Source organism: Sinohyriopsis cumingii, unplaced genomic scaffold (assembly GCF_028554795.1).
Source record: "Sinohyriopsis cumingii isolate HCF-2022 unplaced genomic scaffold, ASM2855479v2 utg001387l, whole genome shotgun sequence".
Taxonomy (NCBI): Eukaryota; Metazoa; Mollusca; class Bivalvia; order Unionida; family Unionidae; genus Sinohyriopsis; species Sinohyriopsis cumingii.
Window position 1 is genome coordinate 39888 of NW_028315991.1, and position 144179 is coordinate 184066.

The 144179-nt window shown below is 38.5% G+C and overlaps 1 protein-coding gene across 1 annotated transcript; it reads right to left on the minus strand.

Annotated features, from left to right (window-relative positions):
- Positions 1–17110: 17110 nt before the first annotated feature.
- Positions 17111–119455, minus strand: LOC149772584 (atrial natriuretic peptide receptor 1-like). Its single transcript, XM_089947617.1, has 21 exons — positions 119020–119455; positions 91306–91512; positions 83957–84196; positions 79864–80058; positions 77887–77987; positions 73920–74055; positions 73142–73250; positions 68586–68733; positions 66943–66979; positions 66763–66902; positions 63980–64156; positions 51601–51766; positions 49364–49513; positions 48429–48603; positions 47635–47775; positions 46832–46955; positions 43391–43459; positions 25485–25659; positions 24151–24249; positions 21557–21648; positions 17111–21091 (listed from the first exon to the last, which is right to left on the minus strand). The coding sequence occupies exons 1-21, from the start codon at positions 119453–119455 to the stop codon at positions 20984–20986; spliced, it is 3225 nt and encodes a 1074-aa protein (XP_089803743.1). The 3' UTR covers positions 17111–20983.
- Positions 119456–144179: the final 24724 nt, after the last annotated feature.

Consider the following 144179-nt stretch of genomic DNA (forward strand, 5'->3'; position numbering starts at 1 on the left):
ATATATATATATATATATATATATATATCATCATCATCATCTCACCTGTCTGCGTGAGTTCGAGTCTAGGATTCGGCCAATGTGGAAATGCGAGAAAGCAGGGCAGTAGTTTATATCGTGTTTTTCCCAGAATCTCCGCCGGACGTATTGCCCGCAGTTATGAGCCTAGCGTGTGCTGACAAATGGCGTTAAATCCACAGCAATAACATTTATTTTGTAATATATCAATCAGTAATTATGCATCGATTTTCAACCTATGTAGCTGATGTACTAAATTCATTATAAAAGCTTTCACTACAGGTGTACTTAACAGTGTATAAGACAAGCAAATGTCATTATAATGGCTTGCATTACAGGTGTACTTAAGGAGAATAAAACAAGCAAAATCTCATATTATAATGGCGTGCATTACTCCGATGAAATACATTTCCTTAATGGTTCAGCTTCCTTTGATGGCGAACTTATCTGTAATGGTCTAATCGCTGTCGAGTTCATCGTACTGAAGTCCTTACCCGATCTCCCTGTTATGTTTGACTTTTATGGAAATGGTCTACCTTGCATACTGTAATTGTAGTCATGGCAACAACTTTTCACGTTAGTAGTAGGGGTGGGTGTTCAGAGGTTGTGACTCACCAGTAACCTGATAGTAGTAAATGGGGTCACCCTAGGGACAATGGGACTTAGCATTAAAAACACCCCTGGGTCACTCTAGGGACAATGGAAATTTAACATGGAGAAAAATCGTGGGTCACTCTAGGGACAATGGGAATTTAACATAGAGTTTGGGCTTGTCTAGGGACAAGGGAAATTAACATGAGGAATAGAGTTTGGGCTTGTCTAGGGACAAGGGGAATGGAACAGGGGACTATAGTGTGGGTCTGTCTAGGGACAATGGGAATTTAACATGGGGAATAGATCGTGGGACTGTCTAGGGACAATGGGAAATTTAACATTACGGAAACCCCTGGGGGATATAGCCTCAAGGGAATTTAACATATGGAAATTGAACATGGTGGATCTGTATAGCGTCAAGGGGAATTGAACATGGTGGGACTGTCTAGGGACAATGATGATAGAGGGTCAAACACAACAGAGACAGAGACATACATACAGTAGTACAAGCGTGAGATTTATATATAAAGCATTACCAAGACCTGAAATCTTGATGGGGTGTTCAAAAATTTGCATAATTGTAATGATGCTATAAATAGCGATAATCAAGGAAATGCTCAACGACAAAATGGATGTGACTAAAAGTAACGTTAAAATGACGAAATTGTCCCAGAATTTAAAGGAAAATAAACATATCCCCGAAAATTAAGTTACAATGGTTTAGACTAAAATGGATAAAATTAGTAACTACTTACAATATCAACTTCTGTGACGATCGTGGATAAATACCTATGTATCTATAATCAGCTGAAATTCCTATGAAATCCCACTATCTATTTATAGCTCCAACTTGTGGGTTTTTCCTTTGGAAAATCCCACTATCTTTTTATAGCCTCAGCTTGAGTGACGTTCCTGTTTATGAATTCTAGTATATATTTATAGCTACAAAATGTGGAAATCCCCAAGTCGATATTTATAGTCTCAAAATTTCCAGCGTCAGTGACGTCACTGTACTGAACACTAGGGATAAACGGCAACAGTGTTGCAAGTGGCTGACCTGAATACGCGCTACTGTAGGTAGGTAGGTAGAGTGTATCTGATAGGGATAAAGTGAGTTTTATAGGGACAAACAGAGACCAATACACACACACACACACACACACACACACACACACACACAACATACGCGCGCAGACACACTCACACACACACACACAGAGGGAAGAGGAAAAAACAAACCACAAATATACTATCCACACTCGGGAGGAAGAAATAAAACAACCAAATATACGATCTACACAACGTACTCGAACACACACACACATACACACACACACACACACACACACAGAGGGAAGAGGAAAAAACAAACCCCAAATATACTATCAACACAGAAGGGAGATAATACAAACCCCAAATAAACTATCCACACAAACGTACGCGAACGCATACAAACCCCAAATATACTATCAACACAGAAGGGAGATAATACAAACCCCAAATAAACTATCCACACAAACGTACGCGAACGCATACAAACCCGAAATATACTATCAACACAGAAGGGAGATAATACAAACCCCAAATAAACTATCCACACAAACGTACGCGAACGCATACAAACCCCAAATATACTATCAACACAGAAGGAGATAATACAAACCCCAAATAAACTATCCACACAAACGTACGCGAACGCATACAAACCCAAAATATACTATCCACACAACGTCGCTAACGCATACAAACTCCAAATATGCTATCCACACTCGGGAGGAAGAAGAAAAAACAACCAAATATACGATCTACACAACGTACGCGAACACACACACACACACACACACACACAGAGGGAAGAGGAAAAAACAAACCCCAAATATACTATCAACACAGAAGGGAGATAATACAAACCCCAAATAAACTATCCACACAAACGTACGCGAACGCATACAAACCCCAAATACACTATCAACACAGAAGGGAGATAATACAAACCCCAAATAAACTATCCACACAAACGTACGCGAACGCATACAAACCCCAAATATACTATCCACACAACGTCGCTAACGCATACAAACCGCAAATATACTATCCACACTCGGGAGGAAGAAGAAGAAAAACAACCAAATATGCGATCTACACAACGTACACGAACACACACACACACACACACACACACACACGCACACCACAGAGGGAAGAAGAAGAAAACCATTATACACTATCCACACGCAGTGAAGAAATAACCCTTTATATATATACTATCAACAGAGAGTGAAGAAAATAACCCATTATATTCCATCAACACAGAGTGAAGAAGAAAAAGTTTTTTGAAAGCACCTAAGCCCTCACCTGCAATGACCAACTCTGCCAAACACCTACACCCCACCCACCCCCACTCCCAACACTACAAAACCCATTTAACCCGTTATTTTATGGCATCAGTGTGTGATTTAGGAAACATCAAGACACAAAATGATGGACGAATAGACTGACTATTGTTTACGGACTTGCATACCTAAAGAGCGTGCGTGAAGGAAAACATCCTTCCATTTCAATTCTAACTAAAACATGATCCAGAGGGATAGAGAGAGGTGAAAGAGCACAATTTCATAAAGTGTGAGTAAAAACAAAACACGCCATCCTTATTATACAATGTCAAGACCAAGAGACACTTACGTTTTCTTTCTGGTCTATTCTCTTTTAGAAGGTAGTATGAAATTTCACATCAGGGCCAACGCATCGGCTCACATTGTCAATTTTTCCATTTCCATGTTTTTACTGGCGCAAGTTCTTCATCATCTTCAATTTCTTCTTCTTCTGAATCCCTCTTCTCTGTTTCGTCTTGTTTTTGTTTCTTCTCTTTTCTCGTAGGGCACTCTGAATTCCAGTGTCCTTTCTCCTGACAACGATATTAGGTATCTTGACTTTTGTCTCTCTTTCTTAGACGAAGCAGGTATTCTGGAGACAAATACCCATTTACCTTTGCAGATATAGCAAACTTCATTAGCACTTACACACTTTCGTATGACTCTCATCAAATCAACGACCAAAAGAGTAAGTTTTGTTGCCACTTTCGCATGTGAATTATGCTTTCGTATGACTTTTAGCAAATATTTGACCAGCAGGTCGATCTGTGCTGACTCTTCCATCTTCTTGATCGTTTGAGAGCGGAATGAATACTCTGACGCTAAGACACTCTCCTTATATACATGGACCTGCTGCGTATGAAACCTAGTCAAATGTAATTTTGCAATAAGATGAAACGATTTCATTGAGGAAGTAAAAAGCAATGATGTACCGTATCGCCTCACACAAAACCTGAAGTTTTAGTTCAAATCCGTGTCAGCGATTTCGAAGACGACATAACTGAGCTTTAATCAATGCTCTCCAATTATGCCACAAAACCACGAGTCCTGATTCACGCCAAAAGAAATTTCGTTCGGTCCATAAAAAATAGTATCACATCTGAGAAACGCAAAAACGAACTTCCAGAAAACTGAGAACGACGGTTTACACCTACAACGTAAATGTGTGAGTTCAAGTAGTGCGTAAAACTTAGTCAAATTAGATTTTTATAGTCAAGACGAAACGATCTCTTTTCGAACAAGAAAGCAGACACCAAGCGACAATGGCGATCCGTGTCACACAACACTTTTCAAAATGTATATTATCAGAGGTTTGTTCTAGCGATCTGCACGGTTAAATTAAATGTTGATGTATTTTGCAATAAGATGGACACAATTTCCATGGGATCGCCCATGGTACGATTGTTCGTGCATTAGTTCAATTTTTAAAAATATTTTTTTATATAAATCGCCTATAGGATAGACCCAGTAAAGCATGGCCATTCTCGTCACTGTCTGAATAGCTACTCAAGTCAATTCGAAGCGAACGCGGTAAGAAAATAAGTATAGCCAATGAAATGGCTTACAACGGGTGATGCATTGTTTTGTTCTAGGGCTGTGTGGCATAATAATCCCTATGTTCTTGCGTTGTTACCATTACAGTGCAGACAGACTGAAATGTGAACTTACAAGCCCTCTTTGTGTGTGTTGTACCATTTCCTCTTACCACATCAAAATACTGAGCGTCACAGTATTGGTTCGCGTTTTCAAGCTGACCATTTTTTTATATCTCACTTAAACATTTCGACATAAACACTCACATCGGTAGAGTCAGAACAGACGTGTTACAGTATTGAAGGGCATGTTATCTTTTCTTTTTCAAACTAATAAATTTGGGGTTTGTATGAAGTAAAGAACCGAACGTACAGTGAAACTCAAGGATGATGACCCAATCTGTCTGTCTATTGATGCGTGTATTTACTTAAGAAGAAATATGACCTCTAAAACACAAAGAGATACGGCAAGCATGATTAGATTAAACACAACGATGTTTTCCTTCACGCCCGTGTAATTTAGAGTTTCAATCGTCTTTGAAGACAAACTTTGTCTCCTTTTGTAGGGCTTGAAATAATAAAAAAACTGAAAAATCTTAAGCACTTTGCTATAGATAATTTCATCAACAGACCAAACAACATAAATACCGTTACAACAATAGAAAGCCTTAAATCTTCTATCAAAAAGAAATGCATGAAAAAAATTAAAGATTAACGATAACTAACCAATGAAACCGAATTTAACAAAGGCAATGACATGTGAAGAAATGCCTCTCACTTTGGAAAGGTAGGCGAATGTACTCTGTCATGCACCGTCAACTTGAAAAAAATTATAAACAGAGAGAAACCTGAATTCAAAATTCAGTTGTTTCTTTTTCTTCAAAATTATTTCGTTTCTTTTTTCTGTTTTTTTTGTGGAACAAATCTAAGCATTAATATAGAGTGGAAAAGGAAAAATGCACATACAAGCTTTGATATTTCTGAAAAAAGGAGGGGATATTCCTAACGTTCATAACCACCTATATATGCTTGGACTTGTCTGTGACTTATCCACAAAACAAGATATACATATTTCTGGTCAAGCTGCAAGTGTGTGCGTGTTTTTGAAAATGGTAAAAATTGGATATACAATTTTCTCGTGACACTTATAAAGTGAAGAGTCTGTGCAAGTGTCAAAAGCCAAAGTCATATAAGTTTTGTATTTTGTACGGCTTGTAAAGATTTCTACTTTAGAAAATGTGAAGTATCACAAGTTATTATCACAAACAGAAGTGGAACATAGGGGCTTGCAAGAAAGAAAATAACCCAGACAGTTGGTGTCATCAAGAGTGCTAGAGACGGTACCCGAACTTGCTTGCCTGCTTACTTGAATTAAAGTGATTTTCGCTCTAATGGAGCATGTATCACTGGTTTAATAACGCACCGCGTGATTTTTAATTACTCCTGGGGAAGGAAAGAGAGCCTCATCCCCCAGGCTTTTATGTACTCACAGACTATTTTTAAATTTAGCCACTCAGGTGTAGGACTAACTAGTCCTTAACAACCTGACTGAAAGACTTTAAACATGAGTGGGAATTGTCTCACCACACACTCATTTTTCTGTCCGAGCGTGGTAAAGGAGGAAAAAGGTGCTCAGCAAGACAGCCATGGATGTTAAGTACTCACCAAAACGCTAGCCCGTACTTATTTCAAATCAAGTCCCGTTTTTGCTAATGGACAATAAAAGGTACCAATAATGTGTTAACCACCTGTGCAATTAGTTCAAATCTAACGAGTCTGTTAAATTTCCTACTTCCTAACATATCTGTCTAATATTAGTACTTAGTGTACATAAAAATAGCCATACTGATCTTATTTTAAATTATTATGTCTAAGCGACATATACCAGTTTGGTCACTGTTAGGTTTAAAAAGTTAAGTTTGTTGTGGTGTTCCAATGGGTCAAGTTTGTTTCGAGAATAGTTTAGTCAAGGAGGGATACCAAGCCAAATATGGTTCCCTATTTAATAAAAAGCAATCTTTTGGAGCCCTAAAAAAAAGTCTGTTTTTTCTGTTAGAAGGTAACACGTCTCTCTTTTGCTTTCACGTTCTTTCCCGCACTCCTAGTCTCATGATTCTTGATATCAGGAAATGCGTAGCCATGAAGGGCGGTAATGTAAGCAGCGGTTTCTACCAGTTGACTGAGGGGGTATCCAGTGTAGGCTTGTCTGTAGAATTGGGGAAGAACTCTGACCCCTAATCCCCATTGAGAAGGTCTTGGTTTAAAGGTGTCTAGAGATTTGTAGGCAACGTATTGTATGGCTGTAATAAACTGCCCTGCTATGTTGACGTCATACAATGCTTGATCTAGCCCCATTTCGGTGTACTTCTCAACGAGGGTCAGCGTCCCCCTCCTCCTCAACCGCCTCAATTTCCTCTTCTGGTTCTGATACTAATTCTTCAGTTGAGGTAGATAGTTTCAAATCCGCTGCTATGGTGTCTGTCGCTGTTATTGTTGTTGTAGTTGTTCTTTCAGCTGAGATTGCCTGTAGTATCGGAGTGAGAAAAGAACGTAGTGCCTCCGATAATTACATCTGAGTTTGCCATACCGTTTGTGTAACATAATTGGACCTTTGTTTTGCCACCACTCTTTCCGGGACGGGTTGTTTGTTAGGTATAGTCGGCTGTTGACTAGCTGTTATTTGTGTTCTCGAGGTGGGTGGAGTGCTAACTGGCTAGGTCTGCATTTCTTGCTTCCGCTGCTGTTGCGTATATTTCTTCCCTCCACACCGAGTTCTGGACCTAATTCTTTAAATTTCGTTGTACCCGAACTTACATTATCCATATTATCACCAACAAAAGAAAACAAAACGCACAGACCTAAAAGAAACACTCATTCACTTTTTAAAGAACATTACTATTTTTAAAATTTTGATAAGCGACGGAAACGAACAACTTAGAGTCACACTTTCTAACCAAGATAAAGAAATCATGTGCTGATAGACTCACTTCTGTATTTTTTCTTCTAACTGACTAACGTATCATAGGCAATGGAATGTGATTTCTTTTCGAGAGTATGGGGTAGCCCTGAAATTTTTTTTTGGGAAGTTGAAGCTATGGCGATCGCTTAGGTTATAAGATGACGGCCTCCTCTGACGACAGGCTTTCTCACAGGATAAGGTCTGCTTCTTCGGAAAGAGAAGAAGAACTCTTTGGTGTCGATAAAACTGTTAACAAAGCCTCTGCCAGGTTCATGCTGCTGCTGCTGTTGCTGCTCTCTCTGCTGTTTATGAAGTCTGTACTTCTCCGTCCATTCTTCTTTCTCCTTCTTGAATTCCTCCTTGAAGAGCTCTTCTTTCAGGTCTTCAGTGACTTTCAGCATTATGATATTGTCTATCTCTTCAGGTCTCGGTATCAGACTTGTCATGACCCTATGCAAATTCACATAGGCTTCGTTCAACTTGGCTTATCTTGAGCACATCTTCGTAGGAAGATGAGTCGACAATGGATGGACAGACTGGAGACACAACACAACACAACAATTTTGAATTCAAAAATGTTGTGTTGTGTTGTGTCTCCAGTCTGTCCATCCATTGTCGACTCATCTTCCTACGAAGATGTGCTCAAGATAAGCCAAGTTGAACGAAGCCTATGTGAATTTGCATAGGGTCATGACAAGTCTGATACCGAGACCTGAAGAGATAGACAATATCATAATGCTGAAAGTCACTGAAGACCTGAAAGAAGAGCTCTTCAAGGAGGAATTCAAGAAGGAGAAAGAAGAATGGACGGAGAAGTACAGACTTCATAAACAGCAGAGAGAGCAGCAGCAGCAGCAGCAGCATGAACCTGGCAGAGGCTTTGTTAACAGTTTTATCGACACCAAAGAGTTCTTCTTCTCTTTCCGAAGAAGCAGACCTTATCCTGTGAGAAAGCCTGTCGCCAGAGGAGGCCGTCATCTTATAACCTAAGCGATCGCCATAGCTTCAACTTCCCAAAAAAAAATTTCAGGGCTACCCCATACTCTCGAAAAGAAATCACATTCCATTGCCTATGATACGTTAGTCAGTTAGAAGAAAAAATACAGAAGTGAGTCTATCAGCACATGATTTCTTTATCTTGGTTAGAAAGTGTGACTCTAAGTTGTTCGTTTCCGTCGCTTATCAAAATTTTAAAAATAGTAATGTTCTGTAAAAAGTGAATGAGTGTTTCTTTTAGGTCTGTGCGTTTTGTTTTCTTTTGTTGGTGATAATATGGATAATGTAAGTTCGGGTACAACGAAATTTAAAGAATTAGGTCCAGAACTCGGTGTGGAGGGAAGAAATATACGCAACAGCAGCGGGAGCAAGAAATGCAGACCTAGCCAGTTAGCACTCCACCCACCTCGAGAACACAAATAACAGCTAGTCAACAGCCGACTATACCTAACAAACAACCCGTCCCGGAAAGAGTGGTGGCAAAACAAAGGTCCAATTATGTTACACAAACGGTATGGTAAACTCAAATGTAATTATCGGAGGCACTACGTTCTTTTCTCACTCCGATACTACAGGCAATCTCAGCTGAAAGAACAACTACAACAACAATAACAGCGACAGACACCATAGCAGCGGATTTGAAACTATCTACCTCAACTGAAGAATTAGTATCAGAACCAGAAGAGGAAATTGAGGCGGTTGAGGAGGAGGGGGACGCTGACCCTCGTTGAGAAGTACACCGAAATGGGGCTAGATCAAGCATTGTATGACGTCAACATAGCAGGGCAGTTTATTACAGCCATACAATACGTTGCCTACAAATCTCTAGACACCTTTAAACCAAGACCTTCTCAATGGGGATTAGGGGTCAGAGTTCTTCCCCAATTCTACAGACAAGCCTACACTGGATACCCCCTCAGTCAACTGGTAGAAACCGCTGCTTACATTACCGCCCATCATGGCTACGCATTTCCTGATATCAAGAATCATGAGACTAGGAGTGCGGGAAAGAACGTGAAAGCAAAAGAGAGACGTGTTACCTTCTAACAGAAAAAACAGACTTTCTTTAGGGCTCCAAAAGATTGCTTTTTATTAAATAGGGAACCATATTTGGCTTGGTATCCCTCCTTGACTAAACTATTCTCGAAACAAACTTGACCCATTGGAACACCACAACAAACTTAACTTTTTAAACCTAACAGTGACCAAACTGGTATATGTCGCTTAGACATAATAATTTAAAATAAGATCAGTATGGCTATTTTTATGTACACTAAGTACTAATATTAGACAGATATGTTAGGAAGTAGGAAATTTAACAGACTCGTTAGATTTGAACTAATTGCACAGGTGGTTAACACATTATTGGTACCTTTTATTGTCCATTAGCAAAAACGGGACTTGATTTGAAATAAGTACGGGCTAGCGTTTTGGTGAGTACTTAACATCCATGGCTGTCTTGCTGAGCACCTTTTTCCTCCTTTACCACGCTCGGACAGAAAAATGAGTGTGTGGTGAGACAATTCCCACTCATGTTTAAAGTCTTTCAGTCAGGTTGTTAAGGACTAGTTAGTCCTACACCTGAGTGGCTAAATTTAAAAATAGTCTGTGAGTACATAAAAGCCTGGGGGATGAGGCTCTCTTTCCTTCCCCAGGAGTAATTAAAAATCACGCGGTGCGTTATTAAACCAGTGATACATGCTCCATTAGAGCGAAAATCACTTTAATTCAAGTAAGCAGGCAAGCAAGTTCGGGTACCGTCTCTAGCACTCTTGATGACACCAACTGTCTGGGTTATTTTCTTTCTTGCAAGCCCCTATGTTCCACTTCTGTTTGTGATAATAACTTGTGATACTTCACATTTTCTAAAGTAGAAATCTTTACAAGCCGTACAAAATACAAAACTTATATGACTTTGGCTTTTGACACTTGCACAGACTCTTCACTTTATAAGTGTCACGAGAAAATTGTATATCCAATTTTTACCATTTTCAAAAACACGCACACACTTGCAGCTTGACCAGAAATATGTATATCTTGTTTTGTGGATAAGTCACAGACAAGTCCAAGCATATATAGGTGGTTATGAACGTTAGGAATATCCCCTCCTTTTTTCAGAAATATCAAAGCTTGTATGTGCATTTTCCCTTTTCCACTCTATATTAATGCTTAGATTTGTTCCACAAAAAAAACAGAAAAAAGAAACGAAATAATTTTGAAGAAAAAGAAACAACTGAATTTTGAATTCAGGTTTCTCTCTGTTTATAATTTTTTTCAAGTTGACGGTGCATGACAGAGTACATTCGCCTACCTTTCCAAAGTGAGAGGCATTTCTTCACATGTCATTGCCTTTGTTAAATTCGGTTTCATTGGTTAGTTATCGTTAATCTTTAATTTTTTTCATGCATTTCTTTTTGATAGAAGATTTAAGGCTTTCTATTGTTGTAACGGTATTTATGTTGTTTGGTCTGTTGATGAAATTATCTATAGCAAAGTGCTTAAGATTTTTCAGTTTTTTTTATTATTTCAAGCCCTACAAAAGGAGACCAAGTTTGTCTTCAAAGACGATTGAAACTCTAAATTACACGGGCGTGAAGGAAAACATCGTTGTGTTTAATCTAATCATGCTTGCCGTATCTCTTTGTGTTTTAGAGGTCATATTTCTTCTTAAGTAAATACATGCATCAATAGACAGACAGATTGGGTCATCATCCTTGAGTTTCACTGTACGTTCGGTTCTTTACTTCATACAAACCCCAAATTTATTAGTTTGAAAAAGAAAAGATAACATGCCCTTCAATACTGTAACACGTCTGTTCTGACTCTACCGATGTGAGTGTTTATGTCGAAATGTTTAAGTGAGATATAAAAAAATGGTCAGCTTGAAAACGCGAACCAATACTGTGACGCTCAGTATTTTGATGTGGTAAGAGGAAATGGTACAACACACACAAAGAGGGCTTGTAAGTTCACATTTCAGTCTGTCTGCACTGTAATGGTAACAACGCAAGAACATAGGGATTATTATGCCACACAGCCCTAGAACAAAACAATGCATCACCCGTTGTAAGCCATTTCATTGGCTATACTTATTTTCTTACCGCGTTCGCTTCGAATTGACTTGAGTAGCTATTCAGACAGTGACGAGAATGGCCATGCTTTACTGGGTCTATCCTATAGGCGATTTATATAAAAAAATATTTTTAAAAATTGAACTAATGCACGAACAATCGTACCATGGGCGATCCCATGGAAATTGTGTCCGTCTTATTGCAAAATACATCAACATTTAATTTAACCGTGCAGATCGCTAGAACAAACCTCTGATAATATACATTTTGAAAAGTGTTGTGTGACACGGATCGCCATTGTCGCTTGGTGTCTGCTTTCTTGTTCGAAAAGAGATCGTTTCGTCTTGACTATAAAAATCTAATTTGACTAAGTTTTACGCACTACTTGAACTCACACATTTACGTTGTAGGTGTAAACCGTCGTTCTCAGTTTTCTGGAAGTTCGTTTTTGCGTTTCTCAGATGTGATACTATTTTTATGGACCGAACGAAATTTCTTTTGGCGTGAATCAGGACTCGTGGTTTTGTGGCATAATTGGAGAGCATTGATTAAAGCTCAGTTATGTCGTCTTCGAAATCGCTGACACGGATTTGAACTAAAACTTCAGGTTTTGTGTGAGGCGATACGGTACATCATTGCTTTTTACTTCCTCAATGAAATCGTTTCATCTTATTGCAAAATTACATTTGACTAGGTTTCATACGCAGCAGGTCCATGTATATAAGGAGAGTGTCTTAGCGTCAGAGTATTCATTCCGCTCTCAAACGATCAAGAAGATGGAAGAGTCAGCACAGATCGACCTGCTGGTCAAATATTTGCTAAAAGTCATACGAAAGCATAATTCACATGCGAAAGTGGCAACAAAACTTACTCTTTTGGTCGTTGATTTGATGAGAGTCATACGAAAGTGTGTAAGTGCTAATGAAGTTTGCTATATCTGCAAAGGTAAATGGGTATTTGTCTCCAGAATACCTGCTTCGTCTAAGAAAGAGAGACAAAAGTCAAGATACCTAATATCGTTGTCAGGAGAAAGGACACTGGAATTCAGAGTGCCCTACGAGAAAAGAGAAGAAACAAAAACAAGACGAAACAGAGAAGAGGGATTCAGAAGAAGAAGAAATTGAAGATGATGAAGAACTTGCGCCAGTAAAAACATGGAAATGGAAAAATTGACAATGTGAGCCGATGCGTTGGCCCTGATGTGAAATTTCATACTACCTTCTAAAAGAGAATAGACCAGAAAGAAAACGTAAGTGTCTCTTGGTCTTGACATTGTATAATAAGGATGGCGTGTTTTGTTTTTACTCACACTTTATGAAATTGTGCTCTTTCACCTCTCTCTATCCCTCTGGATCATGTTTTAGTTAGAATTGAAATGGAAGGATGTTTTCCTTCACGCACGCTCTTTAGGTATGCAAGTCCGTAAACAATAGTCAGTCTATTCGTCCATCATTTTGTGTCTTGATGTTTCCTAAATCACACACTGATGCCATAAAATAACGGGTTAAATGGGTTTTGTAGTGTTGGGAGTGGGGGTGGGTGGGGTGTAGGTGTTTGGCAGAGTTGGTCATTGCAGGTGAGGGCTTAGGTGCTTTCAAAAAACTTTTTCTTCTTCACTCTGTGTTGATGGAATATAATGGGTTATTTTCTTCACTCTCTGTTGATAGTATATATATAAAGGGTTATTTCTTCACTGCGTGTGGATAGTGTATAATGGTTTTCTTCTTCTTCCCTCTGTGGTGTGCGTGTGTGTGTGTGTGTGTGTGTGTGTGTGTGTGTGTGTGTGTGTTCGCGTACGTTGTGTAGATCGCATATTTGGTTGTTTTTCTTCTTCTTCCTCCCGAGTGTGGATAGTATATTTGCGGTTTGTATGCGTTAGCGACGTTGTGTGGATAGTATATTTGGGGTTTGTATGCGTTCGCGTACGTTTGTGTGGATAGTTTATTTGGGGTTTGTATTATCTCCCTTCTGTGTTGATAGTGTATTTGGGGTTTGTATGCGTTCGCGTACGTTTGTGTGGATAGTTTATTTGGGGTTTGTATTATCTCCCTTCTGTGTTGATAGTATATTTGGGGTTTGTTTTTTCCTCTTCCCTCTGTGTGTGTGTGTGTGTGTGTGTGTGTGTGTTCGAGTATGTTGTGTAGATCGTATATTTGGTTGTTTTTTTTTCTTCCTCCCGAGTGTGGATAGTATATTTGGGGTTTGTTTTTTCCTCTTCCCTCTGTGTGTGTGTGTGTGAGTGTGTCTGCGCGCGTATGTTGTGTGTGTGTGTGTGTGTGTGTGTGTGTGTGTGTGTTGGTCTCTGTTTGTCCCTATAAAACTCACTTTATCCCTATCAGATACACTCTACCTACCTACCTACAGTAGCGCGTATTCAGGTCAGCCACTTGCAACACTGTTGCCGTTTATCCCTAGTGTTCAGTACAGTGACGTCACTGACGCTGGAAATTTTGAGACTATAAATATCGACTTGGGGATTTCCACATTTTGTAGCTATAAATATATACTAGAATTCATAAACAGGAACGTCACTCAAGCTGAGGCTATAAAAAGATAGTGGGATTTTCCAAAGGAAAAACCCACAAGTTGGAGCTATAAATAGATAGTGGGATTTCATAGGAATTTCAGCTGATTATAGATACATAGGTATTTATCCACGATCGTCACAGAAGTTGATATTGTAAGTAGTATCTAATTTTATCCATTTTAGTCTAAACCATTGTAACTTAATTTTCGGGGATATGTTTATTTTCCTTTAAATTCTGGGACAATTTCGTCATTTTAACGTTACTTTTAGTCACATCCATTTTGTCGTTGAGCATTTCCTTGATTATCGCTATTTATAGCATCATTACAATTATGCAAATTTTTGAACACCCCATCAAGATTTCAGGTCTTGGTAATGCTTTATATGTAAATCTCACGCTTGTACTACTGTATGTATGTCTCTGTCTCTGTTGTGTTTGACCCTCTATCATCATTGTCCCTAGACAGTCCCACCATGTTCAATTCCCCTTGACGCTATACAGATCCACCATGTTCAATTTCCATATGTTAAATTCCCTTGAGGCTATATCCCCCAGGGGTTTCCGTAATGTTAAATTTCCCATTGTCCCTAGACAGTCCCACGATCTATTCCCCATGTTAAATTCCCATTGTCCCTAGACAGACCCACACTATAGTCCCCTGTTCCATTCCCCTTGTCCCTAGACAAGCCCAAACTCTATTCCTCATGTTAATTTCCCTTGTCCCTAGACAAGCCCAAACTCTATGTTAAATTCCCATTGTCCCTAGAGTGACCCACGATTTTTCTCCATGTTAAATTTCCATTGTCCCTAGAGTGACCCAGGGGTGTTTTTAATGCTAAGTCCCATTGTTCCTAGGGTGACCCCATTTACTACTCCTGATACAAATGTTTGTTTTTTTTGTAATTTTTATTTACTAACACTCGTAGTTTTTATTTTCATGGGGATAATTGTCAGTTGACAGTGGTCATATTCATATCTTTCTATGCTCGCATGACTTTAGAGTACAATGGCTAACTTGACTCTGATATGTGAACTTATTTTATTTGTTGTCCTTATACTGGTGGAATCTTATCCTAATGGTTGACGTCACTCATTCGGATACCTTTACTGAAATAGTTGTTGTCACTTTATCGGATAGCTTCATTGCAATGGTTGACGTCACTACTTCATCTTAATGGTTGACGCCACTCTGTCGGATAACTTCACTGTGCAGTTAACGCCACTTCAGATACCTTTATTACAATTGCTGACGTTACTCTACCCAATATCTTTATTGTAATGGTTGACGTCACTCTATATAATACCTTTATTGTAATGATTGACATTACTCTATAGGATAACTTCAGTGTAATTTTTTGACATCACTATATCTGAAAATTTCAACGTAATGGTTGACGTTATCATTGGAAAACTTCATTGTAATGGTTGACGTAATTTTATTGGATATCCTTTATTATAATAGTTGACGTTAGTCTATAGGGTAGCTTTATCACAATGGTTGACGTTACACTGTCGAATAACTTCAATGTAATGGTTAACCTCACTCTATCGGATACCTTTATTGTAATGGTTGACGTCACTCTATCGGATACCTTTATTGTAATGGTTGACATTTATCGGAAGGATGATCTTTTGATAATGGTTTATGTTTCTCTGATGGCTGACCATAATGTAAAAGTTGACCGTACTCTGATGTTTGACGATAATATAAAAGTTGACCCCACTCTAATCATTGACAATGATGTAAAAGGTGACCGTACTCTGATGACTGGCCATACCGTGAATGTTTACATCACTCTTATGCTGATCATAATGTAAAAGTTGACCTCGCTCTCACGGCTGACCATAATGTAAACGTTGGCCTTATTATTATTGCTGACCATAATATAAAACACATACAACACTATGATGTGTGCCCAAATTGTAGATTTAACATTACTCTGATGGCTGACTATGCTGTAAAAGTAGACCTCACTCTGATGGCTGACCATAATGTAAAAGTAGACCTTACTCTGATGGCTGACCTTACTGTAAAAGTAGACCTCACTCTGATGGCTGACCATACTGTAAAAGTAGACCTGACTCCGATGGTTTACCATACTGTAAAAGCTGACCTCACTCTAATGGTTTACCATACTGTAAAAGTTGACCTCACTTTGATGGCCGACCGTAAATGTAAATGCTGACCGCACTCTGATGACTGACCATAATGTAAAAGTTGACCTCACTCTGATGGCTGACCATACGGTAAAAGTTGACCTCACTCTGATGGCTGACATACGGTAAAAGTAGACCTCACTTTGATGGCTGACCATACGGTAAAAGTTGACCTCACTTTGATGGCTGACCATAATGTAAAAGTAGACCTCACTCTGATGGCTGACCATACTGTAAAAGTAGACCTCACTCTAATGGTTTACCATACTGTAAAAGTTGACCTCACTTTGATGGCTGACCATAAATGTAAAAGTTGACTGCACTCTGATGACTGACCATAATGTAAAAGTTGACCTCACTCTGATGATTGATCATAATATAAAAGTTGACCTCACTATGGTAACTGACCATAATGTAAAGGAAGACCTCACTCTGATGGCTGACCATAATGTAAAAGTTGACCTCACTATAATAACTGACCAAAATGTTAGATTTGACCTCACTCTGATAGCTGACCTTACTGTTATATATGGCCCGATTAGAATGCTCGTCATTTTATTGTACATTTCAGAGTGAGATATTGGAATATATCAGTGAGAGAAAAATGACATCGCCACAGTGGCGATATTATTTATGGATCTGCTATTTTTATCCTTTTCGAAATATATCTGATCTTATGTAAGTGTGAGCTGAATGTTCATATTTACGTATGATTCATTTTTCATCTTTTCGTCTTCTTTTCGTTTCCTCTCTCCCACTCCCCCACCATCTCTCCTATCATAATAAATAGATCTTAAAATGTGTAAATGACTATTGACACTCTGGTGTACATTTATGCAATTCATGAAATGGCACCGGCAATAATTCATAAAAATGAACCACAAACAACAAAAATCATTTATTAACTTTTTATAATTAGCTTTTCATAAGAATCAGGCAAATTGTCAGTGACTGAACTTACATGACCTGTCCATATATTCGGAGCCACCCATACACTATGGTACATGGAATACTCGTTATATTCAACGACAAAATTGAACCCATTTTAAGCAAAACCTCTTGACTACAAACAACAATAAAAATGTTTATCTATTTGAATTGTCATGACAATCATGATCATGTCTGAAAATGACGGAGAAATCAGGCATTGATTATTATCGATTTCAAACCGAAATTAAGTGATAATCGAAAATAGGGTGCAGAATCCTACCCATATAAACTGCAAGCCTGCTAACACACATAATTCACGTATCAATGCAAGAAATACACCAAATTAGCAGTCAAATTCCTTCCAGTTAAACTAACAAGCATTAACATATGTTGTTTAATGATGTTGCGCTAGAGCGTTCCGTAATGTTGCTATATTTCCCCACACCTCAGTATTGCTGGGGTGTGGGTAATGTAGGAGCATGACAGAATGCTCCAACGGTCTTTTTTATGCGTAAGAACATTCAATAGTTTATCAATCCGCGCATGAAATGTGTTAAAGGAAATAAAATGTTTTCATCCTCGCATGAAAACATTCCTTAATTTGACAACTGACACAATTTGAAACATTATATGTAGAATCTAAATTTATAAAAACTTCCAGTCCTAAAATTATTGTAAAATTTTTTAAGTTTTGCAACGATGTCCTTGCAAATCAAAGACTTTGGGCTTATATTTGCGTATAAAAGAATATCTACATTTCTTGAGTAGATTTCAGGAAATATTTCATCCGTGAAGTAGAAATATGTTGTATTGTCACGAGTGGTAAAGCCATGAGCTACAATATTTCCACTTCACTCGTAAATTACTTCCTTGCATCTAATAACAAAATTAGATATCCTGTATATACTGACATGAACATTTCTGTGAGTGTTAAACGTGAAATGTGCGACAGAGTTGTTGTAATATCTGACCGTACATTGTTATGCAGTCTTATTGTAAATGTTGACCTTGCACTGACGGGTAATCTTATTGTAAATGTAAAACATTATTACACAGGTAAACCTTAAGGTAATATTCATCCTTGCAGTGATGACAACGTTATTACATTGGTTGACCTTATGGTAATATTCACCCTTATAATGATGAAAACATTATTACACAGGTTAACCTTAAGGTAACATTCATCCTTACATTGATGAAAACGTTATTACATTGGTTGACCTTATTGTAATATTCACCCTTACAATGACGGAACGTTATTACAATTGTCGTCCTTACTCTGATGGATGACCTTCATGTACTGTTCATCCTTATAATGACAGATGCGTTATTACAATGGATGTCTTAACTATGATGGATGGACTTGTGTTAAATTTCACCCTTATTATGATGGATGGACTTACGCTGATATTCACCCTTATTTGATGATGGAAACGTTAGTAAAATAGTTAAACTTACTGTGATTGTAGACCGCATTGTAATATTCACCCTGATACTGATGGAAATGTTATTACATTGATTGACCTTTATCATCCTCATAATGAGGTAATATTTATTGCAATGGTTGTCCTCACTCTGATTGACTAATCTATGTTAAAATTCATCCATATCTGATGGAACATTATTACAATATTGGCCATATAGTAATATTCATTCTTATAATAATGGAAACGTTATTACAGTGGTTGACCTTATTGTAATATTCATCTTTATACTAGTGGAATTGTTATTACAAAGTTTTACCTTCCTGTGATGGATTAGGTTATGATAATACTGATGGAAACGGTGCTATAGTGGTTGGCATTATTCTGACTGATTTCGTAATGATAATATTCATTTTTGTACTGATGGAAACCTTATTGCATTGATTGACCTTACTTAGATAACTTTGTGGTAATTTTTTCTCCCTTTGCTGATGGAATCGTCATTACAATAGTTGACCGTAACATGATGGATGCCATTATTATTCTTATGGAAACCTTATCGGTGGTCCTTTACTTATCTGGACTACTATATGGAAATATGTATCCTTATACCGATTATATATTATAATGGGTGGCCTAGCTCGGATGGATATCTTTATGGTAATATTAATAAGAAACATTTTACGGATGCGGAGGAAAAAGTCATATGTACAAAGAAAACTGACGTATCTTTATCTACATAATAAGTTTAAAATATCTAGAATCTGATTCGACACGTCCATCGCATCGAGTTTAGTTATCTCTGATTTCATTTGAAAAATGAAAGAAAATGAATGGCTAAGCTAGACTCCTCTACCAATAGCTGCCAGTGAGTTGTTATCAGAAAAGATGGCGACGACAGATCTAAATCTCTGCAAACGTCAGGAAAAATTCAACATAAACCAGATAGGATTGAATTCTTGTTCTCTTTTAGAGTTGGTACGGTCGTTAGTGATCTTAAGCAACATCAATTTATTTCCATACGTGCAAACTCTTCAGTTATGTTTTGTTTAAAACATAAATTCGCTTGTAACTTGTAATTTTGTCGTAGAATCAAACTTTATATGGTACTACAAGAGAGCGACAAGAATTGTTTGAAGTTACACCACTACAACATAAATCATAAAGTAATACAACCTGAAATAAGATTTCATGCACACAAGCTGAATCACAGAATCAAACTGACATGTCATAGCATCATTGTCATATGCCATTTTCGTCAGGTATTTATAAAACAAACACACAATGAATTTTTTTGTTACACGAAAATAAATTTTGGATGCCAGATATCGCTCATTTTTCAAAATGCTCACTATTAATTGTTTTTGTGTGTGTGGGGGGGGGATGTTATCTCAACTCTGGCGAATTTGCATTTAATTGAAGGTGTAATTTAAATAAAAGTTATTTCTGCACTCCATATCAAAATTGAATTGGTGGTTCACCTTGGCTGTATTTCTAGTGGAAACTTCATTCACTTAACGTCATTTAGACCTTCTCTGAAACAGTAAATACTTTATCAGTATCAAAAACATAACATTGCAATGAAGCATTACCATTCTAGTTTTCCATCTTGTTTGATTTTACTACAAAATTCGTCATGTCCGTCATTTTCAAAATTTATAAATGTTTCTCTCTTCTCTATGGGGTGGGGTATATGGTCATAAACCATTTCTTAAAACAAAGACTTATTTAAAGACTAGGCTTCTTTTAACAACAAGTTTTACATACAAGTATAAACAGGTCAGTCACAATTTTACTGTCTTCATCAAAATACTTGCACAAATCTAATACATCCACAACTATTATTTTAGTCTAATATTGATAATTGCCAAAAATATTTTGGGTTCAGTGTGTTTCATCAATGTCACTGTTTGCTGTAGTCCTATATTTGTACGGATGCCATTACAGGTAGTATACCATCACTTCTTTAGTTGTTGTTTCCTCCTTTACTATGCAGTAACTGTGGATCTTCACTGTCCATGTGGATCTTCACTGTCCAAAAACTGTGGATCTCAACTGTCCATGTGGATCTCCACTGTCCACAAACTGAAGACCCTTACTATGCAATAACTGACGATCTTTTCGATGCAATCACTGTTGAATATTACTGTCCAAAACTGTGGAATTTTGCCGTGCAATAACTGTAGACCTTTACTAAACAATAGCTGTGGACATATAAGGAGTGTGGTAAAATGTTCTGGATTTATTTTGCAATGGAGTCATACACAGTTGTCCGCCAATGCAGCACCTTTCGTTTTCTTGGCAGGTTTTCTTTTGTCGCAGTTTATGGCAATGATTACAAAACTTACACATCTTCTAGGAGTGCTTACCAGAGAATTCGAATGCAAAAGTTCAATAATCTCTCACTTAAATTCGTGTTCCTCAAGGCTTGCTGCTAATCTGAGATCAGGCAATGGCTTATCAAATCCTTCCTTTGTCAGCAAGAAATATGTTCGAATTGTTCCTTTACCCTGTAAAAACAGCACATAAACTGACAAGCGAAATTTTTCTTGTACAGGTAATTTTTCTTGTATGCATCTAGTAATCGTGAAACTAATTACAGCCCCAAGAACGTCATTTGACAATAAAAGATTTCCGTTATTTAAACAGTGTAATTTAATATAAGTATTTCAGAATTCCCGAATTCTACTATAATTCAAGGACATATGTAAATCAATGATTTTGAAATTAGCGCTTTTTAAGATGCATTCAATACTGAATCCTATACGTAGACATGATAGGTCATATATTTTGGTTGATTGAAGTTTAATATTGATAATCTCATACTAATGAGGCAAGGTATTGAAAGAAATGATATATCCCTTTGATATGAAATTAATTTTATTAACACACCCAAATTTAATTCCATACATCTATATTTGCTTGTTTGTCTGTCACCATTCCAGTCTCTCTTTACGAAACAACTGTTTACATACCTTGACTGAAATTTCTCCTCTGCACTTCGTGAGGAAACCGCCAAGTTCATCTAATAGGCATTTGCATTCTGGGCTGATGTGAATTCTTAGGGCTTTATTAATAATAATAATAATAATAATAATAGCAATAATAATAATAATAATAATAATAATAATAATAATAATCGTAAGATAAATAATAATAACCACGATAACGGCGATGATGATTAGGTACAGAGATGACCACATTTCTAAGCCTTTTAATCAGTAACCAGTCAATGAAGGCTTGCCTTATAGCAGTTACTGGTAGACGATTGCAAATGAAATAAAATGTAAAAGACCATTATAATGGCCTTTTTCTTCGATATTCATCCTCTTGAGCGTATACTCTCTTACAAGAATGAACAAAACTTTATTTAACTCTGTTTATTTCTACTGTAACATCAGGTTAGTGATTGTTGATGGTTATGATTTGTGAAATCATTTCGTTGAAATAATCTAAATAGGTCTCTCCAGAACATTTAGGATACAATTTCATAAATAAAGGATCTCAGATGGGTAATGATTTAATATTGCATTTATGAAATGAGATGAATAATTTCCAGCTTTTGCAAGCCTTGGCATTATTCAACGAGTTTCATAAATTTAATGATAAATTATTATCCATTTGAGATTATTTTTATCACATAGTTTTTATTTCATGGGAAATTATTTAGAAGAAAAGAAGAACAAATAATTTCGTTCGTCCTGACAGACGTTGCACCTTTCATTTGTTGTGCATAAAAATGAGTCCTAACCAAAGATGACACAGACAAAATCATTTACAACACAGAAATACGCATGATATCGCATTGTTCGATGCAATAACCGTTAGGTTAGTGTTGAGGATCCATGTTTACGTAACCTCAAGTGTCACTTTTACAACTAAACATTACATTGTAGCGATATTCATATGGAAATAAGGTTTACTGGATGCAGAAATTGCCATATTTACTGTAATGTATGTGTGACCAGATATTTACGGTGTTTGATTTGGAACAGTAGACTACAGAATATTTAAACAAATTTAATTTTTGACTCTGAATTGCATCACATATTTACCGCGTAAATATGCACTGGTTGGATAAGCTTCTGTCAGTTTGGAGACTGGTTTATGTCCACATTCTTCTATGAACAGAGGTGAGTTTATTTACTTCAGTAAGTTAACATTTAATCCACGCTTGCATATAGGGTGGATTCTATGCTACAGATATACCACCTCCCTCAACCCCCACCCGCACAAGCAATACCCGTAGTTTAACTTGTTGTTATTATTGCTTTTGTCGTGTTGTTTCAGCCATTTTTTTAATGTTTCGATATGTTATACATGACATAACAAATCCCTGTTAGGGTAAATTAACCATATTGAAACAGACGAGAACATTTTGCCTCAATTCCCTTTCGCGAGTCGATTCCGAAAATGGCGGCCCAAAATTTTCATTGAAAACAAAAATTCCACAAGGCGGGATTAAAAATGTTTTACGACAATTGCAGGCAATCAATAAAGAGAATACTGCACACTAATTTCATGGGTTTATTTGGACCAATCAGAATCACATAAAGTGATATGTTCACGTGTTATAATATGAAAAATATGAAACTGCACACATTATAGGCAAAGTGTACCGACTGTGATAAGAGAAATTATTTTGGTGACACAGCTGGAACGACTTTTGGTGAGCTTCGCTGAGCAGAAGAGAGGTCTCTAAATCCATGTTTGGTTACACGGTTATACCTGGTTAGAGTTGAGCAAAGTAATAATTTCAATCCGTACTTGATTAACCTGGGATAAGCTGTGATGAGTACATGTGAATACTTCAATCCGTGCTTGGTTAAACTATTATACCTGGGATGAGCTGTGATGAATACAAGTAAAGACTTCAAATCCGTGTTTAGTTAGACCGTACAAATTCTATTGACAGCATGTCCTAACTTTTCATTACAAAATAGTTCAAACAATTATATTTTGTGTGTAAATCAGTTGCATTTGTTTCAAGTTAAATATTTGAATTTTAACAATTATGTTTATGATGTTTTAATCACACGTTTGACACGTGTCACGTGTGCCAGCGTGGTGGCCAAATGGGATGTTGTGAAAGACATTCGGACCAAGTGAAACGTTTTAAAAATAATTTCGGAATTAAAACAAATTGCCATTTGTTTAGTTATTTATTATGTTATGTTAATGTGTAAAGCATCCCAAGGTTCCAGGAGAGCAGTTGTTTTCTGTCTGAATTTTACGCAGGTTCTTAATTCCACGGAATATTTTCTCGTTTGTTGGGTACTCATGTTTACTGGATCCTCTGATCTTGCCTGGCATCCAGTTCAAAGTTCCTCTGCCTATTATATCAATGGTGTAGATATTTTACTGTAGGCTTCAATGTCAGCTGATCTTGTTTTTATCTGAAAGCTCTCTAATGTCAACACAAGTGTGTTTTACTGGATGTCAGCTATATTGTAAGCTTAATCAACCCACGTTTTACGTTACAGCTTAACACACATAGTACAACGTCATCAACCATGAGAGAGAGAGAGAGAGAGAGAGAGAGAGAGAGAGAGAGAGAGAGATAGGTTACCGAGGCCACACGACTCCATCCTGGAAGCACAGTTTACAGTGTCCCCAAACAGGCAGAACCTGGGCATCTTTAACCCCACAACACCTGCTGCAACGGGCCCTACAACAGCAGTGATATTTTTCTGATTCAGTCTTTGCTATAATTGTATTCCTGTAAGTTGAACCTTTTCGTATATCGGATACATATCTACTACATTAAAATCTTTATTACACGCGTCTCATTGGTGTGTCATTGTGTGCAACACTTATTCCAATAGCCTTTTGGTGTGTCCTTGTGCATTGCACTTATTCCAAATGACTCAGATGGCTACATTTGTGTGTCCTAGTGCTCGACACTTATTCTGATAACATGAGATGGCTACATTGGTGTATCCTTTTGCAAGGCACGTATTCCAAAAGCACGGGGTGGCTACACTGGTGTGTCCTTGCAAACGACACTTATTTTAATAGCATGGGATGACTACATTGCTGCGTCCTTGTGCATGGGACTTTTTCCAACAACATAGATGGCTACATTAGTGTGTACTTGTAAATGGCACTTATTCCGATACAACGGAATTGTTACGTTGGTGTGTTATTGTGCATGGCACTTATTTCAATATCTTGGGATGGCTACATTGGTGTGTCATTGTGCACAACACTTATTCCACTATTATGGGATGGCTACATTGGTGTGTCTTTGCGCATGGTACTTATTCCAATAGTATGGAATGGCTACATTGGCGTATTCTTGTGCATAGCACTTAATTCAATATCTTGACAATAAATAACTGTAATGTGTTGAAGTGCCACAAAAAGCCAATCCAAAGCAAACAAGTAAGCCATCATTTATTTTTACAGACAATATTTCAATTGCATCATTTACTTGCGAGCAGAGAAGTGAAAACAAATTAAATTTGAAACAAACTGCAAAATGTAACGAAGGTTTCTTTATCTACGGGAAAGTGGTAGATGTTGTAGCACTATCAATACAAGGTATGCAATCATTGGAGGAGATAGTCTCTATCATACACAGGGCCGGCGCTACCATATAGGCAAACTAGGCAGCCGCCTAGGGCGCTGATTTCAGGGGGCGCATATTTAAAAAACATTATTGTTTATAAAGTTTGAAATTGATATTTTCCGGGGGGGGGGGGGCGCCAGAATCTAACTTTGCCTAGGGCGCCAGACAGTCTGACCGGGTCTGGCGCCGGCCCTGATCATACAGTTCTATATTGTATGTCAATGATTGCACCTAACAGCCTAGAACATTTGTCGTTTGTTTACTGCACTTGAAAATTCAGATAATGCAAATTCAAAAGAATTTCCAAATAAAATGTAAAGTCAGAGACGAACCACTATGAATTCCGATCCGAAGCTGTAGCTGTTTTTGTGGCCGGTGCCTGATCCGGAACGTAGTTACACAACTCAGTAGATCAAGCGCCATTGTGCATACCTCTCCCGCGTGTCTTTTTCCATTCCTGACCGGCAATCCTGATACCACCATGTAGGCATCACCTATAGTTTCGACCTGGAAAATATAACGTGTGTCCTAACATATATATGTAGTGTATAGGGACGACTCAGCGTCAAGGGGACTTTAACGTTAAAATAGGGTCCCGACACTTTGGGGTCTATGTAAATTTAACATGGGACATTTTTTTTTGTACTTTGGCGTCAAGGGGAATTAAACATGGAAATATATCGTGGGTATGTATAGCGTCAAGGGAATATATCGTGGGACTGTATAGCGTCAAGGGAAATTGAACATGGGAGATGGATAGAACACAAACAACAGACATTTAAAAAAAAAAAAGAAATTAGGCAAGAAAGTCAATTTCTTTTCGAGGCATATGAATGGCCCTGTAAAGGGCCTTTTGGTTTCTTCTTCTGCTTCTTCTTCTTCTACTTTCTCCATTTTTTCCACCAGTTCATGACTTTTCCTAATACTCCTTTCTTCTCTTTCTTTTCAGACTCTGGCATCCAGTCAGGATGACCTATCGCTCTGAATTTCTGCTGGATCGTGATCCAGTTCTTGTTGAGTTTGTCAAAGCTTTCTTTTGCAATTCTATTCTCTTCGACTTTCCTTTCCTTTGACCACGTTTCTTTTATGTTCTTTACCTCTTGGGTTAGCACTCGTCTCATCAGTTCCTCGGCTTTAATAAGTTGGTCTCAACCCCACTTCACATATGACCACTCACTCCACACCAAGATATCTTGTAGGAAACATCTCACTATCGTTACATTATCCAGAACTTCCTTTAAGTTACCTACTCTCACATAGAGAAGGTCAGTCAATCCTCTTATTATTTTTTTACTTCTTCTTCTAACATACCATCAAGCAGATCCATAGCTAATTTCACACTTGTCACTTGTCTGGTCACAAAATCCTTTGTAACTGGATATTTTCATTCCTTCTCTAATCTCTCCACCACGTATATTCCATATACTATCCAGAAATAGCTATGTCTCAAGTTGTTAAACAATTCTGTCACAGTCACCATCTTCGTTCTCTTTATTCCGTAGAATGGCGCGAACGACAAACGCTATGAGTTATTAAATGTAAAGCACGGACGTGAAGGAAAACATCCCCTTCTTTTCTCTTCTCATATTATCTACTATCCACACAGTAATGACTAGACAAATAACATAACCATAATATACTAACCACACACGCAAAGCAGTAAAATCAAAACCATAATATACTATCCACTCACGCTAAGCAGCAAAACACATAACCATAATTTACTATCTACACACGGGAAGCAGTAAAAACATAACCATAATCTAATATTCACACACGCCAAGCAGCAAAAAAACAAAAAAACAAAAACAAAACTCTAACATACCATTCACACAGAAGGGAAGGTTTAATAACCACACACTCTACTCTTCACACATACCTACTTTACAGCTTACACAACCTAATAATCTATTATTCACACAAACCTACTTGAGTCCTTACAAACACAAACACAAACGCAAATACACCAGGAAAAGGAGTGAGTGTTTATAATCACACTACTCCACCTCCACATTCACACATTGGCAAATTGAATAGTTTTTTTCTTTTCTAGAGGTTTGGTTAGCCCTGAAAAGGGCTGTTTTTATGAAACTCCAGATGCACCGATCTAATGCTGGAACCTTCCAGGTCTAGCAACGCACACGCATCTCCTACTCCAGTCTCCTTGCCAATTTACCCTTGTCACTGGGAGCGCAGAGGCGGGTTGCGTGGCTTCACTATTCCAATCTTCTGTCTCTGGGATAGTGAAGACTTCCCTTTCTCTTCTCCTATTCCTAACACGAGGATGAATTGGCATCCTTGCCTCCTGTGGTGGTTGTAGCTATGGTGCATCTATAGGCTGTGGTGCTGCTATTGCCTGTGGAGGCGTCCTTGCCTCAGGTGTCACCTCGCACACAGGTCTCATCATTATGTGAGACCTGATCCCTCTCTTTTTTTCTTCCTCTTCTTTCTTCCTTCTCTGTTCCTCCTCCTCTTTGATTCTGCCTTCTTCGACAATGGCATCAGCTGCCAGCTCATTCAGTAGACGCTTGGGATATTCCATTGCTAGTCTGCTGCTAATTTTTTCCTTGTTCATCAATCAACAAGGGTAGCCAGACTGCCGACTGTATTCGTATTTATATTAAAAGCACGGACTCAGAACTTGGTTGGTTGGTTGGTTAGTTGGATTATAGTAGTTTTCGTTCTTTTGAACATGTACCACTTGTTTATTCACGCACTGCGTGATTTGTAATTACTCCTGGGGGAAGGAAAAGGAGCCTCATCCCCCAGGCTTTTATGTACTCACATAGTACTTTTTAATTTAGCCACTCAGGTGTAGGACTAACTAGTCCTTAACAACCTGACTGAAAGGCTAATAAACATGAGTGGGAATAGTCACACCACACACTCATGTTTCTTAGTTGGATTAAAATGCCCCAGGTGTCAACCCAAGCAGTATGTCACGCCCGCTACGATTGGTCGGCAGCGATGACGTCACATTAGGACACCTGGTCTTGTGGCAGGTGGAAATCGTTCACATACTGCCACGTGTACGTTGTCCGAGCGTGGTAAAGGAGGAAAGGTACTCGGAAAGCCAGCCATGGATGTCATGTACTCCCCAAAACGCCAGCCCGTACTTATTCCAAATCATGTCCAGTTTTACTAATGGACAAAATATACCAATAATGTGTTAGCCACCTCTGCAATTAATCAAATCATAAGAGTTATCAATTTTGAATAAATTTTCCGAACAAGTTTGAATTTAGTGTACTTAGTGTACATACTTATTGAAATTAAAGACCAATTGGTCAAGTCTAAACGAATTACAGCAGTTGAGTAACGCATGGTAAAAGAGTAAGTGTGAGAATTTAAACGGCGGTACCAAAACAGATCAATTCAGATGTAAGATTAGTTGATCTATGAGGGATACCAAAGCCAAAATGGATCCCTATTAGATATTTACAGGCAATTTTAGTAGCCCTAAGAAAGGCTTTTTGTTTTTAGGCAAACGTTCCCCGTCTGTCCTCTGCTTCCCTGCAGAGCTGGGCTGTTTTGCTTTCTTCGTTAGTTTCCCCAGGAAAGGCATAACCATGAAGTTTAGCAATGCATTTAGCCGCCTCGGTCAGCTGGCGCAAGGAGAACTCTGAGCAAGCTTCGTAATAGAATTGGCTCAAAATTCTGACTCCATACTGCCATTGTGCCGGTCGTGGTTTCTGTGTACCAAGAGAGCGCCAATTAATATATTGGACTGCACTGACGAAGTGGCCCGCTTTTTTGATATCATCAATTGCCTTTCCCACTCCCATATTCCGGTAGATAGAGCCTTCCTTTTTTCCACTCTGTTTAGGTGGTGCAGGTTCCTCAGCTTCATCGCCGCTGGATGATGATACTTCCAGGGCCGCTGCCAGCGTGGAAGTTTCAAATTCTTCGGGGTCGTCTGCCAACATTGCCTGGATTTGGCTGAGTATGTTAGTAGAAATAGTTTGTGAAGCTTGATTTAAAATTTCAGCCAGTTGTTGTTGAGTTACTAACAGATATTGGTCCGTATTGGTATGGACAGTCTTATTCTCAATCCCGGCCCTTTGTGTTGTAGTTGTGTGAGAGGTAGACTGTTGTAGTTTGTTCTCTTGTTGAGTCGCAATACTGGAGTCACGTGGTAACTGGGTCTGCTTTCGCTCCGTGAGTGAGTTCGTAGAGGTGTTAATTTTCATGCCAGATGTTGTTTAAGAGACAAGGAGAAGGTTAAGAGTAGATCAGGAAGGCAGTATAGATAAAAAATAAAAAAATAAAAATGAATTTTTTTTTATTTTAAATTTTAATTTCAATTTTTATTTTTTTAAAAAATTTTTTTCGTCTTGAATTCCTTATTTATTTTGATTCCTTATCTTATTAGTTTGGAGTGATAACTTGTTTTATGGTTTTTTGTATGTTATTATGTAGTCCTGTTTTAATTAATTCCTATTTTCCTATTTTAATTTTTTGTGGCCTTAATTGGTTTTTATTATTCGGGCTATGAACGGCTGTGTCAGTCTGTGAACCCACGAGACCTAGCAGGCCGTCATAATTCCCAAACAGTGATTTTGTAACAAAAAATTGTTGTTTTGATTAAATTCGCCCTTAACTGGTTTTTATTATTCGGGCTATGAACGGCTGTGTCAGTCTGTGAACCCACGAGACCGAGCCGGCCGTCAAAATTCCCAAACAGTAATTTGCAATATTTTTGACTGGTCTTTGATTTACTTTCTTAGATTTTTTTGATTAGATTGGATTCGTGTATAAAACTTATGATATTTTCGAATGTTCGATTAATATTGGGGTTTGTGTTCATCACGAATTCTGGGTATATTGCAGGGGATCCAATATTATGCTGTTTAACTTTAAACTTAGCCCTTTCTTTTTCAAGTGTGTGGCAGTTGTTAAAAATATGCTCTAGGTCTTCTGGGACCCTGCAGTAGTAGCAGTTAGGGTTATGTGGTTGTGTTAGCCAGCTTGGTTTTGCCCGTGAGTATTCTATTTATGAATTTTTGTTCACTGCCTTTTGTTTTGGGTGGTTTCCTATTTCTACAGACTTCTTTAATGATGGTTTTTAGTTTCCTGCCTTGAGTGCTTGTGTTCCATAATTCCTGCCATTTATTGTCAATGAGGGTTTTAGGTATGCTATTGAGTTCGCATATGCTATAATCTAGGTTGATGTGAGTGGTTTCGTTTAGTTTTTGTTTAGCTGTTATATCTGCCATATCGTTACCTGGTATGTTAATATGGGATGGTATCCACATAAATTCTACTTGTAAGTTATTATTGTTCAGTTTTTTTTAAACAATAAATTGGTTTGCCTAAGATAGTTTTCTCATGATTTGGTGTTGTTATTACGTTTTGAGTATATGACGCTTAGCGAGTCACTTATTATTACCGCTTGGGGTATTTTGTTTTCTTTGATCCATTTGAGTGCTTCAAGTATGGCCCATAATTCAGCTGTGTATATGGAGCAGAGGTTAGGTAGTCTTCGTCCTACTTTAATGTTAAGTTCGGGGATTACGTAAGTTGCTGCTGTTCTGGGTGGTTCTGTTATTTTGGATCCATCAGGGTAAATCTTAATGTAATTGCAATATTTTGAGTTGATTTCTTCTGTACAGATTGTGTTTAGTTTCAGTTCCTGTTCGTTTTTATTGCCATATTTCGTAATGAGGGTGTTAACTGAGGGGTTGATATTTATCCATGGTTCTTTGTCATAGTGATTTGCAATTTCTGCTTGGAGGTTGTCTGTGGGAAGTTGTTCAACTAATTGATGGACTAATTTCCCTGCTGGTATGTTTTGTGTTATTTAGTTCTAAAAGGTATGTTGCATTTATTTATAGCTAGCCGGGTGGGGTGTGTGTCGGGGTGTGTTGTTAGCCTGGCTGCATATCTGAGGGTGAGTTCTTGTCTTCTAAGGTGGAGCGGCAGTTCTCCAGTTAAGATCTGAAGCTCCACTAGTGATGTGGATGGTAGTGCTCCAGTGCAAATAATTAGGGCCTTTCTTTGTATGCTATCTAGTTTCTTGAGGTTATTTTGGGGTGCCGAGTTGTAAATTTGGCATCGGTAATCTAGTTTAGATCTAATTAACGATTTATATAATGCTAGTAAAGTTTCTTGATTGGATCCCCAGGTGGTTCCTTTAAGGTTTGTAAGGAGGTTAAGGTCTTTATTGCACCTTTTGACTAGTTCGTTTATGTGGTGTCCCCAGTTTAGCTTGGAGTCATAATGCATTCCTAAAAATCGTGCTACTTTTACGAATTTAATTTCTTGATTTTGAATGGTGAGCTTTGGAAACCGATTTTGTAATTTACGTTTGGTGGTGAATAATACTGCTATGGTTTTTTCATGGGATAATTTGAAACCCCATTTATCTGCCCATTTCCCTATTTTGTTTAAACTTGTTTGAACATCGCTGATTACTTTGTGGTTGGAGGGGTTTCCTGCTCTCCATAATCCACTATCATCAGCAAATTGTGAGAGTTCAATTAGTTTTGATGTTAAGTTGGTGTCCAAGTCATTAATCATGATGTTGAAAAGGGTTTGGCTGAGTACGCTCCCTTGTGGTGTACCGTTTTCAAGTGTGTGTGGTTCAGCGTAGGTGTCGCCGACTCTGGTTGATATTTTACGGTCAGCGAGGAAGTTTTCATTGAATTTAAACATTCGACCTGTGATGGCGTAGTGGTTGAGTTTGGCTAATAAGCCTTTGGTCCATACAAGGTCGAATGCCTTTTCGAGGTCAATAAATACTGCAATTAAATTCCTATCAGCTTTGCGTTTGGAGTTGAACGCTAATTTGATTGCGGTTTCCAATTGTATTAGTTGATCCGTGGTGGATCTTTTGTTTCTAAATCCGCATTGATTATCGGAGATTAAATTATTACTCTCTAGGTGGTGTTTGAGTCGGTTGGTGACTATGGTTTCCATGATCTTACAAATGTTGTTTGTTAGGGAAATGGGTCTGTAGGAGCTAATATCGTTAGGGTCTTTTCCTTGCTTGGGTATTGGAATTACTATTGCGTGTTTCCATTTATCGGGTAGTTTGCCTGAGGTCCATATTTGGTTTAGTAATTTAATAATTGTTTGTTTAATGTTATTTGGGATATTTTTGTATATTGTGTATCCTATTTGATCTTCCCCTGGGCTAGTTTCGTTTTCGGTTTTCAATGCTAGGTCCCATTCGTAAGTTGTAATGTCTTTATTTAGGTTCGAGACTTTGGGACCGAGTTCTTTAAAGAGATTACTATGGGTTCTTTCTACTTTGTCCCTATGCAATTGAAATGCTGGGGTGTGGTTGGTGTTGCTACTCATATCTGAGAAATGCTGAGCTAGTCGGTCAGCTTTTTCTTTATTAGTAATGGCTCCAGCTATTTTTGGGGTGGTGTTAGTTGTCTTCCCTCTAATTGATCTAATCTTATCCCAGACTTGTTTGGTACTAGTTGTGATATTGATATTCGTGCAGTAATTATGCCAAGTTGATTCCTTTGCCTGTTTAATTATGTTTTCAAGGTTTTTCTCCTTTTGTTTATATATAGTGAAATCAATAGAGTTTTTAGTGCGTTTGAATTTATTGAGGGCTTTTTTCTTATCAGTAATGGCTTGTTTGCATTCATCATTCCACCATGGGACTGTTTGTTTATTTGGGTTACCACTAGTTTTGAGTATGTTGGTGGTGGCTGCCTTTAGTATGGTATCAATCAGGTTTTCGTAATATTTTATTAATATTATCATTTTCTAGGTTTTTGGTGTCTACATTGCTTAGTGTTTCATTAAATGTGGTCCAATCTGTTTTTGAATATATCCATCTAGGGGTTCTTTTTAGCGAGTTGTATTGGACCGTCGTCTGCAGGGTGACTATTACTGGAAAGTGGTCACTGCCCAAGGGGTCAGTTTGATCAACTCTCCAGTCCGCCACCTGGGTTAATGATGGCGAGTAAATGGTGAGGTCGATGACGGACATGAGACCGTTTTCTGGGTTGAGGCGTGTTTTTGTACCGTCATTTAAAATGGTTAAGTTAGATTCTGCGATCCATTCTTTAAATCAATTTGCCTCTTTTGTCCGTCACCCCCCCCCCCCCCCCCCCATAGCTCGTTATGGGCATTGAAATCTCCACAGATGACATTTATTTATTTGTAAGCAATTAAGTTGGCTGTGCCTGATGTTCCCCCTGGGTCATAAATGTTGAATATTTGTATTTGACCCTTGCCTGTATGAATTATGAGGGACTGAATTTCGAATGCTTCGTTGCTACCTGGGGTTGGTGTTATGGTTATTGTTGTTACATTCGGGATGTTATCTACTATATAGATGGCTAAACCCCCACCTCCTTGTCCCGTGGTTCTATTTTTGAAGTGACCTGGGGCGTATCATGGGAGTTTGGGTATTTGTTTGGTTCTACTTGTTATTTTTGTTTCTTGAATGCATATAATATCTAGTTTATGTTCTAAGTTTTGTAATTTGGCTTTGAGTTCACTGATATTACTTATTAGCCCTCTAGCAGTCCATTGCCATATTATAATGTTGCGGTTTGTTGTATAATCCATTATTGCGGTGGTCCTTTATTGATTGTTTTGTGTTGAGGGTTATGATGTTAACTTTAAATTTGATTCGATTTTGCTTATTATCTGTGTTATTTTATCCACGATGGAGTGGTGGTTGTTGATAAGTTTGGCTTTGATCTCTATGAGTAACTTTTCTATTGTCGGGTTTGACAGTGATTTGTTTTTGGTGTTAGTGTTATCTGATTCTTCGGGGTGGAGTTGTGAGTCTTTGTGGGATTTGATTAAGAATGTATCTTGTTTATTTAATCTTGTTTGATCTTGGTTGCCCTTGTTTGACCTTGGTTGGTTGGGTGTTTGGCTGTGGTTACTTCAGTTGCTGGTTTGTTTGGGGTCATGATATGGTGGTGATTTTTAATACTGGGGTTAGTTTTTTCGCCGCATGATACTGGATTTGCTTGTTGTTCATGATATATATGGTTTGATATTCCTTGATAGTGTTGGGACATTCGTGGGATTTAGGTAGGTGGGGGCCATTGCAGTTGGTACATTTGGGTGTGGTTCTACGACATACACCTTTGTGGTTTCCACCGCATTTGTAGCATAGTTGGGTATATCTACATCTGTTAGAGAAATGTCCCCAGTGTTGGCAGTTGCTGCAGAACCTGGGTTTGTTTATGTAGGTCTCAACGCGGTGGCGTGCCCCAGAGTGACCTAGTCTTATCATGGTTGAGAGTGGAGAGTTTGATTCTAGTATCGCTGTATTGGTTTCCTGTCCTAAATGATTTTTGAGTTTATACGCCCTATTTATGGGGGTACCACTGTCTTTGCGTTTGGCAGTGAGGGTTTCATTGTTTATCCCTTTATTTTGTCCTGTGAGTTTTAGAACTGCTTTAAATGTGTGGGTTGTTCGTGCGGGTGTGTGTGGCTAAGTCATTTATTCGTGTGTTATTATTTATTGCTATGAGGGTCTGGTTGTTATTGTGTGTTTTTGGTTATTATGTTCTTTGTCCCTATTTGTTTGTGTCTTTCGACTTTAACCCTAATGTTGTTAATAATTTCTTTTTCTAGGAATTTGACCATTTGACTGCGAGTGCTGCAGTGTACTGTTATGTATCTTGTGTTTGGCCTACATATTTTGAATTGTCCTTGATGAACCCTAAGGAGGGCCTGTGTGAGACTGTTAACAGTTAAGTTTATCAGTTTATTGGAGTTGCTACTGATATAAAGTGTGTGTTCTATGGGGTGGTATGAAAATTTGGCCTGTTTCTTTGGTTCTTTGGGGGTGGGTGAGTTTGAATTATTTTGGGGAGCAGGTTTGTTCTTGGTAAACATGGGTCCCTTCCCTTTACCCTTGCCATCCCAGGCGTTAGGTTTTGATTTAGTGGTTGGGTTAGCTTGTGTTTTGTTTTGGCTGCTGAGTAATTGTTCTTCAGTTAAGGGTTTTGATGGTCCAGGGGTCTGACTGTTATGATATTTCGGTTTGTTGTTACTGATATGAATGGGTGGGAGTGGAGTTATCGTCCCCTTGGGCGCCATTTTGGATGTAGTTTTACTTTTGTTACATGAGTCGGGCCCTATTTTCGGTGGGTTTTCTATTATCATGCCTATAGTTTTTTTTCCGAGGATTGTGCAATGGCCATATATTTGGGGGTGGGTGGCTGGTCTTGTTTTTGGAGTGGCGATATTGGTGTTTCTATAGGTATTGTATCGTCCAGTTCATTGTTTGCCGATGGCTCTAGTAAGAAACTTACAGTTGAGTTGATACTTAAGTCGGCTGCTGATAATTGAATTAGTTCATTTCTCTCAGGGGTGGTTAGATGCGGTGTTGTTAAATCATTCCTTTCAGGAGTGGATGAGAAGTTGAGTTTCTTCTCGCAAAGTTCAAGGTGCTTGGAGTTTGTACTGAGATCCAATTTCCACATGATTATTTGCGGGTTTGGTGTCATAGGGGTGGGGGTTTATGTGATTTCCTTTCCTTTCCAAGCCTATTGTTTCTCAGAATTTGTTTTCTAGTGTTAAAGTTAAGTTTGTTTGTGATTGATTGAGACATTCCTACTTTGGTTTTGAATAAGGTTTAGGTTAGTTATTGTTGTTAATAGCGGTTGTGGTTAGGAAGAAACAAGGAGAGAGGAGATTCTGTTACGTTCCGTGAATCGGAAAATCTCGGTTGTGCTTGCAACTTGTGAGGATTCTGACCAGGCGTGGTACTAGTGTGTTTCCTAGAGCCTGTTTTCGGGAACAGTGCTAACAGCTAGAGTTGTTATTATGAGAAAAAGGTAGTGGTTAGTTGTGTAATTTGTCGTATTTATTCTCTATGATTGAAAATCACACAATGATATTTGGTGCTTTTATCACGTGTGGATTCAATCCAGTCGGTTCAAGTATGATTCCTAGGGACTGTTTAAGAGAATAGGCGGCAAACTGAGTAGATACGGAATTTAGTATAAGTAAGGTAAAATATATCATAGTGAGATGTAAACAGCACAGAGTTTTAATTGCCCGCAGGCTTAGTAATTTTCCTACTTTGTACTAAAGTACTTAGTTATTATACGAGGTGGTATGATCCAAAATGGCTGCGTGGCGTGCTGCTTGGCTGGATTTCCTTTGTCTGCTCTGGTTAAGATGGCTGCTAGTCGGTCAGGTTAGGTCCGATTTTAATGGTCTTTTTCCCTCTGCGACTGGATATGTAAGCTGTGTGGATTTGGCGGCCAAAGGATTTGCAATCTAAAAGTCGAAGAACAAACCATCTATCAGGGCGGGGTGCGTGCCGAGATAGGTATAGCGTATTGGTCCGGTGTCAGATTAGGTCATCTCCCCTTAGTGGTCTTGATGTGAATGAAAACTTTTATTACCTACATCATTACCTAAAAACGCGCGTAACTAAAACAAACACTCACTCACATTTTTATACTACCCATCACTATCTTAAAATTGTTTGATTAACCACTTAAAGAAAATGTTTATACACACAGTTTTTAGCCAAGATAAAGAATTCATGTGCTTATAGACGCACTTCTATTTTTTTCTAACCTATCACAGGCAATGGATTGTTATTTCTTTTATAGACTATGGGGTAGCCCTGAAAAGGGCTGTTTTTTGTGTGAACGAGGAGCAATGGCAATCTTTTAGGTTCTAAGATTGCGGCCTCCTCAGACTTTCTCACAGGATAAGGTCTGCTTCTTCGGAAAGAGAAGGAGTACTCTTTGGTGTCGACACGACAGTCGGTAAAGCCTCCGTCAGGTTCAGGTTGCTGATGCTGCTGTTGCTGTTGCTGCTCTCTCTGCTCTCTCTGTTGTTTCTGAAGTCTGTTTTTCTCCGTCCATTATTCTTTCTCCCTGTTAATTTCTTCTCTGAATAGCTCTTATATCAGGCCTTCAGTGACTTTTAACATTCTAACATTCTCTATCTCTTCAGTCTTTGGTATCAGACTTTGTCTGACACGATGCAAATTCACGTAGGCTTCGTTCAACTTGGCTAATCTTGAGCACATCTTCGTAGGAGGATGAGTCGACAATGGATGGTCAGACTTACTTAGTTGGATTAAAGTGATTTTCGCTCCAGTGGAGCATGTATCACTGTTTTATGCACGCACAGCGTGCTATTTAATTATGCCTGGGGGGAGGAAGGAGAGCCACATCCCCCAGGTTTTTATGTGTTCATGGAACACTTATTAATTAGGCCGTCAGATCGAGGTACTATTTAGTTCCTACTGATCTGGATGTATGGCCGAGGTGAGTGGGATTGGACCCAGCACGCACTCATTGCTTAGGTTGCATTGCTTTGTTGATTGAGAAGAGTGGGATTGGACCCAACGCGCACTCGTGTATATTGCTATGGGGTCGTGCACTGCACGCGTGATATTTGATGTTCGGTCGTGGTAGAGGAGGAAGAGGCTTATGGATCGGGAGGCGGTTCATGGCACATTTTTGGCGTTTCTAAGTTCCAGGGTATAGTTTCTAAATGGTCAGACTGGAGACTGACCCATTTTTACGGTCAAAGCGCGGACGTGAAGGAAAACATCCATACACGGTTTTCGAGTCGGAACGTTAAATAAGTGTGATGTGAGGAATAGAGAGAAGTCAAAGAGCATGAATCATGATACCTATAGCAAAACAAGCGACAAAGGCATTTATTTTCAAAACACAACATTTTTATTCAAATCACTAAACACTAACAAGTAACAATTTTTTTTCAACATTAGCCATTCAATTTAACTAACAAACATGTTTTCAAATAACACTCTATTTTGGACATGGCTGACAACGTTGTGAATGAAATTGTGATTTCCACTGTTGGAAGTCATTGGGCCACTGATGTACGCTACGTTTCCTAGCTTGAGATAAAAGATATGCATAATGGTTCACAAAACCATCGATCTACTTTCTCATCGTTTCTAGAAGAATGACGATCAAAATAAGTCACTAGATGTTCTAAAGAATATCACAGACTGCGATGATGCAGAAAATACACACACTATTGTCCACACACCAAGGAATCTGTGCCTTGTAATTTCACATTATTGAATCGTATGGTCTGAGCATTTCTTCTTATAAAGTCAATGATATCGTCTTCCAAAGGAGGCAATCCATACGAATCAAAATAGTCCACACATCCTTCTTGAGGAAAGTAGACGGCTACCCAGTGGGTTCCTGGGAGATGACTGTCGTCCGTGTTGATCACATAAGCTTGATGGTCTTGAGGTTTGCGATGAGGGAGTTCATCTTTAGCACATACGACAGGATTCCAAGACGCAGTGTACTAACTGTGGTTCAAAAGGTGATAATAAGTAATCAATTCGATCCTGATTTTCTCTTGGAAAATGTCTGACAAGTAAAGGGGTACGAGCTCCGACATCGGACCCTGGTTCACGAGAGTTTCTATGCGACGAATCTCCAGAGGCGTTAATGGAGGAGAAGAATATTCACGCAAGCCTTTATACCACTGATCAAACACGAATTCTATCTCGATGAGACTCCAAGCTTTTTCCAGATACTCGTCCAATTTTTCTTCTTGACTCAGCATCAGATACTTATCGTGTTGAATTTGACTGGGATGATCGTTTTGACATCCATATCAATCTTTCTTGATCAATTCCTTAATTTTATCTCCCAGGACTGTAGCAAAACATGAGACTAAATGTGCTTCTTGTTCTGGCCATCGGGACGTCATCATGATGACTTCTTCGTCTTTGTCTTGCGGTTCTTCTTTCATGGTCTCCTCACATTCCATGTCCAAAGTTTCTACACTAGTTAAAGAGGAATAACAGTCTTCCATGGCTTCTAATAGTCTAGAATGACTTCTCTCAAACTGTTGATTTCTATCGTATTGTCAAATTCTGCATACAGGATGACGTTCACCGTATTATCTGCGCGTAGATTTTCTGCAAACTGAATTTCCACACGAATCTGACCGGATTTTATACGGTGGAAATGTCCCTCGTCGCTGCCTTGGTCTGGAGTGAAATCAAAAGTCCACAAAGCCTAGCCTCCTGCATAATCCTCGTACGATATGCCGTGACTGGTGTTGGTTCCTAACTGTCCGGTGGCTTCGTACAGGGACAAGTACGATCTCAAGAAATTCTTCTCGTCACCAAACTTAGGTTCAAATGGCCTGGTACACAAAGTTTTGCCATCGCGACTAACTTCCATTTTGGACACTTTGTAATGTTGAAACGCAAAAGGGTTTTCGTTGTGGGCCCCGTTGAAGGCTGAATTCTTGACGATACCAATGATTAAACGCTTGGGTAACTGTCCTTGGAACAGATGATCTTCGATCATGGATCGCTGTCCAGCAGGAATAGTGAAAGTTTTCACGTCCACGTGTTGTATTGGATACTTGGCGGTCGTTCTGCTCAACGTGTAACTGATGTCGTTTCCCACTTTAGGTAACACTTCCACGCGTCGCACATAGAGTCTGGCTTCTTGGATAATGGTTCTGTAATCGGGAGTTGCAGTCATCAAATGAAAAGTGGCACTGCTACGATTCAGTCTCAGGCGGATATCCACTCCGTTCAGCAAATACTTTTCTTGTAACCACATGTCCAAATGCAAACGATCCATTAGTTCTAAACTACGACTTAGTTTGATTTTCTCTTGACGTCCAATAAATCCCTTATTTTCATCGTCTGTTTCGTTGAATTTGCCTGCCGTGTTAGGTTTCCATACCACGCAAGCATCCATATGAGTGTTTTTGGCTTCTTTTCCGTACGTCAAGAGATTTTCCAGGTACGCTCGATAAGGGTAAGTATCCATGCTGCTGCTGACCAGTTTGTTATTCAAGTACAAATCCACTTCGCTGAACAAGGAATGCATGAAATTATTAACGGGAACTACTACCTCACCGTCCCTTAGATTGGGACCGTCCGTTGATGTGTCTTCCACTTTGACTTTCAGGTACAAGTAACTACTGTTCAGATCAATGTAATCTTCGTGCTGTCTTTTGATTTCAAACTCGATGGGAGCTGAGGCTGTCAAAGAGGAGATGGGATGAAATTCGACCCATTGGGATTCTTGCATTGTCATCATAGTGGGTGCCATAGCAAACAGATCCAGTTCCGACTTGGAACAGGAGCAAGACTCTCGCTGCATCATTTTTGTCTGTCTCTGTGATTTTATAATCGAAAACGTCTAAGTCTCGAACGGTTCTTCTTTTCTTTGTCTTTCTAGCTTGAAAAGTGTGAAGTCTTGTGAAAGTGTGTTTTCTTCGTCGTCTCTTTCTACCTTGTCCTTGCTGTGGCTTCAGGGAAGTAGGAATGCCTGACTCGGCACCGTGCAGGGCATTTATATATGTTTGTCGTCGGCCCAAAATGTCTTTACCCGTTTGCAACAAGACATTTTTGCCTGCTTTCAAGAAGGCTTCTTTGGGTTTTGTTTGTCTATGATGATATTTTGGAAAAATTCTTTAAAGTGTGTCAATGCCGCATCTTTCAAGGCGTGCAATCTGCGTGTCACCATCGGTTTCAACACGGGGGCTACCGAACGAAAGGCTGATTTCAACTTATCTCCTAAACCATGTCTTCGCTGTCGAACAACGCCTCGGTACACTGGATACATGACTTACGAGTCGTTAGAGAACCGTTTTCGAAAATGGAGTTTCACCGTGACTTTCCCTTCGGTGAATGGAATATTTTGCCCCAGATCTCCTTTTTAGCAATGTTGACAGTGTCCAAATAAGACTTGCTGACGAGCAAATAGTGAGGATGTACAAATTCGCGGTGAACGTGATAAGTGTTTCCACCATCCTCGTCAGCGTTCGTGACAGAATCCACTTTGAAAGGAATGACACGCAGTAACGGTACGGAGGTGTGTCCCACCACGTTATACTCCACCACATCGGAGTACATAAAGATCAAATTCAGTCCTTGGTTCAGTTCTACTGGGGAACGAAATAGCTTCTCAAAAGAATCGTTGTCGGAAATGACTGGTAATTCCTTATTGTCATCTTCAATTTCCCTTGACGCTATACAGACCCACGATATATTCCCATGTTAAATTCCCCTTGACGCCAAAGTACCAAAAGATATGTCCCATGTTAATTTTACATAGACGCCAAAGTGCCGGGACCCTATTTTAACGTAAAGTCCCCTTGACGCTGAGTCGTTCCTCTACACTAATTTGTTATAATGGAATTTGTTGTAATGGAATTTGTAATTACGGAATTTGTTACAATGGAATTTGTGATAATGGAATTTGTTATAAAATATATTGATTAATGCCCTGTACATAATTAAATCATTAGACAGGTTCCAAATGAACGAGTTGTGTCATTAAGGACTTGGAAGGTACAACAAAATACTTTCTAGCTTACCAGCGGGCCTAGCAAATTTAAACTATGTTATATTGACTTATACCTGCATGAAATCGATAGAAAAATGGTTTATTTTCCCAAAACTGGCAAGTATTATAATCAATATGTTTTTAATCCGCTGACAGCCTAGACGAAACTCGGCACATATAAAACTTGATCCTGTACTCGCCATTTGCGTTAATAGTCACATGACTTCGCAACTCTCAAACAACGACACCGAAGTCAAATAGGCACGTGATATCATCAACAAACTCGTTTTTACTGTCGTTGTACAAAATTTCAATTATATTAAATGAAAGTCTGACACCTTTTGTAAAAACCAGAAAGAGCATATAAATTCTCAATGTATTTATTTCGAGAACAACTACAAGAAACTTGGCCAGTCTGATTAAATCAAGCAGAGTAGTCTGGTTCCCTGATTCGTATGTTCTGTGAGTAAGAGAGCACATGTCAACATGATAGTCACGTGATACAACACAACTCCAGAAGTTGGTATCGGAATAAATATAGAGAATTTTGTGCTCTTTCGCTTTTGTATTTTTTATTACCATCAGTATACGACTTTCATTTAATATTTTTTTCTACAATATTTGAAAAGGTGGTTGTGCGATTTTGTGTGCTCGTACGACTAGCAATCGAAATCGCTAGTACCAGCTCAAATTTCATCAACGCATTAGCTTTATCGTCTTTCAGCAGATTAAAGACATAATGATTTTAATACTCGCCATTTCTAAGAAAATAAATAATTCTCATATCGAATTCATGCTAGTATAACTCGATTTAAACAACGTTTAAGTTTGCTAGCCTATCCGCTAAGCGGCTATGCTTTAACGTCACCATGTTGGCCTCTTGTGATGCTAGACTGATTTTCATACATTCCCTATACTAATAAAAAATATACGGATATCTAACTGTCTGTGAAAGGAAAAGTCTACTAAACGAATCTAATCCACTGAGCGTTTGGATTGTCTCAACAACTATATTTATGGCTTGCACCCAAATGACCCATACTCCAACCTCATAATATTCGGATTAGAACTCGATAAATTTAACTCAGTTACGACTCAATTACGTAATTGTTTCGGGTGTCATTTTGTGGAGGAAAATTCCCGGGTTTTTCCCGACTTTCGTAAACAATTGCAAAATTCAATGACTTTTCACGGTCGAGAATGTTATTTTCATTTCTCCCGACCTTTTCCCGATTTCCCGGTAGCGTGGGAACCCAGTAAGGATACATATATAGTTGGACACAATTTAATCTTGTATTTCCTTCTATCATTCAATCGCACTTTCTGCAAGATATGTGTATAGATAGATGATTCTGTTTCAATTGACAGTTTAAAAATATTTTCAGTTTCTTCCGGACAAGATTAATCATTCCGGACAAGATTAACCTTTCCAGATAAGATTATCCTTTCCGGGCGAGATTAGGCACCGGAAACTTCTAGAGACATTGTTGACTTTTTGCGCATGATTAATACAGAGGACTCGATCATGGTTTGTATATAACACATCTTAATCAAGCGACGTTACAGTGGCACCAGATGAAACGTGTCATGACGTACACTTTATACAATCTATAACAGAAGGTCTTTTTTTTAAAATAAATATTTTTATTATTAATTTGTTTTGAAATGATAATTTTATATTTAAACATAGACTTTACAGTCCTTCAAATGAAACTTTAAAGTATTCTTCGTTATTGCGATTAACTGCTGTGAAACGACCAAGCTGGTATAGAATAATGTCTTCCTAGGGTTGTATTTTCTCAAATTAATTGGGTGAAATGTGATAAGTGATGTTCGATTTCTTCGAAAGAGATCAGTTATAATCAGACAAATCTCGATAACAGAATTAGCTTTGTCAAGTTCCTGATACCCACAACATCATCACGGTACAATAAAGGTTTGCTAAATAAACCATACTAGACTGGTCTTACCTTATAGACATCGTAGTTTTCGATAATTGTATCAAAACTGATGTACAAGTCGTTGAGAAAATCTACAACCTGAAATATTTGAAAACAAGAACATAATCGTAATTAACTTCCATGATTTAAATGTGTCCAACTCGTGTCACTTAACTACAAACAGAATAGACCCAGATGGTTCTATTTTTTGCCATCGTACAAGGCGTAGGTATGTGTGTTTTGGAATTTTAACGTAGCTTTAAAATAAATTCCATCATATTGCTACGATGTCTGCGGTGTGGCAGTTTATAGTGATGTGTAGCACTGGGGCATCATGCCGCAAACACGTAGCATGATGCCCCACCCAGTCTCATTATCATGACACCAGGCCGACCAGTCCTAACACTAACATCTTAATGCTGAGCGCCTAGCGAACGAGCTGTTAGTACCATTTTTATAAGTCTGTGGTATGGTTCAGCCGGGATTCGATCCAGCGACCTCCTGCATCGGAGGCGGGCTTATCATTATTGTAATATGGAAAACTACTTCGGAATGAGTCGGCAATACCAGCTTATGAATGTGCAATGAATGAATTACAAAATATATTAAAGGTAAAAAAGCGAGTATCAGGTTCTTCTACAGTTACCCTTTGAAGTCCAGAAAGTGAAAATAACCAAGGGGAGTCAGGAGCATTTTGATAGGTGCATGTCTGAAGTACAGATATGCTGTATACTCTATAACCCGAACTACATACTTCACTAATGCACCAACTAAGCGAATTAAAAGTCCCTTTAACAATACCTCAGATATAAAAGTGCAATGACAATTCCATGCGAGGGTCTGAAAGACGCATTGATTTATATTAAAAAGACACAATTTCTGCAATTGTTCAAGTCAAATTTTCTTGAAGGCTTAAAAAATATTTATATAATTTAACACTACTTCGAAAAGCAGACGCCGATGCAGGAGGTGTGTCAATCTGCGTACTGTCTGTATGTATTTTGATGTATGACATATGAATATAATGACTTAGAACATCAATTTATTTCATCAGTCAATGAAAAACTTTTCCGATTTTTTAGGAATGCCTCGTTGTGGCTATAGACCTTTTTCAGGAAGTCGAATTTGGGTTTTCTCACTCCAATATTTAAAGCATGAGCAATCAACATAAGGAAAGTTTTAAGCGATTGTCATTAACATAGTGTATGTTCGTGAAGAAAGTTTCAAACAAATTTGTAAAGGTTTGACATCTGTACACCCTTCACAGAAATATTGTGTTTAAAAATCATGAGTGAATAGTTCAGTAATCTGACATAACAGAAAAGTAGATATGAGCACAAAAGGCATCAGAGAGGACCAGAATATCGGATAGGATTTGTGGGCCCTAGGAAAATTATCCAGTAGGCCCACGTTGAAACAACGGTGGACCCCCTGACCGTTGTGGTCCCCGAGAATTTGTCCTACCCTGTCCGCGTTTCTGGATAAGACTTACAAAGTCGGATGATCCATTTCTGAAAGGAACGGGGTGGATGGGCGATTTTCCTGTGTGACCAGAATTACAAATTGCACAAATCTACGTGCATTTAGATGACTCTTCCAGACTATATACTCGCGAAAACATGAGGATTTACAAATCTCTTTGTTGCATATAATTACTTTCATAGTGGATGGATGCATACAGGTGAACACAGCTTTATCAATGCCAATGCAATCAGATCCCAAGCCCAATCCGAGAAGCCGCACGAGTTACACATAGCTGATAGTACTGTAGCAACTGGCGTAACTGGCCACACGAGTTACACATAGCTGATAGTACTGTAGCAACTGGCCATTGCTAATGTATCGCAGTATGAGTTAACTCATCATCATTATCAATATTTTTTCATGGAGTTAGCAAACGAAGGAGAGAGAGAGAGAGAGAGAGAGAGAGAGAGTAAATTCCTTAGCCAATCCAATGTACCATAAGCAGTTTTGGGATTCACATTCATTTCCATTTATTTTATTAACTAAATGGCAAATCTTTGAGGAATCTGCTGAATATGTGAGGTGCCGCCTTTGGTGTTCATTGTTTGCTGCTAATTAGACAAGTTAACTTATTTATTTTCGTATTATTCATTGCCATGCAGTCATAAGGGGGTGGGGGACGGAGTTAAGATGAGAGTCACGATGAAGTCACAAAGCAATAGATACTCATTTATTGTTAAAAATACTTGAAGAAAACGTATATACTCTTATACTTGTGGGTTGGCACATTATGGTTTACTACTATCTGCGGCGATCTAAATTTACAAATGTTCTATTCACGTAAGAAGTGTAGGTCACTCGAGTTGCCATACGTCAAATGCGCATGACCGTACCGGATGCGGCTCTCGTCTAGGTTTGGCCAGCTAAAAATAGTATCTGAAAATGATCTATACAATAAAAACTACTTCCTGTTTCGGAGATCTCGCGAGGCCTCAGTGAGACTACCTAATGCCTCGTACCGCTATAAACTATAAGACTGGACGCGAAAAAACGTGGTTGCGACTTCCGACTCTTATTATCACATTAAATAAATATTAACATAATAACATAAAGTTCCTCAGATTTTATTGACTTTATGAGTAATTAGGAAACAAAGTACCCATCCATAGTCATATAATCATTATACTTCCAATTCCCCGCCTTTGTGTCGCCAAACCAATCCATTTCATCACCATACGAATCTAGGTAGCTCTCAGTTTTCTTACACACTGCATAGAATGTGACAATGAGAGAGAGAGAGAGAGAGAGAGAGAGAGAGAGAGAGATGTGTTTCTAGTTTTATACCTGCAAGGTTTTACAGACGCTCCTTTTGTCGATAACATAAATCCGTAAATCCCTAAATCCCTAAGATAGCTAAGGATCTTATATAATATTATATATAGGGTAGAGTGTCAGAGCGAACCACTTTTGTCACTTAGCTTATTTTAGTTATCTCGCAAGACGTTTATGAACCTAGAACCTCCTACAATATAAATTTATTAAAACATAATTGACCTTAATTAAATATTATAGCCTCTTAAATTCAATTTCCATCGACATGTTAGCGCCTTTTTTGGTTGGCACAATTTTGAATAGAACATGTCAATAAATTTTGGCCAAACTTATTTCCTCGATATATTCGTGAAAAATACTCGTTTAAATTCTGCGATTTGCTGCATTTTAATCACCTGACTGTAAAAGTATTACTATAAATCAACCATAACATTAACTCATCCATGTATCTTACAACCACATATCTTCCTAACATGCACTTAAAAATTGCAGTTGTGAATTTTTTTTCTTAATAAAAGTTTAATTGTTGTGTAATAGTTCTAGAAATATCAACTTCTTGATGTGAAATATTTAGATTTTATGAAAAGGCTATTAACAATTTGAGCCACTTGATTCAGTACCAAAATGTACTCTGAAAGTGTTAAATATATAGTCAATAAAAAAAACCCCACTTACTTCCATAGCCGTGCTTTCAGAAGATAGAGCAGTAAATCCGACAATATCACTGAAGAATATCGTCACACACTCAAATGTTTCCGGAACAACTCTTTTGCCCATCTTCAGATCGCTGGCAATGGATCTAAAATGAGATATAAACACGTTTATTTATTGAGAGCACTAGAGAATACTAACACTACAGGAAAAGGCTGATTTGAAGAACTCAGTTCAGGAAATAAACTACTTGTTTTAATAATCACAGAGAGAGAGAGAGAGAGAGAGAGAGAGAGGGGGGGGGGGATTGTTTCATTATCTATAAAGTTAACGATATGCTAAAAACTTGTGTGTTTTTTTTCTTCAATTTTTTTTATCTTGTGTTGCAGTGCATGGTGTGTGTCTTCTCCGTCCATTTGTATCTCTTATGCTTTGCTTTGTTCTTGATAGCCAGGGGTTTAAAGTCATCTAAATAAAAATGTACTTTTAGCGGTGAGGGTATATAGCGATTGTTTTTATTTACAGGGTCACAATTAGAAAGACGATCGTATATGTACGTAAACCTGTCAGATCTTCGTAGGAAGACTTTACATTTTTCTTTAGTAAATAATGGATACACATATAACAAACTAGTACTGTCGTGCCACACTGCTTTATTATTATTGTGTGTACTTGGGCAGGGCACTTTACTCAAATTGCTTTGTAACTAAATAACCTACTTGTGTAGCTGTTCAGTAAAACACCAAACTAAACAAAGCCGCCTGGTCAGAACACGGGAAATACTATATATGCGCACTAAAATGTCAGAGAAATAACGGATGGGATACTTAGGCAGCATCCGGCATAGCAGTTCATCCGTCCGCTTCTGCTCCTCTTCTAGCCGTTTTGTGCGTTCATTAACTAGATCCTCCAAATGGTCCGCGTACTTTTCCATCATGTGTATCATCTGATCCACCAAATTAGTGGTCCTTAAAAAGAAACGAAATAAACAGAAACTTAAACATTGATTGTGCAATACATTTTCTTTCCTATAACATGACATGAGATGTCGTTGTTACAATACATAATTCAGCCTATTTGCCTGCATGCAACTCTATACATGTACATAGGTACATATGTATATATTCACTTGCTTGTCTCCTCTCTTTCTTTCTGCCTATACCATTATTTTTGTAATATGGTCTATGTTTCTATCCGTCCGTCTTCCTGACTGTCTTGATGTACATCCATTTGTGAGTCATCATCTCTGTTGTTTTGTTTCACCTCCCTTTTCTAAGACTTAATTTATTTATTTATTTGGTATTTATTTGATAGACTATGTTGGACTCTGATGTCATATTTAGTTTATTGATGCAAATAGGGACAAAGAACTTTTTGTTAATTTCTGTGATAAAAAAATCCACCTTTTTACTTCGCCATCATTTTCTCTGCTTCATCTTCTCGTTCTTTTCATTACTGATTATAATCACGTTGTTACAAGAAATATAATGATTCGTAGAAGAGTAATATTACATTTCATAACATATTGCAAGACTATGATTTTCACACTACATATACACATATTGATGATGCAAATAATTTATTTATCATTAATAAAACATCTCAGTTAGCTGGTACTCACTTTCCATTGTTAGCGTTTCTCAAGGTTTCGACAACGTTTACAAAATTGGGTCGGAACACCGGTATTTCTTCCCAGCAGATTCTCATAAGGTCTAATAGAGTTTCCTCCCCAGCGTCCTGAGGAACTTTAGGTCTATATGGCGGATGTTCAAGGACTTTTACGCGGGAAATTATATCTGTAAAATAAAATGACATATGTACTCGCTTATAAGATTAATCAAAGTACATACAAAAAAGACCCTGATCTGCCGAAGCATAATGTTCCTGCAAATTAGGATGTACGTTTTTGTTCTACATATTACTCCTAACAAACTGTACAGACCCGGATCTTCCGGCACATTATGCGACGGCATATCTGGGTATGTGCAGCACGGAGCAAGGCTCGTCTTATAAGCGAGTCTGGTGCAGTTTGCATTATGTGTTTTTATATTATAAGCGAGTACATACGATATTCGCTCCTTTTACCGATAATAAATTTTAAATAAGCAATTATGGCTGTTAAAGAAGATTGTTGATACAAACTATAAGGAAAACGATATTAATTTACGGAGATAGTATGGAATAACAAACTGAAGACTAATAGTCACCGTTTTTGATAGTCACGTGAATTTTAGCCGTGTAAAATGGTTTTCTTTAAATTTAAAAATTAAAGCTTAATATTTTAAGGCAGATAAACTTTGGTATATGAATAACATAACACAACTAGAGTTTGTATTAAAAAAATCAAACAATGACGGGAAAATGTGATTTTAAAAAAAACAACAACATTCTAACTTCGTGTGTAGCCTTCACTAATTTACATCTCTTTACAAAACAGAAAAGTGCGGCAATGCATGCCCGTAAATAAAGTACAAATATTCTTCCGGCTTGTATGTAAATCATTATCTCCTGTGTCACATTTTTCTCATTTGTTTTTAGATTATAAATTTGACACACCTTCTGGCTCTTCGTTTATATATCCATACGGCCCCGTGCGTAATATTATTTCCTGTAGGATTATTGCATATGAGTACACGTCTCCTTTTGGAGTTCCGGTTGCGCACTCGCATGACGCTCGAAGAAGTTCAGGTGCAGTCCACAGCTTGCCTGAGAAAAATAGAATGATGCAATCAGCTAGTCATCTCTCTCTCTCTCTCTCTCTCTCCGTCCATTAGTAAAAGCTCCTCTATGTTTATGTTTATTGAATTTTGATATTGGAATCTTGATAGCAATGGCCATTTTTTTAAGAATCGTGTAGAGTTATGGGCTTTATCTACATTACATAATATATCAAATGTAACCTAATTTTGTCAAGACTTATGCGTCTTTTTATTGGTATGTGCGTGGTTATCCCGGGTGCAGCCGGTAACAAAAAACCCCACAAATAAACAACAACAAAAAACAACAAAACAACAACAACAACAACAACAACAAACCCAGCTAAATATCACACTATACAGATAAACAGTACACGCACTATCCCGATAAATATCACATGCACTATACAGATAAATAGCACACATACTCTACCGATAAATATCACACGCATTATACCGATAAATAGCACACGCACTATACCGATAAATATAACACGTACTAAGCAGATAAGTGCTCAACTCAGTCATTCTTAATTCTGCATCTGCTTCGTATAGCTTCAGTTTATTTCTCTCCGACAGCCACCGGAATAATCACGCATGCGTCAACAGCTGCCTTATCCACAAGTCGAGACAAATAATAGATTACTATTACGACGATTCAATTGTTTCATCTTCTCAAAACCAGATCTTAGAATAATTAAGTTAATTCTCAATGGAATGGTTAAACCATGTTAGTTATTTTACAATGTTGGAAATTTCGATTGGTTTCTTAGTAGTACCTACGAAGCACTCCCCATGCAGGGTATATATGTCCGTGTGGTACACAATTTGACTTTTACTCGTATTACCACGTTGTAGTAATATTTTAAAAGACACATACCAACAGTTTGCTCTGTGTAAACTATTCATACCAATATGAATGGTCAGGAAATGACTTCGAATTTTGCACTGCTATTTTTGGAAGGAATATAATCCTCAGAATTATTTTAGTGCTCTGGATAATAAAAAAATATACATGTGTACGCTTCCTTAAGACTTGCCAAGAGATAAAACTAGAGCACCGACAAGGAAACTGGTCCCGGAGTAACATTATCTTTTGTTGGGACACTCTAATAAAGGGCACGAGGAATGACTGTATTCATACCAGTCATTATCAGGCAAAGATAAATAACAGGCAAGGAGTTTAATAAATAACAATAACCTTCATTGATTCAGAGGTCATACAAATACATAAATAGAGGTCACTTAATGTATATTTGTGTATTTATATTTATGTATATTTTCTGCTTGCCGTGTCCTGTGCATTAAGGCAGGTGACGTGGCTGTGGTGTGTGAAACAGTATTTTTGGTTGTGATATATAACTGGTCGAAGTTTAATTAAACTGTCTTGAGGGTAAAAAAATTATACTGTGGACAATGATACAAGTCCAGAAATTACACTTCGTATGCTACAACCTTGACCTTGACCTTGAGAATGGTGTGTTGATTTGGTACGCGACTTTCCACCTAGTTATGACATAAATTTGGCAAAGTTTCATTTAAATATCTTCAGTGGTTCAAACGTCACATAATAACAGTTTGCCTTGCCGTGACATTGACCATAAGGCTAGAAGCATGGCTACGGTACAATACACACCGTCAAGTCCTGGTTTAGTCACTGACAGCGCTTGATGATAATATCCTCAGTTATACAAATGTTATACACCAGAGAATGATCCAAGTAACATAATTACGTTTTGACTTCAGAGGACCTTGATGCTGAGACAGACTTTATTCAAATTATCGTTAGTGGTTCAAAAGTTATAAACTTGACAAGGATAGAAGTCACATAATAACATTTTACTTGCCGTGACCTTGACCTTAAGGAAAGGTGCATGCCAATGGCAGTGTCTTGACATATTATATATTTTGGCAAAGTTTTATGAAAATCTCTGCAAACGTTGCAAAGGTATGGGGCGAACAAGGAAATGACAACGAACGCACAGACGGACAGCGCCATTACTGAATACAATTGACGTAAGAAGGGACCAGTTAAAGAAAAAAAGCAAAAAGACACAGAAATAAATATTGCTATGAAAATTGGAAATGTATACATACTATAGAATGCTGCATGTTGTCCACGACTACTAGACCTTTCCCCCTCTCTGAATTTTGGCATGGCAATATCTGTGATTTTGCAGACCCAATGTCCATCGATTAACACGTTGGATGATTTAAGTTGACCGTGTGTTTTGACAGGTGACTGATGTAGAAAAGCCATTCCCTGTGAAACAAAGGTTCACTGTAACGAGCACATAACTAGAACGATATCATCAAGGCGACTAAGATTTTTATACACTCATCTACATAAACATAAATGTGTAGCTTTCAGCGGAGAAGAGTAACGTGTCATTTGTGTCACTTGGATGTTTAGCGTAGCTTTAACAATTTTTCAGTCATGTCGCTACGATGTCTGCATCGCGGCAGTTTGTAATGATGTCTAGCACTGAGTACCGTTTTTATAAGTCTTTGGTATGATTCAGCCGTTGTTTGAACCAGCTATCTCCGGCATCAGAGGCGGATGCTCTAACCACTAGGCCACCGGAACGGTAGTACGGACAGGACATTTTAGTGACCAAAGTAGTAGTTGATGTGTTAGGCTGAACTCAGGCGAGGTACGAAGCAAACAAGCTGTGTAAAAGTTTTTGATATTATACATCGATACGACGTCCTTTATGTCACGGTTGATACTGTAAGGTCTTCTTTGGTCCCTAAGGGTGCTACATATTTTTGTACATAGGAACTGATAGTGTTATGTAAGAAAAGGTCAAAAGCTTGAGGTTGGAGCAATGGAAGAGGGGCTATATCATCAACATAAATTCGATAACAATTTGACAATGTTTAATGAATTGTGAAAATAAATAAATAAGTAAATAAATAAACAAATAAATAAATAAACAAGAGCTATAGTCATTGTGTACAACTAGATTATGTAATTATAATATAACAAACTGGAAGGGTGGGGTGCTGTCAAGTGTGGTGGGAAACAACTGTTACAATCTATTTTTGTTGAAATAAACATATCATTCTTGTTTATCTGATGTTGTAAAATGTGCAATTTTTAAAGATCCAAAATGTACTAACTCGACACTTTGTCTCATGGAAAAACTGTATTGTTTACAATGCAATACACCGCACACCACATAAGACTGATTGGTTACATGGGTTGCTGTGCATTCAGCGATTGGTTGAATTGTGCCACGTGGTGTCTGGGGAAGCTTATAAATAGGGGAGCGCTGTCATTGTTGGTGAGACAACAGACGAGTACAGTCGACACCAAAATGCAAAGTGACAAAAGAAAAAACAAAGTGTCGAGTTAGTAAAACATGCAAATTACCTTCTTATCAGTCCCTACTATCATTGGAGAGATTAATTGCGAATGCGAAAGTATAGAATCTCTAAATACGAAACACTCATGCTTATCCAAAATGGCGGACATCGTGATACAAGGATATACATGGACTTTTTCTAGTCATGATTTTGTAGGTATTTTACAAAGATTACAAATAGTAATATCATAAGACCATACTATTTGTAGCAGATAAGCTAAACAGTACGCTCTGAAAACTTTATGACAGACTTTCAAAGACGTTTTACCGAAAGAACCACTACCTCTAAAATAGGTTACACATGTTAAGATCGGTTGCCAGGATTGGCTGCTAGTTTGACAGTTGATAAACATTAGAGATAAATATAATTGCTATGTTTTGTAAGTGAACATTCTAATTCATATTAATATTCATATTCATATGTACTATATTTATAAAAACAAAATAGAAGCAAAGTCTGAAAATAGTATCCGAGTCATTGTGACTCTAGCCAGGGTCATTACAATACCATGTATTGTTTTTGGCTTAACTGCCACCATGAAAGTGATAATTTAGGTAGATGCAATGAGGGTCGCGAGGAAACTATAGGATTTGCAACAGTTTGTCCAAGCATGTGCACGAAGCGTAAATCGAACCTGATGCCGTCGAATGAAAAGTTAGCGTGCAAGTAGCACGCTACTCAAGCCAGCAGCTTTCAGTTTGCTAGTGTTGCATCAGGACATGTCAAATACATGAATATAAATACATCTGTTAACTTTGGCTTGCATGCCAGCAGCCATCATCGAATCTGAAAGGCAACTATCATCCTCAGGGTACACCAACACTTTGTAGGTCACACCAAGGCTTGTGATCAAGCTCTTTTTGTTTTACCTCTTCCCGTTTTGACGACCATTTTCGGATAACACATGAACGTTTTAATATGGTTTAAAGAACACATGTATGCAGTTTGCACTAAAGTCAGAGGTTATTCTCGAAACGAAAGAAACAGAATAACAACAAAAATGCAAGGGTTCATACTGGCAACGACGGTATCTTTAGGCAAGATAATTTCTATGCTTTCCTAATTAAATGTAGCTGGTCTGATATGGAATTAAAGGTGAATGGAGGCTATTCATCGAAGAATGAATCGCTTATTGCTACTTTTATTACGCACACACAGAAAATGTATCAAATAAACTTAAGACATTAACAAGACCTTGAAATTTAACTAATGGTCGTTTATGCCGAACAATTACACGAGGTCTCTCTCAATAATGTTTGACAAATCCTATTCTTTACTGATACAAGTTTATCTACATAAGCAAACAATGACTGGTGGTACATTCAATTTAATAGAATGGATCTTAGTAGAAGAACTCTGCGTCAACGAACTCGTCAATACGACATATTTATCTGTGGGAAACGAACAATAGTCAGTTGGTAAAGCCGAATGTCACTGAGTTCAAACAATACTGCGCAATTAGCTAAAATCATCATACGACCATTCAGCAAATATAACGAGCCTTATTATGATGTCTTACATGTTATCACGTTTTCTATAAAACACAGAATGACACATTCTACTTTGAAATGAACACACGAGCTAGTGGGAAGGAAGGTTAGTACGAGATAAGAGAGGAAAGGAAGTTCGAACCCATTATTATAATTATAAGCTGTCACTCGTGCAGTTAGTTCACGCAACTCCGTATCAATCAAATTCTTTATTATTGTGAACGAAAACTCATAAAGGATGAGTTTCGGCCTATATTTATTATTGTTTACGTTGTTGGTATAACAAGGTCAAGTGGTAAAAATGACAATGTGTTCACAGTTCATCGTATTGTAGATAATATTGCACTACATTGTTGTAAACCAAATGTCTGAATCGGAAGCAGACTGTAAGCCATATTGTGGGATAAATACACTTGTTTTGTTGTTGTAAACTTAGAGGTGAATTTGAAAGCAAAGAGGATGACCGGTCCTCTCCCACTGAGTCGAAATTTGTTTCATTTGTATTGCTCCAAGTATTCATCATACTAAATATTTATCACAACCACTACCTACATCTGATCATTCTTGAGAATGAGTTGAATGTCGTTGAATATTTACTTCTAAGTTGCTTTTTAAATATGGGTTTTACACTGAAATAATAAACTTGTTTTTAAAGGTCACCAACAGACGAATTAAAAGCACGTGATCGTAAATTTACACGTGTTATGTATATTTAATTTAATTGTTTGTTTGTTAGTTTCAAAGTTTTGTTGTTTCATTACATGTTATTGTAATGTAACATTGTTTGCTGGACTTGACCTTTTCCAAAACTGAGTTCATTCTGCTTGACCTGATTGACTTTTTTATTTTATTTCATTTATGTAAACAACTAATAACATCATTATTACTATGTGTATGAGCTTATTATCAGGATTATTATTCAGGTAAACAAGAAGGCATAGATATGTTGATCAGGGCCGGGATTTTGGAGATTCCTAAATGAATTTTGTAGGCTATTGTGTTGTAAATAAACAAGGCTCATTAGATTATTCTAGAAGTTTTTTTCCATTGGGTAACGGTTGTTTTCAGAAAGTGTTAATTGTGACCGGACGTCAAGCAGAGAACTATATAATCGTGTGACTGTGAGGACTTTACTAGTCTTGCTTTAACATCTAGCACTTTACGTTGTATTATGTTGTGACCAGTTTGGGCTGAATTTTATTTTCTTAAACTTTTTGTATTCAAGTGATTATTTTCTCTGGAAATACAAAAGCACTTTTATAAAAGTCTGGATAAAGACATTCACTGAAATTTATATTGAATTCAAACCTGGAATAATATTTATGTGACTCAACAAGAGACTGTTGACACATCATCACTTCATAGGTTATAACATACACGTCATCGCATTAAATTTTGAATCTCTTCGGGACTTGAACTAAGTTTTATGCTGGACTTTTATTGCTAGGAATTGCGTCTTTAATTATTTGGTTACTTTTGGATTTAATTCGCAATACCGTAAGTTTTTTTTTCTCATGTTTTACTTTTGTATTCTAGTGAGATAAATTAATTGTTAAATTTTACAAAGCTTGTTGTCTTCACTCTTTTCTGTTACTTATTTTAAGAACATAGATTCGTAACACATGCATGTATTACTAGCTGGTAGCTGATCCTATATTAGTCGACCAAACATTGCATTGACATTTTCAGCAAAAGATCATGAAAACAATCTATGGTCTAATTGCTATTTTTAAAGACGCACTCTGCTCCTTCAATTGAAATACGTTTTATGACTTGTTTTTTTCGGGATTAAATGACTTTTTATTTTAAACACGATTTTTATCAATAACTCGATCACCGATGCTTGTCACTCAGAAGAGTTAATTGCAAGTTCATCGTATTTACTCCAGTAAGGATGGTCATTCTGAGGTACAGAAAATGGAACCTTTTCTTAACAATATTAATGGACTGCAAAAATCGGTTTGATACATGGAAGTACTGACTTTAGTTAAAATGCTTGCAGTGTCAACATTTCTTTCCTTATTTTGTACATATTATGCCCTGAACATCCCAACTTCATCTGACTTCTAGGGGACCGCTCCGGTGGCCTAGTGGTTAGAGCGTCCGCCTCGGATGCGGTAGGTATTGGGTTCGATCCCAAGCCGAGTCATACCAAAGACTCGCTTGGCGCTCAGCATTAAGAGGTTAGTGTTAGGACTGGTCGGCCTGGTGTCAGGATAATGTGACTGGGTTGGACATCATGCTACATGTTTGCGGCATGATGCCCCAGTGCTACACATCACTATAAACTGTCACACTGCATACATCGTAGTGATATGACTGACAAATTGTCAAGGCTACGTTAAAAATCCAGACCACACACACACAGACACTAACGTCTAGGGATTCGTTTTAAACGCGTTCAGTGCATATTTCTCTGTTGTACACGATACATAATATTCTGAAAATCAATATTTCTTATGTCGATTCATTTGCTAGAAACGAAAAAGAAATTTGTTTTTTAATTCCTTCTCTAAGACGTCATCATGATTATAAAAATAACATTGTCGTATCTACAGCCTTGATTGCGGTTTATGTTTTTCCGTTAACAGTGAAAAGCTTTTAAAGTCACCTACAGATGACATTTATTGCAGTTATGATCAATTGTTACTGGAAGCGGAAACCGACTTAAAGATGGTTTAAAGAGAAGCATTCCTCGTCGAATTAGTTGGTTTAATCGTTCGATGAAGTCGAAATAAAAACTAGATTCGAACAGTTTTTACTCTATAATATTTTAAACAGCAATATTTCAATCTACATTCACATTCTGTTTCTCTGGGCAACATTGTTATTATAATTATGCAATGAAATTACAGATGTGCGTCATTTGCAGATCATCGGCAGTTACAGATCATCCAGTAATTTGCGTGTATTTACTTAAAAATATGTCCATAGAACCTTGATTCCCGAGCGCAGTACATAAGAAACTGGAGTAAACGAATGAAAATAAAAAGACGGACGGACTGACAAAAGGACAAGGATAACACTGTGTGTTTCTACAAGAATCTTGGTGGGCAATAGCAAACGCAGAAATCCATTAGCCAAATCGTAATTAAAAGTTTGAGCTATATACACTCGATAAATCAAATAAAATCAAACCGAAAAAGAAAAATAACAAAATAGACCTGAGAAGTGCATAGACGGTGTGATTTTTATGTCGACTGTTCCCCAAGGCCCATTCGCTTGGCATTCAATTCAATTAGTAGATTGCATTTAAAGCATCACCAGTGACTGAGCTTGTGTTGACAGTACTAGCACTGTCCGCTACGGGACATAAGTCTTAGAATCTGTGTAATATTCTGGGGCCATATTAAACCGGGCGAATTCAGCACGGTTTCTAAAGAAGCACGGATCACGTAGACCCATAGTGTACTTGTCGTTCCATTCTTTTTAGAAATTTGTTTCAAGTGTTGATATTGCACTCCAGTTTATTCATCTAAAATACTTACCTAGAACTACTAGATGCTGCCTTCACGTAGCCTGCGTCAATGTTTTCCATGGGAGACATTGTGCGCCTCCTCGCAGGACCCACCATCCACAGGAATAACTTTTAGCATTGTACTGGTTTCTCCATAAAACTATACCAGTTGTGTCTGTGTGATTGAAACTGACATAAAACCACGGAACGTTGACATACGCTGTGGCACTGGCTGCCTTCGGGTGTGTCAGCAATATAAAACCCTGGTAGATGTGAAGCATAACATGTCTAGATATAGCTGATAGTCTGGATTAGTGAGCATGCTGCATATTCGCCCAGTTGCCTCGTTGTAGTCCGCATCCATTGCCTGTATTACATTTTCGAGTGTATCATTGCTGTAATGCTGACCGAGGCGCTTAATACCAGGCTGGTTGTGGTCAAGCTTGCAACATACCTGTTGTTGACAAGTACAGTCTAAATGTTGTATCATCCCGGTCTGAAAGAAATCTCACGGGTACCAGTACTGGCGGGTATCATATGTTCTACCGCTGACGGTCCATCTAGAGTCTCGCCAACAACCTAAATTGTTTGGACTTGTGCGAGTGATAATATATCAAATTATATTGTCACAACAATGTCGCTTTAATGGCGACGCAAAATATGACGGTGTCTTAACTACAGTGATGAAGGCAGAGCAGTCGTTCACCATTCGCTTCTTAATCATAACATTTTTGTGTGAGTCGGCGTTTCGTCTTAGACAAAATTTATCGACATAACCGACAAGTATGCACTTCTTCATACAAGATCTGCAGATATGAAGGACAAATTGAAAAGCAGTTCCATCCCTTTCCGTAGGAGACAAAAGGTGAACTTTGCTGTCTAGTGTTCAACAGCAGGCAATGGCACCAGGGTCAAAGTCCATCTGCTTGCAATGGATTCTCCCATTATCCAGCTTTTACAAATGTAATGTCTTCCTCCTGGTAAGGTTTGTACTCAACCATCTGCAGCAAATGCATAGGCATAATTTCATAACGGATAAGTCGCAAGGCTTTACACATGTTGGTTTAGTTAGCTTCAACCACTGCGTTCGTGTGTGTATACGTGTGGACAATCCTGACTATACAAAGCAAAATTCATATAATCCGTAACAGGAGTGAGGCTTGGTATTGATGCGCAAGAACTATTTCTTCTCAATGTGGAGTATATGATTACGCATGAAGAAGACATTACAATTTAAATACATAAGTACCAAAATTATTTAAGTGCATAATGCAACGAGCAAGCTGAATTTCGTTTTTTTTTACGGCAGCCTGTATATGATACCTAACGAAATGGATCTTCGTATTGACTGTTATGAAGAGTATAACAACATATTATGATAGCAGTTGACAACTTGACATTGAGCACCAACGTCAGTGTTAATGTCACAAGTCTACCCATTCTGTGTAGTGCCAGCATCGAGGTGGCGGAAAGGCAACAAAAACGGCCAATGACGAGGCAAGTAAGTACAGATGCTTTGCAAAATAGCAAGATCGACAGAGTTTTTTCGCTTAAAATTTGGGCCTGTTGTTGCGTTTTTCAAAATTAGTGCTTTGATTTGCGGTATGCATCAATCTAGGCTGTTCTAGTCCCCGCACTGTGACATATATTCTTGATGTCACCGAAATGGCAACTCATAGACATCAGCATATGAAGGCTTTTCTGTCGAAGTATGTCAGACATATTTATTGGAGTGCGAAGTGTAATTTCGAGTATAATTTCTTCAAGACAACCAAAGGCGCTATTTTCTAGGGTTTCAACCATATTTATATATTAAACAACAACATATTTTACATTGCCAAAGGAAGGAAACGTGAACCCAATAACAACCAACAAAAAAGTAGTCACAGTGTTATAAAAAAGACCCTAGACCCATTTCGCGCCCTCCACCACTTTCTTGAGGTAAAGGGAGTTCGAAGCACCGTCGTTGTGGCTAATAATTCATGCATCCTTAGTCTAAAACCATGTGCTTGCCGTCAGATTATTAAACAACAAAAACAACAATGGCATAGTGCCTGATACTGCTAAGCTGGCATTTACAATTACGTTGAGCAGCGACTCACTAATGTCTTACACCAATCGTATCTTTTGCGTCTGCTGCATAAACCTGCTGTGCGATACAGGTGCAAATACTCTCTGGCCGTGGTTCAGAGAGACCAAGAACGCAAACCAATGACTACATAGGAAACTTCCTAAAAACTTGCAGACGCTTTTGCAAATATCTACATGATGGGATGCTAACGTGACCAAATCTACTTCAAGTTACTCCAACTTCGAATTTATGGGAGTTATTGTCGCAACTCATGGCCAAGCAAGGCGTGCGTGTGCGGAAGAAGGAAGCCAGCGATCATCGTGCGCAGTGCATTATGGAGCGGCTTAGCCATACTCTAGCCAATCGGCACTTTGGGCAATAGCACGCCCAAGAGATGTTGTTATCAGTTAATAACGACAAAGAGCGATACTACAAGTGCTCCTTGTTCCGGAGATATAGCAGTAACGTAGTAACGCCGATCAAATGTAAGATACATATTGCTGCCATTCGTCACACGGCGGCTCGTGTTACTCCTGCGGCGTCAACGATGCCGGTTGGTCTAAAGCAACACATGTCCTCGGTGTCCTTGGTGCTGTACCTATAAGGACCGGGATAACTGGAAGGCCGGCAACACTGCACTACCGACCCTGTATCGTCCTTAAAGAGTTCATCCTGGCTGAGACCAGACCTACATATACCATTTATAGCCTGGTGGTTCTGCGCGTAGAGGTTTCATTAATGAGGAGATTGTGCCTGAAGGCACTCAGCTACCACCTAAGAACATTCTTTTACGGTCAAACGCTCGTTGAAGAATTCCTCCACCGGACCTTCGGCTACATGTTGATCTTCGGTCGCGCGATTCTGGTCATATAAGCAAGGTAAGTCTACGCACACAATTTTCGTAAGTTTTAAGTGTAAGAAAATCATATTTAATTCGTAAGAACATTTTGCAAAAATATCCGTAAGAAACTTTCTTGCGTCTAAGAAAAACGTTTGACGTAAGTCATTCTTTTTTATAGGAGGTAGGAAATTACTCGGTAAAATTTAATAGAGCATCTTCAAAATACTTACAAAAGACAGTGACGGAGATAAGGACGGAAAGAACAAAAAATGACAACACAGTGACCCAAAAATATCGGGCAAAAATGCCTTGTCCTATTGGTTACATTGAACGAAAAACATTAGTATTATTTCTTATCAAAGAATGTAGTGTGTGTGTGTGTGTGTGTGTGTGTGTGTGTGTGTGAGAGAGAGAGAGAGAGAGAGAGAGAGAGAGAGAGAGAATTATTGTCGAGGTACAAGTCCATGAATATATAGATTGAACTTAATTGTTGCAAGAAACGGCTAAGCCATACTCCTTTAGTTATCTGTATCAAAAATGATTATCTATTCATTTCACTATTTTATCAACAACTTTTGCCTTCGAATACATAAATGTACTGAACGTCCTCATGCTGTTGTTCCCAGCAACAAACCAGCAGGGTCCATTATTATTAATGGGAAGTTAAATATTACGTTTTGCAATCCTTTGCATCATGGCTTTTATGGAATGCTTTGCATCATGGCTTTTATGGAATGCTTTGCGTCATGGCTTTTATGGAATGCTTTGCGTCATGGCTTTTATGGAATGCTTTGCATCATGGCTTTTATGGAATGCTTTGCGTCATCTATATCCTTCGATACTTATTTGATATTCATTGCAATTCTAAGAATAAAAGTTTGAGTGTGTACACTAACACCCACCTTGTTTATCGTCTCATCAAAACTTGGAATAGAATTACGTTGTATACAGCGTGACGTGGTGCAGATCATTTTATAAATCGGGGAATGTCTCAAAATGATTTGTCTCTCAGACACATACTCAAACACACACTTGCACTTCACACATTCTCTTAAAGTCAGGATTAAGTTAAGTCACATTGATCACTACATTTAATCATAATTTTAACCATATTTAAAAAAGGCTATATTTCTAATGCAAATCTCTTTCCTTATAGATGCATTAATGCAAATAAAATATTTGAGAATCTATTAGGTTAAGTAAAACTATCAGAAGGAAAAATTACGATAATTGGTTATATTGTTAGAAATGACAATACCTTTATATTTACATTCATTCTAATTAAGCTTTTATGTTAAATAATGGTCAAAAATGAAAGCTGTCATAAATTGGGTTGTCTTTGTAAAAGGAAGTATAACAGATTTATAAAAAGTGATTTATCTATAGTATTGACAAGAAATATTGACAATATCTGGTGCTGGAACAACGGAGAAAGATGATTTTGAACATCGTTTGGTGTGAAAAATCATACAAACGATGGAAACCATTGCATATCACATTCCCAGAGCTGCATTCGTCATTAGAAATATTTGGTATCATCCAATATTGTAATGCCCAGTTTTAGTAAGGATATATGCTCGGCCTTTTCACCTACGCCGCGGAAGTATATAGCGTAAGGTGCCAACACGATAGATTGGTTGACGAGGTGGAGACATCAGCGGCAGACGTGGTTTTTTTATGGTTGCTACTTTTTGTATACCAGAAGGCATATGTTCTTTACCAAGGCCCAGTGGCTCTTTTCTTCTTCGATGGCAGCAATAAGTTATGCAAGTTATGCCTTATCTTATGCAACTCGTGTACTTACATACTTTTATTTCGAAGCTCGAACTTGTTAGTATCACCAATACTCACAGAAAAGTCGATGGCTGTAAAGTCGAGTTTGCTCAACTAATGACAGTTCTTGCGTGGCCAATCGAAACACATACTCGGGTGGTAAAAGAAAATCTAGCCTGACCAAGATGAGCAAACACAAAATGATATTTACCACATAACATATGTAAATTCAGCTGATAACATCTTTAATTGTTTTGATCAATTCTTTTGATATAATTTTAGCAATACACTCGATAGTCATCATTTAATCGTTAAGATTTTCTTCAGAAAACAAAATTGACAGTTTTATTGTTTCTTTAAAAATACATAAAAATGAGTTGGGGGGAGGACATTTTTTGCTTTTATGTGTGATAGATATCATTCTTGGAACGTTTTAAGAAAACAAATGGCCGAGCTTATTAATAAAAATGGAATCCATACCAACCACCACCTGAAGCAAGCATACATATACAACGATAGAGGCCTCATGATGCAATCCTAAAAATGGAATCCATACCAACCACACCTGAAGCAAGCACACATTTTCAACGATAAAGGCCTCATGGGGCAATCTTAAAAATGGAATCCATACCAACCACCACCTGAAGCAAGCACACATATACAACGATAGAGGCCTCACGAGGCAATCTTAAAATGGAATCCATACCAACCACCACCTGAAGCAAGCACACATTTACAACGAGAGAAGCCTCATGAGGCAATCTTAAAAATGAAATCCATACCAACCACCACCTGAAGCAAGCACACATTTACAACGATAAAGGCCTCATGGGGCAATCTTTAAAATGGAATCCATACCAACCACCACCTGAAGCAAGCACACATTTGCAACGAGAGAAGCCTCATGAGGCAATCTTAAAAATGGAATCCATACCAACCACCACCTGAAGCAAGCACACATATACAAGGATAGAGGCCTCATGAGGCAATCTTAAAAATGGAATCTATACCAATCACCACCTGAAGCAAGTACACATTTACAACGATAGAGGCCTCATAAGGCAATCTTGAAAAGGTTTATGAGGGTACCCCGCTGTGACCACGATGTGACTCTAACAAATTAAGTCTTAACGAAACTTATCGAACTTTTCCATATTTTTAAATTATTTTTTTGTGTGGGTCGCGCGACACTTAAGATCTTTAAATTTCGATCTTTGACCAAGAGTCCAGAAGAGATAAATTGAAGAAATCGTATGAAATATATCCTTCACAGGTATTATGATATATATTATGGAATGATAAATTGTTCCAATAGTTCAGTGTGTTCCATTTCTTGGATCAGTCGACGATTCTGGCAGTGGAAAAGTTAGTTTATTCGGAATTTCCTATGACCCCATTTTTAGCCCACCCTTAACTCACCCTGAGTCTAATGCGTCTTCCCAAAAGTCATTGTACCCTCAAAGAAACCAACTAACCCTTGCTATATCATGGGCAAAAGAGAGCTTGAAAATTCTGTCCAGCTTGATGTCGTCGTTTTCCAAAACGTCTTGAAGACTGCCTCTGTTGCAGTACACTGACACAAGACAGATCTTGAAGGGGTCGACACAGGCCCCCATGAGGGGATTTATGTTGTTGTGTTTCAAATGTATGATCTAAAAATAGACAAGAACATAATAAAGGTCAAAATGGCGATTTATGTTTTAAACTATTTTGAATCGGTCAAACGATAAAACACAATACTCACTATTCTTTTTAAAGCGTGTATTATCTAATTTTCTTCCAATTGCATTTAAAAGTATTGCCCTCGATAAAGTTGGAGCAGGAATTACTTCTTCTGAAACACACACACACACACACACACACACACACACACACACATATTCACACTTAGGCACATTGTAGAGATTTCATCGTAGCATAAGGTGATGGAATGAAAAATTATTCCGTCATTTTCTGTCTGCGAACAATGGTTACAAGGGTATTGTTGTTGTTGTTGTTCTAGGGTTTAACGCCATTTTTCAGCACAAGATAGGCTATTCATAGCGACCAGTATAATTGGTGGAGGAAGAACCCTGGAAAACCCAGGGAAGAACCACCGACCCACGAGAAGCTACTGGCAGGCTTTCCCACGTACACACGCTAGCCGAGCCTTGGACTCGAACCCACGCAGGCAGAGGTTGAGAAGGCAGTGATCTGGAACGGAGATCGTTTTAGACCGCTCGGCCACTCGGGACCCCTTACAAGGGTTTGGAATATTTTAAGAATGTCACCTATTCTCTACACAGCAATACCATAATACTCCTGACATATAACCTTTGAATGAGGAATATTATTTCGCTGGAATTCAACATAAAATCATCCAGAATTTAAAATTTTCTTTTACCTACAAGACAGCTATCTATGCATTTATGCTCTCTTATAAGTCGAGTCCATCTGCAAACAGTGCAGACATAGGTCTGTGACGCATAATGCGTTGGCAGATCCGATTCTGTGCAGTTTGTTTGTACTAATCAGTAGAAGAAAGAAGATAGACACCGATTTGCTGGCGAATTATGCGACAGCGGATCAGGGTCAATGTTATTTGCAGCTTGAATTGATTTATAGCCAAATATGTATGGTAGTCGGATGAATGCATTACATGTTATCCGTCAGAGTACTTATGATGCATATCTAAGACTAAAGTGGATCCGAGTACCTACACGTTCGTGTCCACATGACGATAAATGTGTCTTATACAATAGCGAGTATTACTTAGAAACAGAGGAAACCGAAAACGTTAGTATCTGATATAAATTTCTCCATATTTATAGCATGTAATATTTATAGTATGGTGTCTGCATCCTCTCTTGCTTCTGTGTCTATGGTTGTTGTGTTTATAAATGCTGAACGTTCATACTGCGGAACATAACTTCTTGGCTTCATGTCAGTCAACCTGTTGATGGGCTGGCCCTAATAAATAGTCCATTTCCTTGTTAGTGTGTACAAAAGAAAGTATGGAAAGCTGTCTGTAAATTCAGAACGGTACGCGGGAACTTCTGCAGATTTTTCTTTTCTCCTTCCACCTCCCACACTATTCATGAAACTGTTTAATGCTAAATAATAATAATAATAATAATAATAATAATAATAATAATAATTATTATTATTATTATTATTATTATTATTATTATTATTATTATTATTATAATCATCATTATTATTATTATTATTATTATTATTATTATTATTATTATTATTATTTCATTAACGATAATGGATATCCGGAAACCAGGTTCCTGCTGGCATTAAATAACAACTAAAAGTCCCTGGAAATAGAGCCTGAGTCCTCTGTAAGTTTAGAAGTGGTGTTATTTGTATGGTTCTTCTGCTGTATGAAGAGCCTTTCCATACTTCCGGATTTCGTTTCCTTTCAGGAAAGCAGAAAACCAAAAGAGCAGAGATAATCCAAAGTAATGTTATAATATTTATTCCGTCTGCTTTCACTCTTTGTCGTACAGATCCTAACGACGTACTCGGCCAATCAATGTTTTTGAAATTTATTGTTGTACATACAAACCTATTGCATACATCTGTACACTAATTTGTATCATAAACATAATCTTTGGCATCTTTACATGCTTAGTTTCTTCTCGTGCACAAATTCCACGAACGTCACGTGCTTCTTTCCTAATAGCCATAGAGTCAAGACGCAGGGTATTTGGGAAAGAGTTCTGTTATGGGGCTCTGAGAGTCATAAAGGATTCCAGAAAGGCCACGAAGAATTCCTGTCCACATTTTACAGTGTCCTATACCATAATATACGATACATTAAGAAGCAAAGTATCATGTATGAATTCTTCAATACAGTATAGGTATCAAATGCCGCCATTTGTGGGATATGGAAGTGGCCATCTTTGAGTAAGCAAGTATATCGAAGTAATTAGCGGTATTCTGACATAACTAAAACTTGGAATATGCAGATGTTGTACACAGTTCTGCTCGCTCTTATAAATAACAGGTGGCACAAGGTCATCGTCATGTGAATGCTCCGCACCCCCATCTCTCTCTCTCAAACAATTCGGTAGTCGTAGCTTGTCATTCATCCACACACACACACACACACACACACACTCTCTCTCTCTCTCTCAAACAATTCGGTGGTCGTAGCTTATCATTCATCCAAACGAAAGTAAAGTACATATAAATTTAGATATAAATATTTACTAAATTGTTATTTCTCCCATCCACCCACCCCCAAAAATCAGAAAGACAGCAATACCTGGTTAATTTCTGTGACTACTTCAGGTGTTATTGCTAGGTAATTCTTCCTGACCATCTTAACGGCGACGGCAGTTCCATCGTATATTGCAATTTTTGCAAACAGTTGATCCCCGCCTGAAGTATCGCTTTCCATACTAGCTCGCATTATGTTGAGCGATGGAAATGATTCCATTGCAACAGTTTTTAATGTGTCCTGACAATGTAGAAAATATTAACTTCGAAGCAGTGACAAACGGCATTTATAACGTTGCAGAAGATAAAAACAACCTCGACAACAAATATAAAAACGAAGAGGGCGATAAAGAAGAAAGAGACGAGAAGAAAGAAGAAAATTTAAAGAGGAGAAAAGAAAAAGAATCAATAGGTTTTTAATTTTGACAAACAGTATTATCCTTAGATATTGTTTTTGAATGAAATGAAGGAACAGTAAATATACATTTAAAGACTCAAGATGGTCCATTATATTATAGTCAATTTTCGTTTGGAGGATTGATATGAAACTTCGGTTAGAAATAAATTAATAAATTTCTGGTGTTATCAGAGTACATTTATGTGACACAGAAGACATATAGATGGTTCACAAAAATGTGTTGCAAAGCTCATATGAAGAGCCAGTTTTAAGGAGACATCGCCTCAAATATATCATATTTTAATAATATGCATATATATGTTAATTCTTTTTGCAATTTCGATCTTACTGAATAATAGGTTTAGTCTGAGGTTGGTGATATAAGGCATATCAGCTCATGAAGGTTATATCTTGCTACAAAACGCAAAGCAATGTGCGTTGTTCACTGAACCACAGCAGCAAAATCGGGCTAATCCGGTGGAGAGATTCTAGCCCGCACTTCTACCACTAAACCACTACAGCTCTATTACTGTAACAAAGGACTTAAGTATTGTTATCATTACGTAGTTTACATAACCGACATGAAAGTTATTAAAGTACACTGCTACCTTGCTATAATGTCAATTTTAAAACAAAATATTCTGGCATTTAAAAGAATTTGGCGATAAATCAAGGTAATTTAATTAAATAGTGCATAGATAGATGGACATTGAAGGTATACATGTATATGTTTGTATACAATAAAATGAAAGCCAAACCGTTTCTGTTCCGAATCGTATTACAATTTTTTTTCTTCTCGTGAATATGACATTTATTTCTAGTTTATTTTTCTGCATGATCACAAGACAAGAACAAAATATTATAGATCTTTAGAATTTGCATTTAATCTACAGTCTGCGAAATTTGAATCGATCGATGATCTTGCTATTGGTTGTTATGTAAGAGTTTTAGGACTCCCAGAATCTAATACGAAGGAGGATGGGTGTCGCCCTATTTGGCAGCTGAACGGTGCATTTTACCATTATTAAGAATGTGACACAAAATATTTAGATCTTGCGGGTTTCGTGAAAATTTAAGGAAAACTATCAACTGGCACTGCATCGAAAAATTTATATGCAATGATATTTGCAATGTTATGTGCGATGATATGTGCAAATATATGTGCAATGATATATGCAATGATATGTGCAATTTTATATCCAATGATATGTGCAATGATACCCACTCTACTCATGAATCTACTGCTGCGCGTCTTGTGCATACGTCTGTCAACACTTGTGTTTAAATTTTCGAAGGGTATTTTCCATGACATGCTTGACAATCTCCATTGGCGTTGCTTCTTTCTGTGGAATCACACACAAATAAAAGAAAACAATTTTACAAATAAATCTAACATGGAAGTGTCAAGTAGGTGATTTGAACAAGAAAAAAAAAATCATTTACAAACATGGCAATCTGGATTACTGTTCTACATTGCTGTCCTGTACAGCACCATTTTTACTGTCCTGTACAACACCATTTGTACTGTCCTGTACAACACCATTTTTACTGTCATGTACAGCACCATTTGTACTGTCCTGTACCGCATCATTTTTACCGCCCTGTACAGCACCATTTTTTCTGTCATGTACAGCACCATTTTTACATACAAACATTTAAGACAAGTTAAACAAACTGATATTTGGTTTCATAAACGGCTGCATTATATGATAATAAATAAGTATCGTTTAGTAATTAAATATGCAGAAGAACTTCAATGTGATCGGCTTCGAATTTTCTTAATAGCTTTTAAAATATACATATAGCTATGGATAGTCTGGCACACGATCATATTATGTATACAGGATGAAATTTCTTTGTTTTGATTATGTTGGGTAACTAACACGCTTATTGGAGTTTATACATTTTAATTACGGTATGTTACATATTTCTATTGGGACATGTCTTATTATGTTTATTATTAATATCATGGCAAAAATTGATATCTTTTCTGTGATTTGGTCAGGAAAATAACATTGTTATTTAGATTGTCGCCTCACATAACAAAGAATATAAAACTAACCTATACAGTACTGAGTATGGAACATAAAGCTATGATGGATGTAAAGTAGAAGCGAGAGAGTGTTGTCACGTCGTGTCCTTTGGTGGTCATTATTTGCCTCTGAATCAAGCAGCGCCATTCATTCTGGGAGTAAAATTATCAGAAATAACGGGGAAAACTATTCAATAATGTTGCTTATATTATAAATCATAACATTTCCCAAATTAAACTTCAATCATAAGTAAGGTAAGCTACAGAAAAACTTTAATCTCATCGGTTTAGGTATACTTCGAAAGTAATCAAAAATGTATTACACAACACACAGGAATATCCAAGACTCGCCAGAGCGGTTTCAAATGTCCTGTAGTAGCTATGAAATTGTCATTATTATTATTATCATTATTATTATTATTATTATTATTATTATTAGTAGTAGTAGTAGTAGTAGTAGTAGTAGTAATCTTACCGGTACATTATAATGGAAACTGCCAAGGAGGTAGCTACGAGTACACAGAAAAGAATCACCGTGGCCACGATAATTGTTGTCACTGCAAAATAATGGGATATGTAAATTATAGTCAGTTTTGAAAGAAGAAAAAAAAAAAAGAGAAGAAAAAAAAAATATCGATCGATTCAAGTCTTTAAGCTGTCTCAATGCAGGTCAGCCTACAATGAAGATCTTAAATGTCAGGACTTTAAAAAAATTATATTGACATATCATTATTAACATGACGAAAGTGTCGTGTCCACAAGTAAACTAGTTAATCTTGATATTGTTTTAAACAATTTTCAGAGAACGCTCTTTTAGCTTTTGCATTTTTCCATATTTGGATTGGAAATGGAGTTTTATTTTGGATTTTTTAATTTTCGGAATCGGATTTTATATTCTTTTTTTTAATTTTATATTGTTTTTTTAAAAAACAAAATCCATTTATTTTTCTATTTTCAAATGTTTAGATTTTTCATTTTGGAATTTATGTGTTTTGGACTCCTAAAATCTTTATATTTCTTTTACCTTGACTTTAATACACACTTTATTTTGGAATTATTATTCATTTGTCAATTAAATAATTTTTGATTTATAATATACGATGCATTATTTGATACATTCAAATACAAAGTTCCACCTACTTGACAGAGGCGTAGCTGGGGGGGGGGGGGCAGGGGGGTACATATGTCCCCGGGCGCCAAGGTATAGGGGCGCCAAAATGAGGCTTACAACGTTACATTATAATAAGTAAACAAGGGTAATATTCAAAAATGTGATTAAACGTGGAGGGGGCTGGGGCGCCAATTTTATAGTTCGTCCCCAGGCGCAAAATATCATAGCTACGCCTCTGCTACTTGACGAATCATAATTTATATATAACATATACAACCCTTCACCGACTAGCGACCGACAGGTTTTGAATTTCGGCCAATAAAAGAGGACTTTTCGAATGAGGTAAGATCATCCTTTTCATTCTTTAAAACTAAAACAAATCAAAATCCTTTACACATACTTTTGTTTGTTGTTATTGAATTTTGACGACCTATTCCAACTCTTTGTTTCATTGTCATTCTTCTACCTGCAACACGTAGGATACCTATGTTATCATGTTTATTCCTGCAAAACGTACCATGTTATCATGCTTCCACCTACAATACTTACACACTTATCATGCCTCTACCTCCAAGACTTGCCATATTATCATTCTTCTACCTTCAAGACTTATCTATATTATCATTCTTCTACCTGCAAGACTTACCAATACTATTTCTACTTGCAAGACTTAACCATATTATCCTGTTTCTATCTGCACCTTACCCATATTATCATGCTTCTACCTGCAACACTTACCATATTATCATGCCTCTACCTGCAAGACTTACCCATATTATCATGCTTCTACCTGCAACACTTACCATATTATCATGCCTCTACCTGCAAGATTTACCCATATTATCATGATTCTACTTGCAACACTTACCATATTATCATGCTTCTACCTGCAAGCCTTACCCATATTAGCATGATTCTAATTGCAACACTTACCATATTATCATGCCTCTACCTGCAAGACTTACCCACATTATCATGCTTCTACCTGCAACACTTACCATATTATCATGCCTCTACCTGCAAGACTTACCCATATTATCATGATTCTACTTGCAACACTTACCATATTATCATGCTTCTACCTGCAAGCCTTACCCATATTAGCATGATTCTAATTGCAACACTTACCATATTATCATGCCTCTACCTGCAAGACTTACCCATATTAGCATGATTCTACCTGCAAGACTTACCCATATTAGCATGATTCTACCTGCAAGACTTACCCATATTAGCATGATTCTACCTGCAAGACTTACCCTATTATCATGCTTCTACCTGCAAGACTTACCCTATTATCATGCTTATACTTGCAAGACTTACCCATATGATCATGCTTCTACCTGCAAGACTAACCCTATTATCATGCTTCTACCTGCAAGACTAACCCTATTATCATGCTTCTACCTGCAAGACTAACCCTATTATCATGCTTCTACCTGCAAGACTTACCCATATGATCATGCTTCTACCTGCAAGACTTACCCATATCAGCATGCTTCTACCTGCAAGACTTACCCATATGATCATGCTTCTACCTGTAAGACTTACCCATATTAGCATGATTCTACCTGCAAGACTTACCGATATGATCATGCTTCTACCTGCAAGACTTACCGGGTTATCATGTTTATATCTGTAAGACTTACCATGTTATCAGGCTCTTTGGCTTTTAGGCTCATACCTGCAAGACTTACTCATATTATCATGATTCTACCTGCAAGTCTTACTGCGTTATCATGCTTTTACCAGCAAGGCTTACCGTATATGCGGTAGAGTTTTCAGGCAATAATAAAATAATTAATAAATCGATTAACACTTACAAGGTGACATTTCGATTCAGAGTTCTCAGGCTCTATCTATCTATCTATCTATCTATCTATCTATCTATCTATCTATCTATCTATCTATCTATCTATCTCTCTGTATGTCTATCTATCTTTCTATTTATCCATCCATCCATCCATCTATGTTTGGCATCCTCTTGCCTATCAATTAAACAATCTTATAGTATCCATATTTAATTAGATTTCAATGAGCCCCCCTCTTTCTGACCTGAGTTATCTTGCGCAAGACACATTTCCCGTTTCCAGCCGCAGACAGGCCTTCCTAAAGGTGTGATCAACTTGCCTCCTGGCCATACGATATCAGTTCCACGGTAGAGACTCATTCCTCCGATACTTTAGAGAAAAAGTATGAGATAGATAGACCTGTGTTACATACATACAAACATACATACATACATACATACATACATACATACATACATACATACATACATATATCCGTCATTTGGATAGCGGTTCGCTATTCCATCATTATTGTATATTTGTGTATTTCTCCGCTGCTGACGATAAAGTCATAAGTGTTTCATTGCAAAGAAATGGTTGCACGGGCCTTAAGTTTTGAAAAAGTTTCGCGCCAGAACCAACACGAAACCAATGCATTCAAGTTAGTTTTGCACGAAATGACATGTGAAAGATGATTTGTCGTATGCATGTCAAGAATGGAGTTATGATGAAGCTTATGAATGATTCCTGTCATTACAGAAGCAAACTCCGTCTGACTGATTTGATTTGTTTGTTTTCAAAGGTGAATGACAGGAAATCATTATCTGTAATTTCTCGTCTTGCAAATGATCAGACTGACATTTGGTTATCTACTACAAGTAGCTAAATACCATGCATGTAGAAAAAGTTTAATCGTACGAAATCAGACTATTGAGTTTATTGATGCACTCCTCATTTGATCTGGTACATCGTTTGTAGGAAAAATATTTATGTTAGATTTTGTTTCAGCCTCTCCAAGTACAGTAATGAAATGCTTTGACTTCCCTAAGCCCACAGAGAGAGAGAGAGAGAGAGAGAGAGAGAGAGATTACACACCTTCCATCAGACACCGCTATTGTGACATAATGAGAATTCTGGATATTGTGCAGGTGGTAATTTGCTTTTCTTGCTCCTTTCGAATCAATAATCACATTCCCTGTCATGCCTGTTAAATGCAGTCAGATATGTATTAAATTAAAAAAGAGAAATATTTGCAAATAGCAGGCAAACACGTGTTTGTTAGCAAGCATCTTTGTTAGTTAAAGGTTGTTGGTACACTCGGTTCCACATCGACCTTTGTCATAAATTATTAGCAGAAACAATATCTACCACTACGCGATCTGATTGGTTGCAGCTAAATCAAATTAATCCAATCATATTGCTCATTCTATATTCCGAGGAAGACATTTGAGAATAATCATCATGGACTCTGTTGTCAAATACAAATGTCTAATCTCAAAAGGACACATCTTCAAAACATTGCTTCGGCTAGTTACCAACGCCATGGGTTGATATGTATTGAAGTGGATAGACGATATTTGGCTATCCAAAATGACCTACACGATGTATGTATGCAAATTATTACTTTATTCAAATCCTCAGCAAATGTTAAATGCTTAGTAAGACATAATTAAAATGGAAAATACAACGTTAGGTGAAATGGCTTTTTGCCCGTCCGATGTGCAATACAATTATTTGGAAGGAGTTGCAGACAGATGTGTATATGTGTATGTGTCAACTGAGGAGAGAGAGAGACAAAGATAGACAGACAAAGGTAAAGAGACAGAGACAGACAGACAGAGATAAAGAAACAGAGACAGACAATCTGACAGGCCTGGAAAGGAAGTATTTATCAGGGCATCAATAATCATGGATCCATTTTGCACTGTTCCACCACGACCGAGTACAGTGTCTAGACCCATGGCATATAGAAATATTGCATCATGCAACATTCCGGCGTGGATGGCTATCTGCAAAATTCACATATATAAAATAAAAATACGTTACAGTTTAGCATGAGTTTGAACAGTTACAAATAAAATCTGAAGGGCTAATGAATATTTATTGTATCCCCACACTTTCGCGAGGAATATTGTAATGCTGTCCGTCCGTTAATTAACACCCCTCTTCTAAACCGCTGGGTAGCATTTCATAAACCTTTGTACTTTTGTTGCCATTCGGGTGACCGTCTGCAAGGAGGCGGTCAACCTCGGCTCCCGTTCCTGGGGTGTACGGTAGGATGTCAACGATCAGATATACAAGGTAAGAAATATGATGCCATTTTGGAAAGTTGTGTGAGCAAACATAAAGTATGCAGTTATAGCAGGAAGACTCTGATTTGGCATTATGACAGACTTTGTATTATGGTCTGGGCCATAAAGGATGAATACCAGAGAAGACGTGTATATTTTAGGAGTGGGGAATTGGACCATGCAATAAAAATGCTCGGATTTTAGATGGCGATCTGTTGCTTCTATGAGTTACTTTTGGGCAGTGATTCGTTTATACTGTTTTAAATTCTTTGACACGTTTTCGAACAATAATGACAGATTTGTATTCCGATTGATTCTCCTTTCTATTTGCATGCGCTCCGTCTATTGTAATAGATGGAAAAAACATGTATATAAATACACCAATCTGTTGCAACGACTCCTGTGCTACTGCACGGGGAAAAGCGATAACTTAAAATCATTACGAAATACACTAGAGATACAACCAACGGATCAATTGGTATAGTTTTTTTTATGAACTCAGTATCGGAAATATTTGAACTCCCTGCAATAATTTAATTGTATGCTTTATTTCAAGCATGTGAAATAAAATAATAATTATAAATGATTCCAATGACATGCGATACATGGAAGAAAGAGGCGAAGGGAGACAAAAATATCAGAATTGTAATGGACATACATTATGAGAACAAATACTAAAGTTTAGCTTACTGCTACATAATTATTGCAATCGATCATGTTACTTTTATATATGGCGCCCAGACGACTGTTTTATTTCAGCTTAGGGGTAACCTAATATATACACTTTACTTTTAATCTTTTCTACAAAATCAGTGGGTAATTATATTTTATTGCATTTGATATTGCAACAAATGTTATGTATATATATATGGAATCATTGAGAAGGGATTATTTCTTTATCTGGAAATGCCGTTTATTGTTGCTGTGAAAACAGCATGGTGGTGAGGAACTTGTGAAATGTGGTTCAGAATTGTATTTCGGCTGACCCGGTGATAGAGTCGGAATCCTAAGAAGGAGGAGCCATGCGACTGTGAAGTTGTGATATTTGTGATCATTGACTGATTAGAGGAAACTTATTTGTAGTCTTGGGGCGTTAGGAGAACTTCCAGTTGGCAACGACCGTTGTCTTAAAGTCCTTGGAAATAGGGGAATACAAGGGACCTAAGGCGCAGCACTCACGCGAGTGTTTGATTTGCTCGGTAGAGAGATTCCATGCGTGTAACAATATTGGCAGTATAACTCCCTACCTCTGGAAGTATTCCGTACAGATTCTAGAAAGTTTTACGGAGAATATAGTCCAACTCTTTCCTTGAGCGTATCTCATAACATTAGATATATAGTTCATAGCTTCTGCATCTATGAGTTTACATTTCACTTCATGTTTTTATATCCTTCACTACATCCTCTATGCCCTGATCTATGTTTGTATATCCATCACTACATCCTCCGTGCCTTTCTCTACATTTGTATATCCATATCACTACATCCTCTATGCCTGATCTATATTTGTATATCCTTTACTACATCCTCCGTGCGGGGCCCCGAGCCGCCGAGTGGTCTAAAGCGCTCTCCGTTACGGATCACTGCCATCTCACCTCTGTCTGCATGGGGTCGAGTCTTGGATTCGACCAATGCTGGTATGTGAGAAAGCTTGCCAGAAGCTTCTTGTGGGTTGGTGGTTCTTCCCGGGGTTTTCCGGGTTTCTTCCTCCACCATTAATACTGGCCGCCATGTATAGCCTACCGTGTGCTGAAAAATGGCGTTTAAAATCACAACAACAACAACAACAACCTCCGTGCTTTTCTCTATATTTGTATATCCCTCTCACTACATATCTATATATTTTTATATCCTTCACTACATCCTCTATTCCTTTCTCTGTATAGTTCTATATCCTACACTTCATCCTCGGTACCCTGATCACCTGTAAAATATTAAATGTTTTTAAAAAGATTCTACTTCTGCAACTGGCATAAACTTAACGAGCTCCTTAAAGTCGCAATTTTCGCAATCGAAATCGTTATATTCGCAATATTCCCCGCTTCGTCATTATTAATCGTTTCTACTTATTGAAAGAATCAAAACTGATACTGTGCACATTATAAGTTCAATAGAAGCGTTCTTGCGTGCGAATAGCTTCTACAAATGTTAGTATTTGTTACAATGTAAGTGTTCCTGCTTCTTCTTACGCAAATGTTTCTTATAATTGCTCCAATTAATGCGTAATTTGGATCTGTTATAGTCAAGTTTGCAAGAGTTGATTTTTTCTCAAAGAATTAATGCATAATATTTTTCTTTACGCTATTGTGTACTAGTAGAAGGTTTCCAAGAAAGATGGCCAGCAGCTACATAGATTACAAAGTCATTTAAACACCTATTTAGAGAAATATATATATCCAACGTAAAAAGTAACATTCTTTAAGAACTAGATAATCAATACCACAACTAGAACCCAGTCTATCAGCATTAGTGAAATATCCAATTAGACGGTCGTTGCCCAGTCTAACGTTCGTGGAAAGATTCTAATTTAGACAAAAATAGTGTTTCATGTTGTGTGAATTGCAAAATATGTACATTAATTTGCATGGAATGGCAAACCGGAACCTTGTTCTTATTCATCAATCGAATTCATAATATTGGCACATACAATGAAATTACTCATGCAATTGTTATCACACCTACAACCATATTCAACACGCGCATTCCAATTTCCACTCAAACGAATTCTTTCTTGATGTTCAAAGCTGTCAACTTGTAATAGTTGGTAAAGGTTAACATTATAGGCCGGTAAGATTTCTACACAAGAGAGATACATATTATTTTCAGTAAAGTTATGCAGAAATTTGCTGAAACAATTCAGGTAAAACACACGTCAAATATTTTTTTTTTTTTTGAATCTGGAATGGTATATCTAAAGAGTATCTGTGTGCTTGCACACACAGACACACACACACACACACACACACACACACACACACACACACACACCTGTCTCTCTGGATGGTGAGAATGTGTTTATGTGTGTATGGATTTTTAACGTAGCTAACTGTTCAGTCATATCGCTACGATGTCTGCAGTGTGGCAATTTATAGTGATGTCAAGCACTGGGGCATCATGCCGCAGACATGTAGCATAATGTCCCACTCAGTCACATTATCCTGACACCAGACCGACCACTCCTAACACTAACATCTTAATGCTGAGCGTCTAGGGAGGCAGCTGTTCGTACCCTTTTTTGAAATATAAATCTTTGGTATGACCCTGCCGGAGTTCAAACCCGCGACCTCCATCATCCGAGGCGGACGCTCTAACCACATTCTAGCGCAAAAGCAATGATTCAGGGTGCAAACAATTATCAGGTATACATTCCCTCGTGAAAGAGTTTTGGCTCTTTCTTTGAACACACACACACACACACACATTATATATAAATATATGTCTTATAGCTAATTAGCTGTCCAGTGTTTCCTTTAATTTCTGTCAGTCACCTGTCCTCATGTTTATCTCGTTTTCTGCCAATATATATCATCTAAAAGTAAAATTTATTACCTCTCGAGAGTGGAACTCGCCCGTTTTATTTTGAATCCGATTGACGAATTTTTCAAACATTATGTCATCCGTGGACACTTCAATGGTAATGTCCAACAGACCTAGATAAAAAAAAAAATCCACGTATGAAACTTTTTAGTTAACTGAGTAAATATATTATAGCTAAATATTATATACCCGAGTTATTTGTACAAATCGTATAATCTCAAACAAGTTTTTAAAAACGCATCAGTTGTAACATTCATTACTTTCAGTTATATTAATGTACCTGTCCTTATCTATAAGTAAAATAAACCTTTATATTTTATCATATTTTGCGAAATATACACTTCAATTTAATTTTCATTTTATGTATTATGTTTTGAAAATCTAGGTGGCATACACTTTTGCCTGATTTGGTTATTTAAGTAGATGAAAGCAGAGAACTTGTAGAATCAACGACTTAATGAGCTGAAGAAATGGCAAAGACTAACGCATACCGTTTATTTATCTATATCAAGATTTCACAAATGGACTGCTGTACTTATAAGGACTCTTTCTGCAGGTCTTTTCTCATCCAAAACCAACGCTACATTCGGCTTGAATAACATTGTTGAAGAAATATTTATTAACTTTTATATTGTAAGAAACATAAGTTCTATATATCACTTTATTCACACACACAAAAAAAAAAAAACGAGAGCGAAAACAATTGTTTTATATAGTCCCATGCACAGTGATAATGGAGCAATTGTATACCTTAGCATTGTCAATGAAGGTGTTATTCTATTATTTTAATACTGTATTTTATGTTTAGTTTGTATACTTTTGTGCTATTATTATTATTATTACTATTGATTATTATTATTATTATTATTATTATTATTATTATCTTTCACCTGCCATGTTTAGTGACGTGCTTGCATGCTAGTATTGCAAGAAAGTATTAAAATAATTGCTGAAGGTGTTCAACTGTATTAGTTTTGTTTATTCATCCTCTGAGTATGCTTGTCATTTTTATAAATAGTTTATGAATTATCGTATCTGCGAACGTACCAAAGTTTGCTTATTTATGAAAGCTTGTTAACGATTGGGACACTGACGTACCGTAAAGACCAAGCGATTTAACATTGGAATGTGTTAATTAGGCCAATGTGTAGAAATCCCTCTTTTATCGTGTCTTTGTGTTTGTAATATTTGCATCTGAAAGACTGTCATTTTTTCATAGCATATCCAATAAGACATGTTAAATACTGATAATAAAACTATCAACATTTGTTTTTAGAAAATGTGATAAACATTTTATTATTTCAAAGCTTGTTCCATACAATATACAATACTTAAGATGTATTTTAAACTTCTTTTTAGACTATTTCACGACAGAGGTAATTTCCTAAATAAAATACTACAATGAAAAATGTATTGCCGTATATCTTTCCATTGTTTTGTTTTTAAATTACATATTAGAAGCATAAGACCAATTAGTTATTTTGCATTGCCGTTGCCCTCTCAGAAATCCCAGACTTTGGTTTCCTAAACAAAAGTCACCATGTGAACAATGGACTTGGCTTTAGCATATAACGTACATTCTAGAGCTACAGAGGTTGAGGCCAATGCGACGTTAAGAAAATTCGACTTTTCACTATGTTACTCTGATTTGAATTGAAGAGCCTGTTTAAATCATATTTCTTAGAATATTTCTTAATCAACATAAACTGTCACTGTCACAGAATACTGGCGACCCAGTTGATGAACTCATAATATCGAAACAAGCGTGTGAGATATTGCGAAAAGATTATCAAAAGCTAACGAAATTGATGCCTTTATTCCAGAACAACTGGCTGAAGTCGTGGCCTTTATCGAGTATCAACGAATACAAATCAAGTCCTTCAAAGCTAAATATCTTGTTACCCTCGCCCCACCCACCCCACCCACCCCGCATATCGGCCCCGCTTCTCCCGCATCTTCTGGATGAAAGCCCCATCATCTTTTTATGACCTTCTTTTGTGCCGGGTTTTGGATACTTGCCATTCAAGACTTCAAGAATCTCGCAAAATCCTTCAGTGTCTGAGAGTTGCGTCATTAATGCGAAGTCGATTGTAATAAAAACGTACTCTCCGTTTAGAAGACTCAAGTTGTCCGCTGCACACATAATATATGAAATTTCTCTTCCATAGGCCAGCAGTAAGAAAACTGAAAGAGTTAAGCGAGAAGTGCTCGTTAAAGTTTTATACTAACATGTATCAATGCCTGTTTACCAACCGACATTTACATACGCATCTACCTGCTGTCATTATGCATACATACATACATACATACATACATATGCGTACACATACATACATGCAAATATGCATACATACATACATACATACATACATACATACATACATACATACATACATACATGCATGCATACATACATACAAACATACATACACACACACATACATACATACATACATACATACATACATACATACATACATACATACATACATACAAACATGCATACAAACATGCATACATGCATACATGCAAACATGCACACATGCATATATACGTACGTTCGTGCGTGCGTGCGTGCATGCATGCATACATGCATATATATATATATATATATATATATATATATATATATATATATATATATATATATATATATACATACATATGTATATACGTACATACATACATATGTATACACGTACGTTCCTGCGTGCGTACGTGCGTGCATTCAAGCATCCATGCATGCATGTATACATACATACATACATACATACATGCATACATTCATGCGTACTTACGTGCGTACGTACATACATACATACATACATGCATACATACAGACATAAAGACATAAAGACATAAACACATACAAATGTCGTTTCATTTGCATTCAGTCCTTTCATGCATCTGCTATCTGCTAGAATCCTAATTAGACATAATCATCATTTCAAGATCAAGATCAGAAGATCGAAAGATCGAGAGTTCAACATCGAGAGAGAGAGAGAGAGAGAGAGAGAGAGAGAGCGCACACACCTCTAGTTTCGGATGCAACACGGCTCAAACGGCTTCTAAGAACGGATTGATCACCAGTAGGGTAGTTAAAAAGGTCTGTGTCGAAGCCAAGACCGTCAAGTGTTTCCTGATGACATGGTTGGAAAAATTGTTAAACATCGCCAAATAGAATCTCAAAAAATATACATTAATATGATATAGGAAAAACCTAGGTCAAGCAAGCGCAGCTTCTGAATGTTCAGGCCCAACTTACTGACATATTTTATCGTTTAAAAAATGACAAGAGTTAAATGTTAGCAAAAGTTTGTTAAAGCCATATTCCCCCTCCTACTTCTGACTGTCAATCTGTCTGCTGTTCATCTGTCTGTCTCTCGTACACACACACACACACACACACACACACACACACACACACACACACACACACACACACACACACACACACACAGAGGTTTAGCTAGATTACCGTATGGTTGAAAGCATTGACACACGCTTAAAGATGTCCAAATGTTTGAGATGAAATGTTTAGGAGGTTAAATTTTCTACAAATATTGTCCCGAGAAACACCCAATCAGATACAATTAGCTCCATCTAGTGTAGTCATAGGAATATAAGTGTAATACAAATATTCGTCTCCGTGTAAGCATATTTGTCTCTGTATAAATAGTGTAGTTGTAAGAACAATCGTCTCTGTATAAGTGTAGTTGTAGGGATATCGTCTCTGTATAAGTGTTATTGTAGAGATATCGTCTGTATATAAGTGTAGTTGTAAGGATATTGTCTCTGTATAAGTGTAGTTTTAGGGATATCGTATCTATTTAAGTGTAGTTGTAGGAATATCTTCTCTGTACAAGCATAGTTTTAGGGATATTGTATCTATATAAGTATAGTTGTAGGGATATCGTCTCTGTATAAGTGTAGTCTTAGGGATATTGTATCTATATAAGTGTAGCTGTAGGGATATCGTCTCTATATAAGTGGAGTTGTAGGGATATCGTTTCGATATAAGTGTAGTTGTAGGGATATAGTCCCTATACAAGTGTAGTTGTAGGGATATCGTCTCTTCATAGGTGTAGGTGTAGGGCTATCGTCTCTATATAAGTGTAGTTATATCAATATCTTCTCTATATAAATTTAGTTGTAGGGATATCGTCTCGATATAAGTGTATTTGTAGGGATATCGTCCCTATATAAGTGTAGTTGTAGGGATATCGTCTCGATATAAGTGTAGTTATATGAATATCTTCTCTATATAAGTGTAGTTGAAGGGATATCGTCTCGATATAAGTGTAGTTGTAGGGATATCGTCCCTGTATAAGTTGAGTTGTAGGGATATCGTCCTGTGTAAGTGAAGTTGTAGGGATATCGTCCCTATATAAGTGTAGCTGTAGGGATATCGTCTCGATATAAGTGTAGCTGTAGGGATATCGTCCCTGTATAAGTTGAGTTGTAGGGATATCGTCCTGTGTAAGTGAAGTTGTAGGGATATCGTCTCTATATAAGTGTAGTTGTAGGGATATCGTCTTTATATAAGTGTAGTTGTAGGAATATTGTCTCTGTATAAGTGTAGTTGTAGGAATATTCGTCTATATAGAAGTATGGTTCTTAGGAATATTCTACTATTTCTCTTTTGAAATAAATCATTCACCGAATTTCAAACACAAATATACTTATATAAATAGCCGATCTATAAAGACGATATCTCTATAACTACACGTATACAGAGACGATATTCCTACAATGTTCCTAAACCTTGCTTAATCGAAAAAACATGGGTACCATTTTGGTCCATATTTTTATGTATATTTCTTTTTTTTATTTCATTATTTTTTCTTTCATTATATGCTATGGATAATTGTATTTTGGACTTGACATTGTCCAAATTCAAATTCATTTTCTACCTGACCTGAATCATTTAGATTGTTTAATTCTCTAAACAACTAATACCTAGCTAATATATTCAGACCGTTCCGGTGGTCTAAGTGGTTAAAGAGCCTGCCTCGTATGTGAGAGGTCACGGGGTTGAACCCCGGCCGAAACATACCAAATACTTTTAAAATTGTACTAACAGCTGCCTTGCCTCGCTTGGCGCTCAGCACTAAGAGGTTAGTGTTATGACTGGTCGGCCTGGTGTCAGGATATTGTAACTGGGTGGGACATCATGCTACATGTTTGCGGCATGATGCCCCAGTGCTAGACATCACTATAAGCTGTCACACTGCCAAAATCGTAGCTATATGACTAAAATTATCCAACACACACACGCGCACACACTCACGCCAACACTCACGCCAGCACACACACACACACACACACACACACGCGCGCTAATATGTTCTTTATGAGTATGGGTTAACTATTATGACTATTATCTTGGCCTGAGTCAAGGACAGTATGTTTACCATGTCGTTATTGTAATTTTAGTAATAGACTTTATAATGATAACTAAGAGTTTGCTAGAAATGAAATTTTGTTCTTCAGCCTGGCTCTTCTCGTATGTCTTAGCTTGTATATAATTTTGTTTACTGGAAACTTCTTTATTTGTGCTATAAGATCTTGATACAGAAACATTGGTTTTGTCCAGCATTTAATTTGGGCTGGAATTTAATTTATTCAAATTATTTATTCACTGGATTTACAAAGTGTTCATATCTAAAATTATATTCTTGGAAAAAGACACTAACTGGGAAGTATAGTGAACTTCAAATAAGGATATATTCTTACATTGTCTTATTGTGATTAAACAAAAGACTTTGGCACATCACTACGATACGGGCCACCACAGGCACTTCAACACTTCCAGCTTTGGATTTTTTTTTTGATTACCGCTAAAGTTCATTCAGAACTTTAATCATTAGGACTTGTTTGAATAATTTTAGGATTATTTGGGACTTAATTCTTAATACTCTAAGTTCTTTATTTACATTTTCACTTTGGATTCTAGGGAAAATAAATAATTTGTTGAATTTAACAAAGCGTGTTGCTTCTCACTTCTCTATTTCTTATTTTAAGACCATGGAGTCGAAAAAATATATGTACAGTATGTTCATTTTCACCTGATATAATGTACTAGTTTCTCTCCAAATTTCCTCTGGTCCTTCAACAATCATTACTCTGTTCCACTGGAAGTAATGCAGTATGTCCACCAGGAAGTATGCAATATCCTTATACGCTGGAATAGTCCGTGCAAAAGTCGTGTACTGATTTTTGTTGGAAAGCTGAATAGAGCCGCAACCGAAGCTAATCATTGGTTTATTCCATTTAGCGGCCAGAAGGCCACCGGATTCGCATAGAACATCGCATGAGGGACCTAAAGCAAAAACCCATAACAAGCTGCGTCATAAAGAACAAATTTAAAAAGAATTTATACTGTTATTACAATGTGTTGGGACTGCTGTACTTATATGCGTAACTGCTGTACTTGTATGCATGACTGCTGTACTTGTATGCTTAACAAATATATATCAAAAGAACATCTACAAAGTTTTGTTGTTGTTTTGAATTTAATTCCCTTTTCCAGCGCATGATAGACTATATATGGCAGAATATTTTTTTAATACAAATAATACTATCATACAGAGTTTTAATTCCTACTCTACGGAGATTCGAACCCAGGTCCGCGGGTAAACGACACCCATCGCCGTGCCTGCACACACGAGCCAATATTCTCTTACAACTAAACACACATCATCAAAAAATGATGTTACTCAATCGGTGTTACATGCACTCGTGTGTAGCAGACACACTCGCATGACGACCTTGTAATTAATTTTCATTTATCTATACAATCCTTCATGATTCCTATAAAAGAAATTAAGGTATATAGACTTATTTATAGAGAATTATAAATATACACCAGACAGAACGTTAAGTGATATCCCTGCTTCATAATAGTAGGCAGAATTTATATTTTAATGCAATTAATATATATATATATATATATATATATATATATATATATATATATATATATATATATATATATATATATATATATATATATATATATATATATATATATATATATTGTTGTTAGTTATTCACCTCTAACAAGTGTAACAATAATGACAATCACAACTCCAATCCCCATCCTAAATCCGACAATGCATATTGTTCTCCTCTTTCATTTACTTCCCTCTCTTATCACTATTCCCAGCCTGTCTTATATACATTTTAAAACTGTTACAGTAATTCATGCCTCTTGATAGAAAGTATTTTGTTGTACCTTCCAAGTCCTTAATGACACCGCTCGTTCATTTGGAACCTGTCTAATGATTTAATTATGTACAGGGCATCAATCTATATCTTTTATAACAAATTCCATAATAACAAATGCCATTATAACAAATTCCAGTATAACAAATTCCAGTATAACAAATTTCATTATAACAAATTCATTTGCCTCCAGCATTGAAAGGAATCGGAACTTTATGTAAAATCCATCTGGATAAATGCTGCAACAAAATTTGTTTCTCTTCTGTCGAAGACGTTTCGATGAAGACTCATATACAACAGAAGGGCCTTGGGTTATTTATTGAACATTTATTTCGTTTAAAGACAAGCTTATTGAACTAATCCGTGTCTAAATCATGAAGAATATTCTCCCTCGTGTTCTGTTTTTTTAATGGGTTATCTATTTTCGATCCGATTTATTAGAAACACATTCAGTAAAGTCCTTAAAATAACATAGAAAGTGTATGAAGGTAATTTGTTTCCAAGACACTCGCCTAGAAGTAGTTACATGAACCTCTTAGCGGACATGCACAAATTAAAATTAGCTTTTTATCGGGGGGGGGGGCATACAAGAAATCCTATGCTAAAATGAACCATATGAATAAAATGGGGATGATGTTATGAGATCAATTCATTGGGTTCAAAGTTTTATGGGGTCAAATGATTTATTGGGGCAAACGGGAATGGTATTGTTCCAATGTTTTAAAACTAAACTAAAATACACACTATATATATATATATATATATATATATATATATATATATATATATATATATATATATATATATATATATATATATATACACACACACACACCATCCAGAAATCGTTTTATGATTACCATCCAACCAATCAACCCCATGTATGTGAACACATCGAGTGAGATCACCAGTATCACATACACAGCGATATGGAAAAGAAGAATCTATGTGGAGAGCCTTTGGAGTTTGAACGGGTTTGACTCTACGCACGCGCCGTGAGACGATGCTTGAGAAGACTAAGAAGATCCGTGAAGCGATGTCTTTTATGTTTACCGCCTTCTGGAAAATAAACCACAACTAACCTTTTCAGGGCCACCCAGATTTCTAGAAAAGACCTGCCAAATAAAATTGTACTTTATGTTTTGTGGATGTATGTGTATGTTTGTGTATGTCTTTGTCTTTCCCCACAAAAACTGAAACTTAAAACTCGTTTACTCCTTCTCTCTTACGTACAGTAGTATGCGTGAGATGGCATAGTAGCGTGTCTATAAACACTTCTTACCCTTGTGTGTGACAGCATGTTTATGTGTATGTAACTTTAGCACCTATGTGTATAAAAAATCTCCCTACCATCCTCTTTGCATAGTGGGAATATGTGTTTGGATAGTAATCAAGAAAGTGGTTGCTGGATTTTAGGGGTGATTGTATGGACATTAATAAAAACAATTGGTTGACGTATTCAGACATGGAGAATTTCTTGCAGCTATGGATCATGTTTGGCTACATCAATACTCCACAACAGCACGTAAGGTTTAAGTATATATATATATATATATATATATATATATATATATATACACATACATATGTTGTAAAAGAGCCTATTCTTTTACATATGTGCAGCTTTTGTATTATAAGCTAAAGTACCACGTGATCACAATTTATGTTGTTTCTGAGTACAGACGTATTCCAATCTTATTCCATTGCTGGGAAATTAAAAATATGTCGTCTTCATTAAACTTTAGAGCTTTGCATAATGTGTTGCCTAGTAGCGAGAGTTCTATTTATTTATTTATTCATTTATTTATTTATTTATTTATTTATTTATTTATTTTGCCAATAATTAGATGGTGACTGTTTTCTTTAGAGCATATCGTTTCGAAGCTGGGATGTGTCGTAATCAGTAATTTTATATATGCTATTGTATTTTCCAATTATATTAGTTGCATTTAATAAAACAGAATTGTGAATAATTTTGATAATACATTTCAATAATGTATTTTAATTGTTAAAATGAAAATGACGTCAAATGTTAGAATTGCTGAAAGTACCACAAAACAATACATAAGAAAAATATATAACGAGTCTTAAATTGATCTTAAAATACATCTTTTTATTCCTAAGTATTATAGTGCATACAATCGCAAGAAAAAGTTTATAGTGTGTATGAGATATATGAATAGACCAGAACAGCTTCATGTATAGGCCGTGAGGCAGCAAGAAAATTATGTACGCACGAATCAATCAGATTTAAATGATACAATACCGTACTTAAAAAGGATAAAGGATATTAACTTTGAATAAAAATAATGAATAAGTAATTCGAATAGTAATTAAGTGATAATTATAGTAAATATAATAATTAAAATATTACGAAATTAAATCAAAGATAGCTTGTCAAATTGCTGGATAAAAATCTAGGTTAAGAAACGACCAGGTTATGAAACTATTGATATCCATTTTCTATTTTTGTAGTCAGACTGCAAAATGAATAAGAGAATAAGGTTTGACCGTTATCAGAGCCCACTCACCAAATCTGCATGCAAGTGAAAAGCATGCTGCTGTTACTCATCATTATATTCAGTCTTACTGCCTATCTTGTATAAGAGTTGTGGCTGCAATACAAGGCATAGACGATTCTTCCAACATTCTGATTGCATGATCATCCTACACCCAGACTAGTGAAATCATAACCTCTCGTACGAGGGGCCCACAGTGGTCTAAAGCGCTCACCGTTACGGATCACTGCTGTATCACCTCTGTCTGCGTGGGTTCGAGTCTCAGCCAATGTGGGTATGTGAGAAAGCCTGCCAGTAGCTTCTTGTGGGCCGGTGGTTCTTTCCGGGATTTTCCAGGGTTCTTCCTCCACCATTTATACTGGCCGCCATGAATAGCCTATCTTGTGCTGAAAAATGGCGTTAAACCCTACAACAGCAGCAACAACAACAACCTCTCGTATGATGGATGCCATCTTTAATTTCTTCTTTTCTCTAATCTACACTCGACTCGATTCAATCAATAACAGTGCAATGATTTGGTTCTTTGCGCCAAACACAAATCATGCGCGCCCTAATGAAACAGCTCAGTTATCATGAAGCCACCTGTGTCGTATTAGATACACCTGTTAAAGTAAGTGGCACGTTTAAGAAATATGTTTCGATTCACACAGATCAGCAAATTTCAATCGATGACATAATCGTGTTAAAATAACAAATTGGGTTTAGCTATATAATTGCTGTATCCCTGTTAATCATGCATGCGAAACTTTTAATCTAATCGTCTGAATCTAGCTAAAAGACATATCCAAATAACAAAGGTCACGACTAGCAAACATATATATCCCAATAACAAGGGTCACGGCTAGCAAACATATATATATCCCAATAATAAAGGTCACGATTAACTAACATATATATCCAAAAAAAGGTCACGATTAGCAAACATATATATCCAAATAACAAAGATCACGATTAGCCAAAGTATATATCCCAATAAGAAAAGGTCATGATTAACTAGCATATATATCCAAATAACAATAGTCATGATTAGATAACATATATATCGCAATAAAACGGTTACGATTAGCTAACATATCTATCCCAATAAAAATGTCACGATTAGCTAACATATATCCCAATAAAAAGATCATGATTAGCTAACACATATATATCCCAATCAAAAGGTCACGATTAGCTAACATATATCCCAATAAAAAGATCATGATTAGCTAACATATATATCCCAATTAAAAGGTCACGATTAGCTAACATATATATATCCCAATAAAAAGGGTCGCTAATAGAATAATGGTTTACATCAGGATCAAGGTGATAGGCGATGGAAAGAAACAGGCTTAAGATATTCCGAACCAAAAGCCAAACAACGCAATCAAAATATAAGGAAAAGATAAATAAAAAGTTACAAATTTGAAAAAGGCTGCTAAAAATATCTGTGAAAACTTGATGAAAATTTGGCTTCCGTCAAATCATCGATTTTATTGGAAAATAACGAAGAAATAAGTACAGTCTACAAAGGTACTGAATCTACTGCATCCGCTTACAGACTGATCGTGTAATGTTGCAATAAGTGATAAGGAAAAGTGTGATCTGCTTAACTCGTATGTTTGCTACGTTTTCACGTTTAAAACATAATCGTAAGCAGCGACTGCATTTTTGAAATTAGGAAATAAACTATTATTATTTTGATAGGATGTTTATTATTTTTTAATTCTTTATTGAAATTTAATATCAACAAAACGTCGGCTAACTGCTGCGGTTCCCAAGTTTCCTTGCTAAACCCGTTACTATTTTTTATTTTGTATCAGCGATAGATAAGACAAATTGAACTCACTTGCAAGGCTATTTGCTGATGATACTTCCTTGCAATTTCGTCTACAGACCGTGTTTTGTCACTTTAAAATACTATATACTTTTCGTGTACACGCATGTAGTCCCATCAATCCGACATTTACAGGGTGAATTTAATAGATTTTTCCATGTGTACTTGTGGCCGTGATACTGAATACGTGGATCACTATTTTGTATATTGCGCTTATTTAATACTAATGATCTTTGCTATTTCGTTCTATCTTTCAACGCATACTTTGTGCAACTCTAGATTTATTATTGAAAGGGTAAGTGGAACAAAATAAAAAGCAAACATTATAATATTCCTAAATTTTCAGAAATATATCCAGGAAACTAGACTCGTGTAATACTTAAAACTACATTCTAAGTAATACATTTTATTAAATAAACGAAATGGATAAAAATGGCTCTAACCATTGAATTGTCTTTCTCTTCTATTGATTTTTTTCTCTCTTTCTTTCGTTCTCTTCAACCCCGTCTCTCTCATTAATTGGTTATTGACTAAATTACACGCCTGTATGTTTATTCTCTTTACCGTTGAAATGTTGCATGTCTTCACCCCCCTTCCGCTTAAACAAAACATAACAGTTTCAAGAAAGAAATCCTGATTCGGCGGATTGATTTTTACTTGGGGGTGGGAAAGAACTCAATATAAAGGCTAGCGCTTTATATTACAACTTAAGAGATAATCAGCAGGTTGTGTGTGTGTGTATGTATGTATGTATGTATGTATGTATGCATGTATGTGTGTATTATGCATACCAACTATGCAGAAACGTTCCTCCTATTACTTTTGGGAAATTAGTTAAGATTAACTCATAGATGTTTGACTACACCATCTGCACATCAAACAATATTTAGTGCCAAGGTCATGGTAAATATTATGCCTATTGCATGCAGAAGTACCGCCCCCCCCCCTCCCGCCCCTCCAGCGGACGACCATGGTAAAAAAAGTGCCTATTCCATGCAGAGGCACACTACAGAGTATGAAAATATCTGGTCTGAACATGATACGAACCTCTGAAAGTCTGGTTGTGAGTATGGAAGGAACCCTATTGAGACAGAAATTTCCAACCTGCTGATTATGAGTGTGGCAGGTACCCTGTTGAGATAAAAATTCCAACCTGCTGATTATGAGTGTGGCAGGAACCCTACTGAGATAAACATTTCCAGCCTGCTGATTATGAGTGTGGCAGGAACCCTATTGAGATAAAAATTCCAACCTGCTGATTATGAGTGTGGCAGGAACCCTATTGAGACAAACATTTCCAGCCTGCTGATTATGAGTGTGGCAGGAACCCTATTGAGACAAAAATTTCCAACCTGCTGATTATGAGTGTGGCAGGAACCCTATTGAGACAAAATTCCCGACCTGCTGACTATAAGTGTTTCAGAAAACTACTGATGCAAGAATTCCCGACCTGATGATTATGAGTTGAACATGAACCTTTTGAGACAAGAATTCCCGACCTGTTGATCACGAGCCTGGCAGGATACATATTGAGGCATAGCGGTACCAAACCTTGGTACGACGATACTAAATAAATGTTGATTGATATGTCAGCCCGAAACCGGAATTTGGATTCGCTTGCAGATTCGAGAAAGTAATTTACTCAGTGTTCATTCTTCTTGGTCATGTAACTTTCGATCTTTCTAGACTTAAATTTTTATTTCCAAAATATCTGAAAATTAATTTTGAGAAATCGAAAATTTAAGAAAATAAGCACGACAGGACCCGTGTAAACGAAATTGTTTCTCGTACCAGAAAGGCATTTAGCCCATACGCTGAAACATAAATTGATGAACATAGGGGTAAGGGTCTAATTGTGTAACTCACCAATAAAGGCATCCGTGTTTCTGAATAGTTCTACCATAAGAAACAATCCAGTCCCGATATCACATTCCGTGTCGGCGATTTCATAGGAGAAATTCAGTCCCATTCTGTGTATGTTGGTCAAAGTCTGAGATGTATAAATCTGAAAAACGTAGCACAGTCTGAGATGAATAAATATGAAAATCGTAACACAGTATGAGATGAATAAATCTGAAAAACGTAACACAGTCTGAGATGAATAAATCTGAAGAACTTAAAGAAGTCTGAGATGAATACATCTAAAAAAACAAATAAATCTAAATGTTAATTGCTAACAATAACAAAAATTACCTGATAGTTTTTGAGGATAGTTACGCTGACGCAGTAATGCTTGTATTTGTACTATTAACGTAGTCAAACATTTTTCTACGAATTTCATATTATAACAACACAAGATATTCCATCAGGCATTACTGTTATGACTCAAATAGAAATGCACAATGGATCGATCACCTAGAAATTTGGGGGTTCCAATCTTCCTACTGTATGTTTTACGTAATACTACAATGAGATTCGATAATCAAGTGTCGGAAGTCCTACAGAAAGTAACATTCTACATTTTATTTTCTCTTTTTGTATAAAGTAATCAGTGGCAAAGGCCTCTGTTTTGTTTCGAAATGAACAGGCCATTTTTGTTGACCTGTCATAAAAAGCAATATTGACCAGCGGTCATGTCTTACATTCAGATGCTAATTTTAACTTGATTAAATAGGGCCGATACATCGATCATAGACTTATTTGTTTCACGCGACGTCATCGAAGGCAATAGTGGTAGATGAATGACATATTGGATTATTAACTATACAAGGTGCATTGCCATTTGAAATAAATTGTTGGGATCTCTGGAAATAAAAAATATTTTCAAGCACGTATCAAATGAAAGAGCGAAAACGTGCTTTCTGTGAGTTTCTATCTTAGTAATCGGTGGACTGATTTTTCTTCAGGATGATTTATTGAATTACACATGTTAGTGCCTGTTGAAGGATCAATTTCCAGTTCGTCAACGTCGTAGGTAAATTTATGACCAGTGAGTTTAAATTCTTTTTGTTTTACAGAAATACTGACTGTCAAAGATCAGTAGACAGATCAGTAGACAGTATAAAAAATAGTCAACACTAAAGGGGTGGTAGCAAGATTTAATGTATGCATCGATTTTATTTAAAAAAATAGCTTGATGTAAAGGGAAAAAAACTTTATGAAAGAATGGAATTATGGGTTAAAAGAAGAAACATGTTTGTAATCTGTGTTTTTATTTACATTTATTTAACATTTATTTGTGATAATCGAAAAGACGATTAAAGTTCTAAGAATCTACATTACGCAGTTAATTTACCTCTGTAGGAAAAGAATACTACAAATAAACGACTGCATTAAAACAATAGGATTGAATTTTATGATGTCCAGTGGTTTGATCAGGAAAACTTCGATAAGAAATAGAGAACCTCATGGAAGCAAAAGGATTATTCAATTGCATGTCATTGATGATGCTTTCTCTTTGTGGCTTTATACGTCACTGAAGGTTTTTCATAAATAACGGTGTGAAATTGATCGTATTTCAAATTGTTATTTGACTAGTAATGATAGGTGAGTTTGTTAAATGGATTTGCGCTTCAATAAATAATTTTTGTTGCTCAATTAGTAACAACGATTTTCCACAAGACATTGATCACGCATCTATAATGCAGTCAAACAGTCATACAATTCTACATTTATCTCGAAGAAATATTCCTTTGTTTACAAGAAAATTTAGAGTATTTCCTCAATTTTGAAGAAATCTTCAACTCTTGTTTAAATACTTAACAACGGGTTCCATAGTTAAATTTTTAAACCAAAAGCTAATGATGTGTCCTTTTCATTGTCTCTATCTCAGACAAAAATCATGGCAGCAGAGGATTCGCCGTAGACCATTTTGTGTCTGCTTGTCGTCTGACATTCAAAACTTGGTTGGGTTGAGGATAGCTGGGTGTGAGTTATGCATGGGTTTTAAACACGACAAATACCGCTTGTACGAGGGTATCAATCGAATTACACTGTAAACATATGGTACGCAGATCTGCGCCCATGCCCTTTGCTATGTTAAAACTAAACAAAACATACCTTGATCAGTTTGAATCATTACAACTGCGCGTCAGGGTTAATGTTGCTTTTACGTGGATCACTATACGCTAGTAGAGACGGTACATTATTTCTCTAATCTGATATAGTGCAAAAATACTGGCGCTGGTAGAGGACACAATTTTAATACGAAAATTTCTTTTGTCAGACAGTTACACGTATTGATTGAAGAACTTCTAAGTGTATAAAAATACAGATTTTTTGTTTTTCTTTAAATTTTGCTTCATTTCTTTTATAACCGTCTTCTAATTTCAGGAAAATGAATACACGAATAGAGTATTGATCCTTGAAACTGAGGTAATTACAAGTTTTTCTTGTAATTAATGACGTTACAGAGCAGAATATACTACATTTGAATCCAACAGGATGATGCGTGATGACATCAAGTGAAATTATGCTGTTTGTCCGGTGCTGTTTATAACTTAGAATTTTAACTACTATAAGCCTGTGGGAGGAATTCAGAATGGCTGTACACTTAGATGAGGGCTAATTATTTGGGTACCAAGCGTGTGTTTCTGTATGGCAGAAATACCTTTATTCAGGACAAAGTTCCATTTCTTTATAGGGACGTGAGCTTAAAAAAGAGGCAAGGCGAAGGCTGAAATAACCGGTGGACGCGGGTTCGATTCTCAGTAATGGTGGATAACAAATTATCTAACATGTTTGATACTATTCTTTCTACGTAAATAATTTCACTTCTTGCTATCAAGCAATCACATATCCGCCTGTAGGATCCAGTATAACACTTTCCGTTATATATATATATATATATATATATATATATATATATATATATATATATATATATATATATATATATAGTCTTCCAACACCAGACTTAAGGCTAACGTATTTATGCTTCATTTACGGGTACAAGAGTAAACATTCTCTGATTACGGATTCGAATGTCATGCAAAGAAGTGATGAGACAAATTCGCAGTTCTGGGATCGTTTGTTACTCTTTGCTCTCATTAGTTGCAGTTTTACTGCAAATATCTGTATTCCTCATAATGACTGCTGTACACGTACAAAGGTAATTCGCGAGTCAAAAACTGAGAAATCAATAGCCAATTCTTTTCAGAGAACGCATTTTAAATCTTAACTTTGATGCCGGTGTATCAATTTATTTGATATCTACCTTACACAGAAACGAGACTGTGATAGGAAGTCAAGATTTCCTGTTTGATTTAATAGAACAGCGTCAGAGGACATTATATGCCACCTATCTTCCCATCTACATTTATATACGTATGCCTTCCAAGAGACAGGCAGGCTAAAGTCACGCATGCAGACATATGCACGGAATAAGCGTGGACTCGAGGTATACATGATTCGTGATAATGTACAAATTGCATCAGCGAAGACGTTGGGGACTGTGTCCGTGAACGAACAGGCCACTAACTGCTTAAATCATAAGTACAAAGCTCTCTTTTATGCAAAATGAAGTTTCAGGTGAAAGATAAAGATTTATAAGGTTATTCTCCTCTCTGTTCGGTGCATGTTTGCCAGGCAACCATATTGTTTTAATGTCGGCTAAAAATACATTTTTACGTTTCCTTTCTTTTTTTCATGATGGATTGTTAGCACACGGTGATAACATGTCTCTCAAAACTCCCCAGTTTGATCGATACCGCTACATTCTACTACAAAGTACCGTTATTCGTGACACAACCCTGCCATACGGATAAATAATGAACATAACATGCAAATCGTTTCAAAGAATAACAGAGCAAGTATGTTTCCATGAATTGTATCGATCAGATTCCAAGATGGCTAGGTAAACAAAGATTGGATAAACTATGCATCATTGCAGTCCTAATTCTTTTTAAATTTAGGTACAAATATACTTTATAGAAATTCATTAATTTATAAATATGTCCAATTATGTTTTACGTCAAAAATGTCTCCACTACAATGTTATCGGAACTCGTGAAAGCGCTGAAGCGTTTGTGGTTTCATGACACTGTGTGTGGGAGTGAATTACATTTTCACAAGATTTTTCTCCTCGATATTGTAGCTGACTTTTGCGATGGTTTTATTGTTGCAAATATTCGTTGATCCATAAACCATAATTTATCTGCAAGTTCCAACAGCAGAAATTTATCCTGAACAACCATTACTCTTCCGAAAATCTAACAAACATGAATAGTACCCGTTAAATATATACTGGTGACCATAATATATAAATGGGTTTCGTACGTGGCGATCCCATTAAATGGAATGAATGTTTATCCATAATTTGTTCTTCGGCATAGACATTAACAAATTGGAGCTGGATTAATAGATATTGGAGAGCAGCTAATGCATTGTCGACATCGTTGCAAAACGTATGAATCTGTTTACGCATTTACACCGCTGTCATAACGTTGTTTACGTTTATCTGACCTAGTTGCATATGAATTCATTAAGACACAAGGAATGAATAATATAAATGTTACATACGCATAATTGATACTTTGGTATTTAAAATAATGATAGGTTGCCGATACATGTTATGGAGACTTTTGCAGTAATTTAAAAAAAAAAATATTGACTCATAAAGTACCTCTTAAATGAAACTGACTTTATGTTCAGTACAAAAACTAATATCAATAACACCCCCACCCCCATTAAAAAATTAATATGATTAGACGTGGATATACAGCAAGCGAACTTAGGTTTGGGTCAAATGGTTCAAACGAATAATCTATTTTTGCAAATATAAGATGTTTTGAAAAGAATTTTCACATATAAACAAATCTGTGTAAGAAAAAGACCTCGTACTCTCCTGTCCCTTTATTTGTAACGTATAGTTGAAATATTTGTTTTTGTGTGGAAGATACAGATGGAATTTTGTAGGTTGCTACGATCAACAATCCTTTAGCGATTTTCATAAAATTACCTTTGATAATGGCGGCTTTGAATGAATTATCATGATTGCCCTGATACAATGTGTGTGTGTGTGTGCGAGAGTGCCTGAATTTGTGTGCGTCTGTGCGTGTTACTTTGCATATGTGCATACCTCTGTGTGTGTTGCTTTGCATATGTGTGTGTCTGTGTGTGTTGCTTTTCATATGTGTATGCTTGTGTGTGTTGCATTGCATATGCGTGTGTCTGTGTGTTGCTTTGCATATGTGTGTGTTGTTTTGCATATGTGTATGCCTCTGTATGTTGCTTTGCATATGTGTGTATCTGTGTGTGTTGCTTTGTATATGTGTATGCCTCTGTGTGTTACTTTTAATATGTGTATGACTCGATGTGTTGCTTTGCATATGTGGTATGCCTGTGTGTGTGCTGTTTTGCGTATGTGTATGCCTATGTTGGCTCTCTAAATCCTCTAAAAGTAAATCCAAACAAGGATTCTTAAGATGCTTACGCCATGTTATGTTCATTTTACAGAACGGCTTCAGTTTGAACGATTGGTAAGACGGATGATTTTGTTGTTGTTGTTGTTGCAGGGTTTAACGCCATTTTTCAGCACACGATAGGCTATACATAGCGGCCAGTATTAATGGTGGAGAAAGAACCCGGGAAATCCCCTGAAAGAACCACCGACCATCGAGAAGCTACTGGCAAGCTTTCTCACGTACCCACACTGGCCGAATCCGAGACTCGAACCTACGCAGACAGAGGTGAGATGGCAGTGATCCGTAACGGAGAGCGATTTAGACTACTCGGCCACTCGGGGCCCCTTAAGACGGATGAAATATTGTTAATTATTAAATACGTCTGAAAGGTAGGAAGGAAAATAGACTAGTATATTGGAACAAGGACGGAAGGATAATTAGACACACACACACACACACACACACACACACATGCATGCATACATGGATGTATGGATGGAGGGATGATGGAAGAATAGGGCAATAGCTTCGCATTTAGGCAGTTCGGTTGCACCGATATACATGTAGCTCCTTATACAATATCACTGAAACAAGAGAGAGAGAGAGAGAGAGAGAGAGAGAGAGAGAGAGAGAGAGAGAGAAAGAGAACATGCCTTTTCAATTGCAAGTTGGACTGCAATTTCAGCTTCTGCACCAAGTGTTCCGTCTTCTTTGTACTGGATTAAAATTCCCAAATGAACGTTGTTTGAGGCTTGTGCACCAAAGAAAAGCAAGATTTCTACGATAACAACAAAGAAGGTGAAACTCATGCTTTAAGCAGTATTGGGAGTTCCACACTCCGTTTTGTTACCAATCTTTCAATGAAATAATCCTTGTACTCAGTAAGACGTGTGCGTGGATTGTAGCGTTATTTAAATGGATATATCAATTATCTTTTCACTTTTTAACCAACTATCTCTATTGGTATTTGAACACGTTGTCAATTTTCATCCAACTATCTCTATTGGTATTTGAACACGTTGTCAATTTTCATCCAAATATCTTTATTGATATCTGAATACGTTGTCAATTTTCGTCCAACAGTCTAATATTTGATCAACTTTGACAAATGTTTATTACAGAAATCATTACTAGTATTTCAACACGTTGTTTATTTTCACCGAACTATTTGTATCGGTATTTGAACACGTTGTCAATGTTCATCCAACCATCTTTGATGGTATTTAAACACGATACTAATGTTTATCCAACCTTGTGTCAAAGTATCAGTTTGAAGCTGTTTTTTTCTGCAAGAATCCTCTCGTTTAGCATTATTTCTTTCCTAGAAGATTAACATTTTGTTTCTGATACAAACAAAAGAATTCTAGAGTTAGTGGTGATGCTAATATGTGTGTGACACATTACATCTGTATAAAGCACTTAGCAAGCATCAATTAGCTGGACATACTCATTTCCAATACAAATCCTATTGTCAAGATATAGAATGTGAAATGCACATGAAGACAGAACATACTATTCCGCTCTTATCTGGTTATAATTCAAAGAGTCCAATGGGATGTTACCAGCAATTTATCGGTATGTTTTGACTTCAAAGCAGACACTATCATTAACGACACTGTTGCGTATCTCTGCTACTTCTCTCACCTGATGAAGCCGATGCATCAGCTTGATCCGCACTTAGAGACATAAATATCAGCCAATCACACAAATGTAAATTAAAGTCAATTATATGAGGAATGTGATGTCGGTTTCAGTCGATTTACAATATGAATAAGTACCATTAGTGGACCTTATGTTGACATATATTACGTACATTTCATGTCAGCATTGATATTGAGTTTTAGCAGAATTTTAGATAGATTTCAGATCTTTTAAATACTTTTATTAGAGATCACCTTTTCATAGCGTAATTCGTATAAAAGTACACTCTTGTACAAGTGGACCGATAGATGGATAGATAAATGGTTGGACGAATGGATGGCAGACGGGTACTAAATTAATTCTTGCATAAATTTCCATGTTAGCCTAACCTGGATTTTGTCAAAAACAAAGGGTTTTAAGCTAACATATACTAATGTTAGCCTAACCTGGATTTTGTCATACAAAGTAAATTTAAAGGTACCATACACTGAAAATTATCTTAAACCATTCTAAAAGAATGTAAATAAATTCCTTCGAAGAAGCGTAATCCTTCTAAAACGAACATGTGCTGCTGCTTTTTTTCTTTGTGTTTCCTTCCCGTTTCTATTTTTGAATGCGATCTAACTCCTGGAATATGTCAACTTTATTGTTTTGAGAGAACACAAACACATACACGCACAGATCCTGTTTGCGAAAGTCCATTTTGTCTAAAGCTGTTAATATCTTTCAGAAAAAATCTCAATATTATTACAGTAATTTTAAATGAAAATAAACCTTAACAATATTATTCGAATGATGTTTCGAGAAATTTGGACACTATTATAGCCCCTTTGTTTGTTAATAGTTTGTGTAGTGTTTTTGTACAAGCATTTATCCTTAATATTATTTGTTTTATCAAAACATCAAATTGTCTCTGTATAATTTAATAAAAATGTCTTCCGTCAAAAATACTCTGTAGAAATGGAAAGAGCGTTGGAATGCTAGTACAGGATTATTTTCATGTTACTGTTGATCGTTCTATATGTATATTGTATTTGATGTTAGTACAGGATTATTTTCATGTTACTGTTGATCGTTCTATATATATATATATATATATATATATATATATATATATATATATATATATATATATATATATATATATTGTATTTGATGTTAGTACAGGATTATTTTCATGTTACTGTTAATCGTTCTTTATATATGTTGTATTTGATGTTCGGTTATTAATTACAGAACAATTGATCAGAAAAAACGGAATCTTTTTAAGCTAGAAATATTTAAAGGAACACGAGTGCATAGTAAATGTACCTTAGAAAACCACTTTCACCAAGAAAATATTCATGTATACTAACCTTTAAAATATCAATCACAGAACGCAACATTTTTGCACTCTAAGTTATTTAGCATCTCAGAAAAAGAAAAAAAAAAGGTTTCCGTGCTTTCAAGCGGGTTAAGACACAAATGTACGTTGCTGGATTATGTTTATTTGAATCCTTCTTGTTCTTTAGGATTCCGGATAAGACAGTACCATCGTTTGCGTGTTGAACGCAGACTGTTCAGTAAGGCAAGAAATGAGCTTTACCAAGGATTATCAGTAATGCATATCAAAATCGATTCTGATGAACTTTCATTTTGGCAACGAACTTTACTTATGGCTACATAACGAAATGCAGACATTTGTTATTCACATAAAAAGATTCACAAACATATTAATACTTTTGTTCCATTATGACTACAGTTACGTTTATGTACATACCCGACCGCATCAAATACGAGTCCATCGCTCGTAACCTTCCGTCATCTCTCATTTCACTATATGCATATAAATCACCTGTCTTGACTTTTCCACAACTCTAGTCTGCGTTAATTGATAGTACATGTCTATATTGGAGTGAAACCTTTTTCCTTTATTTCTAGTCTAAACAAAATCGTTATCTTCTTGGGATTAAATATATATGCATGGTACAAGCATGAAGCTCCCGACTTCTCTGAGGGTCCTGAAAATTGATGCATTGATAGATGGCAGGGCCTGACAAGTCGTGTCACATTCTTAAACAAATGCTCTTGACGATGTCTACTCAACCATGCAATCTGCATCAGGTCCGGATGCTTGTCGATCTGAATCGCATGTCACGAGACCTTCATAACAGTAATTGGGATCTCCTCCTGATCTGTGGCTTTCTTCACTGGTGTTGTCTGAACACACACACACACACACACACACACACACACACACGTGTTATATGCAACCACACACACACACACACACACAAGTTGAGAAAAAATAAAGCAATACATATGAATGTATGCTTTGCGTTGACTTTGCAACTTTCAATTTTTATTCAATCATTCCTAAACTTTGTGATTGTTCACCTTCATTGCAGCAGTGCTGTTGATTTTGTATGCTTATTCAACCTTCAGGTGTTTCCCATTTTTCTAATTGCAATGTAAAGAAAGGTGTGATAACCTTACGTTGGTGTCCAGAAAGTAACGGACAGATGACGTTGTGAATCCAAGCCATTTCCTATACATAGACTCGACTCCTGAGGGAGCTTCGATTTGATCATTTGTCAGTGTTTCATTGAGAAAACAAAATGAATAAATTCACATTTAATGAGCTATGAAAGCTTCTTAAAGAGGTTAATTTATAATACTTTCAGTAACCTTTTCAAAAGTTAATGAACGCATGATACAAACATGAAAGGGCGCGGCTTTTTTAAAAAACAGTCAATGGTGGCAGTGTGTCGACATTTATTTGCCTGATTGTAACGATGTCTTGCCTTTCGTCCCCCACCATGCAGGCAAAAGAATGCAAATCTTTATGTGAGATATATTTTTTGTATGTAAAATTGTCAATTTAAATAATGTTTAACATTGTATTTCAATCGTGCTTATATTTCCCGCCACATAGTTTATTTTACAACAGAAATCGTTAAAATTATTTCCAGATTTGTATGAAAAAATAAGATGTAACAAAAGCAAATCAAGACAAAGTGTGCACAAAGGATATGAACCAAGTTGGCGTTCAAAGTCACAATAATAGAAGACAATTTGATTAATTACTATAGCTAATCTCTATTTGTTTGTCTACTGTTTCATGGCCATGCTGTAAGACTAGCCCTTCAATGAGATTCTTTGTTAGCATTTGTTCAAACTGATCGATGACATACGTATTTGTAGATCGACGCATTTCTGGAGCAAATGTGTCTAATTTGTCATCAAAGCGGCTATTGACTCAGACTGTGCGCTTTATCTCAGTGGAATATAAGTAAGTTAACTGGAAGGTCTATCAGGAAATATCAAAATATTTGTATTCCTCTTTTCGCGCCGTGTATCCTCAGTTCCATGAAATAAAATATTGTTCCTTCTTGACCATGATTCTAAATTGTCCAATCTACACTCAGTACTCGCAATTCCATCAGACAATTTCTTATTCTTTTCCGGAAGCTCCAGGTTATCAGTTCGTAGTTCGCCACGGACTGAACTTCGGAACTTCGGAACAAAGTTAATAATAACAAACATTAGGATATTTTAGTGCTTGATGAAAAGTTTTCAAGGCATACCCATTTCAAGGCCTACCCATTTCAAGGCATACCCATTTCAAGGTATACCCTTTTCAAGGCATACCCATTATCTTGATGCTCATTGGGTAGTAATGTTTATAAGTTCAAGAGGTCAAATCTTACTTTGGTGTCCTGGGTAAACAACTAGGAACACCATGGCTCTTTATGCATATGAAGATGACAATCAGATGTCATATGCATATTAGTGATCTAAAATATACCGCTCCCGATATTTTAAGGTTTCGTACAGATTTGTTTTCAAGCTTGACGTAAAGAAAGTGGTCCAATCATTTATACGTCGGGTTCTTCGTTTACATCTGCATACAAATAGAAAATATGCACCATTTACGTGTCTTATTTCGGACAATACTAAACAGTATTTCCGTTTGTACTCACTAGAGGCCTCTCTCAAAGAAGTGTTTCAATTGGATAGTTTGACAGCTCGTCAACTACTATACGCAATTGGTCAATTTCCCATAAAAAAATATAATGTAGCTTTCGTACTACTCGTATTTGTTTTTGAAATTAAGCATTTGTTAAAACCCAGTCTCAGAGAATTATTACAATGGTTTATTTGACAGTATGTCAACTACTACAATAAATTATTCACATTGATCGTTAAACACATTTTTGAAAATCCTAATGCAGCTTTACACTTAAACATGAATGCTTTTTTCTAAAAAAAAAATACTCACATCATCTTGGAACCAGTTTTGAAGTGGATCTCCTGGAGGTGTGATTATTCGTTTTCTTCTGCGATTCGATTCTAATACCATAGCCAAGACTTCAGTTGCAAAATTTAATTCGAAATCTATAATCAAAAAGACAGTAAACAAAGAAAAGAGGTGCAATTAATTCACACATTAGCAACTCCCAAGAAGAAAAAGGAAACTAGCAAAACACCCCGTCAAGAAAGATAGTTACATAGGGTAGAACGTGCAAATGATCTGGTAGCCTCCCTTTCCCCATCTCCTCATCCCAGCCTTCCGTTATGGATGATGCTAGCAGACCCTTTTTCAATATTAGTGTGTCCCCATCGGATGTAAAATGGAAACCCATTTCCACAACTACTACCTTTACAACGTGGTCATCGTCGTTTGCATCTGCTGCTCTTATCAGCTGTGGTCAAACGCCGTGGTCAAAGGCTGATATAACTTGATAGAAAGAGTGCAAGTCATTGGGTGTTATCCATCGAAGTGACGCCTCAGAGCTTTGTATGATCAATTTTTTAAAACCTCAGAGACAAGAGAAAAGAAGCATATTAAAAACCGGATATTGGGGTCACATTATAAAAGCACAACTTAATTTAGCAAAAGCTATTTACCGAATAGCACTGTTTCGTGTCACCGGACACGTTAGTGAGCACATGCGTATAAATTGGGACCTATGAACGGAGACATGTTGCAAGAAACATTTTACTTGCTTGAGCTGAACAAGCGCCCAAGAAAAACAACGATGTGTATGATATCGAAAGAACTTTTTTTTTATATCAAAGAATGCAAAAAGTGGGTAAATATTGGATTAAATGTCCTTTAGATTCATGGATTGCAGGCTCAAAGGTTATTGACCATTAAAAGTCTCAAACATGCCGTGAAGTAATGCATCTCCATCTCCAAGTTCATTGCTCCGAAATCTCTAAAAGCAAAAATGTGTGATCTCGAGAAGAATACAATCCTTTTTCTTCATATCAGATATTGGTGGTATATTGTGTCCTTTGAGCCGTGATTGGAAACTTGGCTTTGCAACAAGACGATAAACAAATTTGCACTACTCAGTAGTTGTAATGGCTATCTCCGTCTCAGTACATGGTTGAGATATACCAATAGTAGTCGAGCAGCAGGGAGGGCGAATCGGACAAGGTTTCCAGACCAAACAACCAGTTCCACCAATCAATTTACAACAGTATCCCGCATTTACGGATACAAACCCTTCTTCGTTTAACATCGACAATAGAGATGTCTGCGCGTTAAAATAACGGGTTTCACGGGATAGTCAGCGCGGTTGATACGTTATTGCGCTGCGGTTGCCCACGAAACCCATTGTGGATTTGGCCCTCCCTGCTGCTCACAAATTGTTAACTAAAAAGTGTGTCAAGTCCAACACGATATCTCGTCGCAGGGTCGTGTAAATTTATCGTCACAAATCCGTGTGGACGTTGCTGCGCACGACTAAAGAAGTTTCTGAATTTAACTAAATCCCTGTCTCCGCTGCACCAGGTTTGGTGAATATTTCTCAGCGTATGCACGTCAACGCCGTTAAACACCGCAAGAACGTTACAATTATCTCTGATAACTTTTGGAATTTGTGTATACCGTTGAGTCACATAAATCACATCTGTGTTTTTATGGCGACCGCGGGAAAATATTCTTGCCGGGTTTGTTTGCTTATCCAGCATAACATCGTCGTACACAACAAGATTATTAATTGATCCATCAATGCTATCAATGCCAGGCGCGTCATTGATATCAGTTATGAACTCAACTATGTCTTCGTCGGTTCCCACAGCCGTTTTTTCACTTTCGTTAAAATCTTTTAACACCTGATAGCATCGCTGGTCATCTGCAGACGGGGCAACCAAATATAGTTTATCCCATTTCATCCACCTCATTATCAGATTCAGCAGCAGCTGTGTCTTACCTGATCCGGATGGTCCTATGATGATCATTCTGATTGAATTTGGTAGCACACTATTATGCTTCACCGGTTCTTTTATCTTCGTTGCAGAAAAGTCGGTAACTTCCATTTGTATACAAATAAATAATATTATGGATTTATATTGTGTGAAGTGCCGTGCACGAACCCCCACAAACGATCTAACAACGATTACAACAAAAATAATCGATCCGCGCTCACAGGAAGATGTGCTCGATGTGGCACAAAAAAATTTAGATTCCAAAAAAAAGTTTAGCGGAGGCGACATCGCAGCCCAACTTGGAAAGTTCCCTGGCGCTCCCTGGGCAAAGTATCCCGGTGAAAAACATCTCCCCGGATACAACTACTGTGGCCCCGGAACCAGACTTGACATAAGACTTGACAGTGACAATCAGCCTAAACCTGGTGAGAACCCCGTGAATGCTATCGATGCAGCTTGTCATGTTCATGACGTAGCTTATAAAAATCCTGATTTGCAGCAGAGACATATCGCAGACGTAAAATTAATTCACGCGCTAAACGCCATTAAAAATAAATCTCTCAAAGAATCACTCGCTAACTGGTTAATAAGATCCGCAATGAAATCTAAACTAGTATTAGGCGCTAGTAATTAATAATGGAGGCGATTTATTATTCACCGATCGGATACTGGAGAGGTAACGCGGCAATCAGCAAACTCGCTAGCGCAGCAGGGGTTACGGCGGCTACTGCCAAAAATTGGCTATCAAAACAGGCAGTGTGGCAAATTTATTTACCGCCGCCTAGCCGAATCAACTTTGCACATTTCGACGTTAGTGTGCCCAACGAAGTTCACCAGGCCGACATACTATTCCTGCCTCATGATACAGTTCGGCGGAAAACGTACAAATACGCGTTAACAGTAGTTGATGTTGCAAGCAGATACAAGGAAGCAACGCCGTTAACAACAAAGACAGCATCTGAAGTGGCCGATGCGTTTAAACGAATTTATCAGCGAGGACCTCTACGATGGCCACATTTGCTACAGGTTGATCCTGACAAAGAATTTCAGGGTGCAGTATCGTCGCTGATGAAGCAACATAACGTTACCATACGACGTGGACACACTGAAATTCATCGTGATCAGGCAATCGTTGAGAGATTTAATCGAACACTTGCCGAAAGATTATTTGGGTATCAGTACGCGAAAGAATTTATTCAGGATGCGAGATCGCGCGAATGGGTTGCAAGATTACCAAGTGTGATAGCTGCGCTAAATAACGAGATCACCCGAACAACCAACATGAAACCTGCCATCGCAATCACAAAAAAATATATACAGTTACAACGTAATAATATTTCAACACAGCCAGTGTTGGGTAATGTCACAGTTGGATATTTATACGAACCGGGCGAACTTGAAGGTGGCAAACGAAGAGCGACTGATCCCATTTGGAGTGTTACCACACACAAAATATCCGCCGTGACAAGATCCACTGGCAGACCAGCAATCTACAGATTAGATTCAACTGCTCCTCAACGCGGATTTACCCGTGAGCAGCTTCAGGTGATTCCCGATGATACACAGTTGCCGCCAAAATCACTGAGGTGATTTCGATCACTAAAGTGATTCCGTTAGCGTAGCTGCGCCTCTGCGTCTATTACATTCAAGACAGGTCAACATAATATTTTCGCGTGTGTGGCCAAGGGTGCTATTCTTTCTGTCTACCGTGAATTGTCTTGGGTCATTTTTCGGGTATTTCCACAGCATTATACAATTGCAGCTCGCGCAGTGATTATTTTGCTGTTGTTTCAAAGCAATAACGAATTCAGCATCAAGATCAAACTTTCGATTATTTTTTTTGTCGCTGTGTTTGTAATCGGTTAATTTTTTTCTTATCGTGTCAATCATCGCTGACTCGTCGACGACCGACGTCGTTGACGTATCTAACACAATTCTTCCCAACTGGGACATTCTTCGTACTTGCGACACTGCCAGGTAAACTAAATTGGACCACTAGATGCGATCATCAACGATCCAAACTTTTGTGTGTTCGATGGTTAATCCCTGCGCGGAGTGAATTGTCATAGCGTATCCTAGCATCCACGGTGATTTATCAGCGGCAAGTGCAGCGTCAACGACATCAATATCAACTAACACAATATCGTTTAGCACCAGCTGTTGCCGTTCAGATTTCCCAGGAATGACAACATCAATATTTTGCTGTCGTGTATCCGTTGGTCTATAACACAACGGTACCGGCATCATGGAAAACTTTTCTCGATGCAACTGAAACAATCGCTGTTGAAGTGCGTCCCTGACCGCTTTTCTACTCGCCACCACAATATCATTTGGAGTCCACGTCGCCAGGAAGTCTTTCACGGATGTCTTAGGAATTATCTTACGCATACAGTAACACTGGGTTTTATTATTCTGTAGCCGGATCAGTTTCTTAAACTTCTTTAGTCGGTCATCAATCGCTCTGATGTCGTCGTCGATCTCTTCGTAATAGTCAACAGAATTTTTTAGCCACTCATGCGGGGATTCGCCTGTAAACGGCGGTGGCTGACCGTGATCGCCACACATTATCACCGCGGTATTCTTTGTCAACAACCACTCAAGAAACCGCTTTAACGTATCCAGCGGTACCGTGGCTACTTCATCCCATAAGACTTTCTCAGGGATATACTTTGTGCCCATTCGCTCAGGAGTCCACGTGCCTCCGCTGTACTTGAAGAAACTGTGATACGTACGCGCGTTAACGCCACGTTGTTTCATTTCCCTGGCAAGTCGGTGTGTGGGAGTTAGCACGGTCATATCAGAGTTTCGAAACCGACTAATTGCCCTGGTTGTTTTGCCGCAGCCGCCTGGACCGCTCAAATACACAGTTCTGTGTCTGACAATAGGATCGTGCACGGTAGGTAGCGATGATATTGTCGTCGATGGTGTCATCAATTCAACATAACTGTCTTTGATTTCGACATCGGCCGATTCACAGTATTCGTGTAACCGTTCCTGTTTCACGCGCCAGCAACCCCATTCCGCCGACTCTCCGACGATGCTCTTTACCAGCGGCAAATGTTCCCGTGATATATAAAATGAGTCCGTGGCAACTCTCACCGCGGTCCGGGAAAATCTGTTTACCATCGATAGCAGATTTACAGTAACACAAGCCAACATTGACGATCTCAAATGGGTATACTGACGCGATTCCCCGTCAAGGTAGCTAACAATTGTGCCTAATTTTTTTCCGTTCGATAACATCGCATCTTCTCTATGACAAAACATCTTTGGCGGCGGCATCAGCTATTATAAAATCAAGTTCGGCCTCATCAAGGATTAATCTGCTGTGATGTATTTTGTGATCAAACGCTGCGCCCTGAGTAAATTTTCCTATTAGCCTTCGTCCAAGGTCCTTCGCTTCGCTTTCCCTCATGGCCATGTACCTGTTGACCTTTTCTGGGGTCCACTGGTCCATGGTTTCCTTGGAGACAAAAGCGACCGGCGTTGGTAACCAAACTGTAGTTTGTTTCTGATAACATATAATTGCCTCGCCGACGGTTAACGACGTTAGTATTCCGCTGTCTATCATGAATCGCACCAACACAGTAGGCGCAAACGTTTTCTCGGCGAGATGTTTTCCAATCCACACATAACTGATCGGATGCAGCCCCGCAGCGAGTCGAAACGAGGTCACCTTGGCGAATCCAGTCAGGTCAAAATCGGGCAGCGGTCCATCGATGGATACTCTGGTCATCAACGCAGTCGGATGACCAAATCTTTAAAAATACTCGCTGCACTCTCCGTATCCAAGGAAGCTTCCCGGGTAACACGCGGCCATATCTACCGAGATCATATCGCGGTAATCATACCTGGTATTCCACAGCCCGCCGTGACCGTATTCGACACAGCTTAGTTTGACATCCTCGAGGAATCTATCACTGGTTGGCTTCCACGAGTTTCTGTCTCTGGCTATATGCGCGGCAACACTAGGCACAGTGAAACAGCGAGTCAGCAGCTGATCTATCGAGGAATCATCAACTGAGTATTTTACCGCGAGTGTTCTCATTGTGTGTTGCAACGACTCAGTTCGGTATACTTCTCCGTTGGGTTTTACAAATTGATCGTATTCAGATTCTTCGTCGCTGCTAAATAACCACACCGACAAGGGATCTGTTTTACTCGTTTCATAGATGTAATCAAATATGTTACCGTCGTAGCGCCTCACAACACGATCTCGGGAAAATATCCTAACCGACTCTGTCCAGGCGTGACTGTTGTGATCAATAATTTCAATCGGGGATCCGCGACAATTGTATTTTGACTTATACAGTTCTTCTCCGGTCAACGACTTTACCGTGATGGGAAATCTCAGCGACCTTTCTAGCGCAGCAACATCAGCTATTGTTGCCCCGCTGTCATCGACGCTGCTGGCCCAACCCATTATCTTGGATTTTCTAGCCGGTGTTAAACCGTTGCCTCGCACGGCGTTGCTGAAATGTTCCATTACTCGCTCCGCTACACAATTCAACATCGTTGACATTCGCATCGGAGCGAGTTTACCAATTTCTGTTTTTTTTTAGCGGATATAATCCGTAAACGACCGCAGTTACAGGGTACGCTCTGTTATAATATGGACTATCAATTCCAACAAGCATTCCTGGTCTGCTAGCGCGACTCAACAAAACAGTTTTTCCACCAGCAAGAACAGGATCGCGTTTATCGCGGGTAATCCATTTATCGTTGCCATCCTCGTCAACGACTCCAGTTATAAATTTTATCAACAGCGTGTAGTTGGTATCGCCGAGGTGCTTAATGATGCTACTGGCGCGGTCATCTGACATCTTACCGTCGATGACGTCGCCGACGGGATCATTATCCCCAAATAATTCCTCAAAGATATCATCGACGGAGAGATCGTTGATAATTTTGTACGTCGAAAACACATAAGACGCGCCGTCGTCACGAAATTCTTTTTTCGCCTGCTGGATGATCCTGTTCAGCTTGGTCGGCGTATTTCGTTGCGGATCGCTGGTTAGCTTGTCAAGATCAAATCTTTTCCTGGTTGACCTCGTCGATGGCAACCTATCAAAGTCATTCATATATAACAATAGGGCAAATTATGTTTAATTAAAAAAACATCATATATATATATGCCTGAAAACTATTGTGCGTGGAAAATCATGGGAACCAAAGAGCAGTGCCAGCGTAAATGTGTCGGCGTGTATTGTTTTTCACATAATCAAAATTTCAAGCGAGGATCCAACGGTGGAGTTATTTGCGCGATATGCGGCATTACAGTCCGCGGCAAAACAAAGTTGTGTTTGGGATGTGGCGGTAAACGATTTCGTGAGCTGGCCAGGTATTATCTGCGCAAATACAACCTCGTATACACAGAACAGGAGTACATCAGTGATCACCCGATACACTATTTAAACAAACAAATGCCATCTAGTATAAGCAAATGGAGTTCAGAAGACACCCAATCTACGAAAACTACGAATCTTCCACAGACGGAACGGTTAGACACTGCAGATTAAAAAAACCACTCGAAGTTATTGATAATAACGGTTATAAACGTGTCACGGTTAGGAAATCCGGCAGGGAAAAACGTTATCTTATTCACCGGTTTGTTTTCGAGTGCCATCACGGCCCGATTCCTATGGGATTAGTTATCGACCACATCAATCGAGATAAACTAGATAATCGCTTAACGAATCTAAGAGCAGTTACCCAGAGCGAGAATAGTCGTAACACAGCAAGAGTCGCTCAAAAGCTTCCTCGGAGACCAGTCGTTGCCGTAATGGACTCAGATGAGATAGAATTCCCATCGATGTACTCTGCTGCTAAATATTTTGAGATAAACTCTGGTTCAATATACCGAAATATTAATCTCGAGACAAAAACGGTCTACTCGGAAAAATACGATAAACTCATATCATTCTATGAACCTGATCAGCCTTAACATTATGTTAAAGAAACAAATCAGCTATAGATATATGGACGAGACAACGGTTGCAACACTTATCGATGAAATTAACGCAGTGAAAAAATATACCACATCAAGTGAGATCTTCAGCGCTGACTGGTTGCAAAATCAGTACGATTCTATCTCGGAATCTCGCGCACAAGGCTACAAAACTCACAAGCGCGAGTACAGAACAGCAAAGATGCTTGATAACGAACTCAGGTACAATATTATCTGCCAGCATCGAGATCAAATCAAAGTCTTCGTACCTGTAGCCAAAACGCTAAAATCGATCCTTGACGACATCGGAAAAATATTTGAGCAGGAAAAAATCTCAAGGGTGCTTTCCGATAAACTCGATAAATTACTCATCGACGAATAATAATTGTTGAAAACAATTCTCGGCAACAATTCTCCGAAATAATTTCTCGGCAACAATTACGATAACAATTATTTTATGTAAATTTGCTGCGTTTTGACAAAAAAAATTTACACAACATTTTTTTTTTACGCCGCCGAAAATCAAGTAATTATTTTTACCGCAGTAATTTTTATTCGCTGTTGTATAGATGAAAAACACCTTAGATCCGGAGCAGGTCAAACAAATTCAGCTTCAACGCGGCGTTGTCCCGATCGCTGCCATCGCCAAGCAGTTTCACGTCGGATACAACCGAATTTACGAGATATGGCGCCAACAAGACCCAGAGTCTATTCGGGTAAAGGTTACGACGAAACCAAACCAAACCGAGATAGCGTCGTTGACACGACAGCGAGATTCAGCTGAACAGCGCTACAAGCAACTTGAAGAGAAAACAGCGCAGTTAACCGACTCTAATAACCAGCTCGTAAATGACTTGTTGGTGACCCGCGGAGAATCAGCAAAGCTATCATCGCGGATAGCATTGTATGACACAAAGTGTCACGAATTGCTTGCGGCGCTAACACAGCTAAAAAAAAATAATACTGAACTCGTCGAGAGGGTTCGCAAGTTAAAACAACGGCTAGCGAAGAAAAAGAAACAAAAATCCACAACTAAATCTGAATCGCTCTGCGATTCCCCACGAGGTGTTTCCCCCGATTCCACACAGCGCGATTGGAAGCAACAATTCGGCGAGGTTTTCCGGCGATGATATCAATGACACAGCAGCGTTACCATGATCCGCTCAAGAAGCTTAAGCGCGTCGACGTCGCGGCCAGGGCGTGATTTAGTTTCTTGATAATCTGCGTTAAAACGCGTTACGTTGAAACTAGAATAGGTAATTCTCGCAAACAAAGATTTACCGCTGTCAAACAAAAAACCATCATAGTCGATAACGATTTCGCGTCGAGGTTGACGCGACGCGTTTTCGCGGAGGGGTTCCATCGAAACACAAAGTGTTTTAACGATTTCGTGAAGCCAACGCAGATCATCATCAGAGATATCATCGTCGGCGCGATCACGCCACGTTAACATGTCAAAAACAGAGTTATATTTGCGTCCCACTACGATGATTGTTGTGTCGATCACACATGAAAATTTCATTGCGTTATATTTAGGCAAACTATATTTGTTTAAATGCTATATCAGGGTATATTTTCCCCCGCGAGAACGTCCGTCAACTGCGGCAACGACAAGCACGAATGTGCGTAGTTCAAAATTTCATCATCGCTGAAGAACACGACGACGTCGCCGTGGTCACGCAGCCGCGCGATATCATCGTGACGCAGCAGCATGCTATCGGTACCGCCATCAGATACTCGTATTCGAGTGTCTCTCAGCGGGTATGCGGTTCCATCATAGTTTCGTGCAAATGCAGCCCTGATCGCGTCGGCAAGTTCTCGCCGGTCAAGTATGGTTACGCGGACATGCTGATATGTCATTGCTATCGTATAGTGATTTATTTAATATAGTTGATCACGACGTGACTGCCCTTGATTGTTATCCCGGCGTTTCCCACCGGGCTATCATCGGAATCGCTTTCGGAATCACTCAGCGATTCGTCACTGGAGTCGCTCTGTGTGGAAACACTTTGTGTGGAATCGCTCTGCGATTCAAATTCAGATTCGTAACCGGGGTCGTAAATGGATTCCCAATCTGAATCGCTGTCTGTGAAGTCGCTGTCGCTGCATGAAGACATTATATGTTACGCGAGCGATATTGCTAATTGAAAATCCTCTAGGATGAAAGTTTTAAGACTTTACCAACAGGTTTATGCTGATCGTTTCCTCGCGCAGGTCCAGCAGTCGCTGTTGTTGGTCAGTGACTTTAAAATTTATTCTTGTCAGCGTCGGGTTATGACATCGTAGAAACACCGGATTAATTGGCTCCTGCACAATCAAAAACCCAGGCGGTTGTGTGGGGGTAAATGAATAAAGTATAAAACCCTGCCGGGCTTGATTTGATTCACCAACGTCCACGCTGTAACTGCCATCGATGACGTCACACACAAGATTGACCGCGACCACGTCGGTGATGTTCACAATTCCCGGAGAGATGTGCCGGCCATCGCCGGATGTGCTGTTGTCGCGTTTCAGGATGTCAGGTTCCGGGAATGATCGCTTGTACGCGGCAAGGATCTCATCGAAGGATTTATTGATGAGATCAGAGAGTGATTTTTTCAATTCGGGTACTCTATATCCGGGAAATTTGTAATTTGGTAAATTATCTCTTGATCCCGGAAAAAACGAATAAAATTCATCCTTCACGGGGGCATCAATTACCGCCTGAATCATCCGCTGGTTAAAATATTCCATGTCGTCGACTAGTTGATTTAATGCTTCGATGTACTTGATGATTTCGTCGCGTGAACCGGATGGGTTGGAAATATGTTCCTGAAACAATTTTTGTAGGCGCCTTAGATATGTTTCAAAATATCGATTCATTTCGCGGATACCATCTCCATACTGAAGAATATCAATAGCGCGGAAAAGTTTCCTCCAATACGTCGTCGTCGTCGGCGAATCAACATTGGGTTCCTCCTCCGTACTAAAATCCACCTGGGACCAACAGGCCTGACACCCTCCTTCTCGATATACTGAGCCTTCGAATTTGGATTTCTCATATCAGATAACAATTCAAGGTATGGGAGCGACGGGGACACATCGTGGTATGATTTTTTGTCGGAAAGATAATCTGATTTTACAGGTTCTGGTGGACGCGGTTTTACATCAGGAGCGTCCGCTGCCCACCCTAGCACGGCTTTGATTGAACTGTTGTAAATGTCAACGGCGTAACCCGGCGTTGAGATTTCGATGATCGTTGACAGCGTTGGCTCGTGCGCTGATATGCTAATCTTTGCTTCGCTGCCAGTGACACGTTTTATTTGACGCTGTATTTCTTTGTTGATTTCTTCTATCTGATAACTCCCAGTGGGAAGCGTAATAGTATTCCAATCCCGGGTTCCATCAGCGTTATTTTGATACGAAAAAACAAACGAATTATTCGGCGATTGTCCGTGAAATGATGTTGACCTGATGTTGGGCCAGCTGTGATACACACGTAATTGTGCTAGCGCGATTTCGGTAACTGGAATTGCAGTTGGAAAATTAATTCCGAATTCGGGTTGCGTCGACGACACTGATATCATTGATGTTTTTACCGGATTTGTATTCGCGGCTATGTCGAGCAACGCTTGTCGTTCCATCGTTATTGTTGTAGTTGGCTTTTAAATGAAAACAGTAGTCGCTGTAGCACGCGGACATCAGCGCAAACTCGGAATCTGATATGCTATTGTCGTCGACGCTAGATGATATCAGCGATGACAGCCTCTGGTAGGCGCTGTTGGCCACGCTAGATAGTTGTTGATATTCGTGTAGTTTTGTCGTCGCGCACGAAGATATTTTTTTCGCAATGATGTTGGCGACTTCCGCAACTGACGTTGAGGCTGAAATTGTGATTGTGATCGCGATTGCAGCAGTTACCGGAGTTAGCGCAGACAATAGCACACCAGTGGATGCAACCATCGCGGATACCGAGTACACTGCGATGTCCAGCGCGGTCACACGGCGTTTGTATTTTTTTATTTTTGTTGCGCATCTGTCGATTGCCATTCGCGTACCTGATTGTATCGATATTGTTGAGCATCTGGTGTCGCTGACATTTATTTAAAATCGCCAGCGATTTTCAATTACGCGGTAACCAATTGAGGAGTTGTTGCGACGAATTCCAAACACCACCAGTAAGATGCTGCGGTTAAACTATCATCTTCGGCTTCAAGCATAAATGTTTCCTCGGTTCCGCTGTTTAGTATTACAGTGCAAACCCCGGAATACTTATCAGTGGAGTGTCTCCAGGGATATGTTGTGAAGATTTCAAACTTAGCAGCGGAAAACACAGACAGCCTGTACACACCGGTGGCTGTTGCTGTGTATTTGATAGTGTTATTTTGTCGTGACCATGTTGCAAACCCCGATGATACCGTGAACACGATGTTGGTGATGTGCCCGGGAGTAACTGCAGCGGGAACCTTAATCAGACTGGTTTTGTTAACGATATCAGGAATTCCCGATACGATATCCTGCTGTGTTTGTTTGATCGTGTCAATGTTGGTTTTGATTTCAGAAAGCTTCATATCGACGACTGGAGGATTCCCAAAGAACTTATTTGCGGTCCTAGCATCTTCTTGATAGTTTCTTTGAACTCTTCTAAACGCGGTTACGTGGACATCATACTCTGCACGCAGCGTATCTAGTTTACCGTTGACGATGTCTACGTATTGTTTGTTTGACGCATCCTGGTCGGATTCGGGATTCGCTAACGCGGTTATTTTGTTGCCGCTCATGCGGAGTTCGCCGGTCATTGTATCGCCGGATTTTATTACTCTGTCGCTGACTAGGCCAACAACGAGTTTGTACTGCGCGTCGACGTATTGTTTGTTTGCGGCATCTTCGGGACCTATTGGATCCGCTAACACAGTTATTTTGTTATTATTCATGCTGAGTTCGCCGGTCATTATATCACCGGTCTTCGCTACACGTTCCCGGGCGACTTTTCGTGCATCATCTCGCAGCATCGCAATTGATATCGACGAATCTCTGATTTTGCCGCCGTCAGCGAATACAACGATGTTGTCCGGGACAGCTCCAGAAACTTTGATAATTATGTCACCCAGTTTAACATTACTGGTTTTTAGTTTCCCGTGTGTGTCCTGAAAAATAACAACCTCATCTGGTTCAACTCCGGTCAACGTTAAGAGATTATCAACGTCATCTTTGGTCGCATACTTCGATAAATCGACGTCTTCGTGGGGCTGTTCGGTTCTGCTTGATCTTCCGTAAATGTCAACCATTATTTGTTACCGCCGTTTTCAAATGTGGTGTATTTGTGCACGACTTTGTGAGGAGGCATTGATGGTTTTTTTGATATCGCATCAAGGACGTTTAGCACCTGCTGCCCACAGATGGGCGGATCGGTTAGTGTTTGGGTTGGCAGGGTTGACTGCCAGACGGGAATTGGAAACCCTTGGACGTACCTGAGAAACTCAACTGGCGGTGCTAACCCGTACGAATCGAAATAGATGATTCCACGTGGATCGATCGAGTAAGCAACCCAATGAGTTCCAGGACCTTCTCGGTTGTCAAGGTTGATAATTCCTGTCTCGACGCGTTTTGGTCGCACTGGTAATTCGTCTCGCATAAATACGCCACGGAATTTTTTTATACGCAGTTGCTTGACAGCGTCGAGTAAATCGAAGTTGGACGCTGGAAGCGTTTTTAAAACCGCTTTGGGTACCATGACGCTGGAGTTCCCGGTAGTCTGAGACCGCGGCCTGTTTTTTTATAACCCGATCCTTGCGACATTGCCCTCAGAGCTTGTAGCGCTACTGCCTTAGCTGGGTCAGGAACCCCAGTGCTAGTTTGAATCAGAGATTGAAGCGCTCTAGAAGCAAGCGATGGTGCTCTAGAAGTAAGCGATGGTGTTATCCTAACTCGCAGCCTAGGTTGATTAAGTGCTCTAGAAGCAAGTAATGGTACCATTGCCATTGCCAATGGTGCTATTTGTGATATATTTCCACCTCGTATGTTATATCCCTGTCCAAGTGCCTTTTTGAGACCGATTCCTGCTGCGGTCCCAACTGCTCCTAGCGCTGCGGCTTTTGCTGCGGCGGCTAACGCTGGTGCTGCTGCTGCGGCAATTATTGGAATGAGTGGAAATATTCCGCCGGATTTAATCATGTCACGGACAGCTGTGGCGGTAAAATCAAGTCTGATTCCGGTTCCCGATGCTCTTGCGCGATTAATTTGATTAAGCTGTGTTTGAGTAACCGACAACTTATTTTGACCACCACTAAGTTGTGCGTGTTTAAGTGTTATTGACGCTCCAGAAGCGGATGCTTGCTTGGATTTTAGTTTGTTGATCTGACCAGGAGTCAACGCGACGTTGGCGTGATGATATGACATTTTATTTAACAGGGATTGGTCTAATTGAAATTTACAGGTTTTCCACTGGTGCATCAATGACTCTCATCCTGCCGCCAGTACCCTCGAGCAACATTGCTTTATCGGAAAGTATAACCGCGACGGCTCTGTAATTGGCTATAGCTCCTCTATTCACGGTAGCCCTAAAGTGAATATCAACGACAGACTGTCTGGCTAAATCGAGATGCTCCAGCGAGAAGTAATAGATTGGATACTGAGATATAAAATCCAATTGTGATATTTGCAAACCAGTGTCGATATTTAGATCACGCGCCAGATACTTTGTCAACCGATGATATGCGCGAGCAACGTGGTTGTTAGTGAAATTTAAGTGTATATCTTCGGATGGTTCTTGATGACCATTTATCCTCAGAGAAACGTCAGTGACACCAAGCTGATCAAATATCATGTGTGATCGTGTTTGTGAGTTTAATCGTGCAACATCCGGAAAAGCAATGAAAATATGCCTCGGTACTGAAACCCCCTGCTGTGTTGCTATATTCCACGTGAACAAACCATTGACGTTACTTTGAATACTATCTGTGGTTGTTGTAAGCCACTGTATCAGCGTTTTGCCACCTTGATCCATAAAGGAAAGCAGTCGCTGTTCTTGGGCAAGCGCAGGGGACAGCACTGGCATCCACAGTGACAGTTTTGTTATTTCTACTTTACCTTCATCACCTATAGGTCGCCACAGCGCATCACTGTCGTCGCCTTTTCTAACAAGCACGACTGTATGCTTTGCCCCGAAAATTACCTTTCTGACCCCCCGGCAAAATCCAAAGATATGAGACAGTGGGATTGCACACGAAAAACTTCTGCTAGCGCCCCTTAGCGCTAATCTACGCGTCGCAAACCCCAAGTTATATTCTGCATTAGCGCCGTGAACCACCGGCCACACATCAGCGTCATTATTATCGGCAAAGTTTCTTGGTCGTCTAATATTGTACTGATCACTGTTAGGGTAATCAGTGTTATCCTTGGCAAACATCATTGTTGGGCCGATTGATCTTGTGTAATCGTCGGAATATCTCGCTAAACCAATTATTGTTGTGGCAACATCGACATCCTTCTGAATCGCTTCGATGTTTTTTCCATCAATCATGTAGATGGCACTATCATTCCGCCATAATTCCGTTGTTGACAAAACCGACTTTAACGGCACCCCCGTAGTCTGTGCCGTCGGCGTCTTTTATAATTTTCCCTTCTGCCTCGATAAATGCTTCAGCGGGCAGGAAATATCTGCTGGTGTCCTGAACCTGAAGCTCAATTCGCCCCCGCCTATTTGGTTCTCTTGCGTCATACGAATAATACTGATAATCACGTACCGACTCGTTCTTGGAGACTGGCGCATCTACGTCGAATGCGGTGTCAGACTCATATTTGTACATTTTATTGTAAAAGTTATCGTCTAAAACGAAGGCCGCTTTCCGCGACCAAACTCGTATTTATTTGCTCGGGGATTTCGTTGACCAGCGCGGCCAGCCTTTGATTTGCGGCCTCGTTTATTACTTTACTGACACTCGCTGACATATCTGCGGTGGCTGGTAATGCTACCTTTGGAGGTTTTTTCTGCGTACCAATCGTGATAGTTTGTCCTTGACCCACGAGACTGCCTTGCCGGCAGCGCTACCAGCGGCGCTAAGAGCGCTATCTTTAACAACGTCAAAAGCTTTTGCTCCCAATTGTTTTACGAGCGGAATTGCTTTAGGTGCCACTCCAGTAAAGAATTTTGTGGCAACATCACCGAAACCGTCTCCGTAAGTCATCCTGTATACGGGCAGTCGTGAATTTACTACGTGGACCATGACTGGTCTGCGCTCGGGATCGTGTACTAACATTTTATTTATTTGCTATTTCTCTAATCGTCGATAAGCTCATCAATAAGTTCGCGATAGATGGGCGCGTCCATGATGCCACTACGAAATAGTCGCTGACAGATATCTGCGGCTTCATTAATTATTTCTGGCGAGTTGTTTCCGGCGCGTTTTCCTCCGATGAGCACTTCTAACCGAGATACATCATTGACAATATTATCAGGGCAAGCAATAAAACCAGACCCGGTTTTAGGTTCCAGCAACCCCAATTCTTCAAAAACATCTTCCTTCGGATCAGAGTAAGACGGCGCTTGACTCTCTTTTTTAGGTTTTTCACGCTGTTTAGGTGGTTTAGATGCCTGTGCCGCAACTTTCTTTTGCTCCTTCTCTTGTACTTTCGCGATCTTTTGTTCTTCCTTTGCTTTTTTAGCTTGATCTCTTAACTTTTTATTATACCCAACTATACCCGTTTTTATGTAATTATAAGTATCATCAACTTTAGATATTCTGGAATAACCTCGATTTATTTTATACACATAATCAGCCCACTCGGACTGAGACATACCCTTGACAGCTTCTGGTTTTAAAAATTCGTGTCTGAGACGATAATTATCAACAATCCAAACAGAAAAATCTCTAACATCATCTGCGTCCCTCAATGGAATATTTTTCATTTTGTCGACGCCGTCTTCGGTAAATTTGTCCATAAATGTTTCCTTGACAGTTGCAAGTGGACCTACTGCACCCGGATCAGCTGCGGCTGCTGCTTGTTGTTTTATTACCTGAAGCAAACCCTGCTCTGGTTCCCCACCCTCAATTGCAGCCTCTTCTTTAGTTCGTCCTTTGATTGCAGTTAAAACTTTTCCAGTGACTGAATTGATAGGTTTAAATAGTTCCGCTCTGGTCGTCGCAAAGCCTTCCTAAATTTGCTGTCGTTGCTGTAATTTTTCTCTGACACTATCTTGCACAGGAAGAAATTTTTTTATTGCTTCAAGTCGTTCTCGAGCTAGTCTAGCGGAATGTGCTTCTCCAATGTTGGCCATTATTGTTAACCCAAATTTTTAATTCCTTAGTTAACAATTTGTGAGCAGCAGGGAGGGCCAAATCCACAATGGGTTTCGTGGGCAACCGCAGCGCAATAACGTATCAACCGCGCTGACTATCCCGTGAAACCCGTTATTTTAACGCGCAGACATCTCTATTGTCGATGCTAAACGAGGAAGGGTTTGTATCCGTAAATGCGGGATACTGTTGTAAATTAATTGGTGGAACTGGTTGTTTGGTCTGGAAACCTTGTCCGATTCGCCCTCCCTGCTGCTAGTCGCAAGTGTCACCACGCCAACGCCAGTCACAACTCTTCCAGTCACATCGGTCCCACAGAAAATCATCTTGTGGCAGCGACACGTCAGGGACAATAACCCCTGAACTATGAATAATCAAGTTTTTGTTCAATATTATCTTATGACAATGTGTGTGTGTGTGTGTGTGATTCGGATTTTTAACGTAGCTTTAACAAGTTTTCAGTCAATTCGCTATGATGTCTGCAGTGTGACAGTTTATTTTGAGGTCTAGCACTGGGGAATCATGCAGCAGACATGTAGCATCATGTATCACCCAGTCACATTATTCTGACACCAGTCCGATCAGTGCTGCCACTAACCTTTTAATGCTGAGCGCTAAGCGTGGCAGCTGTTAGTACCATTTTTGTAAGTCTTTGGTATGACTCGGCCGGGGATCGAACCCATGACCTGCCGCATCTGAGGCGGACGTTCTAACCACTAGGCCACTGGAGCGGTTATCTAATAACAGATCTGTGGATCTATTGCCCAACAACGGACTGTTGCGCTGCATGACCAAATTATGGAGTTGGACCAAAAAGCGCATTTGAAAGTGATTGTGTTATAAAATAATCATCACGCTCAAATTCGGAATATCGTCGAGAATCAACTCGTTCTCGACAACAACAAAAAATAGAAAAGGAACAAGTTCTGAGATACTTGACCGAAAATGAACATTTGGCCTAAAATCCAGTGTCAACTATTCCTTGGCTGAATATCTATACCAGAGATCTTCTTCATGACATTATTTTTAATGTTCGACATCAAAACGATTTCAGCTTTTTTCAACAAGTTTCGCAAAGCGTCGTCGATGCGAATGATATTTTTCCGACCGCAAAGCATCTGTCCGTCACCTTTACCCAGCTATTTTGCTATTTTGAGCGGAAATCCAGATCTAACTCCACCCAAAGACATCAGCAACATTCATCAAGTATTATAAATATCCTGTCAAATACAACGAAGGACTCGCATTGATGCATGCATACTCTGAGCACGACTTAATGGGGAACAAAGCTGTTCCGTTCCTGAGAACTTTATAATGTGCATCCTGCCATAAATGCGTTCGATCACGTTCACCGAGAATTTGTGCATCTAAATTATCAATTCTTATGTCACTTGATTAGGCTCGAATAAACAGTAACAGAAGAAAGAGTGAAAACAACACGCTTTGAGAAATGCAATAATTTATTTCCCTGGAAAAATTCTGTAAAAATGAAGAAAAAAAATATGAACTTACGGTTTTATAGAAACAAAATCCAAAAATAATCCAAACAAGAATTATCACTCCGGTTTCTGAGAGCTGAATAAAGTTTTATAAAAACTGTCCTTGTTCCACAATATTACATGAACACACGTATTTTCCAGAAAAATAACGACATTAATCCTTTTGAATCCAAGTAATTTGAAATAACTCCAAAAAGTACAACATGCAACTAACAGTTTAACAGCCCAGCTTCTACGGAGATTAATTCTTTAAAACATGGGTTATATGGTCTTTCTAAAACATAAACAAGGGGTCACGTGATCATCTTGACAGTTACAGAAGCAAGTACTTGTTACAAATCACCTTAACCCAGTGTGACTCTGACGAAAACCAATCATTTTTACTCTAATAAATAAATAAAAATATTGTTTATATCTTAAAGACAAAGTCTCATCATGACTTTGGAAACAATCAATCATTTTAAAATAAAATAGAACTTGTTTACGAAGGTCGCAATAAATTACTGGTATTTATTAACTAACAGTCAAGGTCAACTATTTTCTAAAAAAATGTATCATCGCTAGTTAATAGATGCACATTACAATATCATGATATATAAATTTAAAAAAAAAAAAACTGACAAACAATTAAATTGAAATAAATATATATTAAATCGGATATAATTAAATCAAATATATATAACAATCAATCAGTAAAATGTAATTTGACAGTGTAAATCTTAGTATAAAGATATATTTTCGACAGAATATTCAAACGGAATAGTCACCGTGAAACTAAATTTTCTTGAACGATTCTCATCATAACAGTATACATCATTTATTATGTACTGAGAGGTAGCTTAACAATGAGAAAAAGTAATGTGGTTCAGTGATCAAATAGCTATTGTTTTCCTTAGCGGAATAATGTAGTTTCAATACATGGCAAACTGACACGCTTCTAGAATACTAGAAGTCCAGTCTGTCAGACGTTGTCAGCATGGTGAATACGTTCATGTTTAACATTTTTGTCATGCTTGAAAATAAGTTGTTCATCAAAAGGAAGGGATTTGTCCTAATCATCCCTCTGTCATGTTTGGCTTACCATTGAGTTGGTGGGTGTGGGTGGCTGTTAAAAACAAATGTTCACGTTGAAAACATAGTGATGATTGTCATCTGATTTTTAAAAACTAAATTCTTTTGACATGCCTCTTTCCGTTCTTTCTATGCTAACCTTTATTCTTTGATTTTCTAATAATAATAGTTTCTTTCACGTCCACGTCTCAACTCTGACGGTTGTTTTCGTGCACGAGGTACATTTGTGATATAATGCGGTGCGCTCGCGAGTCTTTACATATACTGACGACTTTTTAATTTGTTTACATGCGTGCTTTGCGTGTTTTTAATATTTTATATTTTATATCTAGTTATGTCCGCATAATAAATTTAAACTCATAGACTATATTATTTCAGTGTGAGTGATATTTAATTTATGTTAATGTGTCACGGCACTCCTTTTGAAAAAGAGGCATTCGAAAAGGTTCTTCGCCTTTTTTCATTTTCTCTGGATGATATTTTTACTTTGTTAGGTACGCGTGTTTCTTATTAACGTGTACTCTATCCTGTCTACGAACTACACCTAGGTATGTTTACCTTCACGTCGACGTCTCTAGAAGGTAGAGCACTGCGTTCGCAAGTCTTGCATTCCAACGTCAACTCTATCACTTGGCATAATAGGAGAACATTGTAAAATTATAAAATTGGTTAACCGTATAACGCGATAGCCTTGTTGTAGAGGACAGAAAATCTCTTTGACCGGTTAAATGAAAACTATCCTCATCCTTGCTATCTATAAAGAGAAAGATCGTGATTTTGTTTTAGATCAGATAAGATGTACCTTAGATAAATCACAGAGACCGCCAAGATAAAGACTGCATATGCGGAAGAAAAGGAGGGAATGACAGTGCCAGAAAATTGGAGAGGAGAAAACAACACCTGAACGAGAGTGGATAATATCTCAACAGTACCCTCGTGAGAAGGAAGAAGAGGTTCTCAGCATAAAAGGTGCAACCAATATTAGTGCCAGAAAACCTTTTAAGAACAACTCAGATCTCTCAGAAACGGAGCTATTACTCTATCATGCGAAAGAATCGTCTGTTGAACGTTCGTATAAAGTATATGTCTTTCACAAATAAAACCTACATTCCACTATTTGATATTGAGTCTGTGCGTGTGTGAACGTACCTACCCTGTTCAAGGATAATAGCGTCATTGTTTATAAGTGAGCACTTGTAGCCCTATATCTCCTTTCATCTCACTACTTTTGTGAGAGTCTATGTTGGTGCTGATTAGTAGGTATAGGTGCTAGTAAATAGTTATGTGTCTTGGTTAATAGCTATAGGTGATGGTCAGGAGTTCTATGTGTTGTTCAGCAGTCTTAGATTTAACACATCTTCCTCGTCAGGAACCAGATTTCATAAACTCAGTCAGCACATATTGCACTTCTACATCACAATAGTAATTTCACCTTGAGGCCAGAGGGCTATTTTTGAAGCCAACGTGCAATACGTTCATAAGGGCAGCAGTAATGTTGCTTCCCATTGAGGCCAAAATGCCATTTGTGAGGTAAGTTGCCACACTATACAACACAGAACCCTTAGTTGGTGACTTTAACTGGTATTTCAAGTTATGGTCCTGACAGTTTACTCCAGTCTTTTCAGGACGACCAGCTCGTGCTATGTGCATATGTGTGTGTGTGTAAGAGAGAGAGAGAGAGAGAGAGAGAGAGAGATCACATCACATATTTATACAATTAAAGCAATTGCAATCACTGATGTAATTATTGAACGACTACGGTCATTAAAAATAAACACGATCACATGCAGTAGGATGTATAATTCTGAGACGAAATTAATTTATAATTAATAATGTAGAATTCTGAGACATAATTACTAGTTTAAAGTACGCTATATTTTAACAAAAGTATTATGCAAAAATTCACTAAACGCTAAAAGAAAAAACCCAATCTCAATCGAATGAATATGGACTGGTTAAAAAAATTGCATATGACATTCATTATTGCCATCCAAATGTGCACATTCGAAGAGGAAGGGAGTAGTTCTGGGTTCGTCACAGAGTACTTGGTAAGACACACTATACCGCGGTCATACGATATTTATCTGTCGACCTATATCTCTTGATTATCAGACATTTTAACCTTGAAAATAGGAAATAAATATAGCTGAATATTTAATTTAATGTAGTGATAACAAGATTGAAGGCCTATTGAGCGTAAATAATAATAATAATAATAATAATAATAATAATAATTAAAAACACTTTCCACTGTCGCCATCTTTTTCGAAATGCATACTTTTTATATTTGAATACTTTTCAATATTATAGTGCCTTTCTAGGTATCAGGTTAATCATAATAAATGAATTTAAATTAAGCACATCATTTGTATGCATATATACTGTTTAGTTTCATTTGAATTAAGCATTCTACATTATTACTTATTAATTAATTTTGTCTCACAATTCTACATCCTACTGCATGTGATCCTGTTTATTTTTAAAACCGTAGTTGTTCACTAATTACATCAGTGATTGCAATTGCTTTAATAGGATAACTATGTGATCGCTCTCTCTCTCTCTCTCTCTCTCTCTCACACACACGCACACACACACACACACACACACACACACACACACATGCATATAGCACGACCTGGTCGTCCTGAAAAGACCAGATTTAGCTGTCAGGAACATAACTTGAAATACCAGTTAAAGTCACCAAATAAGAGTTATGTGTTGTATAGTGTGGCAACGTACCTCACAAATGGCATTTTGGCCTCAATGGAAAGCAACATTATGGCTGCCCTTTTGAACGTATTGGACGCTGGCTTCCAAAATAGCCATCTGGCCTCAAGGTGAAATTACTATTGTGATGTAAAAGTGCTATATGTGCTGACTGAGTTTATGAAATATGGTTCCTGACGAGAAAGATGTGTTAAATCTAAGACTACTGAACAACACCTAGAACTCCTGACCATCACCTATAGCTATTGACCAAGACACATAACTACTTACCAGCACCTATACCTACTAACCAGCATCAACATAGACTCTCACAAAGTAGTGAGATGAAATGAGAGATAGGGCTACAAGTGCTCACTTATAAACAATGACGTTATTACCCTTGAACAGGGTAGGTATGTTCACAAACGCACGGACTCGATATTAAATGGTGGGGTTTAGGTTTTATTTGTGAAAGACATATAATTTATACGAACGTTCAACACACAATACTTTCGCATGATATAGTAGTATCTCTGTTTCTGAGAGATCGGAGTTATTATTAAAAGGTTTTCTGGCACTAATATTGGTTTCACCCTTTTTGCTGAGAGCCGCTTTTTCCTTCTTACGAGGATACGGTTGAGATATTATCAACTCTCGTTAATGTGTTTTTTGCTCCTCTCCAATTTTCTAGCACTGTCATTCCCTCCTTTTCCTCCGCAGATGTAGTCTTTATCTTGGCGGTCTCTGTGATTTATCTGAGATACATGTTATATGATCTAAAACAAAAGCACGATCTTTTTCTTTATAGATAGCAAGGGTGAAAATAGTGGTCATTTAACCGGTCAAAGAGATTTTCTGTCCTCTACAACAAGGCTATCGCGTTATACGGTTAACCAATTTTATAATTTTACAATGTTCTCCTATTATGCCAAGTGATAGAGTTGACGTTGGAATGCAAGACTTGCGAACGCAGTGCTCTATCTTCTAGAGACGCCGACGTGAAGGCAAACATACCTAGGTGTAGTTCGTAGACAGGATAGAGTACACGTTAATAAGAAACACGCGTACCTAACAAAGTAAAAATATAATTCAGAGAAAATGAAAAAAGGCGAAGAACCTTTTCCAATGTCTTTTTCTCAAAAGGAGTGCCGTGACACATTAACATAAACTAAATATCACTCACACTGAAATATTATAGTCTATGAGTTTAAGTTAATTATGCCGACATATATATATATATATATATATATATATATATATATATATATATATATATATATATATATATATATATATTAAAAACACGTAAAGCACGCATGTAAACAAATAAAAACGCCCAGATGTTCTGCAATATTTTAGTAGTGTTTGCAAAAGAACAAGGTGGTCAGGAAACATGCTGTTGGTTTTTGTCTTTTTCAAAGATCTTTCTGATAGCCATGACAACTGCAGGTTAATCATAATAAATGAATTTAAATTAAGCACATCCTTTGTATGCATATATACTGTTTTGTTTCAAGAATAATAAGATTGCAAATTAATCTTTTTCCACACAATACTGCTCAGGAAATAAGGAAGGATTATGAGTCTATAGTTTACAGAGCAGAATACGAAATAGAAATTGTACCAATGGTTGCAATCGTTTTGAGACCTGTTCACGATGAACTAAAACAAAGGAACAAAAACTGTAATGATGAACAAGTTCTGAATAATAGAAAATATGATAAAAAGTCTAGATAAAGGTGGTCACGAAATGGGATAAATGAATGAATCCCCACCCCTTGTGGTTTTTAGGTTTGAGTTATCTAGGATATGATTGACAACGGTGTTATTGCACGGATCGAGTAAACAATAAAATAAAATATGAAATTATTGGATGGAATAACAGGTCTGAGCAAAGATATGGAATAGAACAACACGAGCTCCCGTATGTAAAATATAACAATTTTATCAGTTACATAAACAAAATGAAATTGAACCTGAGATTTGAATAGTCCATTTCCTCTTAGAAACAGAGCTGCAAAATGTATGCGGTATTCAATTAGCCGTTCTGCTATACCGATATACAACTTTAATCATATAATCGAATAAAGAATCGAATTCAAATTGCTGGCATATCAGCATCACCTGGTTGCTTCCAGTCTTCCGCAATCACTGTTGCCTTATTTATTTTCGTCTCTCAACTGTTCTGGTTCTAGAGAGCACTATTTTCCACTCTGAAGTACAAGCATGGAGCTTTTCTTTCCTTCAAATAAAAATATAATATCCAACCGAAATACGGCCTGTAAATCACATGTTGAATATCTCAGTCGAACACGTTCATAATGATAAAACCATAAATTCTCGACTGAAAAGAATTCGAAACTTAATTATATAACACATTAATAGACTTCACTCCTACGTTACTTTGCTAATTTGCGATTGATTGCTGTAGACATAGAAATTGCTATTCTTAGCACATATGCTACAAATTATTTATGACACTTCGCATAATTCGTATCAGAAGAAATGCATGGAATTCTTCGATGCATTATTTATAATACATTAAAAATCGTTATATCCGCACTCATTTAATATCAATGAAATATTGTTTGACATTCTTAAAATACATGAATCATATAACATTTCAGCCACTAACGCACGATTATTTTCTTTGCTCAAGGAAAAGTTTAAGTATGAATATCAAACGAATGAACTAAACAAATTGTTACAGACTTACATCAACGAACATGTTATATCCAATTGACACAACACCATTTTGCCTTCCCGAGTTCTCGCTTATCATCAGAGAATTCTTTCTGTCTCTCCTCTTGTTTCGGGTCTCTCAAATTTCCAGACCCCTTGTCCCTTGGACGATTTATTTATGGGAAGAGTATCTTTAACTGATATCGGAGCCATCTTGCTCTTTCGGAAGAAAAGGAAGGAAGATTACTTTAGAACCGTATGGGAAACACACCCGATTATTTTAGCCAATCAGGATTTGTTTCTCTAACCTGCAAAAATTTGTTAATAGTCCCAATGAGGTCAGAACAATACTCTGCAATCCTCTCTAGTCTGCACTTATTAATAAATATTCTGGAAAATATCATTTTATGGCACCTGTTTCAAATGTCCCAACCAGAGCAGATTCCACCCCTCGCAATCAGGAATTTATTGTGAGCCTAGCCCATACGTTGAACTTAATGGTTACGTGTCACGCTGACCACGACAGGATGTACTGCGAAATGATATCTACACAATTTTGCAACATTACAAAGATATATATTATGGATGTATACTCCATGTATTATTTATCATTGATTCATGTGACAACCAATCCCCGTCAAAAGCTATACATAGGCAACAAAGCAGCAAACATACATCATCGAAGAAGATTTAGTCTTAGGAATGATGATGCAAGTTTTGATGGAATTGTAGAAGCAGATTTAGAAATGCCAACTGAATTATATGATTATTTTAAAGATTATCCGTTAACGCCAGAAATAACAAACAATTTCTTACAAGTTTTATTTATCTTCATTACAGAAGAAAATGATAAAGGTAAAAAAAGAGTATAAAAAGATCAGCCGCTAATTAGAGTGCACGTTTAAAAGCAAATAGGGATATATTAAAAACTATCATTATTTAAAATTATATACTTAGTTATGAGTAAATTAGATGGATACACAGAGCAGTCAACTAACCTATAAGAAGGAATGTCAACGCTTATACTGGCTGAATATTTCCAGAAAAACGTAAGGATCCCTTATTAAATGGAACACACTAATGCCAGTTACGTTGAAATCCATGAGAACGGATAAATTCCAGATTGTCATAAACAAGAAGTTAAATCTTCAGGAGACATTGTTTTCAAGTATGGTTTGCAGGTACGTTTTTCAATGTCATACCTTGTTTCTTGTTGCCCTGGGTTTCTCCGGTAGAACAGCTGACATTCTTTATTGTACATGGATCTGAATGGTCCAAAAATACGACCGTCCAGAGGCTGCGTTACATGGCTTGGTGATAAGACAATAATAACGACATTAAGATTCCTAGCCCAGTCAAAAAGTGTTAAAGATATATGTGACTTATGTCCATCGTACAATATGCTTTGAGTTATCTCCATCAGCTATTCTACTGTGCTTTGTAATGTGTTTGGTTATGTAATTCTGAAATATAGTTGAGTTGCACCAACCACTATCTGACATCCATGAACAGATCCAGAGGAAGATAAAGTACGGTTGGATGTGATTTCGTATGGCCGGATGTGATTTCGTATGGCCAGGTGGGATTTATAATGACATTGTCACAGTCAATAATGGTTACATTAAGTGATCTTGACAATGCCACTACTTGTGCCTGTGTATCCTTGCCACATACAACTCATGGAGATGTATGCACGGTGTTGATACCAGTTTCTTCAGCGTTAAATATTCTTTCTGGCCTTTTTCTTAAATTGATGACTGTATGTATGGTTCATATCTAATTAAAATAGTGGTATAGTACCTCCCTGGAACAAAAGTTTATCGCAACATGGACAGTGTCTGTGACTTTGAAAATTTTAAATCTTGTCACCTACACAAAAACCCATAACACCAGCAATGATTCAATGGTTTGTCACCTTGACCTTCCTTCCTATAATAGACAGCATAGTCTGCTGCAAGGTAATGTACTTTTATCCGCTCTCAGCCATAAACTTGAAATGATATCCCAGTTGACCCTCTTCATTTACACGTAACATTTTCTGTGGACATGGGATGACATTGAAGGAAATACTTCCTTTAGTTTTATCTCTAACGTGTGGACTCGGGCAACACACATTCATGTCTGGAAGAGTTGCATTAAAATCAATTGTATATCTTTAGAACTGCGCTGTCGCCTTACTTTCTTCAGATTTCGATTCGACATGACTCATAGAAAATAAGTTTATAATGATTATATATATATATATATATATATATATATATATATATATATATATATATATATATATATATATATATATATATATGGATCGACATCTGACCGACACAAAATAATGAAGGAGTATAACAACTACGTTGCTCTCGGACCTGAATCACTATCGACAGACTAATCCACTCGCCATGGCAAAGGTAAAAGGTTCCCTCAACGGATTGACACCCCTTGATCCATAAACAATTTTCAAAATTTTCCACAACACTATCGTAAAGTGTTGACATCAAATCGGCAATATTTCATCATTTCTTCCTGAAAGTCAAACATGTTGGAAGAATGAGATGGTTACTAAGCGCAGAATGCTTCTCGTTTTGTGTGCATACCATACGGGTCGCATTTGGGAACGTTAGATAAATGTGGAAACAGTACGTGTTAAATCGCTTCGGTGTCGAAAAACTGTGGAAAGGCTTTAAATATTTCTGTTATCCCAAATGTTTTAGGAATTCTAATCAAAAGTCATGGCAAAATAACCAATTTATTGTTTAAACGGTACATCTCCAACGTTCATGTAGATGAGGTTGGCGCCATTCATGGTGATTGTGGAGACATTATGAGTCTTGTTATGAATAATATTTCAGCAGAAATTGTCCGTCGAATCGCGAGAAATAGTGAACCATGGCCGTAGCATATCGATGACAGTCCCCGTCACGCTGAATGTCCGGTTCGCTCCAAGCGACATCGATAGGGTCTAAAATTCATTAGCCAAAATCAGCAAGAGCGTGGGGCCCTAATGTGTTCTCGTCCTCCTGGAGTCTTACTATATTTGGGACTGTGAAAACGTATAGGTTATAGGTTATTGTATTTTCTTCTCACAAGCACGATGAGCGATGCAGAAATTTATGATTTTGACAGTTTCGTATGTACATTCAAAGTCATAAAAAAGACAAAATCCAACTGTTTGACTTTTATTCTTGCTAGGGTCTTCCTTTAAATCTTCGTCGAGTTATTTTGCAATGTAATATTGATGCTCAAGTCCACTATTTGGTTAAAAGAAAATGGCATCGTTTTATTCCTGGACAAACATGTGCCGTAGGATTATTAGTTCAGATAAGACTTCCAACAGTGGAGCATAATCTCTTTAAAGTGCAAGTTGATATCAGTTGTCGAACTTGCTTCATGCTTTGTTTTTCAAAAGAAGGTGGACTTAAAATTCCAAGCATGGAATAAGAGCATTGAATCTTCATTCATCTCCGCAATAAATGCGTTGGTCATCATGCCTAATTTTTTGTTCCAATTTCCTACAATAGCTGTTATATCCAAGATATCATATATGATGACAGTAATGGCATCGAAATGGTCTTGATAATGATACACGTGAATGTAGATAGTAAATGGGGTGAGATTAGCGTCAATGGGAATTAGCATTACAGAGACCCCTGGGTCAGATTAGCGTCAAGGGAAATTTAACATGGAGAAAAATCGTGGGTCAGATTAGCGTCAAGGGAAATTAACATGGAGAAAAATCGTGGGACGGTTTAGCGTCAAAGGAATTTAAACAGGGTGGGACTTTATAGCGTCAAGGGAAATTGGACATGGGATTTTTTTCTTTTTTAAATTTTTTTAAAAAAGGGGTAGGCAATGGAAAGGCTATCTCTTTTCGAGAAATATGGCTGGCCCTGAAAAGGGCCTTTGGGTTTATGTTAATATTAATATTAACATAGATGGCATCTGTCACATCTTCTTCTTCTTCTTAAACTCCTTCTAACTGCCGGTCCATACACAAGTACCCTCTTGAGACATCCTTGTCTTTCTATGTAAACTCTCCTCATCCATTGACTAGTATCTGTCCTATCAACAAGAGTCCACTTGGACCTGACATACATGGGCATGTCCGTCCTAAACATCATGGAAGACACAAGGGTGGATGACTCAACTGTGGTCCACATCTTGAAGCGACGAGAATAGGTGAATCAATGCAGTGAACTGCGCTTATTTATAGGTACAGGAAGGATTGAAACGGATTGAATTCATTCACCAATCCGAACACGCGTTACAATATTCAGTCAGCTCGCATCCAATCCGAAGAGAGCAGTCTGTGACGTCACGTGGTCTATATAGATTCGTTAGCGCTTGTGTGCAGTCAATCTATGCGACAGTGATTCAACATGACGGAAACTCAGAAAACGATCCATTGGGGTGCACCAGCAGGGGAGACTGCCCAAGGGAACCCGGACTTACTTTCAGAAGAGGTACATTGGGATTTTGTGGATTTTCTTACCTCGCAAGAATTTGTTCCGGAACCTTCGTTACCTTCTTCATTACCGCAAGTGGAGAATTTTAGACAGAGACAGAAAGAAGAATTGGAGAAATTTATGCAACGACAAAAGGAAGCGGAACAAGCTTTTCTCCTACAGCAACAGCAACAGCAACAAGAAGAGGTAAGAAAAAAACAACAGCAACAACAGCAAGAAGAAGTAGCAGCAAAGAAACAAGAGGGTGAAAATCAAATGGCTACGGTACTGTTGGACATTTTAGCGGAGTTAAGAAGTCTGAAACAAATGTATCAGACTTCTTTATCACGACCGAAGAGAATACGACCTTCCCGAGCTAAACACGCCAACCCTGTGACTAAGCCTGTCCTACCACCCTTAGTGATTTCAACCCAATCATCAGAAGTAGGCCTTGGCCGTGGCAAAGGCTTAAGGCAGTTAAAGTTGATTGGTTAAACTCACTCCTACACCATAAAGAAAAAAGGCCCTTTTCAGGGCCACCCACATTTCTCGAAAAGAAATACAATTTCAATTTGCCAATAACTCAAAAATAAACCCCACCCATTTTACCCTTATAGTACGTGTCTGTGTATGAGTGCTTGAGTTTAGCTTCTTATTTTAAAATCAAAACTCAAAGACACTTACCTTATATCATTCATGTATTCTTTTATCCATTTTTTACAATCCAATTCACAATTCACCACAGAACACTTTAAAAAGTTCGTACACTTCTTCTTTCTCATTATTTAGTCTCTCTGTTTTTTGAATTTCTTCACCGGTTTTTCCTCATTTTCTTCCCTTCTTCTTTTCTTCTCCTGTTTCTTTGCCTCTTTTAAATAGAATTGTCTTCTTTCTTCCTCTTCTTCCTCTGAAGAATCCCTCTCTTCTTTCGAAGAATCCCTCTCTTCTTCCGAAGAATCCCTCTCTTCTTCTGAAGAATCCTTCTTTTCTTCTGACTCCTCTTGTTTCTTTTTTGGGCAATCTGGAGACCAATGTCCTTTTTCTTTACAATAATAACAGGTATCTTGACTTTTGTCTTTTTTAGCCCCTGTTTTTTTTCTTTTTTGACGGTCTGGACACTCTGAAGACCAATGCCCTTTCTTCTGACAGATATAGCAAGTATCTTGACTTTTATCTCGAAAGGAAGGAGAGTAGTCCGTCGGCTGGTCTGAAGAGAATTTTCTAATGACCCCTCGCAAAGCTCTGACGAAACGTTCCATCTGGGTAGTCTCTTCCATCGTTGTGCTCGGCTTGAGAGTGAAATGAATAGTGAAAGGACAAGACACACACCCTTTTTATATACGCTGGTTTGCCAAGACTATAAATTAGTCTATGGTGTTTAAACTTGAGTCATTTGACGTTTTGCACTCAAGATGAAACGATCCCATTCATTCGAGAAGAAAGAAGAAGAAGAAGAAAGTAAGAGGCAGAAACGTGATCTATCGCCTCGTACCAGGGCTGAAATCTTGGCACAAATTCATGCCAGTGATTTTGAAGAGGACATAAGTGAACCAGAATCCGAACCCTCTAAACCAAGTTCACCACCCTTAGTCAACCCTGAAAAGTACTATTCCATTCGAGAGACGGAAAAGCGCTCCTCTAGAAAATTTAGAACCACGGCTTACACATACACGGTGAAGTTTAAAGATTTCAAGGCCGACGTACCCTTGGAGAAAGCAGAAGGGTTTATCACCGAGATGTGGGATTCTTTGCTCACCGCACTCAAGCGACAATGTCAAGCCAAAGAAGACGATCGCTTGACACTATCCATAGATCACGACGGTTTGAAATCCCCTGTTTGGATCGAGTTTAGCAGACCCGCAGAACTGACCCCTTCCAAAGTCATGGACAAGATACAACAGGTGCAACAATCTAATGACCAGTTTGACATCACCGATGGTAAAGCCACACTGAAAATGGCCCACGTCTCTCCTCCTCAAGGAACTGGATGCAAAAAGATGTTATTGGTGGACGACCTTCGCAACACCAAAAAGAGTCTCGTCCGAATTAACAACCCTCAAGACCAGATGTGTTTAGCCCGTGCCATCGTGGTGGGACGAACCTATGCCAACAAGAACGACACGGTAGAATGGAAAAGAACCTGGAAAACTATTCAACAATCCGACCGAGCCAAACAACGAAATGAAGCAGAACTCCTGTTACAACAAGCCGGACTGTCCAAAGACACACCCTGTGGCATTCCTGAGATGCAAAAATTGCAAGATGCCCTAGCTCCACGCTACACCTTGAAAGTGCACCCTCAAGAAATGCGCGGGCCTCTGTTGTTTCGAGGCCAAGATTTTAAGGACGGAAAATACATTCATGTCTATCATCACGATGACCATTTCGATACCATTACCAGTATCACTGGATTGCTGGGATACGGTTATTATTGTGAGAAATGTGACTATGGTTATAACAATCGAGAGCAACACAAGCATTGTGGAATGAAATGCCCAGGATGTTTGGCCTCTCCACCCTGTCTGAGTGAAGGACCAGTGCCTTCTTCGACTTGTTTGCGCACGTTTGTCAGTCCTACCTGTTACCAACAACATCTGAAGATGCAAGGTTCACAGCAGAAATGTGCTTGTCAACTCTTGAGATTGTGCCCTACGTGTAGACAAGGCATACGTACCAATAGTACCAAGGCACACGTATGTTCAGGAAAAAAAAATGTCACATTTGTCACCGCATCGTGGACTTGGAACACCAATGCTACGTGCAAAAATACCAACCCCCACCAGAGTAAGAGGACGGTCACAAGAAGAAAGGCAATTTCATCTTTTTCGATTTCGAATGCATGCAAGAGACCGGCATTCACATTCCTAATTTCTGCGTGGCTCATCGAGCGTGCGAGAAGTGCATTCAAGAACCTATCTTCAGTCATTGCCCTCACTGCAGCAAGATTCCCGGAGGGCGTGAAAAAATATCTCGGGGACCAAACACGTTAGCCGATTTTGCCCGATGGGTCTTAGACCCCATCGACAAGACGTGGAGCCAAGAGGACATCGAACGTTACGGAGATTGTCATCGTCATGCCACGGTGATGGCTCACAATTTCTCCGGATACGATGGACAGTTTCTTTTGAGGTACTATGCGGAACAAGGCACCGAACGTCCTAAAGTCACTTTGAACGGAGCCAAAATCATTTTCATGCAAGTGGGACAAGTACAGTTTAAAGATTCGATGAGTTACTTGGCCATGCCTTTGAGTCGAATGCCTAAAACGTTTGGAATGACAGAAATGGCTAAAGGGTACTTTCCACACTTTTTCAATACGGAAGCCAATCAACATGCCGTTCTACCCCACTTACCTGAGGCTCACTATTACGACCCCGACAACATGCGTACCGAACAACGAGAAGCTTTCTACGCTTGGTACCAGGCTCATGCCTCTGACCCCTTCGACTTTCAGGAAGAAATGTTAAAGTATTGTCGTTCCGACGTGGACATTTTACGACGTTGCTGTGGAAAATTTCGAGAACTGTTCATGGAACACGGAGGGGTCGATCCTTTGAAAGAAGCTTGCACCATTGCCAAAGCGTGTTCCTTAGTGTACCGCCAACGATTCATGCCTGAAAACACCGTGGCTGTCATCAGTCCTCAAACGACCCACTATGTCAAGCGTCAATACTCGGTCAAAGCCCTACGTTGGTTACATTACTTGTGCGACAAGGAAGACAAATGGATTCAGCATGCCCGCAACGGAGGAGGCGAAAAGACCATCGGAACGTATTCGGTCGATGGCTGGGACTTAGAAAACCCCAAGATCGTGTACGAGTTTAACGGTTGCTTATTTCACGGATGTCCCGTCTGTTACCCTGACCGTGACACTAAAAATCAGTTTTTGCAACGAACCATGGAAGACTTGTACCAGGACACTTGTCAGCGACGCCTAAAGTTAGAACAGCAAGGATACCAAGTGGTGGAAATGTGGGAACACGAGTACGATCACCGTTTGAAAACCGATCCCGAGTTTAAACGCCTCGTGGAAAGTTACCAGTTCATGGACCCGCTGAACCCGAGGGATAGTTTGTACGGAGGAAGGACCAATGCCACCTGTTTGCTGTACCAAGCCAACGAAGAGAAAGGAGAAGAAATCAAATACTTGGACGTGTGTTCGCTGTATCCCTACGTGTGCAAATATTGTCGCTTTCCTGTAGGGCACCCGCAATTGTTGACGGAACACATCGACCTGAAAAACATTCGACAATACGAAGGCTTGATCAAGTGTAAAGTTTTGCCTCCCACGAACCTATACCATCCCGTCTTACCTCACCATTGTCAAGGCAAACTGATGTTTCCCTTGTGCCGTACTTGTGCCGAAACGTGCAACCAGGACCAACCTTGCCATCACAGCCAGGAAGAACGTGCCTTGACGGGAACCTGGGTCAGCGTGGAATTGTTCAAAGCTCTGGACATGGGATACCAACTGTTAGAAGTGTACGAAATTTGCCACTTTCCCAAGACACAACAGTACCACAAGGGTGACCCTACTCAGAAAGGCATTTTCGCCGACTACGTGGATGCCTTTTTGAAACTGAAACAAGAAGCCAGCGGCTATCCTTCCTGGTGTCACACTCCCGAAGACCAAATACAATTCAAAGAGAAATACTATGCACAAGAAGGCATCTCTTTAGACCACATCGATAAAAAACGAAGGCAGGCAATCGTTTGCCAAAGTGATGTTAAATTGCTTGTTGGGTAAAATGGCACAACGACCGTGTTTACCCAAGACGGAATATTTGACAGAACCTTCCCGCTACTTCCAGATGATTCACGACAAAACCAAATACATGAAACACGTGGACGTCGTTCGAGAGGATTTGATCTTGGTCAATTACGAAGAAGATCTGGACTTTGTACAAGACGACCCTTTTGGAAATGTCATCATTGCGGCTTACGTGACAGCTCATGCTCGCTTAAAATTGTACGAAGCTTTAGAACTGTTAGAAGAACGCGTCCTGTACTTTGACACGGACAGTTGCATTTACATCCATCACCCGATTCAACAGCACCCTGACATCGAAGGAGACCGTTTAGGAGCCTGGACAGACGAGCATCCCGACGACAAGATTCTAAGTTTCGTCAGTGGTGGTCCCAAAAATTACGGCTACGAATACCGGGACAAACAAGGAGAAGTGCACACGACGTGCAAAGTGAAAGGACTGACTCTGAATCATCGTACCAGTCGAGTGGTCAACTTTGGGGTATTGAAAGAAGCCTTGCAATCGGGAGAGGATGGAAACTTTAAAATGACCACCTATCAACCGAACAAGATTGTACGTTTACCCACTGACCATCATCAGTCGACCCTTGGAAAAAGTCTATCAAATTGTATACCAGAAGCGAGTGCGACTTCCCAATCACTTCACCTTACCGTACGGTCACGTCGGTATTGGTCTGTATATAAAAAGGAACCCTAGGCAAGATCGGTAGTTCATTGTTCAGTGAAGTAACTTACCATGTCGTTGACGAAGAAGAAACCAGATTGGTTAGGAGTCAAATGTTGGACATTACCGAGACCAGGGTTTTGAGGCTTGGACACAAGAGGTGGCCCAGTATGCACGAGAGTTATTCAAGGAAAAAAGTTACTTTTCATCCTGTGTTAGTGACGGTGCCAGAAGAACCCGTCACCCAGGACAGGACTGTCGTGGACAGGTCTGAAAGACCCTTTCGGGAGGACACTTGTGTGACCTTACCCCCTACTATAGAACTGGTTAGAACTTTACCCAAAACATGTTGTACTGACACTTGTGTTTATTCCACGTTCATGGTTATCATGTGCCTTTTATTTTTGTACTTAAGCCTTTGGCTTTTATGTATTTTTGTCTTTCGTATTCATGTTGGAAACATTCAATAAACGTGTTCTGAAAAAGTATATAAACTCTTGTCTTGTTTGTTTTTCGTGTCAGAAGTGACATTTCTCACACCATGGCTACCTCTGCTGTCTCTGCTCCCTCTTCCTCTACTGTCAAAGTCATCGACGAACACTTAGATCGTGCCAGTTGGGAGGCTTTGTATCTTCGCCATCCCTTTAACATGCTCATTGCTGGACCTAGCGGTTCAAGCAAAACCGAATTCGTCAAACGTTTGATCGAACATAAACATCATTTGATCGATCGACCCCCTCAACGAATCGTGTGGTGTTACAAAGAGTGGCAATCGGCGTACAGCCTCTTGCGAGAAAGTCAAGGCGATTCCATCGTGTTTGTGGAAGGCGTTCCTAAAGAAGACGACGGCATCGTCTCTGACTCCCGTCTAACCCATTTAGTCATTTTCGACGACATGTTAGGAGAAGACGAAGAAGAAATTAAACTGTGGTTCACGCGCAAAGGGCATCACCGTAATGCCAGTGTCGTTTACATCACCCAAAATGTGTTTCAACAAAGTAAAGCCCATCGCACCATCAGTCTCAATGCGCATTACATGGTCTTGTTTAAAAGCCCTCGAGATAAATCGCATGTGCAAGTCTTAGCCAAACAGTTAGGAACGCCTTGGCTGACTCAGGCGTACGACGATGCCACTCAAACTCCACACGCCTATTTACTCGTCGATTTGAAACCTACGACCCCCGAGGATTTGCGATTTCGTACCCACTTGTTTCACCACTGGTGCCAAGACGGAGGGCCTGTCCTGTACACGTCTCCGTCCTCGACTTCTTTTCACTCCCCATCAAAAAATCTATAAAAACCTCAGACCCTTTTTCGTCTGTCTCACTCTCAGTGCGAACATGACGTCCCTTCAGTCGCATCTTCCCGTCAAATTGATTCGTGCCTTGTATGGCATCAGTCGAGAAAAAGATCCACAAACACGAGCTCGTGTCTTAGAAGCTAGTCTCAAAGAAGTCTTACGATGGTTCACGGTGACGGCACGTCAATTACTCCAAGGAATCATTCGGATTCCTCATCAAACCAAACGCTTTTTCGATCGAAACAAAGTCGCTTTGGTCCAACTGGCCGATCCCCGCATCGACACTCAAACCAAAAAACAAATCATTTTGAAACCTGGAGGGAGCGGTACTCTAGGAGGGGTCATCATTCGCTCACTCTTAAGATGGGATCCTAATGCCCCCAAAGTTATACCCAAGACAAAAGTCCAACGAAGTCCCAAGAAGAAAAAGACCAGGTCCCCAAGGAGAACTTCTCCAGTGGCAGGACCCTCCTCTGACCAGACACCACCACCACCCCGGAAAAAGAAAAGAAGCCCCCAGAAAAAGAAAGGTCCACAGAAAACTAGTCGCAAGAGAGGCACTTCGGCCAGGACGCAACCTTACACTCGCAAACCACGACCTGCCACGGCGGTGACTGCGTCTCCGGCAGCTTCACGTTTGTCCACTTCTCCGTTAATGACACCCAGAACTGAAGAGTACTTGGAGACGTTGATCACACCAAGAACTTCTCCGTTGATGACCCCCAAAAGAACTTCCCCAGTGGCAGGACCTTCCAATTTAGTGGCAGTGGCTGCTGCTCACAAAGTACCTTCTCCCAAAATCAAAGTTCAAGAAAGATCGGGCATGTTACAAAGTTTACTGGATTTGTCCAAGCAAGAACTGGCTCGATTTAGTCCGTTACGTACCCCTGCACGACGTGTCATGCCTGTCCTCAAACTAATACGACGTAAAGACAATCAGTGGCGACACATTCCAGTATAAAAAAGGCCTGTGACCAAGTCGGGTATCAGTGTTTTTTGGTGCTCCTGAAGACTCAAAGATGTCACCCTCCAGAAAACCCCAAGGAAAGAAAAGGAAAGGACTGCCACCACGTTTAGCCAAACATGGGGACACGTTATCTGTCCTGTCCAAAGCTTCTCCACCCCTACGAAAAAAACTCATTCAAACAGCCTCCAAAGAGGTCATCGATACCGTGTGCGAATGTTGTTTGAACGTTTTGAAAGGCACGATCCCTTTGTCCAAACACCAGAAACAATGCTTAGGCAAACATCGTCACGTTCTTCGCCAAATGGTTCAAAAGAAAATTCCCATTCGTCAAAAAAAGAAGATGTTAGTGCAACGTGGAGGTATTTTACCTCTCTTGTTAGGCCCCATACTGAAAGGAGTCTTGGGAACCATGTTGGGAGGACTGGTGGGAGCAAGATAAAAAGGCCTCGGAAGTTCCAAGATCTCAGAATCGACCCCTGACAACCCCATAAAAGGACGAAAACTAGCTTTAGTGCCTTACAAACGATGGATGGAATACCATCGGTGGCAAGAACAACACACCCCGCATTTACCTCCCAATCCCCATTTGAGCGAGATGTCCCAGTTACAACACGAATTGCAGTCCTTGATGGATCGCCAAGATTTGTCCGAAACAGAAAAATCGCAAAAGTACGGTCAACTCTTGCAACGACTGCAACTCTTTCACCAGAAAGCTTTAGACGAAACAGCTCTACCCACTCTGAAAGATTTTAAGACCTTGATGAAAAGTCCATCACCATCACCAGAACCAGTACCAGTACCACCAGTACCAGTGACCAAGACAGAAAAAGGAGAAGAAGAAGAAGGGTTTCAAACTCCACCAGAAAAAGTACGCAAGTTAACAACACCACCTACCTCCAGAATTGGATGGATTAAAAAGATGATGGCCACCCCTTCTTCATCACAAGAGAAAAAGAAAGTGAAGACAGAAGTGAAGACAGAAGTGAAACAAGAACCGATATCCCCCGCTCAGACATCCTCCTCCTCTTCAGCACCTATTGCCGGTCGCACACGCAAAACATTGCAATCCAAGAAAATACCCCAAGAGAAAAAGAGTAGCCTCCTCCAAGAGTGGGTGCCTTATTAACACACCAACCAACACAAAAAAATGGAAAAAGTCTTAGCCAGCATTTACTACGATCCCTCCCATCCTGCAGGTTACGCAGGAGTTCAAAAATTGTATCGTGCTGCCAAAACTCGACTGAAAAGTCTCCGTTTACCTCAAGTGCAACGATGGTTACAAGAACAAGCTACCTACACTTTACACAAACCCGTTCGACGCAAGTTTGCCAGAAGTCGCACCCGAGTGGAAGGCATCGATCATCAATGGCAAGCCGATTTAGCCGATGTCTCTCATTTGGCCAGCTACAATCGTGGCTACAAATATTTGTTTTGTGTCATCGACGTCTTTTCCAAATTTGCCTGGGTCGTGCCCTTGACTTACAAATCCAGCAGCGAGTTAGTGCGAGCCCTGCAACGAGTGTTGAAACAAAGCGGTCGTCACCCTCTTCGATGGCAAACGGACAAAGGCACCGAATTTCTGAACCAAGCTTTCCAAAAAGAATTAAAGAAACGTGACATTCATTTTTTTACCACCGAGAATCCCGAAACCAAAGCCAGCATCGTGGAACGTTTTCAACGCACTTTGAAAGAACGCATGTGGAAATATTTTACGCATCACCACACTCTGAAGTACATCGACATCTTACCGCACCTGGTGCAAGCGTACAACCAATCTTACCATCGAAGCATCGGACGTGCCCCGCAAGACGTGACTCCCGAGAACGAAGTGTTGGTGTTTGAGCGCCTGTTTGGTACGTCCCCGACGAGGGCTGTCCCCGAGAAAAGTGGAGAGTTGGCCGTAGGAGATTAGGTGCGCATTGGCAAAACCAAACGCACTTTTGACAAAGGTTACTTACCTAACTGGACGACCGAATTGTTTCGCGTCACTGGACGAGTGCATGGCCGTCATCCTGCCGTCTATAAATTGGAAGACATGAACGGAGAAGTGCTCAAAGGAACGTTTTATTTGCCCGAGTTACAACGTGTCACCAAAAAAGAAGACGACGTGTACGACATCGAAAGCATTCTCGAACGCAGAACCCGTAAAGTGGGCAAACGACGTGTCAAAGAAGTCAAAGTACGTTGGAAAGGATATCCACCCAGTTTTGATTCTTGGATCGACGCTTCACAAGTCATCGACTATAAAAAGAAGTGACCATCATGCCTTTTCACACAGACGCAGCTACGTCGACCACTCCTCCTTCACCTAGTTCTTCTGTGCAAGATTTACAAAAACAACCCTTGTGGGTGTGGTGTGGAGAACGTGTGCCTAAAACGCAAATCGTCTTTTTCTGCCAAATCTTCGTGGTGTATTGTGTCATCGGGGCAGCCATCGCCAATTTGAGTTTGCAACAAGGAGACAAACAATTGTGGACCATTTTATTGAGCAGTTGCATCGGTTACCTGCTTCCTAATCCCTCCCTGAAATTCACCTCGAACGGGAACCCCGGGAACCTTGCGTCCAGTGCCAGTGCCAGTCACCACTTCAACCACAACCAGAACCCCATTTTAGACGGAGACACGCCTCTGACGTCCAGTATCCCCTCGGACAGCCACAGAACTCTGGAATTATGAGTCAACAAAACCAATTTTACTTAACTTTACCCAGTGACAGTTCCATGGAGGTGTTTCCCAAGAACACGTTGTGCTGTTACACGGCCAAATTACCTCAGGCCATCCAGTTAGATCACGAAGCCCATTGGGAAGTGGCTTTAGTAGAAATGATTCACCCGACCCAAGTCCTCAATGTCCTTGGCAATCAAAATTTTTTTTATGTGGAAGTTCATGACGAGCAAATGCAACAGTGGATGGATAGCAATGTCAAATATGACAAGAAAACCCGTACACAAAATCAAAAGTACACCACCTATCACTTGTTCATTCCCCCAGGCTATTATTTTAGTGGTCAACATTTGGTCAGCACCATAGCCTCCAGGTTTAATGTCGTGTTTCTGAAAGCTTTGGAGCATGTCAACAAAAGTGTCACCATGGAGTACCACAAAGCAGCTCGTCGCTTCTTGATGAAATTTGAACGAAGTAAAATCGTGTCCATTTTATTTTGTCCTGAATTGTTTGACATGTTGGGCGGAGACATGGACATGAGAAAGGCCATGCTCAAGAAAAACGAATTACCCATCGTTTACGACAACGAGTCTTTTAGCAAGTTATTTCGTGCCCCGGTAGAACTGAACCAAGGACTGAATTTGATGTTCGTGTATTCCGATGTGGTGGAGTACAACGTGGTGGGACACACCTCCGTACCGTTACTGCGTGTCATTCCTTTCAAAGTGGATTCTGCCACGAACACTGACGAGGAAGGTGGAAACACTTACCACGTCCACCGCGAATTTGTCCATCCTCACTATTTGCCTGTCAGTAAGTCGTATTTGGACACGGTCAACATTGCTATAAAAGGAGATCTGGGACAAAATATTCCATTCACCAAAGGAAAAGTCACGGTGAAACTCCATTTTCGAAAACGGTTCTCTCACGACTCGTAAGTAAGTCATGTATCCAGTGTACCGAGGGGTTGCTCGACAGCGAGGACACGGCTTAGGAGACATGTTAAAATCGGCCTTTCGTTCGGTGGCCCCAGTGTTGAAACCGATGGTGACACGCGGATTGCACGCCTTGAAAGATGCGGCACTGACGCAAGGCAAAGAATTTCTCCAAAATGTCATCATCGACAAACAAAACCCTAAAGAAGCCTTCATGAGGGCAGGCAAAAATGTCTTGCTGCAAACGGGCAAAGACATTTTAGGCCAACGAGAAACACCTATAAATGCCCTGCACGCTACCGAGTCAGGCATTCAGCAAGGACAAGGCAGAAAGAGACGACGAAGAAAACACCCTTTCACCAGACTTCAAGCGAGAAAGGCCAAGAAAAGAAGAACCGTTCGAGACTTAGACGTTTTCGATTATTGAGAAAAGAGACAAAAAAATGATGCACCGAGAATCTTGCGCTTGTTCCAAGACGGAACTGGATCTGTTTGCCATGCCCCCCACGATGATGACGATGCAAGAATCCCAGTGGGTGGAATTTCACCCCGTCTCCTCACTGACCGATTCCGCTCCCATCGAGTTTGAAATCAAAGGACAGCCCGAAGATTACATCGATCTGAATAGCAGTTACTTG

Coding starts and splice junctions, on each gene's coding strand:
- LOC149772584 (XM_089947617.1), bottom strand. CDS start 119,455: ATGAAAAATATTCCATTGAGGGACGCAGATGATGTTAGAGATTTTTCT. Junction 74,056..77,886: donor GCGAGTTCCACTCTCGAGAG/GTAATAAATTTT, acceptor TGAATTTTGCAG/ATAGCCATCCACGCCGGAAT. Junction 49,514..51,600: donor ACAACATGCAGCATTCTATA/GTATGTATACAT, acceptor TATTTTTCTCAG/GCAAGCTGTGGACTGCACCT.